Raw genomic sequence first — 125551 nt, 5'->3', positions numbered from 1 at the left:
TGCTACTCAGTTCATCAATTTTGTGAGTCAAAACTAATGTCTTGATCTTTAAGGTATCTAAATTAATTTGACTCACAGTGACACTAAAAGAAGTTCTAAAAGCACATGATCATATATATAAATCAGCAGTTTTGTATTTATTTTTATCTTATATTTTCATAATTAGGAATAATCTGTGAAAATGCACTAGCACATCTTACAGTACCTACAGAGAAACATACAGTACAATTATTTAGTATGGATGATTGCGTTAATTACCCAATATATTTTTTTAATTATCAGCACAAAATAGGGAAACGAAAACCACACCTGTTATGAACTTTCCAATTTACAGTTAAATTCGGTTACAAATGAGTATCAATCTCAGTTGTTTATTGCTTGCGATTTTAGATGACAGTCAACAGTGATTTTATTTTTATAAAACCATAAAACGACAGACCGTAACTGGTAATCCACATGAGAGGCCTGCAAAACCAATGTCTAGGACTAGGTTTATAGTTCATACATGAACCTGAACTGATCACAAATGTGGATACCATTTTGTTCAAACATCTGTTCCCTGATCTGACCAGAGTAAAGAACCACAACAGCTCTCCTACTCTCCCAATCTGTCATGTCTGTTCTCTCCCACATCGGGAGCATGATGAGGAGGTCAGTGAAGACTAACTGAGAGCAATGTGATTCGGAGAGGACGTCCTCACGGGCTTTGACTCTCCACTGTTCCGACATTAAGCTCATAAGAGTGCGACATATTGAAAAGGGGCTCAAGAAAACACGAACATTTTCATTGGACAGATTATACACAGAGTAGACAGATGTTTACAGGGCTTCATAATATTTAGAAAATATATAAATAAACAGACCGACACATGGTGTGTGGTAATGGGGGATTTTCCTGAAGGGCCCTGAGGCTGTCGCTGAAAGGGAGATTAGATCGCAGGAGAGGAGAGGCCTCATCAGCAAGTTTACGTGTATGATAATCGAGTGAAAATATATGAGACTTTCTGAATTATGCATAATCAGATAAGGTGCATCTTGGGGCAGCATTATTTCTGAAGCATATGGTGCAGGGCGCTTTAGGATATTCCCTGCGGAAGCTTGGTATTAAGCACAATGTGTGGTGCTTCATTTAACCAGTACTGTTTAAGCTCTCATCTCTTCCTTATGTAAAAATGTTTATTTAGGTTAACTTTCCCCTCTTCACAGAATGGGCTTTTAAATACAGGGGTGTGGAATATTCTGCTCTGGCAGATGTCAGCAAATCCAAACAAGGATTGAATATGTATATCTACTTTAAAGCCTGTTGCAATATGGTGTTATAATGCCCCTTCTTTTGGCGGCATAATATATGTATAGTTCAAGCGATATTACATTAAAGGAATATTCCTGGTTTGGTACAAGTGAGGCTCAATCAACAAGTAATGTTATATCCCATTTTACATCTTTGTCAGGGCCGTAACAACCGTAAATATTCAGAGGGACAAGCTTCCCCTCCTACCAGTAGTCACTTATGGGCAAATTTTCAAAAGTAACATTATTAGGATGGTCTTTATCACTCATCAGTGTCAAAGTTAAAGATGATCAATCAAATCAAAGAAGGTGGGCTTTACTGTTCTCAGAAGATGTGATGCTTAGGCTTCAACATTGAAAGAGTGAGGTAATATGTAGCTAAACATGTAATATTGGACATATGTTTCACGATAGAAATGTTAAATGACCAACGGTAATATTCAGTGTTGCAAATATGTTGTTTTGAATAAAAAAAAAAAAAAGTGACTTTTTAAAGTGATTCATGTACACCAGTCGGGTGTAACATTATGACCACTGACAGGTGAAGTGAATAACACTGATTATCTCTTCATCACAGCACCTGTTAGTGGTGGGATATATTAGGCAGCAAGTGAACATTTTGTCATCAAAGTTCATGTGTTAGAAGCAGGAAAAATGGGCGAACGCGTAAGGATTTGAGCGAGTTTGACGAGGTCCAAATTGTGATGGCTAGACGACTGGGTCAGAGCATCTCCAAAACTGCAGCTCTTGTGGGGTGTTCCCGGTCTGCAGTGATCAGTATCTATCAAAAGTGGTCAAAGGAAGGAACAGTGGTGAACCGGCGACAAGGCCAAGGCTCATTGATGCACGTGGGGAGCGAAGGCTGGCCTGTGTGGTCCGATCCAACAAATGAGCTACTGTATCTCAAATTGCTCAAGAAGTTAATGCTGGTTCTGATAGAAAGGTGTCAGAATACACAGTGCATCACAGTTTGATGCGTATGGGGCTGCATAGCAGCAGACCAGTCAGGATGCCTATGCTGACCCCTGCCCACCACCAAAAGCGCCAACAGTGGCCACGTGAGCATCAGAACTGGACCACGGAGCAATGGAAGAAGGTGGCCTGGTCTGATGAATCACGTTTTCTTTTATATCACATGGATGGGCGTGTGCGTGTGCGTCGCTTACCTGGGGAACACATGGCACCAGGATGCGAAGAAGGCAAGCCGGCAGAGGCAGTGTGATGCTTTGGGCAATGTTCTGCTGGAAAACCTTGGGTCCTGCCATCCATGTGGACGTTACTTTGACATATACCACCTACCTAAGCATTGTTGCAGACCATGTACACTCTTTCATGGAAATGGTATTCCCTGGTGGCTGTGGCCTCTTTCTGCAGGATAATGTGCCCTGCCACAAAGCAAAAATGGTTCAGGAATAGTTTGAGGAGCACAAAAACGAGTTTGAGGTGTTGACTTGGCCTCCAAATTCCCCAGATTTCAATCCAATGGAGCATCTGTGGGATGTGCTGAACAAACAAGTCCGATCCATGGCGGCCCCACCTCGCAACTTACAGGACTTAAAGGATCTGGTGCTAACATCTTGGTGCCAGATACCACAGCACAACTTCAGGGGTCTAGTGGAGTCCATGCCTCGACAGGTCAGGGCTGTTTTGGCAGCAAAAGGGGGACCAACACAATATTAGGAAGGTGGTCATAATGTTATGCCTGATCGGTGTAATTCATTACTGAACGTGATAAGAAAGGAAACATGAACAGAGCCATGATATGAGTGAATGTGCTTTTAATATTATAAATATTATTTGCAAATTACAAAATTACTTTCCAATAAATTTATATTATATATTATTTAATTCCTTTATTATTATTATTATTATTATTATTATTAATTTTATTATTATATTATTGTTTTAGTTAATATATTTACCCCCCCAAATAAATAAATAAATAAATAACATCATGCCACCAATGATGTTGACTGAGATTGACCAAATCTCAACAGCTGTGATAAACACTCATCTTCAAGAGTGAATATTGATGAATATTGATTAACAAACTGCTAGCTGACGGGGGTTTAACATTGCTAAAATAAGTTCAGTCTTTCTGAAATCCCAAAGCAGTAAACTATAAACAAAGGGCAAAGCAAACAGTAAGTTTATCAGCAGCGTTAATGATAGATGAAGCTCATTTCTGCTTTATGTGGGGGCCAGCAAGTCAGGCACATTTCATTTGTAACTATAATGACATAAACATCAATCTGTCTCAACTGCTGCTTAAACGACTGTGTAACCTTTACAGCCCTGTTAAAGAAAGATATATAACTTCTATAAAAGAAAGACCTTCTATGATAACATAAATCGCGTAACTTTTCTTTGGCTGGCTTGCCACCGCTTTTATGTTGGGTCAAAGGTATGAGCGCACATCCTCAGAAAAAAAAGAAGCTACCGGCATTCTGAAGAGAGGCATTAAAGTAATCGGTGAAATTTTTAACAGATTCCAAAATTGCCGTGAACAACAACAGATTGAGACTCATAAAAGCAGTATAAAGCCTTTACTACCTACTGACATTCTGGCATAATGGAAATATTTTACAATGCTTCCCCTTTATGGACCTCCATCCACTATAAATTATATTATGCAAAAAACATCATCATCAGAGATGGCATTAACAGTCTTCGCTTAACAGGTTCTGTGAAAAACGAGTTAGTTTGCTGCATGTACCCTGGAACAAAATTCAATTCGCCACCATATTTAATGCTACATTTTTTATTATCTTGCGAGCATATGCTGAAATAGCTACAGATGATGGAGATAGCTGCTGGGCACAGTGATCATCATGACTTTCCATCTATATTTGAATAATAGAATTGGACAAAGAGTTTGTGACCTTAGTCAAGGGCTTTGCTGGCAGTGAGGAAAAAACTAGCAGCAAACTGCAAACAGTGTTTCGCCCGCCAGCACTGAGCTGTGAATATGCAAAGCTCTCTTGTTCTTCATGCAGGCTTTCAAAACAAAAACAGGAAATTGTTTGAAAACCTTTTGCCTCTTAGGGGCATCACTGGGCAGTGTCGCAGACTGCTTAGCTTTGCAAAAATGTTTGATGCCTCTGTTTTAGTGGAGCATATGCCAAAATCTGCAAAATATGCAGAACAGTATTGTTTATAGTGTCCTTTTATAGTGATGTCATTGAGGACACAGAAAAACAAACAGCAGTGCAAAACAGAATCATCTGTGACTCATAGTCCACATGCCTTTGATATTGCCTGATACTAAAAGATATTACAACAATGCCAATTGAATGGATGCATTGAAAAAAAATCTATGATATTTTTATTTTTTTTTTCAATATTTTATTGCCAGCATTGTATCAATGACATAATTCTTGTAGCTAAAATGTACTGTAACTATTGCATGACATATTAATACTGACTTTGCCTCAAAACAAAATGTGAAACTTATAGATGCAAAAGGCTGCGGTCACACTAGACTTGGAGCACACAAAATTTCTTGCAACGGACGAGATACACTGCTAGCCAAAAAAAAAAAAAAAGTCACTGTTTGGATTTTAATAGGCAAATACTTAAGAATCTATGAATGGATCATTATTAAAGTTATTATTATGTTTCTAGCATGTTATATGTTTGGCAACGGTCCTTTTAACCCTTAAAGATGTAGTGTGTAGCTTTTCATTTCTTAAACAACCATGTAGGAAGACACATCATGGCCATATTCCAGGATGACAATGTCAAGATTCACCAGGGTTAAAATTGTGAAAGAATGGTTCAGAGAGCATGAAGAATCATTTTCACACATGAATTGGCATCTCTGAGTCCAGACCTTAATTTCATTTTCATGTCTTTGGGATGTGCTGGAGTAGACTTTAGTGTTCACCTCTTGCATTGTCAATATAAGATCTTGACCAAAAATTGATGCACCTCTTGATGGAAATAACATCACAACATTCATTTCCATCGAGAGGTGCATCATTTTTTGGTCAATATCTTGTATTGACAATGCAAGAGGTGAGCACTCTGTAAAGTCTACTCCAGCACATCCCAAAAACTTACACTGAGGTTAAGGTCAGTGCCAATTCATATGTGTGAAAATGATTCTTCATGCTCCCTCCCAACCATTCTTTCACAATTTTAACCCTGGTAAATCTTGACATTGTCATCCTGGAATATGGCCATGATACATCTTAATACATGGTTGTTTAAGAAATGAAAAGCTACACACTCCATCTTTTTGGGTTAAAAGAACCGTTGCCAAACATATAACATGCTAGAAACATAATAATCACTGTAATAATGATCCATCCATAGACTCAAAAGTATTTGCCTATTAAAATCCAAACAGCGACTTTTTTTTTTTTTTTTTTTTTTGGGCCGGGCAGTGTATGACGTCATGCTCTGCAACACCTTTAAAAAAAAAATAATAATAATAATAATAATTAAAGCTGCAAGCAGCATTTACTGGGGTTCAAGCATGTAAGACCTTTAAGCACATAAAAAGGTATTATATTGTATTTAGCAAGCATGTAAACACTTAGATCATAGATGGAAAAGACCATTTACAGCCAGTACAGGCAATTCAGTAAGGAAAAACATGGTTTTTAAAGGTTTTTTGACAGTTATAGCGCCATCTATTGCCTGATCTCCACCATTTTTGGGGGTGTCCACAGAGTGTGTCCATACATATGTGTGCCAATTTTGGTGAAAATATCTAATTTCGTTTTGAAGTTATAGACACTTATATATAAGAGAGCATAAAAAATGACCCATGAAAGACTTTGATTGGATTTTTTTTGCCACTTCCTATCAAAATTTTGACATTTGGGCTTTAACATTTAGTAAACCAACTTAGGTTTTGTGTTTCCTACGCTAGTTTCGTCTCGATCGGACTAACGGTTTCAAAGATATTCGCAAAAGTTTTTAAGCGCTAAATCACAACGTAGCACAAACCATAAGGCGAAACCTACCATGTTTGGTATCGTTGGACTCGGCAAGGATTCAGGAGTCTAAAGACATGACTCAAGTGAAAATAAGTTGACCACATCCAAAGTTATATATATTTTCATCTAAAACCATTAAAAACATATGTTTTTTAAAGTTTTTTCACAATTATAGCGCCACCTATGGTCCAATCTACACAAAAATTGGCGTGCTTCTTTAGAGTCATATGGTACATGAGCTCACCTATTTTCGTGAAGCTCTGAGTTTTCGTTTAGGCTTTATAGGCTTTTGGGTATATTTAGCCAAGCCCACTTTCTAAATGACCCAGTTATAGCGACCCAAAGGGTAAAGTTCAACTTTTTTTGATAATTATTGATCTAGAGAGTCCATAGAGTTGTCCTACACTGGTTTCGTTCCGATCGGGCGAAAAACCTAGGACTAGTTTGCAAAAGTAGGTTTTTCACATATTTGCGAATAATTAATGAACAATTTGATTGACAGCATTGGTTCTTGAGGCAAAGTTGTTAAGCATGAGGAGATCTATCAAATGATGTGCATATTGAGTGGATCTTTGAAACACCACGTGATAACTGAGGCGTAAAACTCGTTAGCGCCAAGTTGTGGCCGATTTCTTTCAAAATTCTTACAGACCTTTAGGGCCAAGATTCAAACATGCCCACCGAGTTTCGTTCCGATCGACCTCCGTTAACCTTGTCTAATAGGTGCTCAAACTTCATTGGCTGATGGCGACCATGTTTTTTGAGATACGCCAATGTCCTCATAGACTATCATGCCCCCTTGGACCAAGACACTGCATACTGCAGAGCTCCCATATTTGCATGTGCTTGAATGGAAGTCAAAGGTACGAAAAGTGTAGTGTGATCACCCCTTAAGAAGGAGAATGTGCCAACAAAAGACAGGTGGAAATGGAGACGGGACTTACGAGGGCTCATATGAACACTGTCGAATTTATTCCATGCACTGTCACGGCAGGATCATTGGACATAATTACAGAAGGATCAGCATGATCGTCTGTCACTGATTTAGCTGACATCTGTCTGTGGCCTGCAAACACATGATGACCAAGACTTGAATCACAAAACAGATTTATTTTATTTATAAAATAAATCTGCATTTATGTTTTCTACAAAGTCTCAGCTTCATTCCAAGCATACTGTAGAAATGACATTGTGAACAGTATCCATTCTTTATTATTTTCTGTAAAAGATGAAATAGTCCACCTGAACAATTAAGTTTGATTATGCAGTTGACCTGTCATGACGATAAATGTAATAGAGCTAATCTGATGCAGTTGTCAATAAGACCTTTTTCTAGCATGAACTGTTATAAGCTGTTTGTTTGTACATGTTATCCTTTACTAAAGCCATTATCAATGAGGTCTCACAAGATGGATTATTTATTTCAGGATATAACTACATAGCTCATAACAGCCAGTTTGGGATTAAGAAAATTCATTACAGCTTTGCAGCAGTCTACAGACTGTATACAATTGCTGATAAATCAGGATAGGAGGTATAAAAATAAATAAATAAATAAATAAAAAATAAATAAATACGAAATGCTGGAATACTTTGATTCAACCTTCATCTGAGAGGCTCAGATACAGTATTATCTCTTAGCTAAATCCTTTCTTCATTTCATCTTGGAGATCTGAACAAAATGCTTAAACATATGGCCATAAATTACTGGCAATAACCTGGTAACATAAGTCATTCAGATTAACACACCAGCTTGCATCATTTTTCTTTTTTCTTCCTTTTCTTTTCAAGCTGTCTTCATACATGATTAAATGTCAGATTTTTACAATCCTGTGTTTGAGGAAAGTACAGAGCCCCTTGGGAATTTCTTTTAATGAAGCTCAAACTTATGAAAATAATACAAATCTGCCCCTTTGAGACTACATAATGTATTCCTTTCACTTAGATTGAAGATTATAATGCAACCACATGATAAACTGCATTTATTGTTAAATGTGTCATATTGCACCGTAATAGTAGGACATGATATAAATATAAACATGATACATGATATAAATATGCACACAAAAATGGTATTTAATTCTGAACATACTGTACAGTGGTACATTTGATGTTCAATGTTTAAAGTTAACCCTTATGCGCTGTTGTGGTCGTGGGTGACCCTGACCCCGACCCCAAATGGCGTTTGCTTAAATAAATAAATAAATAAATAAATAAATAAATAAAAATCCCTTCATCTAAAATGGCATGAGACTTGAAGACTTTGTGGACACTTTGCATCTCTACAAACTACAAAACCTACAAAATAACTACAAAATAAATTGGAATGATATCTCGTTGTATGTCTCTGTAGACCCCGCATGAATGGGGGGAGGGGGGAACATATTTATGTTCTATGTTTTAAGAACATAAATTCACAATGTGGAATGCTCGTGCTTGCGCACAAACCCCTAAAATCACACACAGAAATGAATAGGTGAGACTACGCCTATTTATACAGACTACAGTTTCTCTCTGTTACATAATTTGTCAAAAAAAAAAAAAAAAAAGCCACAATGAAGAACACAGAAATGGAGTGGTTCCATAACACTTATAAGGATGGAGAACAAATGCAAAAACACACATATACACACAACAATATGTTCAGGTTTGTCTGTAATATTGTGAAGTAATTGCAAAAAATTATACTTCAATATATAAAAAAAGCTCAAATTTGACAAAGTGAAATATCAGTCATTTTATTTATTGTTGCAATAATGATTTTATAATGTCTGAGCATAAATCTAAATAAAAGACTTTTGAATGTATAGTATAATGTACTGTATAATGTATAATGTACAAGATGTATACTATAGCTATATGGAAATGGCAAATGAGCCATTGAGTAGTCCTCTGCAGCCAACTAGTGGCTATACAACTAGTGGTTGTTTTCACCATGAATGACATTGAGAAAAATTAGATCTTCTTTACAGTGGATTTTACATAAAATGATGCTATTTTATATAAATGTACAGTATATTTTAAAGTCCCCCTGTGGTTAAAATCAAGTTTTTAATGTTGTTTATCTGTCTATGTGGTGTTTTTAATATGCTTTAAGACAAACCACGTGCAAATTCAATCGGTCAACACCATTGCTGAGTATTTTCTCTTTAAAACTGCAGTGTACCAAAGACAAATGCAAAAACGCGGTTTAAAACCACCCAATTTCTACCGTCACAAACATGTAACCAATCCTGTCAACATGGCGGGCAGGCAGTAAACATACTGGCTGCATCCGAAAACCTAGACAGCTGACTTGTTGCTGTCCTATCAGGCAATGACTTGTAAGGCAGCGTTTGTGCATGAGCATGAGAACTAAACAAATAATTATTACAGTAGTAATTTCTCGCTAGAAATGACATCAAAAGTGGAAAATGTTGCTCAAAAACATACATTTACACAAAACTGATCAGCAAACTCAACTTTCGGACGCCATCTTTAATTTTCTAGCTCAACAGTCACAGAATGGACACAGGATTGTGGGATATCAAAGGCAGTGAAGGATACATCTATGCTGCCTTCAGAAAAGAAGATGAAGGTATCTCACAAAACAGGAAGTGAAGCTAACATTGGATTCGGACGTGCCTTAATGCCTTCCTACCTTGAAATGTGTCCTCCAAAGGCAGCATTTTCCAGTTTCCGGACGCAGCCATCGACTTCAACTAACCTGCTTCTTAAGACTCTCCACCATGACAGTAGTTGATCCGAAAGCGAAAACCATCATCCGTAAAAGACGTCATGTTGACTTTACTGACTTTACTTTTTTTACATTTTTTTTTTTGCAAACAAATATCACTAAAACAAAAGGCACCAGTAATACAAATACGCAATAAAATAAAGTATATATAAAATACCAATTTAAACAGCAGATACAATCATATTGCCTTAAATTTTATTCTTAACATTATTTATGTTTAAGAGATCATATAGTATGAGACTTAAAATATCCATTAAGAATACAAAAAAGTTCAAGCCTGCAGAGTAGCCTAAACATCTGAGTTGTGTAAAAGAATACATTCCAGATATAGGCCTACTACCGCATGTGAAAGCTAATTTGCTAAAGATGAGAAGTTAACAGCTGCATGCTTGTTTTGGAATAGTTTATGCTTTGTCCCCCTGCTTACATAGTATGAATGATCTCAACTTCAATGTACCATCAGAAGTGTTTATGACAGATCATATGTGAGCCTGCAACTGCATTTCAGTCAAGTTATTTTTGTTTTAATGTATCTGTGAGTCAATTAATTGTGTCGTAAAAGGCCACCGTAAACTGTGTGCTGAAGTTAATGAGTCTGACATTATCACATCATTACACCAGCTGGCATAATGGAGCATGTGTTGTTTGTCATAATATGCCATGCCATGCTTAGCAGTTATTGGCTGTTTACATTAGCAACTTTCGAAGAACTTCAGAACCGTGAATTTGAATTTCTCAGCAAACTCTGAATGAGTCAGATTTTGTGCCACATCTAGTGCTGTATGAGATTCGAGTTCTGTAACCCTTTTGCATGAATTTTGTACTTACCAGAAATGTTACGTTGTGTTTAAGGTATCATTGTTAGTTCATTCATTCCTTAGGAATCAAACTCATGATCCAATGCAATGCTCTGCTGTTTGAGCTTCAGCAATGTAATTCAGTCATTTGAGCTGTATTAAATGTAGATTCATAGTCCTTTTAAATAGCAATCCAAGCAGCTCACATGACTGAACTGTCCAGTTCAGACGTGTAGTAAATATTACAGCTTGTACACCCCTTTTTTCTCATAAGACAAAGTGTAGCCCTCTATACTCAGTCAATTCTGCTCACCATCATTCTTGAAGCAGAGCACAGCTACACCCAGCACGCAGCACCACCCCACACCATCTCAAGGTCACTTCCTCCTTCAGCTTTGAAGGATGATGGGTAAGCCCAGAGTCTGCCTCAGCCTGGCCTCTCTGCCTTGAAAGATGGCGGGAGAGGGCGAGGCGAACCCCTGCCGCTCAATAACTGGTACCAAATGTTGCCTTCTAACAAAGGTGTTGACCCTTGAGCAGGCAAAGTCCCAGGGCACCTCACTGCAGAGCTGGAGGACAGGCAGGCAGCTGTCTTCTGTCAGCCTGCTCCAGCTGAAGATCCCCCACCACCCTGCCAACAGTGAGGAAACTTTCAGAAAAAAAAAAAGGGGGGGGGTTTGACTTTGTTCAAGACCCAGACGAACTTTTATGAACATGTTGAAGGGTTCCACTCACCCTTTTTTAATCCATTAGTGAATGTGTTTCTTCAGTGGTTTTCTGGTTTAGATAAAATTAAGAAATTATTCTGTAATAGCTAGACATCAGAGCAAAGCAGGTACATAAATTACATTTCAAAGCTTAAAAATTTTGTTTGCCTGTATGAGAATATCATATTATTCTCTCAGTATAAAATCCACAATCTTTATCAGGCTGTCTCATGTCATTTTTGCCCCACTAGCCAAAAACTCACAGACTGAGCGCTATCATTCTTGGGGGAAGAAGCTGCATAATTAATTTGTATATTCCGCAGTGACAGATGTTTGATTTTGGCTGTAAAAGTAATTAATAAGGGGAGTCAAGAGAGGCAGATTGTTTGAAGATTATTTATGAAGACCTCCCTCTCCCCCTGGTGGCTGGGGGAGTGTCACCTCTCCTTCACGGCCTCCTGTCTTCACCTGCTCCCTGAGACACAGATGTTTGTCTGAGGCAGATGACCCCAAACACACGTTTAGTATCTGTCCCTTAAGGGAATGGCCATGCGGCAGCACGGAGAGAGAGAGAGAGAGGACTGTGCTAGGATTGCACTTCTGTCTAACCACAGGCATTACATAGGGCTTAAAGGGTTTAATTCATATTACAATGGCACTACCTCTGCTTTTATTTGATCTGGAGGACCACCTGATTACTGGGAACAGAGTGGCTTAAGGTTTCAGAGAAATATGGGACAGCTGTTGAACGGAGCCTTGTTGTATGTGTGTGTGTCTGTGTGTCTGTGATGAATGAATAGAGGTGTGAATCGAGTGCGGAAAGTACTGAAGACAGTCGAATGAATTGGTAGTCCCAGCCTCAGAACCACCAATAATATATACAGCACTTCCTCGATCTAGCAAGCTCTAATCTGACGGGGTGACTTTATGCAACTTCATGTGTTTAGCAGGGTTATTATCGTTAACTAAAACTATTAAAAACATTTAACATACAGCTTAAAAAAATAAAACTCATGTCTTTTTAGAGATTTGGATTCTGGAGACATGTTATGAACCCTTTGACCCATGTCTATTTAAATCATTATAATCTGTTATCACACTGACCACCTATGTGCTGTTATTTTATTTTAATTTGTTATTATATAAACTGGATCTTATGATGTATATGTGACCCTGGACCACAAAACCAGTCATAAGGGTCATTTTTTTTTAAAATTGAGATTTACACATAATCTGAACGCTGAATAAATAAGCTTTCCATTGATGTATGGTTTGTTAGGACAATATTTGGCCGAGATACATCTATTTGAAAATCTGGAATCTGAGGGTGCAAAAAAATCAAAATATTGAGTAAATTGTCTTTAAAGTTGTCCAAATGAAGTCCTTAGCAAATGCATATCCACTCACAAATATAAATTTTTTATATATTTATGGTAGGAAATTTACAAAATATCTTCATGAAACATGATCTTTACTTAATATCCTAATGATTCTTGGCATAAAAGAAAAATCAATAATTTTGACCTATACAATTTATTGTTGGCTATTGCTACAAATATACCCGTGCGACTTATGACTGGTTTTGTGGTCCATGGTCACATGTTTTCATAGGTGTATATTTTTTCTGATACATTTAAATGTATTTTATCTTTATAGTTTTGATTTTTGTGTTACATTGAAAATTGATAAACAATTAAAAATGCTATTTACTTGAACATTTATAAAATATTACATAAAAACTTTAAACAAAAATGAGATTTTTTTTGAAGTGGAAGCACTAAAATTATGAACTAGAAATGAATAACTAAAATTAACTAAACCTAAATAGCAATATTTAAAAAATTAAAATAAAATAAAAAAATAACAAGAAAAAAATGTTAAAATCACATTAAAAAATAGCAAAAAAAGTAAAAAATAAAATAAAATAAAAATTAAAAATTAAGAAAAATAAAAGCTAATAATTCAAAGTATGAATAAAAACTATAATGGTGCAAAAATAATACTAAAATACTATTGTTTTAACAAGACAACTGATAATCATCAAGTGGATCATGATTAAATATGAGAGACCGCACACATGCTCGGAGTAAAAGCAAGCCTAATCAAATTCAGATCACTGTTTTGCAACAGCATGGTGGCCATAATTTATGCCTCAATCTCGGCTGGAACTTCTGCTTTTCTTTGCCTTTATTTTTGTGTGGCTGGCTGTGTGTGTGTGCGTGTGTGGCAGGGATAATAATAAACTATAATGGATTCCAAACAGAGAGGACAGCGAGTGAATGTAATTTCCTCAATGTGGGGATAAATCAGGAGGCTGAGGGTTTTACTGGAAAGTTCTTGTGGCTATTCAAATCTGCTGCCGTGATTGAAGCAATCAGAGTGGATCGCTGGGCCGTAATTCGACAGAAGGTTAGCGCAGGTGACCCGCCACAATATGATCTTGTTTATAGGCGGAAATTGCGGCAAGATTACTCTCTGGGGTCTTATTAGATGGGGTGTGATTAAAGATGAAGCTTTGGTGTCTGACGTGGTGGGAAGCGGTGTCTGGAATTTCGATCATTGTTTTATATGTAATGTGCTGGCATAAATTTTCTCCGACAACAACCTAGGTGGGTTTTGTTAGCTGGTTAGGCCTTCAGTAGGAGTTAGGGGCTTACATTAATTCAGAGGAGGGCTTCCATGCAGGATTATGAGCATTAGACAGTATCTAAATGATAATAGTGATAACAGAGACCATGCATAGACAGATAGTCCAGGATTAAGAGTCTACTGATCCCTCTCAATAATGACTCTTTTGGACGAGAGGGAAACCCCCCAGCTCCACAGGCAGCGGTCCACGGCATATCAAGGTGTCATGGAGCCTAAGAGAGGCAGTGGCCTACATTCACTGGTGGCCATCTGACACAGATAGACTGCAATCTTTTTCTGAATCATCGATTTCAAGGTTAAAGAAGTTCCTGATTAATTTGTATGCCATTATATAAAAATACATTGTGAGAGGTGCACACATTAGTACATTAAAACCAATGTATTTGTGGTTATGTGGCACTTGATTAAAAAGTTGAGTCATATACAACTGTACAGAACTGTACAATTAACCAGAAATGCATATGAAATTAATTGACTGGCGATAAATTACATCACACTTGTACATGGATTCAATCTATCAGATAAATAGAGAGATTAAATATAATGAAGAAGGTGATCATAAAAGGATACATTTGCATACTAATTAACCCAGTGTAATACACTTGCCAATATTCTTTAAACATGTCTAAGAAAAGGCATTGTGTTAATTTATTAAAGAATGGTCTAATAATTTAGCCAGGACTGTGCAGTTTGATGTTAACATGCACACATTTTCACATGTTTTCAGCAAAGTACTTTTTGACTTTTAAAGTTGTGCTGAATTGTGCTTCATAACTCACTTTAATGTGGAGCTCAGGCACTTCATTCTGCACTAATTTTGTGGAACGATGCATTAACTTTTAATCAGAACTTCCGCAAGACGTTGTGCATTCTTCATTTTTTCTTGACTTAATGATAATGAAAAAAATATTGCGATGACATGCCACTAAATAAAATTTGAAACCTGCCCAATAATGATGTAAAATACAGTAAATTGTCACCACCAAGACTTTGAGTCCTGAATCTTGTGCAAGCCATTTCAGATGGTCAGTGTAGCCTATGTTATCTGGAGTATTTACCTGATAAGACTGTCGGGATGATGTGGAAACAACCAAGAAAAAAAAAAGCAAGACAAAAATGTCCTTTGATTGTAGCAGATGCACCGTCTTAAGCGAACCAGCAATCTTCTTGTTTAATATGAGGAATACATCTGTTCATGGTTCAAGCCTCCTGCTCCTTCCTGCGACAGAATATCTGCAACTGCATGTTTCTCAGTAGCATAACGTTAAACCTCTCTACAGCAATATGTAATTAAACTCAGGCAGCATATTTCTAATCCTAAAGGCTATTATAGATTTACTTAGGCTGGGACATTGTCTGACCCTACAATAGCATTTTTTTTATTCTCTCCATGCTCACGACAAACCTCTTTTTGCAGTTAAATGGGTGGATAAAGAGTTTTAAATAGATGAGAGCTTAGGTGTCGGCCTTCGGTTTTGTATTCAGTCCAGAGAGGATAGAGCTTATCGCTCCATACTGAAGAGTGTAATTATTCACAATACTTAGCATCTATAGCAAATGACATATCTGTGAACCTGTCTCTAGTCACATTATAGAAAGTCAAAATGTAGAATATGTGTATATGAGACTTTAATTACTGGATAGTCGCTTTGCACCCCTGGAGGATTAAAGTACTGAGGATATGTAATTATTAAGTGCTCTACATTTTGAGCAGGGCTGTATCTGTGATTAAAACTGACCTATCCCTCAGACAAATTGCTTTGAAATTCAGTGAATACTTAAGTTAATTGGTACTTGTGTTTTCTGGCCCTTGTCGCTCGGCTGTGCGCGCATGTCCGTACGTATGCGGAGAGTTGGAGAGGAATGATATAACATTTAGCCTGCTTTTGACAGAAGGACCCTTTTCAGCTGGATTCATGTTTGGTATTGCATGTCGCACTGAGCAGTTGGACTCTCCGTCCTTCTCTGTCACGCTGCAACCGGGAGAATCATCCGGTTTTGGTCTCAATGTTAATGTATTCCCCCTTATTTGACTTTTTAATAGGCTTTTACCTAATTATCATCACATGGTCCAGAGCAGGGGTAGAGAGTGGAGACACAAAAGGAGGTCATCTTTGGCAGTGTTGGCAAGCAGCCTACACCCAAGCACCGTTACAGCGGCCATCGCTCCGGCCCATGATAAATTTTCCCCTTGAACATGATGTCAATATGTTGATGTGCCTGCCTTTATTAAGACACCATCCAACTGATAACAAGTCCTGCTGCGTGTTACCAACATAAATAATTAGTGCAGAGACCAAGGAACGGCAGGTGGCTTTTGGCACAAAGAAATAATCATACTTGATGTGGAAAATAAAGTAAAAGGAGCCATCTGTTCCCAGCAGGGGTACAGGGAGAAAAAAACACGTTAACATATTGTCACTAACGTTATGAAATACACAGTTAATAATTCAGTCATGCTTCCGACTCTGGCCACTTGTTTAAAGAATATGAAATGAGTGAAGGTGCCCATCTTGATGCCTGAATTAACCTCAATGTTCAGTGTTATTGGCTCTTCCGGCTTTTTTATTGCTTAGTTAAACAGATGTAGGGAGGTCATGTCTGGTAAATATTATGACGCAAACAGCAGATCTGAGAGCAGCAGCATGTGAAAAGTACACTGAAATGGAGTAGGACTCGACTGCAGCTAGTAGTAGTTCAGGCAATGGAAGTGACTTAAGTCATGTCACATGATGCAACCTGGGGGCAATTTTTATCACCTGTGAAGTTGCATCTGGATTGCGAAACATGTCCTTATTTGTTTGCTTGCAACTGAAAACTTTCTTATTCCACATGACAATGCAACAGTCAATATGACTTTTTTGATTGATGCATCCCTGGTTATTGCATTAGCTGGACCATTTGTTGTTGTTGTTGTTGTTGGTGGGTTGTCATTTCTGAAACATAGCTATGTTTGTCAAACAGGTACTTGCACACATACAGAATTGTGTTGCACACAGAATGAAGTGCTGACTTTACATTTCCATTGATGAAATGCAACTAGATTGTCAGACATAAAAAAAAAAATCCTTGTGACAAGTAATTCATTCAGCCCACATAATTAGCCCTACTTTTGAAGTCAGCATCCATTTGAAATCCTCCATTCTCTCAAATGACAATCCATTTCTGTGTTTTACTGTAGTTCAAGACAGAATGGTTGAGTTTGATGCGGAAAACAGCAGGGACAACTTTCCTAACAATGCTGTGACATACCGCAGGTCCTCTGGGGCGTCTTGGAAACCAAAAGGAAACACTACTTTGCCCAGGAGCAAAGAAGCCATTACAGCATGTAGTGGAAGATTTAATAGGTGTCATAATTTATCACGTAAACCGAAAACTGTTTCTTAATTAAGTACGTGCGTTAATGAATTTTTTAATTTGCTCCCTGTAAGTACTTTGCTATGCTAATTGCAATATTATTCACATTAGTTATCGGCTATTGCCCTTGGCTATTTGCTGTAGTAGGAGAGGGACCTTTTTCGTCCTCCTATCTAAAGTTCATTAACTCATCAAACCTGAACAATTTTAATTCCGGGACAACGGTCTCTTCTGGAATTCTGCTCATGAAGATTACAATTCTTACTATAGGATAAAGAACAGTACAGCTAAATGAGGGACTCATCAGTTATTTTATTTTCTTTACTTTTTGGACCAGTCAATTTATAATTTATTATAACAAAGGTTGAATGTTTCAAATTGCAATATGGGCGTTAGTGTGAATAACCATCATAATCCTCCAAGTAACCCATATTTAAGTCTTTAGTGACCAACTGAATAATATCGCAACTGTGCTTCTGTGTCAAATCCTCATAAAGTAACGTATTAAATAAGGCTTTGTCCCCAACATAGTGTGTTTCATCCACTGACACAGTTTGCACTGGAAAATCCTATATGTTTTCTGTCATGGCTCCGCACACAAGTGCATCACTCAGCGAGAAAACCTGCCCCACTAATGCTGATACCAAGATGCTCAAACCACATGGCAGTATTAGGAATGGGAAAAAAAATCTGTGAACATTACCCGATAATGTTGTAGAACCATCTGCAGAGAAATGTATTTAATATTCAGTGGGGATCCTACTCACTGACATTAGGAGACCCATAATCCCTTGTAGATTAAATTAAATGTAAGCTCTGAGTATTTATCTCAAGCTATTGTTTTCAACAGCACTAAAGATATTGTTCTCCGCCTCATAATACCGAACGGGACTGTTGTCATCCACAGCCTCTCACTGAAACGCAATTTTATTCCAGCTTTAATCTCTCAACAACATGTTAGTATTATGATTTTTAACTACACTTCACTTAATGGTGGAAAAATATGCATTTTTGGTATTAAAATAAAGCTTCTGTTACATTAATCTAAAAGCAGAAGGAGCATTACACATAACACTCATAACACATAACCGCAATTTGTCAGCTCTCACTATGATAATGGAATAACTTTTATTTATTACTTTGACTAAGACTCTTCTGTTAAATTGCAGTTGCTTTTATTTAAAAGTAAAGCCACTGAGTGATGTTTGCAGATGTTAAAAAAATGCATTTTGTGAAATGAAAACAATGTTAAAAGAGGAAGACCATAGTTGTCATTAGAATTTCAAGATTATCAAGATTATGTCTCCAACTACTAAGATAAAAGTAAGCTTTTGGTTATGTTTTATTGAATAAATGTATTAATTCAGAACATGACCTTACTTGCTCCATAGTTTATATCATATAATATAATGTATTGCACTAACCTATAAAACCTGCAAAAAGTGATGTTCTGAAAGTACAGTTTCAAGAACTTCTAAATGAAAGAAAAAAAAAAAAAAAAAAAAAAAAAAAACATCTAAATGTGACCCTGGAAGTAGCTAGCACAAGGGTTGAACAGCATAAATACAAATTTCTGTATTAGTACAGGCTAATAGGTCCTTTAACTCAACCTGCTCGTAATCACATCATTAGGGGCTTTCGCGCCGGAGTAACCTTTTCATAGTTCCTAGAACTATTGGATGAAGTACCCGGATTTTGCCGTGTTCGCATCGCAGGAACTAGGAATGATTTTAGTTCTAGGAACTCCTTTTGGGGGAACTAAATTAGCTCCTACTTCAGAGTAGGGTCTAAACCAGCACTATAAGAACTATCAGTGACGTGGGTGTATGTTGATTGGTCAAACGACATATTTCAAACACCGGCACCTGGCATTTTTAAAAAGCTGTGTAAACATATTTACTTCACAAACATGGAAAACAGCGATAACGGTATATACCTGTTGTCTGCAGGGTTGTGTTCTTTTCTCAGCCTCGATGATATGCAATACTGAAAGTTGTCATAGGAGATTTCGTCTCTTAGACCCACTTTTTGCTCTTTCAGTCGCGTAAATTCCATCTCCATTATCACGGAACCCACGACACACAACAAACACAGCTCCGATCACGGTGTCTTCCATCCACCGGGTTTTAGCATTTGTAAATGCTGCGCTTAAAGACGCCACTGTCAGCTGCTTCACAGTTCCTATTCCAGGTGCGAATGCAACCAGGAACATGGCCCGGGGGAGAAATTAGTTCTCGGGAACTATCCTAGTGGCTAGTTCCTAATTTCTAGAACTATTTGGTGCGAAAGCCCCTGTTATCTATAGGGCACAGCTGATTGGTTCCTGCTTTATCAGTAGCCAATGAGCTTGCATGCTCAACCTTCAAAATACTTGGGTAGCATTTGCCTTAGCAGTGCAGCGCACTTTCAGAAACCCTCCACCTTCCCCAGCTCCACCTGTATAGCTCTGCTACGGGTAATTCATTTATGCTATATTGTACAGCAGCAGCATGTCTTACTTGCTCACAGCAGTGTGTTTTGTATGTATTAGCAGGAGCAAGTTCTGTACTTGCTCTGCAGCAGCAGCAGCAATAACCTATAGCAGCATAGCAGATCTATTCCAAGACCAAACATATCACCATTGTCATACCCATTACCATGCCAAACACTCTGAGATTTGTCATGACAGAACTTTACATTACAAAAATCATCCACAGTGCTTGAAGTATCATTTGGTGTGTGTTCCATCACTGCTGCTCTATTGCTTCTCAAATCGTCTCTCGGTGAAGCCCAGTGTGGCTGATCAAGCCGTTCTAACAACTGGAAGACATCACAAGTTAAACACTCATTATTTTAATTTGATGCTAATCATGTGTTAATGAGACTAATCCTTGCAATGATTCAGGTAATTTGCTTAATGGCTGCCCAGAGTACAGATTACGGTAATCAGTCACGTTTGATAAGACGTCTGTTGCAGAGAGGGGAAATTCTCAGGTATGAAAGTAATTCAACTGTGATAAGATCAATTTCTTACTCCCGTTACATCCAACTGAATTCAAACATATACTGTAAATGAAAGAAAACTTATGTTCCTTTTGATGAGAATCTGTCGGTTGAATCTTGTCACTTCTTCCATGCAACCACAATGAAAACCTTTAACTGTATTATGTTAAATAAACCTTTGATAAATATGCAAATTAGCACACATTTAAGATTTAGATAGTGCCTCTTTGCATAGTTAAACACAGTAAACATTGTATACTGTGATTAATCGACTGGGGAAGAATTAGTTAATATTCACCTGTGGTGTCTTGCATTAGGATGTGACATCATATAAGACATAATCTTCATTAAAACAAGTTTAAAGTGTCATATTTCCTTACCATTTGTTACCATTTATTATTTCAACTCTGATATTAAGGTGTTAAGGAGCAAACTTTTAATTTCCAGCCTTTTGGGGGCATTTTGTAGATTTTTTTTTTAGACTTGGCAATTCATAAGGAGGCCAAAGACAAGTGCTTAAGCAGAATAGATGGTTGTTCATAATGGAGACACAGATCTGTGCCCTGTTGTAGTGAGCATTGCCTCTCTGGAGATGCTGAGGAGTAAACACCCCGTGCTGACAAATGACAGCAGCATAATGACCCATAAGCGCTAACAAATATAAATAGGTGCTGCTTACATTTAACTGTCATCAAAACAAATGCTTGTTAGGCGTTTATGACTTCCCATTTGAATGATGAATATCTTAATTATCTCATCACTGTTGCACATCTGAATATTTTTCAGACTTCAGTTTTATCTATTTGCAGGATTTTGTTTTCTTCATTTTGATACAGAACAGGAGGAATTCATCTATTTTGTACAAAACTGCTTAAACACATTTTACAAAATATGTATTATACTATATCTTCTAAATAATAGCGGGTATATTTTAGAACGTAATGGATGATGCACATGACAATTTTAATTGGTCCCATTACAAGATATTTGTGAGAACAAGGGCATATGCAAATTTGTCCCCAAACAAACAAACAGAAACAAAAGTGTTTTGTCATAATATTTTAACCAGCTACATGCAAAGCATAATCGTAAGACTTATAAGAGGTGACAATGAAAAGCATTTGTCACATAAATTGAGGGATAACCTATATTTCCCCTTTTAATCCAGCCTGAAATGTGTAAATGCCCATATAGGGTCTTAAGGATCCTTTTCAACCCAATATCTCACTAATGCTAGTCTATTGTGCCGGGCTGAGGCTTACACTTCTTAGCATGCTGAGTGACAATGGACTTATGTAGCGTTCAGATCTGGCAAAGAAGCTTTGGTGTCACAGATTGCCACACAGCTCTGATATCGCACTGTGGCCGATACGCTTTGAAGCCTTGCATGCTTTCAGCGGCGCTCTAGCATGAACCGTGTCCAAGCTTCCCACTCTGATAATGGAAACAGCCCCAATATCCTCTCATTGACTAACAGAGCAAACGCTAACACTTGCTATTATGGAGATTACAAAAGTGAACCCTAAGCCTGTAGTTTTAATTCACATTATTGTTAGACAGCTAGATCTCTACTTAGAGGTGCATGTAGATTATAAAAGAGCTATATCCATTAAGTGGATCAGTACAATTTGTAATATTACACTCTAGAAATTTCTGGGTTAAAAACGACCATTGCAGGGTTATTTGGCAATCCAGTGCTGGATAAATATTGGACAGAACACATGCTGGGTTATTTTGACTGAGCTTGTTGGGTTTTATACTGTACATTAACCCATTTGCTGGGTTATTTTGACATAGTGCTGGGTCAAACAACCTGATACTGAAGGTTATTCATTTAAATAATAATAATCAAAACATTTACAAAATGTTTTAGGAAGAGGCAAAAGCAGCCTCTGTAAATCTGTTCGAAGAAAACGTATCAGTAGGCTATATGTCTGTTTCAGTTCATTAAATGACAATATATTCATGTTTGTTTTTTTTAATGAAATATTCAAGTTACATCAAAAACAGCTCATATAGCTGACATTTAAATTTCATAACGAATAGTGTGACCACAGCTACGTAGTTAGCAAATACACTTTCTCTGCTAAAGTAAAGTAAAAAATGTAAGTTAAGATCTTTCCACTAATATTTGTAGCATATGTAAACTTATTGAGGTTGTATGTATGAACATTTGAATGTGTGAAAATGTATGATTTACTGAATTCACAGTCTTGCCATTTGGTTCTTGTTGCCCCAGAGAAAATAAATTAATAACTGAAATTGAATAAGACTCGTGTTAGTGGGCAACAACTTTAACTACACAGAGTGCACAAAATGAGAATAATACTAAATATCAGAAAAATGACAATAATCAAATATAGATACCAAAAGCAGGAAAGCACAGTGTTATATCTAAGTCTTCCAGTATTCATAAGTTTATATTTATATGCAAATGTTGTGTTTTTCTTTGCTAAAACACATTTATATGTAAAATATGGATTTGGATGAAAGTTTAATGTATTTATATGAAAAATAAGGATTATATGCACGAAATGAAACATCTCATGAGTGCATGTTGTGAGGAGTAACTTGAGTACATTGTTTTGAATGAAACACCTAGAAAACGAAAAATAACTCCTCATAAAATGCATTAGCCATCCCCTGATGAACCTAAATGTGCATGTAAACATTTTAACAAGCAGAAAACCTGAGAACTGTGGGCTGAGAAAATGCTGAATAACACTATCAATGTGGCATGCTAGTTAGTTGTTGTTGTGTTTTTATTAAGATTTATTAGTTTTTAGTTTTTTATGAGGAATAAATGGCCACTATTTTCTTAACAATGCTAATCTGTGAGAGGGTTAAATTCAAATTTAACAGAACATATTTGGGTTCAGTAAACGTTAGATAAGCTACAGGACATTAGCATGAGGAGACATTTAATTGTGTTTTCTGTCACAAACAAATCATATCATTTTTGCCAGTGTTTAGGCTGTTTTAGCTATTTAGCTCTTTAGAGTAATTTATCTTGGGACCTTGTAATGTCAATCTTATCCTAAATTGACATTATGTCAGCATAGGAAATATTCAGCATGACAAAGAGTTTAGACTGACAACAAAGTCACTACATTCATCATATTTCACTGTGTGCCAACTGTGTGAATGCATCCATGCCGGCCCTTCCACTGAATGACTCCCAGTTGTTTGTGCCTCCCTCGGACTGCTGTAGTTTATGAAGCCATCTACTGATTGGAGTTGGTATTACACCAGTATTTTTTTTTTTTTTTTTTTTTCCTTTTCATTTGACTGTTGTTCTCTACCCTGTATAGTTCCCACTTGTATTAACAAGAGCTCTTGTAATAACATGCATCATAATCTGCAACATATTCCCTTCATAATCTAAAAAAAAAAACACCTAAAGAGGATGAATATGAACCTCTTCTTTAAGCTGCTTTCATACAGGCAGATGAATGAAAATGGAGCAATTACTATATTGAGGTCATGATGGTAAGAAGTGGATCATATTCCTTTGAGAGGCCCATCTTTATGTAGAGGGACACAGGAATATTGTGGACTTAATGTTTTGAATGATTATAAAAAAGACTCTGGAAACTGTTGCCAGTCTTAAATATTTGTGTTTAGAAAATGTGAGGCCAGTGGCATTATAATACATTTAGCACATGTAAATGTTTCAAGAACTACTACTACTGAATATATATAAAACTATATATAAACATAATTGAAAATATTTGAAAACGTTCTCTTGCATTACATAAGACAGTAAAGTTGTAGTTATGATTGTAGTATTCACACAGGAGTAACACAGGTAACTTTTACTTTCATATTAATAAATGCACTTTATTCTATCAATTATTTATTTATTGTGTCAGTTTAATCATCCTCTCACAGCGTTTGATTTTTAGGCCAATTCTGGTGAAATCTCCCTCCCCTGAAACAAAGTAACTGAAGTATTTTTTAATCAAAGTTAACAAACTGATTCTTTTCTGAACGTGTCAATTTCCTTTACAGCATTACTTTTAGAAAGAGAGTAAAGCTAATTCTAAATCTACATGTTTTATGTAAACCTGGTATGAAATTTCATTTTAAAGGTAGGATGGTGCATCATCATATGCAAATATGATGCATAATAAATTCTAAACAGATTGTTTACTTGTTTATAGTATTGGTTCAGTATACATTTTCATACAATTGTCATACATGCACATATCAGTTTATCACGTATTAATGCTAAAGAAATATTTCCATATTTTAAATAAAACATTTTTATGTAATATGAATTGAAAATCATAAAATATGGGGACTTTGACAACTGACAGGATGTAATAAATCATGACTTAATAGCATAAACAATGACTTTTCGAACAAATGCCACAGCAACTTGTGAATCTTATCCATCATCCTTGTACCCATGAAGATTCTAGCTCACTTAACTTAGAGTTGAATGGATGTCTTATACTTTCTCCTGTATTGTGCAATCAGAGTTGAAACTCTCTTTGCATGCTCTTAACAGGACCTCAGTACTCCTCTGAGTCTGCTCAAGAAATATTGCTGTGCATCAGAGTAGTGAAGGCTGGAAGAGAAAAGCCTTGAGGGGAAACGGGAGTCTGTTTGTCAGAGAAAGTACCAGAGCCTCAACCTGCGTCACTTTGGATTCCTCCACACGCTACATGATCCTCCCCATTCCCCGCTAGCCTGGAGACAAAAATCCGGGCGGAGAGGCCCGCAACAACACATAGACGTGACAAATGATTGATTCCTTCCTAATTCTCTCAAATAAGATGTGTGGGGATGAGAAGAACGATAAAGGGCAGGGAGAAGCGGAGAACGGGCTGAAGTGGAGAGTGATTAGTAATGCCACCCTGTGTCAGGTAAACTCCCTGCTTGTAGCTAACTGGACATGTCAGGCAAGCTAAATGTTATGCTGTCAGCCTATGACAATGGGGTTAAAGATGTGGCCTAGAAATGCTGGGCTTGGATGGGATGAGGGAGAACAAGTCATTGTTCTGTGAAACATCATGTTAATTGTCGGAAGGAAAGATCCTAGTCGTGAACACGAGGAAGGATAGGCTAGAACTTTGAAACAAAGTAAGAAAGAAGAGCACTGGTACATTTTCCTGAGCTCCATGTTTTCCCACAATCTGAACAACAATGGATTAGTGAAGTAGCTGAACTGGTTAGCAGCAAGTGCTAGTTTTTACTGTGACATTGGTATTGAATGGAATTATTTTTAGGCACCATTTGTAGTCAAAAGAGTCAAATAAGAAGATTTAGCTAATTATATTAGGCCACAATCCCCATAATTATTTATTAATAATAAGATGATTTTAACAGAGTTATTAGATAATACCTAGCATTATCATACCTTTAGGCCTTACAAAGAATTGCATCAGGATGTCAGCAAGCTGCCCAGTTGAGTATGAAACAGGCCGGGTTGCCTTATTCTGGCACGAAGTGCAAAATCGCTGATAACAGGCATCCCACACAACACTTGACCGGTCCAAACATGACTGCTAAGATGCTTATTTAAGTGATTTTTATAGAGTCTGACAAAGGAGTATACATTTCCCCAAGGGTTTTGAGCCATCAGGTCATTCAATTCAAATTTATATACGTTTTTAACAGTACAAATAATTCCAAATGAGTTTCATTTTGAGCTAGTGCTTCAAAATCCACAGCAAGCAAGCAAAAGCTGACAGTGGAAAGAAAAAGTGATGAAAGAATGAATGTTCTTAACCAGAAGACCAGGGCAAACTACAAGCATTTATTATTTAAAATCATATTTATGGTTATATTAAAATATTCTTAACTGAAGTGGAATGCTTTCAATATTATGAAGCCATTAAAGGGCCATGGTGGTGGGAAAAAAAAATCAGTTGAGAGGAAAAATAATAAGTGCCCCTGGACCAGTCAATGATTTTAAATAAATAAGCTTTCCATTGATGTATGGTTTGTTAGGATAGGTCAATATTTGGCCGAGATACAACTATTTGAAAATCTGGAATCTGAGGGTACAAAAAAATCAAAATATTGAGAAAATCGCCTTTAAAGTTGTCCAAATGAAGTCCTTAGCATTATTATTTTTCCTCCCATCTCATATTTTTTTTCTTCATTAGGGGCTCTGTACAATATATACTTTTGCACTTTGTGGAAGTCACATTTGTACAATACTGTACTTGATTTAGTCTGTTTAATCTGTACATTGCTGTACTACCTTTCTACTCTCCATCTTGAATAAGACGCCTTATAATGGACAATAAAAAAAAAAAAATAAAAAAAAACTTTTTCATCTTCTATTTGCAATGTCAGGTATTGCTTAATCATTATGTTTGTGTTCACATTTTAAAGTGACTGACACATGTATAAAACTGTAGCTATACATGCTCAAAACTGAAACAGCAGGTGTGCAATTCTGATAACATATCCAGAAAGAGAGTCAAAGAAGGATGAATATATGGTAACACTTTATTTTACAGTGCCGTGGTTACACGTTACTACATGTACTTATTATAGTAATAACAGTAAATTATGCATATTTACAAGTAACTAACCCTAAACCAAACCCTAACCCTAACTGCAACTATATAAGTACATGTAGTTAATTAATAGTACTCAGTACTTATTTGAGTAATTACAATGTAACTACAGCACTGTAAAATAAAGTGTAACCGAATATATTACTTCAAGAAGATATGCTCCAAAGACATGCATTTCATAATTTATCTGTAATTTTTAATGTTCGGTCCTGTTCGGTCCAGCTGTATTTCATAACAATGTACACTTACTTGCAGTGTTAGGGAAAGTTACTTATAAAAGTAATGTGTTACAATATTGTGTTACTCCCTAAAAATGTAACTAATTGCGTTACTTAGTTACTATTTATTGAAAGTAATGCGTTACATTACTTTTGCGTTACTTTTTCTCAGCAGCAAAGACATTGGTTAACAAAGTAAGATTAAATACATAAAGTATATTTGTTTAATTTAATATATATAATTATGACAGGTTTGTGCAATACTGATTGTGCAAAAATGCAAGATTGCATTTCACTGTTTTTATTCATTTTGAGGAATACTGACTGTTTTTGTGCAAGATGAGTAATTGCTCACATTTAACCGTCATGCTTACACACAACGCACACAGCGCCTCTGCACTTTTCTCTCAACATGGGGAAGGAGCGCTGTCAGTCAATACATGGGAAAACAACGATATTTTCTTGTAATTTTAAAAGTAATACGTTACTTAGTTACTTGAAAAAAGTAATCTGATTACGTAACTCAAGTTACTTGTAATGCGTTACCCCCAACACTGCTCATTTGACAATATATTGATTGTAATTGTATATGCTGTCTAAGCTCATGAATAGCTAATATAGTAAACTTGTATTCACTCGGCCCTCACAGAAGCCACTCGGGTTCCAGTGTCTTCTTGGCTAATATTCTTATATTAGTGGTGTTTGGGAGGTCAGGTGTTTGAAAAATACAACAAAACATTACACATTAATGGAATGTTGTTAAACCAAATAATCATAAATGCATAATTTTCTTTGAAAATGTAACTTCAATATATATCAAAATTGGGAAGGCAGCATGAGACCTAAAGCTTTTTAACCTTCACCTAACAAGTGTCTCCACTGGTAAACCACAGTCAGTGTTTACAAATTAACACAATTTAGGTGATGCCAAGTTCAATTCTTTGTTTGCGACACTATTTCTGAATCGTTTAAATATCCAGTCATTCGAGCGAGCTGGAGAGAAGGAGTGAACTAATAGTTCATTTCTGGAGTCTTTTAGTGCTGGCCATTGGCTGGGCAAACAGCAGATGTGATGGACTGGTTTCAAATTGCAGATGATAGATGCAAATTGCTGCCTTTGACCACTTTCCAGTGTCCAATCTGACTGCGAGAGAGGTCTTGATTTCCTCTCTTAGCATCAGAAGGGCTCATACACAGAATGCAACGACGTTGAAACTTTTCAAGAGATCTATTAAGTCACGTGAACGTGATTGACCCTTCTGGTGATGAAGTTGTTGTTTGTGGGACACTTATGCAACATTTAGTGAAAAGATTCAAATTGCAAGATGACTGTTCCTATCATAGACATCTAAATTGAGGTTGATTTATTTTAAATGCTGTATACATTATCATAGCTGATGCTCAATTATTTAAGGGTCCTTATAAACTAAATGTACTGATTTTTAACAACAAAACTCCTGGAACAAAAGGAGCTAAATGAAATAGCAGGTCAAAGGCTGATTGAGGTAATTGTCAATCATAATATGCCAAGACTTGTTAACATGTTCTGAAGGCTTTGATAAATCCAGCTCATAGCCACGAAAATAAAAGCTATTGTATGTGGTGTAACCGTCATTTGCTGGCGATCCCCTTCACTGAATCCCATTCTGATGAAACCCTCTATATCCATTTTAAGCCTGACTCCTCTGATTAAACTCCTTTACATGATGAGTGTGTGGGGGTGTGCAGGGGAGGTGATTTTATAAAATGGTGATAAGTGTAATTACTCCTGTTGCTAATTGTTCTTGTAAAATTGATGCACTCACCATCATTAGCAAGTCGCTGCGCTACCGCTAACGCTAGCCCCCACCCGATCAATTATTCAGGCCCATTTGCCTTTGAATCTGTCACTGACACTTTACATTGTGAGCGCTAGCTTGTAGCAGCACTTGGATACATGGTAGACAGGGGCGGCCCCCCTGAGAGAGCTACTTTCAAGAAGCCTATTTCCTGTACAGCGCTACTTTTGACATGTCACTTAAAATCAGGAGGAACCTCTTCTGCGAGTCAATGTTCCCTTGTCTTAAATAAATAAACACATATCTGTTGAAACCATATTACACCCACAGGTCTTTTAAAATACAATTTTGTCTGAATGCAGCAGGCATGTGAAATACAAAAGCAGTTTAGAGAGTTGTGTTTTGCATGGGGGGTGGAATGCTATGGGGTTATTGTTTATATATATATATATATATATATATATATATATATATATATATAAAGCAATTAAAGGTTAAAAAGTAGAGATGCACCGATGTATTGGCTAACAATCGGCATTAACGCATTTTAACGCATTAACAGTTTAAAAATAGTGACGTTAAAGCAGGCTCTTTTTGACCCTATGAATCACCCGTAGTTCAAGCCAGGGTTGCCAGGTCTGCGGTTTTTTCCTACATCAAATATTATTTGTAGCGCCTCCCATCCAATAATCTCAAAAAGATTTGTACTTTATTACTTCTGATAAAAATTAAAGTTTCAGTTTTCAAATTCTGTCCATTTTATCGTGAAATTCAAACAATACATGGCGTTTTGACGCTCTTAAATGTGTCAGATCGCTGTAATGCTTCAGTTCAGGCGGCAGCTCGGAGCGCGAGTCTTTTCTTCCTCTTTAATACAAGTTATATATCGAAAAACATGAATGAACATCAAAGGTATGTTGAAATATATTGTACAACTTTCCAGAATGTATCATGTCTCACGTAATCACTTTATTTGTGTTTCAACTGCCGAAAGACGTCAATAAAACAGCTTGTGAACAATATGTCACATCATGTCACTTTTACCTCAGGAATGTTTTTCAATGTTCACAGTTCCTTAGCTATCTACATATAAAAACACAAGAGAGGAGCTTATTTACTGTTAATTATATAGCTGAATATAGTACCTCTGCTGTTAATTGTAACCTCTAATATTGTACCAAATGAGAGGGTTCCCTGTATAGTTTGCAACATTATTTGGGAGAGATTTTTTTTCCTTAAGAAAAACCAAACCATCAGTATCAGAATCGGTATAGGCCGATATCATTCTGAAAAATCGGCTATCTGTATCAGCAGAGAAATTTAGTATTGGTGCATCTCTAGTTAAAAGGAAATAAAGAAAAATAAATAAGAACGGTAAAAGTTCCAGGTCAATTGTAGTTATGAAGGGGGAGACCAGGGGCCCGTTTCAATAAGGAGGTTCAACCAACTCTGAGTTAAAACTTGAACTCTGAGTTGACTTACTCTGAGATGGAAAACTCTTAAGTTTTAGGTTTCAGAACAGCTGAATTGAGTTAGTTCAACCAACCCTTGTGCTTTAAAAAGGGGGAGGAGACTGAATGAAACTCTGGGTTTACCGAAGAAAACCTGCTCTCGACCAGGTTAGGTTCACAGAGTAAGTTACCATGGTAACTGACTCTGAGTATAAGTTACCTCTCTTTCAGAAACGGGCTTGACTTACTCTGCTTTCTCGGGTTTGACTTGCCTCCCATTCTGAAACGGAAAACTCAGAGTTTCCCTCATTTCAGGGTTAACATACTCAGAGTTTTCACTAAACCTCCTTTCTGAAACAGGCCCCAGGGGTGGTTGTAATACTTTTTGTTTGAGCATCAGTAACTTGTGATTGTTTGCTAGATGTCTCAAATTTTGATACATGGTACTAGCCACATTTATCTGCTCATTTTTGTATGAGTGTACTGTCACATAAGGGTTTGGTCACTAGCTATGTTTCCAAGATCCACCTATTTTTATGTTAATTTTGAGATATTGCATAAAAAACACTGGATAGAAACATCAAGATGCACATGAATTCTAATGTGCACATAAAACTTGTACGTTTAATTGAAGCAGATCATTTTTTATCTGGTAAGACACATTTACTGAATAAATCCCTCGATACGCAACAAAAAACTCACGTGACTTTGCCTCAAAAGAGAGTGTGGTTGATAACTTGACTCACTGGAATCATCATAGGGGTTGGTTGTAACATTTTTAATAAACTGTTACAACTGTCCCCACCCCAATCAGCCATAACATAGCTAACTGTTTTAGCATGTGGGTTTGAAGTTAGCTTGAATGCAAAGCATCAAATTAAACTAGAGAAACAGCTACTCCAGGTCATGTAAGTTAAATAACAATATCTATAATTCAATGTTTACTAGACAAAAAATAATATTGATGAAAAAAAAATATTTTCTTACCTGAAAATCAGTTTTTTGGTCATAAAATCTACAAATTTGCTCTCAGTCATATGCAATTTCTCCTGTGAGCTCAAAAATAAGATGGGAGTGTATGATCTTGATGATGTTACCACAGCTTTTTTCTGACCTGTCAAACTTGCAGTGTTAGGCTACAGCACTCCCCTGTGTCCCCCTAATCAATGTAAATTATTTTCAAATAATATTTTATTTTAAAATATGCACACATTCACTCTTATTTGTATGTTTAATATGTAAAAAATGCAAAACGGTCTTGTCTCGTCACATTCAGTTATCAATTACACGAATCATGTAAATGACAGCGTATTTTCAGTTCAAAAGAGTGAAATTTCTTTTTTTTTTTTTTTTTTAATTTAGTAGTTTGCATCACATTACTGTCGGCCTCTGAACATTTCATAAACAGTTAAATATTAAATGTTTAGCTACTTACATCTTACCACACACTCTTTCACTGCTAAAACTGCGTCGTGTTGGAATTCACATTCGTCTTCTGTGAACGGTAAAGCCCGCCTTCTTTGATTTGATTGGCCTAATTAGTCATTAGGACATTGACGAGCGCTGTTAGACTGCTAATGCAGACCAGCCTGAAAATTTAACTTTTAACTGTTTTTGTCATCCTAACAACAAACAGAGTGGTGCGTAATGGAGTGCAGCAGAGTAGCAACAAGAATATCTTGACTTGGCCCACTCAATGTCTAGGGTGCTTACGGCCCTGGATCTACTTATGCTTATGATGCTTTTAGGAAATGCAGCCCAGGTTAATATAAAGTATTAAATGGTTAGATCACCCAAAAATGACAATTCTGTTACACATTTACTCAGCCTAATGTCATTCCAAAACTGTATGTCTTTCTTTCCTCTGTACGTGGAACATAGAAGAAGATATTTTGAGAAATGTCTCAGTGTGATTATTTTCAATAGAATGCATGATCAGCAAATCTTTACCAACATTCTTCAGGCTATCTTCTTTTGTGTTCTTCAGAAGAAAGAAAGACATACAGGTTTTGGAATGACATGAAGGTGAGTAAATGATGATAGAATTTTATTTTTGGGTGAACTATCTCATTGAGAAACACTGATAACCATACAAAATTTAGTATATACTCTATTCTATGATATATATGGATAAGTCATGTAATTTTTACCAGTAGTTGTAAGCACAGGTAGGAATACCTGCAAGTAGGGGTATAACGATTCACTTCGTTTTCTCGATGCATCGATTACAAATCCTGACGATGCATATGCATTGATCTTGAAACATGTTTTTTTAATCGTGAATCGCTAATTTCGGCCGATAATCGATGTAAAATGCTAAGAATCAGATTAATCGTGATTCTATAGCGATTCAGTGCTTTAAGATATATAAACATTTAATTACTACATACGCGAATTGATGGAGACGTCGTGCGCCGTAATTCGCCCTCACAGCTCTCTTTTACAGACACGCGCTGCACTCTTTACCGCCTTTCACTTGATTGCGCTCGCGCTCCGTCCGTAGCTCTCATTGGCACATTTTTGAGCAGTCCACGTTTGAGCTCTCCTCAGGACGGCCACTACTGCTATTCACATGAGCAGATGACAGCTCTCTATCGAGACAGCAATAGTCCTGAGTCAAACTGCTCAAGCCATTGATAAAGCTGCCAAGTCATTGCGTGGTCACTACTGTTGAAATAAAACGCTTTCATTGTGTGGAAACATCACCGTTGTTTTCTATAAGATAAAATACTTAAGTTTTACGGAAATGGGTCATACCATTGACATTACCTGAGCAGGTGAAGTAATGTTAAAACCCCGCTTATTCAAGGGTGCGCATTTATTGCATGGATGGAGCAAACACATATAATATAAGTGTCTAAATGCAGCATATGCACAGTTCCAATGAATGATAAATGAAATTTAACTTAATGTTGTTAAACTGAATGTGCAAAGGAAACTGCTGAAATAACTACAACATTAACAACACTGAAATAAGAGCACGCGGTTTATCTATCATTAAGATGCGCATTAAAGTTGCGATCGTTACAACAGCAACATTAGAAACCCAGTAACTCCATGTAAGCATTACAGTAGTATGTTTAATGTACCTGGAACACTTTAATAAGGTTGTGTAGCCATTAACACTGTCCTACACTATAGTTAACATGAACTAACAATACTTTTAAAGCCTTTTAAAATTTTGGCTTATGTAAATTTCTACAAATGCCAATTTTTAGGCTATTAAATTAAAATAAAGTTATGTAGCATCAAGAACTAACATGAACTTTTTGTATATTGACAATGGACAAAGGGTTTTTTTTGCCCTTACTCTCTGACCTCCTGAAGGCCGCTGTGTAATTCGCACCCTGACTATAAGACACATTGAGAGAAGCATTTCAATAACCCTATGAATGCATATAAAAATGCAGAATCGAATCGAATTAATAGAATCGCATCGAATTTTAATGTGAATCGTTTCGAAACGAATTTGCCAAAATCGTTCTTGAAACAAATCGAACACATATGAATTTCTGCCTGCCGCACCTCCGACAGTACCATTTAGCAACTAAATGAATAACTTTGCGTAAAAATCTCATGAACAGAAAAAGTAGTTTTTAGCATGCTATGTTTTTAGTTTTTGCTATGTGGTTGCTGTTCTTGATGTTCTTGGTGGTTGGAAGATGGTTATTTACTAGCCTAAGTCAAAACAACTCACAACTAGTCCTATGATGAGGAGGAGGGGAAAAATAAAGAAAGAATTTCTTCATTTCTACATTTTTCTACAGGTTTCTACATTTATTACAGTGGCTTCAATACAATCAAATAAAAATAAAAAAGCTAACAATACATTATCTTAAAACTTTTTTTCACAGTATAAATGGTTCTGTATAGATTATATACAGTAGCTACCTGTATAGATCAGGAAGGGGATCATCATATTTAGGGTCATTAGCATCAAAAAGAAAAGCCCTGATTTAATAACCAAATTAATTTAATCTAAGTTTCAAGCTTAGAAACAGATTTGATCGTTGGTCAAAGTGCTCCAGTAATGTTTCTTGCCATTAGAATGACTTACTCTTTTCTATACGTTCTGCAGGTTTATTTATTTTTGTGCCATACTGAGTTATTATCATTCACTAAAACTAAAACCATGAAAAATATTTTCATTGCTTGAAATAAAATAAACATTAACTGAAAAAAATAAAATATAAAACCCCCCAGAAAATATAAAAATAAAATCTCATCTCAAAGTATTAACAAAACTATAACAGTATATCAATGATACTAAAATATCATAGTATAACCTGTAACAAAGTGGAGATATTCCATAAACCATATCTCCACTGAATGCACTTTTATTGTGTCATCTCTCAGATTTAAAAGCCATGCCATCGTAGACCTTTCTGCAGAGTCAGAAGGCATTATTGGAACCTTCTCGACCTTTCAGTATTCTAGACTGTGACACTGGACCAAGTTCACTTAGAAAGCTGAATTGGAAAAGGTCAGTGGTGTGTGTGTGTGTGTGTGTCTGTTTGTGTATGTGTGTGTTTTCGCTCCGCACTAACAGACAGTGCAAGCTGGCAGGACGGCAGTGGATCCATGGCAGCTGTTTTGTTCAATGTTTCATGCTCTCAGCCACAGCTGCTCCAAATGAGAGTTAATATTGCAGGGGGGCCCTTCCACTCCGGACTGGCCTTGTCACATACACTGAGTGTCAGCCCCTCTCCCTATGACACTGGCTGAGAGGACACTTCTCTCCCTCTCTCTCTTTCCCTCCATCTCTGGGAGACAGTCAAGGAGTCCGTCTGTCCTCTCCGATCTGGTCTGGGAGACAGAGTGAGTGTGAATGTTGTCCTCCAGAAGAAGAAAAAGAATAGGCCCTGAAAATATGCAGACTGCTGACATAGGCTTCTTTGCATCTACTGGTCAGCTTCAGTGTTTGTGTGAAGTGAAATATGCCTTCTGGCTGATGCGCCACACAACAAACAGCTGTGCCACAATGGCGCTTGGTAAAAGTATGCAGTAGACACTATTAGAGGCAGTACTATGTGAATAGAAGATTATTTCAATATGTTTGCATACAGTGAACATTGCTGGTCTGTTGGACAACAATTAAACCAGTTCTGGTTGCACAATCTCATCGATATGAAAGAAAAACATACACAGTAAAACATCCAGCTTTAAATGAACACTGTTAGTGTTAAATTAACATTGCCAATGTTTATATAATCCACACCGGATTATATAAACACCAGGTGACACTGGAAGTGTTAATTTAACACTGGATGTTTTGCTGTGTACCATTTAAATATTTTACATTATGAAATCTAACATTCTAAACTTGCTCTATTTTGTTGTACTGCAATGCTCTGTGCACAGCAAAATCCTCAGTGTTAAATGAACACTGCTGGGGTTTATATGAGTCCACACTCAGAGTGTGAAAAGGTAACACTGAATCAGTGTTGAAGTTAATTAGATAATTAAGTGATTAATTAAGTGATGATTGAGCATTAGTGATGAACACCTGCTGTTAACAAGCAGAATCACTGAAAAAAAGAAAAACACAAGAAAAGTTTCTTCAAAAAGACACAGTTTGACTCTGAGATCTTGTCATATTTTATTTATTTCTAAACTTGAAAATATTATATATATTTTTTTTTAAACTATAGTGAATAAACTGTATTAATGAATGAAATGTTCAAGGTGTCTGAATAAATTTTGGTTTGACTGTATATATATATATATATTACTAACTCCACACACCATTGAACGGTAGTATATATTAAATGGTTCAATTTTATATTTCTATTTCTTATTTTTCTGTTTGATGTATTTAATAATGTTTTGTCCCACCACTTGAGTAGTCAAGCATGTGTATACACACAAACATACACACAGTGGGTGGGTGTGTGTATCTGGAAGTGTTCCATCCACGTTGGTGCAGCTGCATAAGAAAAACAGATGCTGAACTCTCCCAAACACCCTGTGTGTCTCATGCTATCTATCAGGGGGAAAGAGAGTAGCCATCTCAGCCTGTAGAGTCACCACAGCGACGCTTTGACAAAGACATCTGTAAGATGGCACGGACACACAACGCCACCGCATACACACACTGTGCTGTGGCCGTTGCCAGGCATCAGAAGCTGTTGTGTTTGTCATTCAGATGTTGTGATGAGAAATACAGGATGTTTGTTTGTCAGGATAAATATTGCTTTGTATTTCTACAGATGTGTTATGATTAAAAAAATACGAACTGACCAAATAAGGGACAACATTGTTTATAGGGAATCTTGACAGTACTGTTACAAACAATACTTACCTTTCGTCCTTTACAAGTCATATATATTCAAATATGACCACCCAAAACACTGCCAAACTCACAAATCAACGTATATCATCTCAGTCTCTAAGAGTCCAAACCAAAAGTAAGTCAGCAATGTTTTTTCTCCACTAACACAATGAATTTCTATTAAAGATGACTTCAAGCAGCTTGTACAATGGGCTCTGTGGTTTCACCGTGCATAAATTATTGCTTTTCTCTCATTTTTTGCAAAGCCAGACGGTCGTTGTGTTTCAGAGAACAATTTGTCTTGTGTGGGAATGTCTTCCCGCTGCATGCCCCATATGGCCATTCTCAAGGAGAAACATTTCTTTCACTGCTAGTTTCCTGTCCGGCAACGTCAAGCACTCATTTATTCTTCTCTCCGCACTATCAGCAGCATATCAAAAGTGTCAAAAGATTTATCATCTACGAATGAATGCATTTTTATAACCTAAAATAAATGTCAGCAGACATTATATATATAATAATGTAATGAGAAGCAATGTGAATGACAGCATAATTCATTATGATAATATATTAGAGATTTATTAATTAAGACATCATTACAATTACTTTTTTAAATACTTGTCATTTAACAGCATTTTTTAGTTTGAAAGCAGCAAAATATGAATGCTTTTTATTATGCAGGTTTATTCTAAATATTGTAATTTTTTTGTAATGTTTCCAATTCTGCCGATTCAGTTCAGCAATGTAAAATAATACCTCAGTAGCATTTTAGTAAGTACAGTTTAAGTACAATTAGTAAAGTAAGGATGATTCCTAAAAATCTAAAAACATAATCCTGTCCTACAATCTTTCTCTATTGCCTGTATCATGTTTTGCTTATATAACAAATGAAAAAGCCTGTGTGCAGATATAGGACAGTAGAAAAAAAACACATAAAGCAAAATATGAGAAATCAGAGAAAAATATTTCTTAGCATGGTAAATTGTTGTGTATATACAGTCAAACCAAACTTTATTCAGACACCTTGAACATTTCATTCATTATTACAGTTTATTACCGGTAGTTTTAAAAAATGGTAATAAAATATGACAAGAACTCAGAGTTAAACTGTGTCAGAAAAAAATTAATCTTAATCATGTCAAATAACACTTAAGCAAAACATAGTCAGATCAAAGTGTCTGAATAATTTTTGGTTCCAAATTTTTAACAATTTTGCTGGTAGTCCACGGTATGAAGAATTTTTGGGTATAATATATCACAGTTTATTTTGCTATCCTCCTTCTTCATGTTTTTGTGTGTTTCTACAGTAGATGCTCATTAGGCATCTAATTATATGTTGACTATTTAAGATTTAGTTAATGCAATCATAGGCCTATTTGTAATGATAAAAATAATAATTAGAAAAAATACAGAGAGAAATTCTTAGTTTAGATTGTTTGAGCTCTCTGTATATACAACTACTGTATATAAAACTAAAATATCTTCAGATTTGTACATAGTAGAAATGTATATGGTATGGAGATTTGTAATATCAGCCTCTTGATTCTACACATTTCACAAGTATGAATATATCTTTTGAAGTCTTTTGCAGTAAATGTAAGGCCTACATTTGTTTCATTGCTAATTCTGAGCATCTGTTTGCAGAGATCCTGACCCAATGCAGATCTGCTGGATGCGTTTTATGGCCTGAGAGACACAAGGATGAAATATACATGCTGAGGCAGAAAACAGCATATTCAAAATTATGACTAAATTATGCATCACATAGTGGCTGCCAATAAAACAATCATTGCCAGTATTGAGCAGTCTATGTTATAATAGAAAATTCAATATACACCTTGTTATTCTGGAACTTTCAAAAAGTGGATAATGTAAAATACAGCTGTTGATTTTTCTAAAACATGAACTTGTAACTTGTGCAGTTCTGTCTTCCTAAAGCAGGATAAATATTTGAAATTAATTGCACAATCTGGGGAGTTTCTGATATTTTTGGTCATCATGTGCAAATCATATGCAGCATATACAGACCTGGTAAAAACACAGATGTAAATTAGCAGTGTACAATTCTGACACATGACTTCACTGCTGGCAGTAGTGAACAGTGATAGTGCTTCAGTCACAATCAATAACAGTGATCTTGTTCTAAATGCAGTATGTAGACAGTTAATTATAAGCAGCCCTTGGTTTTAGAGTTAATTAATTTTCAAAGTGCATCAATTATAAGGTAATTAGGTTACATGCCTAGATCCTGAGGAGCAGCCATTGAAGAATAAAGATACCAGTGTCCTCTGCTTTAGTTTATTTGTGTTTATGATGTACAGACGCGGCATGTTGCCATCAGTTATAGTTACATCATTGAAAATGTAATGACAATTGATATGCATATCCAGAATACAGTACCGATATAACAGACAATGAACTGGCTAAATAATTATAATATATATACAATAATAATAATAATAATAATAATATATAACATTTATTTATTTATATAATATATATATAAATTACATTTATTTATTTTATTTAAAATTTAAAATATTTCCAGAAGTGTCTCCATTATGCGACAAATGTCAATTTTTAGATTCTAACCTGTCTCACTGCTGTCATGTGTCCAAAATTACAAAGCTTCTGGAAGAGAATTTTCCAGGTTTTTTTCAGATACATTGGATATGCTTACTGAACCAGACCCTATATTAATTATATTTGGAGTTTCCGAAGAATTTTTGAGACTTGCACGGGTACAACAACAGTTCGTTTCATATGGGTTAATATCTGCCAAAAAACGTATTCATTTGTTTTGGAAGAAAAAGGACGTTCCAACTTTTAAATTATGGCTGACAGAATTGTCAGGTACACTACATCTGGAGAGAATTAGATATATCCTAATAGACAAGACTTTGTTATTTGAAAAAATTTGGTCCCCTTTTATTTCCTTTTTGCAAACTTGTGATTAATATGTTTATCATGCCTACATTACCTACCTTTATCATTGAATAGCACTTATGGGTTGAGTTTTTGGGTAGGGGAATGTTTATTTATATTTTCTGTTCAACTATTACTTCTATGACTATTGTTTCTTTTTTTCTTCTTCTTTTTTATGCCTATTTGTTAGAATTTAAGTTTTGTTTGCATTTTAAAAAAGTATAATTACAATTATCTTGCTATTAAAATTTCTAATTAAAATTTACATATATATATATATATATATATATATATATATATATATATATATATATATTCTGTTTATTGTGTCATTCAGTTGAAAAAATGGGGAAAAGTTTACATTTCATTCCTTTCCATAAACACAATATTGTTTGCCTTTTCTTCTGTTTTAGACCCATTGTTTAAATATACATGAAAATGTTGATCAACACAATGATATTACCATCATGTAATTCTCTTTCGGCTTTCTGACTGCTGTTTACTCCTCTTGACCATCAAATGGGGTCCAGCAGATCGGTTGGGACAGACTTTAACATGTCACTGGGTTTTCGTCATATGAAAAAGGATGACCTTCAAATAATGAGATGTGCCTGCAGGGCCCTCTCGCCTGCCTGTAAAGAACTCCACAGCTGTGTGTCTCTCTTTCTCTCTTTTCACTCTCTGTTTCTCTCCACCTCTCACCTGGTGTGCCCTGGGGTAGGGGGTGAGAGCGACCGTCAGTGATCTCTACCCCCAACCTCCAGCCCCTGTCTATCTTCAACAGCAAACAACAGAGTGAATAAAAAACACAACATACTGGACTCTGCACTATAAGAACATACAGCAGCTTGAAACTACAGGTATCTAAGGATTCTCTCTGCTTCATATAAAGTCTGTAGGATATTATCACTGATATAATCTCATTTTACATATCTGAGGATTTAAAAAATACATGTTTTCTAATCTTGGCTTATGTTATGAGTGCAATCTCAGGATAATCAGAAAACTTAATATTATTTTACAGTTCTATCTCTGTCTGTCTGTCTGTCTGTCTGTCTGTCCGTCCGTCCGTCCGTCCGTCCGTCCGTCCGTCCGTCCATCTGTCTTCTGTCTTTCTATTTGTTTGATTGTTTATTTGATTGTTTAATAATCATATTCAGGGGAAGAATGATTGTGGTTTAATTATGATTTGTACTGTAGGTGTTTACAGCTTTTGATTAATACTGAATTATTGAAGATAATATGGATAGGCTTAGACTAGATTTAAAAATAACAGATTATTTGATTCTGAAAAAAAAAATAGAATCTAAATGCAAATCACAAAAGGATTTATTAAATGTATTATTACATGAGATGAAGGTGACACTGAAAACGACAGGTGTGCTTTATTTTTGAAAAGCTGACACATTATATACAGGTTTAGTAAAAATAAATGTAGTGGTTTAAAATGATATAGTGACAAATATAGATGTTAAAAGCTGTCTGTCCGGTTTTTAATTTAATTTTCCTGATGCAGCCATAGATCAGCGCATAGCTGGCTTTACTAATGAACTTTTAGAAGAGATGTGGTTCATAAAACTGAAATTCATGGCTTGATCACTTCTATTCAGGGCTTGGAGTCTGTGAACCTACAGTATGTAATATTGATTGATGAAGAAATCTATCACATTGATTGTGAACATTTTCCACAATGAAAATGATTGAATTACAGCAGTTCGGCCTTTAATGGATCTTTGGCTCGTAAAAGGTAAGACATAAAGTCTGCTTCAGACCTGCTCAATTAAAACTGGGAGGGTGGTGGTCAGCCTTCTGCCGCTCAGGACATGAGTTATAGATGCCAGTGCAGCTTTGTAGTGCAAAGGAGTTCAGGAAACCAGATCAATGAAGGCAACAAGTTCTTTAAGCTCAAACACAAACATTTTACATTGTATACTTAGTTATTACCTACCTAAATGTTACAGTGAAAGATGTTTAATCTAGTGGAGTTCCGCTTTAACAGATTCAAGTTAGAACACAGCGAAAAGGGAGATCTGTGATGCTGTGGCTATACTGAATATGTTATGTAGCAAGCTTATCTCGCCTAGTTTGGAGAAACACTGACCACCTGGGGTATGACTAATCCACACACACAAACAAACAGTTTGCTGGTGCGGCTGCTTCAAAGGCTGTTTTTGTGAACATCATAATCACATAACACATTGCAGCTGTTGGCTGTTAAGGATTATGGCGAAGGTGACGTTAGCTGGGGGATTAGCATTTGTGTCATAATAAATGAAACAATTTTGTAGGGTAAATAAATCATTGTTAGGTTTTTACAGTGGTTTAGGATTTCTTCAGTAATGCTTGTGACTAAATAACAGATTAACAGTTTGTTTAAGGCACCATTTTGAAAATATTTCTACAGTAATTGGTCATTTCTTCATATTGCTCTTTTAGCCTACAATAAAAGTGAATGGTGACAAGACGCTGTCAAGCCCCAGAAGAGACAAAAGCACCATAAAATTTGTCCATATGACTCAGACTTCTGAAGCAATTTGACAACTTTGTGTGAGAAAAAAACTATTGTATGGTGTCAGAAGATTTGGTATACAGAGCAAGTGTCATATAGATTACTGTTACAGTACTTTCATAGTGTCTTTTCTCTTTTTTGGAGATTCACATTTAAGAGTCTGTAAGATTTTTAAATGTTTGTGAAAAAAAAAAAGTTACTTATGCTCACCATTTGATTATAAGGTTTTACCATCTCTTAGGCTCACACATTTGATGAAAATCAGTAAAAACAACAATATCATTAATATTTAAAATTAATTTTATTGTGATGGCTTTTCAGCATAATTACTCCAGTCTTCAGTGTCACATGATTCTTCAGAAATCATTCTAATACAGTTTGCTGATTTGCTGCTCAAGAAACATTTTATTATCAAAGTTGAAAACATTTGTGCAGCTTAATATTTTTCTGGAAACCATCATATATTTTTGTCAGCATTTTTGGCATGTATTTAATTTTTTTGTCAGTTTTGACAATTTAATGCATCCTTGCTGAATAAGTAATTTCTTACAAGTATGTATAATTATATAATCTCATTTAAGCAGTATTATTACTTCTGTGGACACATACACTATAGGTGTGCTATACAGTGTGTGCATAATTATTATGCAAGTTGATTTTCTTATATTTTTTTCCAAGCACATTTTACCAATTCCAAACCACATCAATCTTAATAACTACTATTAATTTTGTATTTAATCATTAATAAGTGATATATAATTGTTCATGAAGGCTGGAAGTGAAAAACGCCTTATATTCAGGTGTGCATAATTATTGAGCAGGTTTTCTTTTACAGATAATGAGCCAAAAAAGAGATTTAACTCAGACTGAAAAGTCAAAAATTAGAGAATAATGCAATACTAGAAATTGCTAAGTTAAGGCATGACCATTGGACAGGAAAAATGCTCATTGGGTCAGCAGAGTCAGACAAAAACAGGTGGAGAAGAAAAGACACATGTTAACTGCAAAAGAATTAAGAATTAAGGACCCCTTTAGTCTCCAGCGCCACCATTTTCCAAAACTGCAACCTACCTGGAGTCTCCAGAAGTGCAAGGTGTCAGGATCTCAGGGACTTAGGTAAAGAATCCTAAAAAATGACCCCAACTTAATAAGAATCACAAGCTGAAGTGTTGTAAAATACACGAGGACTGATTTTTTTATAGGCTTTATAGATAGACAGATAGATTGAGAGTGACTCTTGAAGGACCAGCACCACATCCTCTTGTACCACTGTTTGAAGAATTTATCTTCCAGAATCTGGCTGTAAGGTTTGGGAGTTCATTTTTAGTCCATATCTGCAAGACAGACTTTTCAGGATAGGAGATGGACTAAAATGAACTCCCAAACCTAAAATTAAAATTATGCAAAAACAAAACTGTATATAGCGCACCTAGGCTACAGCATATGTCCACACAGAAATAACAATACTAAAATTAATTCATATAATTCAGATTATCCTTTTATTTTGTTTGTTCATCCCAAAGCTTTGACATTGACTGAAGGTGATAAACATGTTATCACTGAACTGTTTGTTTGCTTTCATTTTTTTCTAAACAATGCAAGTCTCCACAACAATGCTGTTTTGAGGATTAACCAAAGTAAAGGTAGCAGGTTGATACTGCTAGATCTTTGCAATTTTCCGCTGCTCACTGACCCAATTCATTAGATAAGATGGCTTGCGTTCACCCCACCTTGTGCCTCTACCATTCACTGAGGATCAGGCATTTATAATCCCTGGATTTTATATCCACCAAAACAGCTTGGTCCCATCAGCAAATTGCGATGGCATATGGTATAGGTTTATGATTCATCTGGCACTTGCATAGCAATGAGGCCCCATCATCCGTCAAAAAACACAGGGAAAATATCGTAATGTTAAATGATGCCAGCGACTGGGAGAGGTGCCGCTGGGCGCGTGGGCGGCCCGTGTTTGTGCTTAGAGAACTTGGAGCATCTGAGGTAGTAAAGCGCCTCCTCTCAGTGCATGTCTGCAGTGGGCAGGCTGGATTATGGGCGGTGTTGGCTGAGCTGGGCCCAACTGGAATAGTCTACTTTCTTCCAACGGCCCTCGTAAATGACAATTAGAGCATTGTCCGACATGTGTCGCTAACCGCTTTACAGCTGATTTCAAAGCGAATCACCTTTTGATCACTCACACTCTGCTAATGTTTAGTAATATTCTGCAAATGAGAAATAAAAGGAAATCTTTTCCTACTCTAGCATTTTTCTGTTGCAGCCTGAAATATCAGTGCAAATTGCTCAAACATCTGCTGTAAAATTCTAAAAGCTGTTCTGGGATTAGATGACACAAAGGTTCTGAAAACAGCAGAAAAATCACCTCCGGTCATTGTTTCTTTCCATGTCCATTAACTGAACTTTTCTGACCAGTGGCAAGGTGACTTCTGTTAGCTGCTGCAGGCTCCGCCCTCATTCATGACGGCTCATTGTTTCTCGTTTTGGATTGGCTGAGAGACATGTCAGTCATTTCTTGTAGCAAGCTGTGCAGAGAGCAATATTTTCGCTCTCATGCTGGAGTCAAAAGTGAAGTGACACTCGTATGTTGGTTTTTAGCATTAACAGACGGAGCGATTCGCCCACCCCTAACCCTCCCAGCAGTGAGGTGAGTGTGCAGGCGTCAGTGTCAGCAAATGCCTCATGGTTGGTTTGCTTTGCTTTTTTGAGCTACGCTGCATAACATCATTTATAGGGGGGAAAATCACTAAAACTCCATGTAATAGTTCTAAGTACTAAAAAAACTATGGGTAAAACACCATAACACCGTAATCCCCCACCTGCACTTTCCACATGTTGCACTGTGCAATTAAACTCTTTACTGCTTGAGCAGGATTAGGTTTTATTCGTTTTGAAATGCACTGCATAAAATCAAGTGTCAAGTCTAACAAGACTGTCTTTAAAGAAACCAGCTGATTCCAGCCGCCTCTCTTGGAAAGGTTAGTATTTCTGCAGTTTAATCACCGTAACCCACGATTCTTGGATAACTGTGAAAATTGGTATAACCTGTAAACCCAGACCAGCTTAAACAGAGAACAGCTGCATTAATCTGCCCTTTCCATGGAAGAGAGGAAGAAAGAAAAAATTGAGGAAGTGAGGATTCTGTTTTATGGCCAACATTAGGTGAGGAAATCCTGTCTGATTTTGTTCACAAAGCACATCCTGTTTTTTAGAACAATATAAACTTTATATTTCTATGTATTTGACATTTTTCCAGAGATAAATACATTAAAAAAAAAAAAAAAACGGTAAACTTCTGCTGGGGGAATAAATAAGAAAAAATGAATCATACTGTACAACCACTTTAATTCCGAAGAAGTCTTTGAAGGAAGTTTGAAGTTCCACTTCATCAAACTTGGAAGAAGAATTAAAAATGTTATAATTCAGCATTTACAGTCCATAAAACATCTTTCAGACAGTGTGAACCTGTGATAATGAGCCATGCCACTCAACTTAAAGCGTTTTCTTAGATTAAGTGGAAAATCTCCTTTTGAGACCTAATGTTGTGTTAAAGGCACAAGTTTTGACTCTAAAAGAAGTGGTTTTATGGTCATAACCAGGTGCATGAAACGTCTCTTACACCTCATTTCAAAGGGAAATTATGAGCAGCACTGAACACTAAGTAGCTTTTGGTCACGCATAGCCGGGGTGCGAGGCACAGCTTGAGAGCAGGGTTAGGTGGGACTGCTGTAGGTTTAATGATGGTTGAGTGTATGCTTAACAAGGGCCTTGTGCGGCTGGCTGGATGGAGAACAATGACTTATGTGTATGTGTAACCTACTAGAGACTGGAATTGGGAGATATACCTATATGAGAGCAGGTGTAATGAATAAAAAAATATTTACATTATAATTTGTTGTATTATATTATATATAATTTGTTATATTATGGTATGCATTTCCAAATAATCTACATGAATCTACATGGATATGTCCTAAAAAGAGAAATGCTTTTTACCTAAAACAAATGGTCAGCAAGCAAGCAATAAATAAATAAATAAATAAATAAATAAAGTAAATTATGCATTCAAAATACTGTTAGCTACAGAAGAGATATGTATTTAAAACACATCAAGTCAGTCCGCTAATAGTCAGATAAGCAGATGTTTTGGTTTAAAGCAGTTTATCATATGAAAATATGGCTTTTAATAATTCACTGTTGCTGAGTGTAAGCTGTGCAGAATCATTTACAGTGAGTAATCTGCTTAAATGAATCATTAAAGTTCAGTGATACTGACAAGTGCTTAGAATGGACACAGGTTCACTTAAAAAAAGTGCCATTTATTTGATACAAAATGAAAATACAAAAGATACAAAAATGTTCGAAACTTCAATAATGGCTGAATAAGGAAAATGTGAAGATGAGATTAAATGAGAATCTTCTGAAATGTGTCATGAGAGATCATGAGAAGTGCTAAATGCTTTTGTGTGTATGGTGTCATTACTTCAGCGTAAGACAAGAACTGCAGAAAAACAGATGACTAACATGGTGACCATAGTCTAATTGCTTATGGTGGATCTGAGTGTCCCCAGCTTTCTGCAACAGATAAAACTATTTTAAGAAATAAATCAGCAAGTCAATGTGAATTTTTTAAAAAGAATGTAAAATGCAGTGTGTAGAGAGTTCTGCTTACTATGAGGGCAAATTAATTGCCCACTCCTTTTCACTCTTTTTTTTTTTGTGTGTGCATTTTTTCAAATGATTTCTGTGCACTACTACTGTTTACTTTTTAACCAGTGCACTAGTGAAGTTTATATCTGCAGACCCATTATTTTCAAGGGAAAAAAAAATCATAAAATGATATTATATTGTCAAAAAAAAAAAAAGAAAAATTTTGTAGAATTTAAAAAAAAAAAAAAGGTTACTATTGAAATTACATTCATTGGCCGGACTGCAGCGAGACATGAGGCACTATAATCACAAGGGATGCAAGTGCTAATGTAAAAAAAAAGACTAAACCCTACCTGGTTTTAATTAAATTAACAAATTATCATGACTAATACATTGTTTCTTTGCCTTTTAATAGTGCACAGTTGTCATCACTGAGTTGCTTAAAAACTAAATCTTTTTTTTATATCCAAATTCTAAAAATCAAAACTTTGTGATTTTTTGCACCTAAGACAGGTGCAATTATCGTATTTTACATTATTCTTTTTTTTTTTTTTTTTTTTTTTTTTACAAAAATTACTAATATATATTTTTTTTTTATAGCTGGTGCGCTTAATTCAATATTACAAAGAATAATTTCAATTTGCTACACAAATACGGAACGTTTTCAATCAGTTTCTCTCCACACGCATTTATGGGCCCTAAGACATATAAAAACACACAGGAACCACAATCAATATGAAAATATAAATATAACAATGTAAAATGCATCTTTAAAGAAAACATAAAAATAAAAGGTAAATAAAACAAGCAAAAACAATAAAAAAGAGAAAGCAAAGCAGATGTGCTCTGGTGTGGTTGAAGTGGACAAATAGCATGTAAGCAGCTGGTAAAGAAATTAAGCCATGTTGCAACTAATATGTAAATACCTAATTAACACTTAATTGACATTCTGTGATCTGTGACATATAAAAGGAAATATATATGTAAAATAAGTCTGAAAATTACACTCACCTATCTATCCATGAAGTGCATAAGCTTAACTTGTAAGTGCCAGTCTGAGAATGAACGTTTCAACTTCTCTATGTATGTATTCTGTTGTTTCTTTTTTTTTTTTTGGGAGGGGGTGGAGGGGAACAATAATTAACGTCCTACAACTATGACGACAGAAACAAAGAAATAATTAAGCGAGGGCTTTTTTCCCCCAATGGTCCTGCCATCTTGCACACTTGCATGCCCACCGAATGTGAGCCACTGCGCCCCATTCTGTTCCCCCCTCAAACTTGATGGTTGTTGAACTTATTTTTAGTGTCATTTGATAAGCTTCCCTGCTTGCACTGAGACATCCCACTGACCCAGCCACTGGTCATTGTCTATACCACTTCCCGTCAAAGCCGGCACGCTTTGTCAGATTTCGACTCGAATATCCATTTTGCATCTGAAGTAGCGTATCGAAAGTGACTGGATCGTTCGAGCCTTTTTCTTCAGCTGCCGCCCCCTTCCTCCCCCACAGTGTTTCCACTGACACTGACATCATTCACGATCGTCGTCATGACAGCGCGTTAAAGAAATCTAAAATAAATTTATATTGCTCGCTTTTCTGTGCGCAAGTGGAGGGGGGAGTGCGACGTGGATAATTTCTGGAAATGAACAATACTCATCCGTCCGTCGCCCCTTTCGGTTTGATCTTCCGAGTTTATTGGATGAGGGCGTCACTTTAGCACAGCTGAGGAACTCTTTAATTTTATTAAAAAAAAAAAAAAAATTCTATAGTGGTCAGACCTTATACAAAAGATGAATCTCTAAAGTTGCCTTTAGATCAATTAAAGTTTGATATTCCTATCCCAAGTGAACTTGAGCACAACATTTTTGGAGATCAGTTGGGTGGACAGTTGTATTGATGCACTAAAACCTTTAACTGAGGGGCATGTTTCTGAATTGTGACGGTCTATGCATTAGTGAGCACAGAACAGACTGCCAAATAAGTGGGGAGGAAGCACCAACCACCAGAGATAAATCTGTCCCTCAAAACCTTGCCGGAGAGCTTTGGTCACAGGGTGTCTTGCGGTGCAATAACGCTCTATTAATTTCTCTGCGCTGTCCTCGCATTGATAGAAAGGTGTCTTCACAAACTAAAGGGCAAAGTCTAACTGCGTCCAATACCTTAGGGCATTCTGTCTACAATTTGTCATGCGTGTGCACTTCTCAGTGTTAAAATGACAAGATCTCCAGTCAAAGAAGCCCCGCTAGGCATCCGACGATAGTGGGCTTGGAGAGATTTTTGTGAAGAGACATTGCCAAGAGGCAAAGTACTTCTGCACTCCATGAGCCTACTGGGATTAGTTCTACTTCCCAGCCAACGGCAAAGAGCCTCATCTCATTCTGCTTTTTTTTTTTTTTTTGAAATTTTTTTTTTTTTTTTAAATAGCCTCCGTCTGTGTCCATAAGATTAGTTTTTTTCCTCAGAAGGCACAATATGGTCAGAACATGAAAAAGCCTTTGCTGTGCATTAAAGCTAACCAGATCGGCAGCAAAATCAGACACTTTTTTTTTTTTTTTTTTTGTTAATCTATTTAGTCATCCGCTTGCCATTCAGTAGCTTGAAAGATACCAGAATTATAAGTTTTGGAAAGGCAATACGCAATCGTTGAACCAAGATACTCTAAAGTGGCCAAAGACAAGCTATGTCATCTCGAGGAAATGATGCTTTTTTTCTGTTGTCCCATCTGATATACTTGGAAGTCAAAGTATTTCAGAGCCTGGAGACTGCCGTCTATTGGTGCTGCACCCGATTGAAGTTTATACAGCGTCCCTAGAAGAAAAAGAAAAAAAAGGTTAATTGACTGATTAATTCATTTATTTTTAGTAATTCATGTTGTAGTATTATTACATTTATTAAATGATTGGTAACAACAACACTAATAATAATAATAATAAATATTATTGGTTTGTGCCTATTTAAGACATGATGTCAGAGTGGTAAAATATAATAAAATAAAATAAAATATAAAATAAAATATATTATATAAAATATGGAAATAAAAATATAATATAATATATTATATATTATATATATATTCTTTCTAAAATAACTGAATTTGTGAGTGAGACCAAGGAATTAAAAAAGGTGGAACTTGGACAGTATTCCAGTTCTTTCTCAGGTCCATCTTATACCATGGAATGAAAAGCATCTTTATTACCCCCAAAAGATGTATAACTGTATGTACAGACATGAATCATCATGGCTTTTTGTCATAATGGCCCTTACATTACTTGTTCATATCTGATTCCATTAAAGAGTAAAATATTATAATACATATGGGCCCTATTTCACAGACAGGGCTTAGACTAAGCCAGGAATAGGCTTTAGATCAATTAGGACATTTAAGCAGCTTTTAAGCGTGCCTAAAAAAATAAATATATAAAATATTACTGGTGTGCATCTTGAGACAAAACAATGGCACTGACATATTTTAAGATATGTCAGAGCAAGTTACTTTCAGTTAAAACAGCTCAAACACGCACTTTAGTCTGGGACTAGGCTTAAGCCTTGTCTTTGAAATAATAATAAAATTTAAATGTATATCATATTAAATTACATAAATAACAAATGTCAAGTTTGGATACAAAAATATAAAAAGAGTTTTCTTAATAAAATTACTGATCAAATTTTTCCAGTGTATCATACCCTGTACCCTGACATAAACAAACATAAAAACAACAAACTTCAGAATAAAACTGTCCAAAAGTATATATCTTGATATAAGTATATATCTATGATTAAATTAATCCTAAAATGTGGTGGTTGCTCCTGCTTTCATTATGGCACAAAGTGTCAGTGTATCACCCACTGCTCTATAGTTTGTGTTTCATCAGCTGGAGAAACTGGGTGCAATGGCACCAAGAGGGAGCTCTCGCCTAGCGTATAACCACCATACACACTCACTCCCACACTCCCACACACACAAACACACACACACATAATTATGTGTGGTGCAGGATTCATTAATGCTCTAACCCAAGCACTCGTATCATTGAGAGTTAATATATATATTCCCAAACATGTATGATTGATAACTAGTGTGTAACAACCAACAATGAAAAACTAACGCCTGCCCTAGTTTCAAGTCGCAACTGGCATTAGATATTGGAAGAAACCCAGCGTCTTCATAGACTAACCACGAATAAAGGGCTTTACGTTGTCCCTGCATTGTAAGCCAAGTGAGGCGCACCCTCTGCGATAGATCTCACTCCGTCAACAAATAAGGCACATCAGATGCTGTTTTGGCCACCACCAATTGTGTGGCTAAGTTTACTGGATTTTGCAGGCTTTGAAGCAGAAACTCTGAAAAGCTGTCCGCCTCCACTACTATAGCCGTGATGGGGCTCTGCCGTAAGATTCGACCAGGTGCAGAGCAATACGGTCATATCCAAACCCACGGTCAACCCATTTTAACTCTATCGCTCCCGGGCAAGAGCACTCGGCGTTGGATACTATATCTAAGCAATGTTGCACTGAGACAGACAGAGCCCACCTGTGCCATGAGAATAGACAGACCATGGGCTAGATATCAAGGTGATATTATTGGATAGAATGTTGTGGGTAAAAGAGTATGCTGAAGAGACATTTTTAAGTGTTTTTCTCACTCGAGACATGCAAAATGTCATATCAAAATGTAACATTTCCCTTGTGTTTTAAATGTTTATATTGTATAAAAAATATTGTATTTTATACAAATGACTTTGATATTTGGTTTATCTTTACAAAATGATCCTGGATCCAAGTTTTAGAATCACAGTGTATAGTCTTTGTGCTAAATTGGTCAATATGCAGCTCAATTATCACGTATGATAACATGAAGAGACAAATATCAAACGACGTCAGTTGAAAGTTCTTGAATGCATAAAAGCATGAATAATTACACCACACAGTGTTTATTAAAAACTGGAAAGACACTAGATTGGACTGATCAGAGATTTCTCATGGTTTCATGCCATCTTTAAGAGATCACACAAGGCTCAGTTCATCAAGAGCTTCACCTCTGTGACCCCACACATATGCTACACCTATACAGATCAGTCAAACAGAGACAGCCTGTTGGGGGGGCCATCATTACCCCTCCATCTCTGCTCTTTGGAGCGCTTTTCGAGCCGCACCATTCTGACGGCCATCAGACTTTACAGAAAGATGTCTGCTGCTCTGATTAGCCGTGTGCTTGGGCACCTGTCCAAAAGAGTCTGCATGTGTTTTTGCATTTCATCTTCTGCTAGCCACTATCTGGAACAGCTTGATTCCCCCAACCCTGGAACTCCCAGAGGAGTCGTCTTGCACTTTCTGTTCTTTAAAGGAGTGAGATCCAGGAATTGAGAAAGGTGGAACTTGGAAAGTAGCCCATGTACTTTCAGGACCATCCTATTTCATCCCATATTCCTCTCAAAATTTGTATAATATTATGTACAGACATGAATCATTGTGGCTGTTGGTCAAAATGGCCTTCATGTTACTTGTTCATATAGCTGATTTCCTTAAAAATAAAAGAAAAATTATATTACAATAATAATAATAATAATAATAATAATATGTATAATTTAAATTATATATCATTTAAATTATTATATAATTTAAATGGTAAAATTTAAATAATATACATACATACATTCATACTTTTATTTAGCAAGAATGCATTTAATTGCTCAAAGGTAACACTAAAACCTGCAACAAAAATTTATATTTTAAATAAATGCTGTTCTTTTTAACTTTCTATTCATCAAAGAATTACTGAAAAAAACACTAAAATATTATGCAGCACAACAGTTTTTTTTTTTTTTTTTTTGACATTGATAATTAAATATGTTTCTTGAGCAGCAAATCAGCATATTAGAATGATTTCTGAGGTATCATGTGACACTGAAGACTGGATGCTGAAAATTCAGCTTTGATATTACAGGGATAAATTACAAATATATTTTTAAGTTGTAATAATATTTCACAATATTGCTGCATTTAGAGACTTTGCATAAGAGACTTCTTTCAAAAACATTTCTTAACCACAAATATTTTTTCTTTCAAACAACCTTTCTTTCGTCTATGCCTTATTTGTAAAAACTACTGTGGGATTACACAGAATAAGGTCTGTCTTCTAAACCCTTTCCACATATTGAACATTTTAGAAGATCAAAATGGGACAGGAAGTGCAGCTGCAAACAGGCCTAGGGAAAATGCCAGAATGTGAGCAATCCTGCACTCTAGAGCTGGCCCCCACTATCTCCACACCCATGGTCCACATACGGCCCACATAGCACCGCCATCTGGTCTGGTGGAGATTCAGAACCAAGCCAAGAGAGCCTAAAATCTAACGCCTGCTGACAACTTGGATAAATTTTACAGTCATTAAAAAGTGATATAGGCACTGAAACAGTGAATACATTAAAAGCCTCAAGAAAAGGACAGTTTGAGCCATCAGAAACAGTGAAGAAGCTCTCAGTTTTACGGTTCTGAAAGTGTAGCTGCCACGGGTGAATCAAAACGGATCCTCTGACAAGCATTAAATTTTGAAAAAAGCATGTCAGCATGAGTCTCACAGGCTCTGGAGGACCTAATAATGCTCTACCCGCAGCTTGCTTTGAAAGTGAGATTTGAAAGCATGGTGGTGATCCCTGTAATTTAAGTCCACAGCCACAATGAGCCACAATGTCTTTGGAGGCGCATAGACACCATAAATTACAAGGGTATAAAATATCCTCGCCTGCTGACACAATATTTACAGCAAGTCCTGCTGGCTCAAATCAAGTCTTCTGGGTAAATAAAGTGGCATATGATCAGCAATCAAGAGCTGATGACTACCGGATTGACCCACGAGACAGAAGGAGAATGATGGTTTTTAATCTCAAGACACCGGTAAAAAATCCAACACTGACATTAGGTGTCATGATGTTTACAAATTGGTCATTACTCGCTCACATTTTTAGCATAACATTAAAGGCAAAGTTGACAGTAAACAAAAAAAAGACCCTCTAAGCCATTAACCCCTACTTTCTGCCTCAGGTCAGTCTTTACATTTACAGTTCCAGAAAATGCAGTGCATTCCATATAAACTATACAGTGTATGAGTGGTTCTCAACTGGATTGGCCATTGGCCAATCCAATATATATATATATATATATATATATATATTATTAATTGACAACGTGACTACGAAGTTGAGAAGCATGCTCGTAATTTGTTTTGCTCTTTATATAGAGTGAAGTGATATACAGTGCGCACATCCGCACCACCAAGGCATGGACTCTTCAAGAAGTAGAACCTGATTTCACAAAGTGCAACATCTTTGTTGATCCTGGAACAACTTCAACCAATCAGATTTGAGGGACAAGTTTACAGTTTCTGTCAAGTTTAGGTTTACAACCAGGGTTAGGTGCTTCTACATCAGTGTTATTCACCTATCATTTCCCTCTGATTTTAGGGATTACTTTTGAGTAGGGTTAGGTTTAGGGGTAGGGATATGGATATGCTTAAATTTTCCAGTCCAGGCTCATTAGAAAAACGTAACGGTGTTAACATTTTTGCAAAATGCAAAATACGTTGCGTCGTGCACGTTTCTCGACAGTATCAAAGTGAAATGTCCAGTGAGTGGCGCTAAAACATGTTTAGTTTTTCCGGAACAGATGAAAGTGAATATGGCATTTCTGAATTGAAATGTCTGGTGAGTGGTGCTAAAATGCTCCATTGTGTTTAATAACGTACACCTACACTAAAACCTAAACCTACCCGATAGTGTTAACAAAAGCAAATGTGGCATGAAAACGCAATCGGGACCATGGCATTTTAGCTTGTTTTTGAGCTCTTTTACCGTTACTCATTTTTCACGGGATTCGTACCTGAACTCTTCGCATCACAAGTACAATTCTGTACCAGCTGAGCTACAGAGCAAGCTTGTCACGTCAGTGAAACTGAACATATGGAGCTGGGTAAATGATGCAAACTTCAAAATATATTCGTTTACAAATCATGCACTATGGTAAAAGTGTTTTGAGGTCATAACATAATTGTTCAAGTATAGCCACGTGAAAACAAGTCTTTATTAAATTCATAATCTGGCCCTGTAATCATAATTGTGTGTGAAAACGATTAAAAGTGCTTGCTGTTTTACTGCCTCTAGTGTTCATTTCTGTTAGAAACTGCAGTGATATTTACGTATTGGTACGTATTTTGCGATTTGCAAGGAGCGTTTTTCCAATGAGCCTGTGTTGAAATTTTCAGACAGGAACATTGTTTCAGGATCAAAATATATGTTGACCCAGGAACGCATCTAACTCAGCAAAATCAGTACGTGCCTTCAAGACCCCTAAAGATGTCCTGTGGTATCTGGCACCAAGACGTTAGCAGCAGATCCTTCAAGTCCTATAGGTTGTGAGATGGAGCTGCAGTGGATCAAGACTTGTTGATTCAGCTCATCCTACAGATGCTCAATCAGTTTGAGAACTTTGAGGCCATGGCAACACCTTGAACTCTTCATCATGTTCCTCAAACCATTCTTGAAAAATGTGTGCAGTGTGGCAGGGCACCTTATCCTGCTGAAAGAGGTCACTGGCATCAGGGAATAACATTGCCATAAAGGGGTGTACCTGGTCTTCAACAAGCACCCTGGTGCCATCATTTCCCCAGGTAAACGGCGCAAACGTGATGTAAAAGAAAATGGGACTCATCGGACCAGGCGACCTTCATCCACTGATCCAAGGTCTAGTTCTGATGCTCGTGTACCCATTTTAGGCACTTTTTACATTGGACAAGGGTCATCATAGGCACTCTGATTGTTCTGCGGCTATGCAGCCCCATATGCAGCAGAGTGAGATGCACTGTGTGTTGTGACACATTCCTCCCATAGCCATCATTAAAATGTTGTGTGACTTGTGCCACAGTAGACCTTCTGTTGGCTTGGACTAGACAGGATGGCCTTCATTGCCCTCATGCATCGATGAGCTTTGGATGCCCAACACCTTGTTGCCTTGGAGCAACTCACAAGCCTTGCCTTTTCAGAGATACTCTGACCCAGTCGCCTTGCTGTAACAATTTGGCCTTTGTCAAAGTTGCTCAGATCTTAATTCCTGCCCATTTCTTCTGAATCCAACATGTTGATTACAAGACATGATTGTTTGCTTACCATGTAATCTACTCAGACCTTAATATGTGGCCTTGTTAGGAGATGATCAACAACAGTCGCTTCACCTGTGACTGATCATAATTTTTTGGCTCATCAGTGTATACTATATATTACTGTATATTACATGTAGCTGAATCTAGTTGTTTACTTATGTTCACTGTAGGTCTATTTACAGAGCTGGTTCTATACAATAACTTTTTAAAGACGAATGTTAGTAGATTGTTTGCCTCCGTTGCCGGTCGCAAAACATCAAAAATTGTATTTATTTTTTTTTTTTTTTAAAGAAGAAAGAAATAGAAAAACAACCAGAATGGCTAGGACAGTGGTTTTTAAACTGTGGTACACACTGCACAATGTAAATTTTATTTTAAACTGTCATGTTTTTTTCTAGTAGCTGATCTATTCACAATTAAATCTATAAATTAACCTATAAACCCTTAAATTAACCTAATAAATGATTCTCCATTAAGCCCTATACAATAATATAGTTTTGTGCACCTAATCAGTTGACCCACAGACCACATTATGTTAGTAGTGTGATACCTAAATAGGTAAGGACTTATGACGTAGCTATCGCTTTTTATTTGTTAATGAATACTGATGATAGTTCACCATGAAATAAAATTGTGTGCCACTCCTTATGTTGTCGTATCACTTTCTTTCTTCTGCAAACAATAGAAGTGATTGCCAACATTCTTTAAAATATGTTTTGTGTTCCACAAAAGAAAGTCATACAGGTTTGAAACGACACAAGGGTGAGTAAATGGACACAATATTCATTTCGAACTCTCCCTTTAACACACATAGAATCTAAATATTTACAGTAATCGCCTCATTTAGAGATGCAGACAAAATTAGGACACCAAGTGGACTGTTTCTTTAATTTAGGGATGGGAAATCTAATGACTCAGATTTGACTTAATGATTACTGTTCAATAAATTGTCATCATTTACTCACCCTAATTTCGCTCCAAACCTGTAGTGTTGTCACGGTACCAAAATTCCAGTAGTCGGTACCAATACCATAAAAAATTTACAGTTCTCGGTACCAATTTCGGTATCACAGCAAAATCTGTTGGAACTATTTTACTATTTTATATAGCCTATTTTAAAAACATATTAAATATGGTAATCATACATATAAATATTTGGAGCGTGTGTGTATGTTTTTGTGTGTTTTATCTTCACACATTCAGGCTATATTTGATTTAGCGCTGCCAGGGAAAGCAAAAGTAAAAATTACGTGTGTGTGAAAAGCGCTATACAAATAAACTTGTTATTAGACAAAGTCTAATAACAAGACAAACTGTGTTCAATAGAAACTGACGTGCAAGCAAAAAGGTTTCTATCCTACGGTGTTTTTTCTACTTCACCACAGTAAAGAATGTGAATAGCCTATAATAGGCCTAAAAGCGAACGAAAGGAAGAAACGTTATAACGCACCTTATAGTGAGTGAAGATTTGGGAAAAGAAACAGAGATTCCATGTTCAGTGGAATAACTAATGGAATATTGTTAAATTCTCTGCTAATCGGGTGACCAGATCGTGATTCGCAAAACAGAATACAAAGCTTAAATTTATGGACTCTCGTACCTCTCTCATTCGGCATGAACCAAAATGTTTCCATGGCTGCGATGTCACATTTAATTGCTAACCTATTATTTCTTTTGTAAACAAAGCTTTGTGCTTCACTCGTGTCATATTCAAGTAAATGCTGGCACAGCCCTATCAGTGGGTACCGAATATACCCGGATTCTCGGTACTACCGGTACTACAGAAACGCTGGTATCGTCACATTTTCAAAATTTCAGTACCGACTTGGTACCGAAGTACCGGTACTTTTGACAACACTACAAACCTGTATGACTTTATTTCTTCTGTAGACCTCCAAAGAAGGTATTCAGATTTTAAACAGCATGAGGGTAAGTAAATGATGACATAACTTTTCTAATTAAGAACTAATTTCTGTTTTTCACTTTCACTAACTTGTTCTCGATTCCCAAAACTACCTGAATTCAATGTCAGTTTAGTACCAATGAAGACTTATTGCAAAGGTTGCTGATCATCTGATATTTGGAGATGACTTTCTCTGAGGAACCAATGTGTTGGAAGAGATCAAGTTTACAAAGCTCGGCTTAGCTGCATGGTCACCAGAAAAGTCTTTTCCTGTGAAAGTAGCTTAAGCAAAGCTGCACTACATGTGCAGATGTTTTCTGCTCCCCATCCTGTCTTTCTTTCCCCGGGTTTGTCAGAAAAAGTGCACATCATTGCCAGCTAACAGCTCTGGGCACCATCCCCTGGTTGTTTGAGAGAAAATGCCAGTCATTTTGGCGGAGCGCAGGCGCTCACAGACGGCACAGGCGGGCACAGATGGCACTAATGGACAAGCAGAATCCAACAGAGGGAGCAGGAACGAGCCACCTGAGGAGAGCTATTCCAAATAGCAGCAGTGAAAGCCAGGCCCTGCTCAGCTTTAGCAAGGTTACCACTGCAGCGTTTCATCATAAAGAATTTAAAGTGATAAAATAATCATAAGGGTGGAGAAATCTGTTTGGCCGGATGCCAGCAGATCAGATGGGAGGAGACTGTTCTTAGTTAAATACATGTTTCAGTGTAGCAAAACTTGAGACAGCAGGTATCTGCTTCAGCTTGCCAGTTGAGGAGCAGAAATTGTTTTTTTGTGAATGTAAATCACTAAATGTTTTATGCTCCCGAGGTTTCACGTTTAAAACGATGTTCATTTTAGTGATTAATATACTGTTCATGATCATTTTAGGCAACCTGAAAAATGAACTGATATGATATTGTTTGTATGATGCAAACATCCCCTTCATGTTTTTGCAATGTAGTAAATGAACATTTGTTTTTTAAAACTGTACTTTACACAAGAGACAGATGCAAATTATGAGAGCAGTAATGTGCTTGTAGTTCTTGTGTTTAATCACCGAAACCCCTCAAGCCACCGAAAACTCCACTTCCTCACTTCCATGCTTGTATGTGACTATTTCCCTTCTTCCCCTCCTCAGAGAAATCTCATGACACTGCAAATGAGCATCCAAACAAAGCTGTTGGGCTCATCTGTACTTTTTCATTTCTGGCCTTTCTCTGCAGCTTCAACTGGCCTGCAGTCAGGCCCCTAGACATGATAAACATTCAGCTGCACAAAAACCATAAGCTTGCATACAGGCTCACAGTCCAAGAGAAAACACACTAACTACAATTTAAAAGTAGGGCTGTCAAAATTAGCATGTTGGCACATTTAACGCTACTAATTTAAAAAAAAAAAATCTGTTAATTCATATCTTCAATCTGACACTATAACTGTTGTTTTTCGTTAACCACACTGTATATATGTAGGGTTAATTCTGGATACTTGAGACATTCCTAGTCATCTCAATAGCAATAATCCCAATTCACCCCTAGATATAAATTATATACGCTATTGCCATTGTGAAGTATTGCCATTGTCCCAAGTATTGTGAAGTATTGCCATTGTCCCAAGTATCCTAAATTAACCATTCATCTATACAGTATTTATATAGGCTTGCTCTGGTAGTCGGCATTACCGGTGTTACACACTGTTCGGCCGTACACCGAATACATTACTTGCTCACTGCGGCACTGCCCCCACTGTCATTTTGCTTTATAGATATAAAAACCATTTCATTTAGGTGGACAACGGACGCTACAACTATAAACTGAAAGTGTCCGCTCTGCTCCATACAGCACAAGCTGCAGAGTGCCAACACAGTGAAGGAGTCAGACTTTAATTTACGTGCCGCAAATTACGTGCCCCAAGCAGAGCAAATGCTTTCAGTTCATATATATCGCCACCTTGGAATTATAAGGTTCTTTCTGCATTCTGACCCATTTTGAGATATTGAGCTTCAAAGTTTTTTCATTCCATACTCCTTTGTAGATATAAAAAAAAAAAAGTCTTAGAATGTACACAACTTAAAAAAACATCATATAATGTAAATAAGTTGTCACAGAATAAGAATATGTAAATAACTCAATTTTGACAAAAATGTCAGATAGAACCTTATAATTCCAAGATGACGATATATATAAATTGTATACAACATATATATATATATATATATATATATATATATATGTAAAAAAAAAAATTGTATTATTAAAAAACCTATTTCTTTATAAACATTTAATAACATCTTAGTTGACGTTAAGCCTTTAAAACTAAATGTGTTAACAGCGTATTAACTTCAAAAGAAATTAATCGTGATTAAATATTTTAATGGATTAACAACCCTACCAAAGGAAAAAAAAAAAAAAAAACTCCACAGAGTTGCTGAGAAGAGGAATGTGCAAAAAGCAGAATAAGTATCCGAGTGTATGTTTGTGTGAACCTCCCTTTCCCCTTGGACTCCTCTGTCTCCCCCTTTGCTTCCACCAGCGTGGAGGCGGGCGGGGTCACATGCGATCTGGGCCAGAGAGAGATGGGAGGTATGCGACAGGAGTGCCGGTAATTGGAGGGAGCTGTCAGGATGGAGCAGTGCTGCGTCCATGTGAGATTCCTGCCATTTGGATAGGACCACACACACGTGCCAGGGCGCCTACCATCCCGTGGGGTGGCACGCATTAAAGCTAGTGATGAGGCTAATGTGTGTGGAATCGCTTCTGGCACCAAGCCCACAAAGGGGTCAATGGGTGACCTGTTAGAGAAACTGTAATGTAAAGGAACATCTTCAACTATTTAAAATACTAAATTTTAAGGTGTCTTGGACTGTTACAATCTGACTGACTCTGTTAATGCAGCTCATATTATTTTTTTGTCTTGCCAGTGATAAAAAAATTATGATCAATGACTATTTATATGTTTATAATAATCCCATATCTATATATACTATTCTTTTGAATAAGGAGAAAACATAACTAAAATGATATACAGGTAAGTGTTTTTTAAATACAGCAATTTTACTTGCCACATTTCTACATCCTGGGTGTTAAGATATTAGAATATAAAAATAATAATATCAAAATAAAAAAGTTTGTATACACTTAATCATTTACTAAAAAAAGTTTCAAAGAGTTGAGTCTGCACATATTCTCTTTTATTTTTAATTTAAAACCTCATGATGCTTTTACGAGCAAGTTCCCCTCATTATTTAATGCAAAAAATTCAGCTTTAAATTACAGTAGAGAAAAGGTTTATTTATGTGGTGCTATAAAGCACAGGAGTGTAAATACACACTGGATGCACACCCTGCTATATTCAGTAGTAACCCTGGTGATAAACCATCTTGTTATGTCTACTGGGGAAAATATGCTTATCAAGCCGCATGGTAATGTAAGCAGTAAATAACTTGATCATTGCACAGCAACAGTGGAAATCTAACAGCATGAAGCAGCTTCAGGCCACACTACATTACTAAGGAGAGCTGTGTGTTCGTGTGTTTTTTTTCTTCCTAGATCACAACTGTGAGAACTGGGTTAATGTGACCTGAGTTGGTCAGACAACAACTGGTCAGGAGGAGAACACACACACACACACACACACACACACACACGTTAAAGCATAACACTAGTACTTTAACAGAAGATCATTCTCACATACAACCATTTAAAATTTTGAAACACTGCAGTGGCCTGAAATGTACACCACGTTCCAAATTATTATACAAGTGACATATCAGTAAGATTTCAGTACAGTAAACATTCAGATTTTAGTTTTTCTAAGAAAATGTTTGTTTGTTTATTTATCCATGTCTTTTTAGATAACTGGTATCAATCTCAGACAAAATAATTTGCCAGGTCTATGGAAACCCTACTTAGAGGATGTTCCACATTATTAAGCAAGTCACAGTTCTCAAGCAATATTGGGAGGAAGAAAGATCTTTCTGAAGATGAAAAGCATGAAATGGTCCAATGTTGTGCAAAAGGCATGAAAACAACTAATATTGTGTGAAAACTGAATGGAGATTATCAAATTATCATAAGATTTGTGAGTGATTTAGAGCACAGCAGAACTCTGTCTATTATTAATAGAACTTATTAATGAAAGTTCCTGTCAAAAAAAATGTATTAAAAGGGCAGCTATAAAAAAAAGCCAGTGTTGAGCAGCAAACAGGTATTTGAAGCTGCTGGTGTCTCTGGAGTCTCAAGAAACTCTCCATGCAGGCTGGCAGTTGTGCGTAAAGATGCATTTTAGTCACCACTAACCAAACCTCACAAAGAGAAACATTTACAGTGGGTGTTTCCATAGACCTGGCAAATTATTTTGTCTGAGATTGATACCAGTTATCTAAAAAGACATGGATAAATAAACAAACAAACATTTTCATAGAAAAACTAAAATCTAAATGTTTACTCTACTGAAATCTTACTGATATGTCACTTGCATAATAATTTGGAATGCGGTGTATTTACATACCACAGGGCAAGCACTTACTCAAAGACAAGACAATTGCAGTACATGTGTAACAAAATGATTCAAGCCAATAATCACAACGAATAGCTAGAAATAATCCCATTGCGTCAGCCTCTTGATCACTATTGTTCAGTACTCCACAAGAGACAACCCATGACCTTTCCTCTAGCGTCTGCCCCAGCCTCCCATGGAGACCAGACACCAGTCACCGTGTCACACCTTACTTCTACTTCTCTGCAGACATTTTGTTCATCTCCTCATCAGGTTCCATTAACTCACAGCTGCATTTCTATTGCAGAAAATCTTGATATATTTACAGAGCTGTAAACATTTCTCTTTGTGAGCTTTGGTTAGAGGCGGCTGAAATGCAACTTTATGCGCAACTGCCGGCCTGCATGGAAAGGTTCTTAAGACTCCAGCAGCTTTAAATACCTGTTTTCTGCTCAACAGTGACTTTTTATAGCTGTCCTTTTAATACAATAAATTTTGACAGAAGCCTTTCTTTCATAAGCCTTTATCTGGCCTAGTTCTCTTGTGCTGTACTTACCCCACACTTTTGAAAGGTATTGTATAAACTTTAAGTGCAGAAGTTAAGATAAGCTTCAGAGTAAACACTAACTCAAGGAAGCGAATTGCCTTAATTATCTATTAAAATCAATATACAAACAGTATAAATTATGTATAATTTCAGAAACAACTACAAGATTGTTTACTGTAGCAAAATGGACCAGGCATCATAACAAATCATAACAATCTCTTATCAAATCATAACCAACAAGTGAGATGCAGGAAGAAAAGGTCTTGTGTCCTGAGAGAAAAGAGGCTGTAGCACAGCTCTATTCCCACTGTATCAGGAGGTGTGTCTTTTCAGCTATGCAGATGTCACGATAATGAGCTGCACGCTCAGACTGGACGTATTGTGACTGCACATCTCTATTTGTGTGTGAGAGCATGTTTTTCTCCCACTAAAACCAAACACTGTCTTTGGGCTTGTTTCCCAGTGATTCTCTTAAATGAGGTTTGCAAATTCTATTAAATCGGCTAAAAGCAAATGACAAGGGGTTTGGGGGAGTGTGTGCGCTCTTAGCTTTGATGGTCCAACCAGTGACAGCATTTAAGGCTGAGTATGTGTGTTAGCAAAGGACAGGCCCTGTGGATGAGTGTGAGTATATTTGGAGGGGGATGGGACTGGCTATTAAATGGAGGATGACAGGGAGTAATTATTCTAATGCGCTACTTTGCAGTGTGGCTGGGTTAAGGTGTCAGCTGCGAGTCATTAGGCCTGACATGCGCTGGATAGCGACGAGACAGCTGTCTCCCTCCCAGGTGGGCTGACCCACACCGCTGCCACCGCGCTAACCGGCCACCATCAGGGTGCCTCTAGAACCGGTTAGCCCAGTCCTGGTAGCAGCTATGTTGTATCCTGGCTAATGAACATAACTTCTTCAATTGTACTGCCCTAACACTCGTTAACTTTCTGTCTCTTCAGAGGGGAAACATTAGTAGAAAGAATTCCAATTCCTAGCAGGTCAAAAAGACAAAGAAAAAAATAATTCATTCAAAAAATTAATTATTCATTTTTGTTGTTTTGCCAAACGGACATTGAATAAGTCATCCCATATCCCAGGGATGAAGACAGCAGAACAAAACAGTTTTATGTTACATTGAAAATCCCCAAAATGTAAGTCAAAGAAAACTAATGAGGGAATTCATCAAGAATAATAGCAGCGTTCATTTGCACATGCTGTCTTTTGTGTCTGTTTCAGTGAATTTTCAGTTAAAAAAAAGAAGCAATTTGCACAGTGCAATTCCCCAGTTTGTACACCAAGTGCTAGGTTAAGGAGTAAGGACTCCACCGCATGTCTGGATATAAATCTGACTCTTCTCTGTCATTTGATCATATGATAAATCATTGCCATCATGATTGCTAGAAAATGTACACAAACATCTAATTTTCTTCAATTTGCCACCTACATTTTGCAGTCAGTAATCAGGAAACAAGTGCCTCAGGCAAATAGCGCTGTGTTTTATAAATAAGGTGCAGCCTATAATAAGCCTAATTAATGTAGATTATTATTTTGACTTAATATAAATACTTCAAATGCAATGCTATTTAAAGTGCTGTTTAAAGACCCCCTGTGGTGAAAATCAAGTTTTTAATGTTGTTTATCTGTCTATGTGGTGTTTTTAATATGCTTTAAGACAAACCATGTGCAAATTCATCAGCCAACACCATTGCTGCATATTTTCTCTTTAAAACTGCAGTGTACCAAAGACAAACTCAAAAACGTTTGAAATCGCCCCTGTTCTCTATGTCACAAACATGTTGTAACCAATCCTGTCAATGTACGGGTTGGGCTTCTGCGGTTAACCTGGTATATTTTTCTGCTGATATGAAGAATCAGGTACTGATTGTTAGAAGGCAGCTGTCTGAACGGGAAAATGGTTTGTGTAACATTAGCAACACATTATTAGCTGTTTGATAACACAGTCAAGAAAAAAAAAGGCAAATCATATCAATTACCATTACGTGTCCGACATAGAGCGTGATACATAAAATGAATTTAGGCTACTATTCTGATACATCCACTTGCAGATGAACCTGTATAATTCACTCTTTCTCTTCTTCTGAAACAGTTTCTGGTTCAAACATATATGGCTGAATTAATCCAATATTTCCACTTGCCATTGTGTCACCTTTACTACAGTTAACCGAGTGGATCCGGTGGTCCGAGCAGGTGTAATTGAGTGGAGGCAGGAACTCATTTGCATATTCATGGAAAAAAGGAAACAAAATGCTTTTTCTCAGCTACTACTGTAAATGAGGTAATAAAAGCTGCCAGCATAATCATTTAAAACATTTAATCAAAATGCTGTTTAAAATGGTTTTAGATGTAGCATAGCATCTCACACCACAGGAAGTCAATTTTCCAGTCTGTGACAACCCACAAAACAGCAAGAAAAATTATATATACATAATATTTATATATATTTTATTTGCATATGTTCTGATTCTGGAGAATCGGTGCCCCCGAGCCAAGCCTTGGACAGGAAAGGCAGAATTAGTGCTAATATATGCAACCATAACAAAGAGCAGAACTTTCCATATCCTTATGTTACAGAGGATCATATCAACCCATACCCGATGGCCTTACTTATGAAAAGTCATGAGTCTGTGCATATGTACCTCAGAGCAAAGTTCACATAAAAGACCTACGAAGGCAAAACAGTGTTAACCTAACCAAAATGAGACTGCAACATCCCACGGACAGAGATGAAAACAGAAGCTGAAATGTTCACAGAAAATGTTAATGCTTCTGCTCTTCTCCATATTCTTTTATTTTGAACTTATCAATGTTTTGAAAGAAGGATCTTCTGCGTAGTATTTATTTATTTATTTTTTAACTGTTTTATTTTTAAACCATTTTGTGATAGAAAAATCTACAAAAACCATTCAAGAAAATTCCCGTTCTGATTTCAGCTTTCAGAGTCAGATGCAGGGCTTCTCAGCTGATCGGTCGTGACCCAAAAAAATGGGTCATAGGCCTCTCTGACAGGATTGTGGACATCAGGGAAAAACAATGCTAAATGCAAATATTCAAATGCATACAACCCTAACCATATTATTGCACAAAGATAGAATATCAAAATATAGGCTCATCAGGGAGAAATACATCTTCATTTTTGTTGTTGTTGTTGTTGATGTCAAAGGCTGTGAGTCCAATCAAACTATAGATCCCAACAAGATCAGATTACATGAAATACAAATGATTTATTTTTAAGGATATTTTTGTTTACTTTTATACATTAAACAATTCTGCTTCATTGTTGAGTCATCACTTGTTTTGTCCAATGTAAAATCTGAATACTGAAGCAAAACCATTTGAGAACCACTTCACATAAATTCACTAAAAAAATTCCAAGATCAAACCTGATACAATAAAAGTCAGACTTCCTGTTTATGAGTCAGGGCTGTTGCACAATGTATTAATAAACATCACGGGAAAATCCCTCAGTCCTTAAATGTCCTAAGACAAAAGTGTTAATATGACACAATGAAGTTATTACTCACATGAAGACCAAAGTGAACATCCATTATACCAAACAAACTGTGCCACATGATTCCACTGGGCCCAAAACCAGAAACACACAAGGCCTTTTGCTTCTAATTAGGACAACCAGTGGAGGCCAAACACACACACAAACACACGCAAACACACACATGTTGGGTTTCAGATGAACGTGAATATGGCAACGTTTTATTACGTTGGAGTATGTACATATCACCGCAGTTCTGAATTGCAATGTCCGGTGAGTGACGCTAAAGCTTAATGCTCCATCACGTTTAATAACGTACACCTACACTAAACCCTAAACCTACCAAATAGTGTTAACAAAAGCAAATGTGACGTAAAAACGCAATCGTAACCATGGCATTTTAGCTTGTTTTTGAACTCCTGTCTTTGAGCACTTTTACCATGACTCGTCTCCTTTACTGTGACACGGGATTCGTATTCGAGCTCTTCGCATCGCAAGTACAATTCTGTACAAGCTGAGCTACCAAGCAAGCTGAACATATGGAGCTGGGTAAGTGATGCAAACTCCAAAATATACTCGTTTACAAATCATGCACTATGGTAAAAAGTGTTTTGAGGTCATAACATAATTGTGCAAGTAGCCGTGTGAAAACAAGTCTTTATTAATCCATAATCTGGCCCTGTAATCATAATTGTGTGTGAAAACAATTAAAAGTGCTTGCTGTTTTACTGCCTCTAGTGTTCATTTCTGGTAGAAACTGCAGTGATATTTACGTATTTTGCATTTTGCAAAAATGTTGACACAGGTACGTTTTTCCGATGAGCTTGTGAATTCTTTCTTTGCAGCGATTCTATAGTATATTTTTAAATGTAATCAGATAAAATTGTATGCACGGGAACAAAACGAGCAGTATACTGAGATTTCTACTGTGTAAAGCATTCGTGTTAGACAGATAGATGGGTAAAATATCCAAAACTTCTTGGGGTAGGAAATTTATGCGGCTGCCACTTCGGAAGGGTTTGGGCCATCTGATGGGTTAAAACTATTAAGACCACAAGAGCAGTTCTGCATCTGTGCACACAAAAATTGGGATTCAGAACTACTTAAATGCATTTGTTTTGAGACCCACAGATACATATCCAGATTACTGTGATCAAAACAAAGGAAAGTAAACAATTCCATTTCCCATAGATCTGATCTCTTTATGTCGAAAACTCTCTGCTGCAACAATCCCAGAGTCCTTCGTTTCTACTTGATTTGATGATATATGATATGATGTATGGGACAGAATGACCTATAACTCATTAAGGTTGACATCATCATTAAACTTACTATGTTAGATTATAAACTGTTATGATGATCTATTATGATGATGAATGTCATATGGATTGTGATTCACATCTCTTTAATTTTGATAAAGCGTGAGATCTGCGAACAGAAGTTTTGGAGTGACACTAGAGAACATAAGCATGACTTTTTGATTTAGTTTTTTGAGGGCACTAGCTTTCCTCCTCTGGGAGAATGTTTGACTGACAGGATGGAACAAATACATAAATGAATAAACCAATTTTTTCAACAGCTGCACGATAATTGTCACATCTGTGTCCTTTCTTCCAATCAATTATGTACCACAAGTTGTAATTTATTTATGGCCAATTCAGGCTCTAGTGATGAAATGTTAAAGACACTCCAAATGCAAAGTGATATAGGGATGCCAAACTTGCCATCTTAAAAAATACATCTGCTCAAAATTACATGCTGCATTGCATCAGACCTGTAAGAAAGTGACTTTCTGCCCAAATTGAGGGACCATGAGTCTTATCTATAATACGATGTGATACAAGATCTAGGGGGAGATCCCGGGCTGCCGTTTCACAGCATCTAGCCAAACACTGAGTTTCAGTGGTGACAAAAATCAAGCCATACCGTTAAAGTCTTGCGTTTTAACACTATTAAAGTCGTGCTTTTATGAGCACAATTAATTACTGTCTAATAAAGATTGCATTTAATATTGCTTGGGCCATCGGTTTACAATAAAGAGGCCTCCCAAATTTGCATATTACAACTAATTAGCATAATCAAGCCACTGAAATCCCATGCATGGTATTCAGAGAGCTGAAAATGTGCAGCACTAGCTTAAATGATCCATTATGTATTATACGCCTTAAATATAAAATATACAGGATTGGTACTGCTGGTATACCTACAAAATCAAAATATTTAATTTAATTTCAATATTTAATTCAATTAATTTAATTTAAATTTCTGTAAAAATGTTAAAAGTGTCTTTTTTCATTTTAATAAGTGGATTTATTGAATTATACATTTGAATGCGACCATTCTCAATTACTCTTCTATTATCATACTGTATTTTAATATGACCGTTGTTGCAAAATGTGCATAATTAAATATCTTAAAAACAAACCACTAAAACAAATTGCCTTTCAAACAGTCATGAACTGTATTCATCACTTTAAATATTCAAATTGATCAGACGAGGGAAGGAGTGAATTACAATACATTACCGATTCCCTGTATGATTTCCATAGGTCTGTCACACTTAAGGAGAAAAATCAATGCGACAAAGCAGCCTAGGGAATGTCTGACACTAACAGTAATGCTGCTTAATTAAAGCCAAGATTCCAGCTCTCATTGCAACGGGGCTTTGATTTTAATAGACGATGAAGAAATGGCCCGCACATTGACGCGAGCACATTTGTAGCCAGTCTGGCCAAGGGAAAAAGAAAACACACACACACACACACACATACACACACAAGCGCGGCAGGACATCAACTCGGATTGAATCAGGGGGTTAAGGGGAAGTACACAGAAGCTTGCGCCTGTGTTAAACAGTCTGCTAAAGGGGGCAGGTACCAGCCCACCCAGCTAATCAGCAGAATGTGCTCCGATACAGGAGGAAAGGGATTTCTGAGCACATGCCTCTGTCACATACATCACTAATATAAAAAACCTCTGTAGGCTAAAACGCTTGACCTCAATATGGAAATAAATTACAATGCAAACAAAAAGGAGGGAAAAAATGATTGTTAATGGATTGCATTTTGTTATACTCAGATCAAGCCTTCAATCCAGAAAGAAAGTTTTAAGTCAAATTAAGCCATGCTGAAAGCTTATAAAAAGGATTGAAAGCATAAAGAGAAATCATAACAATGACAAAAAAAAAAAAAATTTTTCAATTTAAATCATTTTAAACAAAAAAAAGAAGAGTTTAATGTTTAATATTAAATACATTTAAATTTTCTAGTTTAAACCATGTGTTTTTTTTTATTTAATTCAAATATTTTAAAGTAAATGGAAATTTATTTGCACTGTTGAGGATTAAAAGATGACACTAATGGCAATTTAATAGTGCTTAATGTACTGGAGACAATGGCTAGAGCCCCATCAAATAAGGAAAACGCTATCTATCTACATTTGTGGACATGTTAGTTCCTCTCCAAACCCATCTAGTGTGTATACTACTCCAACCCAATAGCTCTGTCATCCTTTTTGGCACTCCCCCCCACCCTCACCCCCCACTTTCTAGTTCCCAGTGCCACCCTCCAAACCAGCTCATTGGGGTCCCCAACCTAATCCTGTTACCAGGAGGTCTGGCTGTTTGAGGAGGCTCATAGATTAACACGGCAGACATTGTCGAATTTACAACCAGCCACATGGACATCTGCCCTACTTTCTGCATTACACATAACCCCTACATACCCCCCCACCCCCCACCCCCCCCCCCCCCCCCCCCCCCCCCCACCCCCCCACACACACACACACACACAAAAAAGAGAGAGAGAGAGAGAGAGAGAGAGAGACCTGGTTCAAAGAGCAAGGGGCCATTTCATGAAATCGGCAAGCAAGTCATTGTTAAAGCTGTCATTTCTCCTCTGGGGCCGGTGCGCTTTAACTGAACTGTCAGCCTTCTACTTAATGCTTGTTAAGGGTAACAGGCCAGTCTGCTGATAGCACTAATGAGGACCAGAAAAAAAGACACAAGCATGTTTAAAGGATGCACACCGATTGTCATAACAAACACAATGGTGCCGTAATGGCTACAAAAATCAGCCACTCAGTGAAATTTTAAAGATGTGAAGATTTACAGCAGATGGTGAAAGACTCATACTTCTATAAATATGTTAATGTTTTGTTACGCGGTCAGCTCTCCGCTTCCATAAACAAGTGCTTTCCTCTGCTTTATTATTTGTGACGCTCTGATTTAATTCCAATTATACCATTAATTAGAAATCTTGTGCCCTCTGATCTAGGGTATGTTTCAACTTAATAACATTTGCCAGGTTTTATTTGTCCACGGAAACCGGCGCTTGCTTGTATCTGTTCACAGAACAGAAAGTGTTTTTTTTTTTTTCCTAGAGCCAAAAAAAAAAAAATCTGTATTTGCGCTGTATTTGTCACATAACATCATGTGATAACACAATCAGAGAGAGATTAAATCGTTAAATACTATTAAGCACTCTTACCTCCTGTCATTTTTCTTGAGATGTTAGTGCACAATTTGTGTTTTTGTTCAATCAGTACATTGATTATACGAAATCTGCATATCAATGGGATACATCACAAAAGGATGGTTTTTTTTTGGTGAGAAATTAAGTCATTTAAATGCAACCAAAAAAAAATTTCGCCTTAAAGCTGAAATGTGCATCATTTCTGCACACAGCATCACTAACTGGAATTGCAGAAGCAACAATTGTTAAATCATATTAAACAGATTCTCCTGGCCCACTGGTTGAGTCAATGTTGTTGTGTTGAGCTGGTCGGGATGCTCAAAAAAACATAGTAATTGCTGAAAAAAAATTAAATAAAAATGAGTGCAATTACTACAAAAATAAAAAATAAAAATCAGTATTTTCAGTATCTTAGTCTTGTTTTTCTTAGACACTTTTTCTGAGATGTAAAATCTGTTTCTGAGATGTAAAAATGTTTCATTTTGAATTAAGTTTTTCTCCCCTCATTCTTACCTTTCTTGTTTTCAACATAAACCTTGCTAAATGTTGTTAAATTTATGCTTAAAACACAAAAACAACAATTTGTTGTTAATTCAAGATATATTCTCAGAAAGCAAGTCTTAATATCATACACAGACTAGCTTATTAAAAAATAATCTTTTAAAAGATAGCAAATTAAATCTGACTAACAAAATGCTTTTTTTGCAATGATATTGTGATAACCAAAGAGCAACAGTATTTACTCATTTTAGGGAAACCAGCCTACAAATGGCTTAGTCTCTACAATAAGAGAAAGTATTTCAACACTGCACGAAATCTCATAAAGGAGCTTGAAAGGCAACACAGATATTGCATATCTAAATGATGCTGCTTCTACCTAGTGCCAAGCAAACCACATTTTCTGACGGTTGTTGTATTGCTGATCTGTTCAGCGCAGCTCACTTCTGCTCATTAGGCAGTTGTCCCTCACTACAGCAGCCAGACCCACTTCATACTGGCCTTGCTAGTTCATTAGGACACTGTTCACTCTCTTGGCTCCCGGGGTAAAACACAAACAGTTCGCGGTCTGCCGCTCTGCGCCCTAATCCAGTCATGAGACTGGGCTCTTAAACACTATTGCGGCTAAGCCTGGCCATGTGTGCCTCCGACCTGAGGGACCCGGCCCGCCAGCCTAGAGCCTTAATTTTCCCCCGCTCTCTCTCTCTCCTTCGTCCTCTACCCCGTCGCTATTTCTCCATGCCAGCGTTGCCTCCCTCTCTTCCTCTCTCCTGCCTCTATAATGGCATTCTTCAAGAGCTGGCCCCGCCGTGCCGCCCGCTTGCAGTCTCTTAATTAAAATGCTCCCACCGCTCTGTTTATGTGACCGATGACTGTTAAATTAAGATGCTGTCACACTGGGCCGCAACAGTACACTTTTATTTATTTATTTTTGCTGAGGAAAGTTCTGCCACGAGCACCAGGCCTCGAGACTGTGAGCTGACATGTTTTCTTTGTCTGAGGTCGGAATTTACACCATTTAAAAATACACTCCACCTCATTACAGCACTGCCCTAAGGAGGCAAGCAGTCGGCATGGGCTAATAAGGTATGTGTTATACAGAGAATGATTTTAATAGGGTTTAATGTATGCAGAGGCTACGCTAAAGTGACATTATATGTCTTGAACAATGCTTTCTGGGGGTGTGGGGGCTGCAATCTGCAAATCTTGTGTGTGCACCATGCCTGTATTACACATTGAGCTTTCCTTGGCTCCAAAACATCTGACAGTATCGGCTCAGCCTGAGTAAGAGAGTGTGGGAGGATTAGAATCGATTTCCTCAAACAAACAAAAAAAAAAAGTCAAAATATCCTGCTGAACGACGTCTTAAAAATTAATATTGTAAAACCACCCTATCTCATCAGTTATCATCATTACTCCCATCATTACTGGGGGGGGGGGGGGGGTCAGAACAAAAACAATAGAATTAAAAAACAATATAATTAAAAATCACGCTAAGTATTATAAATACATGATATATACCTAAAATAATTGTGTAAGTAGTAAAGCAATACAAACGCAAATGGGCGTTTTAAGTTTAGAAACATTCTGAGTCACCCCTCCCTTGCCTCACAGTGGTTTGGTCCAACGTCCACTTGTGTGTGAACAAGTCCGGCGGCGCCGGCGGGACAGAACAGACAGTAGTTGAGAGGAATTCTAGTAAGTACGCTGTCAAGGCTATTTTATTCAAAAACATCGGATGAAGTGATTATTTTCTCTTTAATACAGACGATACTGAGTAATTAATCATAACAACAACAAAAAAATGATGATAACTGATATATTTTTTCCGTGAGTCTGCTATGTTAGCGATTATAATGTTACCTAGCTTGTTTGGTAGCTTGTTTACGATAGCTTGTTGAAGACTAAGTCACCCACACCAACAACAACTAACATTGTAATAAGAATATGTGAACTGTAATAAGGCTAATAGATTTACTGTTGTGTGTTGGGTTTTGCTCAATGTGTATTCATTGCATTTTGGTGACTTGGTTGTAAACAACTTTAAAAAAAGTAAATGGTTTTGAAGAACAATATTTTGGTCAATTTAGTTTTTTCATTGAACCAAAGAGAAACATTGAGCATAATGGCACAGTCTCCATGCTACACTAATAATAGTAGTAAGGTTTTCTTCTGTGTAACGTCACGTATATCCAAGTAAAATTTTATCAAAATTTTGGCTGTATTATTTGTGTCCCCTTAAAAAATTGCTCTTGAGAAATTTTATGTTTATTGTCCCCCCCAACTGTCAGATGAAATGTACGCCCCTGCATACCACCCCAGAAGCCTCTAGTGAGGAAACAAATGCTATAAAAAAGAAATTCTGTCATGGTTTACTCACCTTCATGGTGAGTATCTGTATGACTTTCTTTCTTTTGTGAAACACAAAAGATTATATTTTATTTTATTTTATTTTTTTGCAATATAATGAAAGTCAATGAAGTATAAATCAACCCTGTACCCCACTGATTTTCATTGTACAGAGACATTTTTTAAGCTACCTACTTTTGTGTTTGGAACGGCATAAGCAAATGATGACAGAACTGTCACTTTTGGGTGAACTATCGCCAAAATTGAAACAACCCCATACGAATGCTTCAAATGGTGCCCTACTAATAGTGTGCACATTGTCAGCATGGACATGTGAAGTCTATTTACTTAAAGGCGAATTTTGTAGGATGATACACTTGACTAAAGTTCACTTCATATTCACCCATTTAATATACACTACAGTTCAAAAGTTTGGGGTCAATAAGGGTTTTTTTTTATTATTATTATTTTAAAGAAAATTAAAATTAAATTTACCAAAGTGTATAATGATAAATATAACATTTTTTTTTTTTTTCAAATAAATGCTGTTCTTTTGAACTTTCTATTAATCAAAGAATCCTGAAAAAATGTATTAATGTTGTAAAATTCAATGTTATCAATGTAAAATTCTACATTGATAATAAGAAATGTTTCTTGAGCACCAAATCAGCATATTAGAATGATTTCTGAAGAATCATGTGAAACTAAAGACTAAATAAATGACAGCTGAAAATTAGTTTTGCCATCACATTAATACATTACATTTTAAAATATATTCAAATAGAATTTTTTTGTATTTTTGATCAAACAAATGCAGCCTTGGTGGGCACAAGAGACTGCTTTCAAATACATTAAAAATTTTACTAACCCCAAATGTTTGAATTGTAGAGTAAATGATTACAACATTGTAATTTTTGGATGAACTATCCCTTTAAGACCCACAGCAGCAGGAGAAACAAAAGCCTTTTCTGCGGGTCCCATCTTGATTTTGCCTTTGTGTGGCAGCTCTCTGGGGTTAATGTATGTTAATGTATCATTTATAAAGGTGCTTATTAGTGTGTTTTGCAGACTGCTGCTTTGTAAAACAATCCCGAGCCCTGGCGAGACCGTTAGTTAGAGGTGGGAGCGAGAAAGAGAGAGAAACACAGAGGCGGGCGGGCGGGCGGGCGGCGTGCGTTCAAAAGAGCCCCCGCCAGTAATAGGCCAGCCCTTGACGCGCTGCCACCTTCTCTACCTGCTGTCCCCTGCCGCTCTTTCCGGAAACTTGACGGCAGATGTTGCAGCGCTAAGCTGGCTCTGAAGTGCCTCTCTGGCTCCCCGGTCTCCCTAACAACACAGTCAAACCACATTAGATCTCTTTATTTGTGCCCCAGGCAAGTTCGGCAGTGCAGCTGTGTCCACCCTCCGCTCTACCTTTGGTGTTGGAGCCCCTCAGGCGGTAAATGGGAGAGCAGAAAGTGTTCAGGCTGTCTTGAAAAAACTACATCTGCTGACAATCCAGCAGTCTGTCTGTGGGCGGAGTGGGGGGAGGGACCAGGAGGGGTCTCCAAGCTGAACAGATGTCTGGGACAACCTGCTTCCTTACACCTGTATGAGTCCTCGTAACCCCACGGATCCAAAGCTGAAAAATTCATGACCCCGGAGGGTTCCTGTCGGGCATCAAAGCCCCCCTCTCTCTAGCCGAGCGTACGCGGCCCACCTTGGCTCTGGCGAGGGACTCCTCGGGCTTTGATAGCTCATGCCTGCACCCAGTGCACTTGATCAAGGGCTTGAAAGTCTGCACGATCGAGCTGTGGCCTGACTGAAGTGTGCCAGGGTCCCGCTTGGAGGCTCCAGACCCTCATCTCAGATGTATTGAGAGTTACAAAGGTTTTAACAGCTCTTTTGAAGAAAGTAAAACAGAACAAGTGGCTCAAGCGTGACTGGGATATTTCAGCTAATGAGAGCATTATCACCGTGGATGCGGTGAGGACTTCTTCAAGATGAAACAAACCCAAACAAATGCTTCAAACTGTGCCCTACTTTGGAAAAAAATGTTAAACTGTAGTGCGCACGTAGTCAGCACAGACTTGTGAACCCTGTTCACTTCCGTGCAAATTTTGTCTCAAAAGAGGATGATCCACAAGTTCACTTCATATTTAATATACAGCACCGTTCAAAATATTGGGGTTAATTCATACTTTTATTCAGCAAGGACGCATTAAATTGATTAAAACGCGACAATAAAGACATTTATAATGTTGTATAAGTTAATATGCTGTATAAGATGTCTATTTCAAATGAACGCAAGTCTTTTGAACTTTGTATTCATCAAAATATATTAAGCAGTATTACTGTTTTCAACAATAAAAATTCAGCTGAAAAAAGCTGAAAATTCAGCTTTGCCATCACAGGAATAATTTTATATATATAAATAAATGCAGCCTTGGTGAGCTGAAGAGACTTCTTTAAAAAAACATTAAAAAAAAACATCTTACACACCCCATAATTTTCAATGGTGGTGTAATCTATACAACAATGTTAACAAAACGGCACATTCTGTTCTTAAATTTATTGCCTCTGAATGTTGTTTTTGCACATTTATAGGACATTTTGTGCACATATATTATTGCTTTACAAAAGTTACAAAAGAGGAAGTCTCTGCAGTACAAGCTCATGACAGTCACATCCTGTTATCAGTCTTTGCAGCTGAGGTTTGTGAAACATGCATATATTTAATACGCACACAAACAAACACACACTCACTCACAAAATAAAGGAAACAGCCCCTGAACTATTACACCACACACTGACACCCTATGCTTTATGTACAAGGACTCGGTATTAAGGGTGATGAATCATATTTGCAATTGGTATTGGGGTAAACCGAACCATCTGTGGCTTACCTTTTCTGCGGAAGTTGGGCGCATAAGCGAAACTCGATCATATTGCCGCCGCAGAAGAGCCCACAGTGCCTCAAGGCGACCCTATGATGAAACAAGTAATATCAAGATTTGGTCTTAGCTTGGTTTCTTTTTCACTCATCTCAAGTAAAGGCACCTGACATTATAAAGTGGCACGTTCAGATGGACTTAGACTGAAACTCAATATAAGAAAAGGGAGGCGAAGGAGAAATGGTTATGGCCTCAATTGCAAAAGGAAGTGACTCACCCTGATTGGAGTGTACCACTTGGATTCAGCTTGATGGTAAGTAGGTGGGGGTGCAGTTGGCTTTTTGATCATGGGTTCTTCGGTCTCCTCTTGAATTGATATCACTGCATTCTTGGCTTTCTCTAGTCGTGCGCCCTCCTCTGTGGACCCTTTCTCTCCCCAACGGACCTACACAGATATTAAAACAAGAAAAGGTCATATTATATTATATAAATTAAAAGTATATATATATATATATATATATATATATACAGGTGCTGGTCATATAATTAGAATATCATCAAAAAGTTGATTTATTTCACTAATTCCATTCAAAAAGTGAAACTTGTATATTATATTCATTCATTACACACAGACTGATATATTTCAAATGTTTATTTCTTTTAATTTTGATGATTATAACTGACAACTAAGGAAAATCCCAAATTCAGTATCTCAGAAAATTTGAATATTGTGAAAAGGTTCAATATTGAAGACACCTGGTGCCACACTCTAATCAGCTAATTAACTCAAAACACCTGCAAAGGCCTTTAAATGGTCTCTCAGTCTAGTTCTGTAGGCTACACAATCATGAGGAAGACTGCTGACTTGACAGTTGTCCAAAAGACGACCATTGACACCTTGCACAAGGAGGGCAAGACACAAAAGTTCATTACAAAAGAGGCTGGCTGTTCACAGAGCTCTGTGTCCAAGCACATTAATAGAGAGGCGAAGGGAAGGAAAAGATGTGGTAGAAAAAAGTGTACAAGCAATAGGGATAACCGCACCCTGGAGAGGATTGTGAAACAAAACCCATTCAAAAATGTGGGGGAGATTCACAAAGAGTGGACTGCAGCTGGAGTCAGTGCTTCAAGAACCACTACGCACAGACGTATGCAAGACATGGGTTTCAGCTGTCGCATTCCTTGTGTCAAGCCACTCTTGAACAACAGACAGCGTCAGAAGCGTCTTGCCTGGGCTAAAGACAAAAAGGACTGGACTGCTGCTGAGTGGTCCAAAGTTATGTTCCCTGATGAAAGTAAATTTTGCATTTCCTTTGGAAATCAGGGTCCCAGAGTCTGGAGGAAGAGAGGAGAGGCACACAATCCACGTTGCTTGAGGTCCAGTGTAAAGTTTCCACAGTCAGTGATGGTTTGGGGTGCCATGTCATCTGCTGGTGTTGGTCCACTGTGTTTTCTGAGGTCCAAGGTCAACGCAGCCGTATACTAGGAAGTTTTAGAGCACTTCATGCTTCCTGCTGCTGACCAACTTTATGGAGATGCAGATTTCATTTTCCAACAGGACTTGGCACCTGCACACAGTGCCAAAGCTACCAGTACCTGGTTTAAGGACCATGATATCCCTGTTCTTAATTGGCCAGCAAACTCGTCTGACCTTAACCCCATTGAAAATCTATGGGGTATTGTGAAGAGGAAGATGCAATATGCCGGACCCAACAATGCAGAAGAGCTGAAGGCCACTATCAGAGCAACCTGGGCTCTTGTAACACCTGAGCAGTGCCACAGACTGATCGACTCCATGCCACGCCACATTGCTGCAGTAATTCAGGCAAAAGGAGCCCCAACTAAGTATTGAGTGCTGTACATGCTCATACTTTTCATGTTCATACTTTTCAGTTGGCCAAGATTTCTAAAAATCCTTTCTTTGTATTGGTCTTAAGTAATATACTAATTTTCTGAGATACTGAATTTGGGATTTTCCTTAGTTGTCAGTTATAATCATCAAAATTAAAAGAAATAAACATTTGAAATATATCAGTCTGTGTGTAATGAATGAATATAATATACAAGTTTCACTTTTTGAATGGAATTAGTGAAATAAATCAACTTTTTGATGATATTCTAATTATATGACCAGCACCTGTGTATATATATATATATATATATATATATATATATATGTCTGTCCCTCACTGAAAAAGGCTTAATTAAATCTGCACTCCCCATCTGTAGGTTGAGTCACATCAATATAGAACAGCTTTTCTACAGCGTCCCTGGACATTCCAATCTGCAACAACTCTCAATTAATAAAACATTCTTTGCATCCCATGTTTCCCTCTTCACATGAGAGCATGTGTTTAAAGTAAAGAGGAAGTAGGCATATTTAGGTAAACCTCCTCCCCAGGTCCAGAGATAGCTTCAGAAATGGAGATAGGCTGTCTAGATGAATGAAAGCTTTCGAAACATTAAAGATACTTGTGCCTCGGTAAGCCCTGAGCCCTATCATTCCCTTGCCTACTCATGGGAAAAGTTAGTAGAAAAGGTTTCCAAAGATTTCAGAAGGAAATTCAGTGATGTCTTCTTTACATGGGAGACTGGAGGAGGGGTGGCAGAGCATGAAACAAATATCCCTTTTTTAAAACCAGCTTTGAGATGGATACAGTGCTAAGTAGCACATTTCAGCTGAACAAAAGCCGAATGACAGAATGGAAGTCAGCAAGAGGAATTCATCTCATCACAACTCTTTCTCAATCCTTTAGCGTCAACATGACTTAAGACAGTGAGACATCATGGAGGCCGAACTGGCAGGGACCTGTCACGTCAAAACCATCAGTCAGGGGCTATGCTACATTTAAGGAGATTTCTATCAGAAACTTTGAGGTGTGCTGAGCTTGACATCACAGACACAATGGCTTTCATACAGAAAAGAAGAGCAAATGCTCCTATGTGGATCAAAAGAAAACAATATGCTTTCTTTTAAACATTTCAGAATAAATTTTGCCTGTTAGTTCAATATTTGTTTCTACACCTATGAATCCAAGTAATGCAAAGACTGAAACAGAGCACGTGACTAGGGATGCGCCGATTTTAATAGTAATGTTATATCCAATAACCCATGAATAACTGACAGAAATCTTTAATGTCTGCCGATAACTGATACGGTATCAATATATTGTGCACTTTAAAATCACTCTGCTCCATGTTGACTCCAGATTTTCCATTTTCTACTCTCTCCACAGTCACTGGTAAGAGAAAGCCAAAAGAAAACAAGAATGGTCCAAGTTTCCTAAAACCCACTTGCTCCAGTTCAAACTGGACCCCGACTAACTGTTGTATAAAATAGAATTATATAATGTAAGTACTAGTAAAAAAAAAAGTTAATGTATCAATATGTGACTTAATAAACAACGAAGTGTTAATACTGTCAGGCAGGTCATGAATACTCCTGAGATAGAGAGTGGTGGTGGTAGACAACTGGAAAATGCTCAAAGACAGCCGTGATGACATCAAAACCTTTTTTGCCATCAGGGGGCTGCACATCATTATAGGCGTCATTAAAATGGAAAGTTCACCTCCATGCGTTTGATTCCACCAGCTCCTCTTCCCCCATAGTAAGATGCATCCACGGTTGGCCACTTCTTCTTGGGTAGTGGGTCTGGCTCTGGTACCTGAAGAAATAAATATGGACAGAAAATAAATAAAATCGACTTCAAGCCTAAATGAAATATGTGCACTGCAAATACAAGAGCAGAATTGTGATTTTTATGTACACTACTGTTAAAAAGTTTGGGGTCTGTAAGATTTTTAATGTTATTAAAAGAAGTTATACTGAATCTTCAGCAGTCATTACTCCAGTCTTCAGTGTCACATGATTTTAAATCATTGCTGCTTTAGAAACATTTCTTATTATTATCAATGTTAAAAACGGTTGTGCTGTTTAATATCTTTGTGGAAACCATGATACATTTTTTTTCAGGATTCCTTGATGAATTAAAAAAAAAAGTACTGACCCAAAACTTTTGAACTTTCATGTATATTTTACAAATTTAAAACACAAATTTTATATATATATATATATATTCAAAAACACTGATTAAAAATTATATTTATATTTTACACAAAAAAAGAATCTTACAGGAGGTGGAGGTGGAGGAGATCTTTGAGGGGGTGGGTCTTTAATAACCTGAAATGAGAGACGAAAAAAATGTAAATTAAATTACTCAAAGTTAGTTATCTCTGTCTAAGAATGTGATTCACAATTGAACAACTGGAGCCTGGCACCAACACAACTGATTACAGGGGTCTGCATGTAAACTAACGCTGTAGGCCCCTGGTGCAAAATAAAGAAAGCCCAAAAATCAACTTGTTGACAGGGGAGTCTTTGGGGTGAGCATGGTGGTCCGTTTATCTCTTAATTAATTGGATGAGGTTCAACGCTCCCCTGCAATGCCCCAATCATAAAGTCCTGAGGAATTAATTAGCTGCAATGAAATGCAGAAGGGAGACTTGGGCTTCACTCCAGGTCGATCCCCAGTGCAAAGGAGAGGAGCGTTAACAGGATGAGATGTCTTCCTGTAGCACTTTCTGTGACAGCTTATCTGTCATGAGAAACACTACGCTGGATTCAGCAGGTGACTTCCCTCACAGACAAGATGTCTTCCTCACTGGAAATGTTAGTGGCATCCTCTGACTCTGGTGTTGTCAGATTAGTGATTGCTCAGCAAGCTACTTATCAACTGACCTGACACATCTAACCACTCTTGGATGTGATGGGTAAATGTGTTAATAGACAAAAGTGAGTTTGGGTCATGTCAAAAGGGCAAAATACTTCAATGTAATGGCTACATATGTAATTTGAAAAGCTTGAGCCTTGAACCTCTGTAAAACACAGAATAGGCTCCAACAATCTAGATAAAACGCCTTGGAAGTGACCATGTTTCACCTGTCAACCATGTAACTCTTCCATTGCAGATGCTTTCCAAAATGGAAGCAAGCCTTGTCTCATTAAACATGAAAGATGCATACAGTGCCATTGCAGGTTAAGCATTTACTAAATTAGTTTTCAGGAAAAAATACATTTTAATCATCACATATCATGAGCAGAACAGCTGTTTCATTCACATTAAAGCGCACTGATACCATTTCGCCATTGTTACCATTATAATGATGGACAATGATCAATTAGAGTTAATTAATTGCTCTTTGACTCATAACTGACTGTTGGAAAATCTAGTCCTATCTGTCCGTGGTGCCCCAGTGTGTGATGATTAACATAACTTTGGACAGAACCTTGTGCTAAAGGATTAGCTTTTTTTACAGAGTAATTAAAGAGCAGATTTATATTTGCCAGACATATTGTGGGATAAATAAGGCATTACACAAATGACATGCTGGGCTGTTAGGTTCTCAAACTACCTGACGGACAGATGTGAAGCCGGGACAACCCTTTAAATGTGGTTCAGGCAATGAAGAGCTGATAATTAAATCCAAAATGTCAGTGTACTTAGCCATCTGACACTCGCACGAGGGGCTAAGAACTAGTGGCACAGCTGTGGATTCGACCAATCACAGTCCAGCGGTGCAACGTCCCCATATGGCTTTCGGGATAATTGTCCAATTGGAGTTTATAATCTGTCCATTTCACCCCTCTGAACACACTGTTGTGTCAAGCTGTTTTCCAGGCTTAACATGATCATGGACAAGTAGCAGGTAGCATATTTGCAAATTAAAATGGTGCATTTCCATTAACATAAAATTAACCTGTTTGCAGTAACACAACAAATTAACGACGTAAGAATGTTATCAAAAAATAATTAAACAGATGCCTTTATTCAAAGGTAATGATATATATTTACGACACTCAAATTATATTTAAAATATATAACATTTAAGTGTCGTGTGATATATACTTTTTTAGATTGTCCACTGTAGTCAATTCAGTCTTGGACTGACTAGTTTGAAGGCGCAAAAACACATACTTTCATACTTGACCCTCCACTTTCTTATAACCAAAATGAATTCCAAATATCCGCATTTAATTTGACTCATATTTGGTATATTTGCAGAGGACATGTTGGTGTGGCTGTGGATACTAATGTGTGTGTTTCGGGGGGGATGAGGTGCTTCTGTATTTCTCTGATTGCTGAAAACTGGCAAGGCTGAGTTTAAATATTAACAAAGCACACATGGCCCTTCTCTTGTGCCGGGGTCCCTGATGGAGAGGAACAGCAGCTCCTCCACCAAGACAAACAGGGCCGAGTCCAGACATGCTGCGGGGGGTTTACATTTTAATGCCTTTGTTGGTTTTCCAAAATATGCTTCCATCTCATCCTGGAATGGCTCCCACCAGGTTCTCAAAGAGAGGTGGCGCATATCATTTGGTTGTGCAGTAACGCTGATTGCCATAGCGATAGTCGCCAGATTCACAAATTCTAGATATTTTGTAAGTGCACCATCTGTATATACAAGCGCTTTAGAGCCTGAGAAGTGTTGCTGCTTTTTTATTTAAATTATTATTATTATTAAGTTTAGGAGAGTGAACTTTTCACTTTGTTTGATTTTTAGTCTGCAGCCAAACTTGTCACCAAAAAAATAAATAAAAAAATAATTCACAGCACCAACAGGAAAAGAGATTTTTTTTTTTTTGCACATATGAAATACATCTCTGTTTGTGGCAGCTGTTCTGGTTGCATGTATCAGCTGAATAATCAGGATGTGGTAAAGTCTGTTTCCGTAAATTGTGCTTCCTTAGAAGGTGTTTTTAAAAATACAGCTTAGACAAGGATATTACAGAAATAGAGCTCCTTCTGTTGATTCCTTATTTTAATGTAACTGGATGATGTAAACCACAAGAGAATTTAGAGAGAAAATGTAATATAGGAAAATAAAAATATGGAAGACAAACATGTTAATCTCAGTCCCAGTTCAATCTCAGTCCAGATTCAGGGAAAAAATCTTGAGATTTGACACTGAGAGCAGGAAGACATGTGACACTTACGACAGTGCAGCAGAGAGGCCAGAACCACCACATCAGAGCCAAAGCCAACAGGAGAAAGAGCACCAAGAACACAATGGCCACCACTGTGCCGTCCGACTAATGAGAGGGAATATTTACAATTAGCTTAAAAATAGCATAATAACAAAATGTTATGAAAACAGAAAGAAAGAAAATACTGAATAATATAAATCCTATTCCAAATCCAGTTATTTTTATATCATTTTTTAGTACTACATTCTTTTATAGGATGAAGAGACATTTATGGCTGTTTTCTTTCTGATCTCACGTTTGACTTACACATGAGGAGGCAGTTATGGTGAAAGCACTGGTGATGTATGATGTGCCACTGTTCAGACTGATCAGGACCTCCATTTGTCTGTAGGAAGAGAACACAAACACAATGGGACGGTGTGTTTAGAGTCATTACACAGGGGCTTTGAATAAATGGTGAAAAAAACAACAACATTAAATTCAGCTTTATTTGAAGAGATCTTTCTGTGAATATGGCAAAGTGATGATAGTTACAGCAGCAATGGGGAAGCAAACATAGGGAAGAGTCTAGTTAGGGATGATTTACAGTATGATTTCTGATAAAAACAAGTGTCAAAATAGGCAGTATTGAATCATTTTTATGCAAAAAAGGGAAGAAAAATTACATCCATTCTAGAAACTACACAAAAAATTGTTCTTTTTTTTTTCCAAAAAGAGAAATGAAATTAAATGTACTTAAAGCAAAATTAGAACTAACTAGAAGAACTAATTAGAACTAATTAGAAGCTAAATTAGAAGCTAAACTGAATTGAAAATTAAAAAAACAAAAACAAACTCATCCCAGTGATGCTCACTGGTGTCATGAGAATTATTTGAAGTTTAATTCCTACAGAATTTGTTGGAAATTCTCTCTTATTTACTGTGGAGGGAGTTGAAGGTGGCTCGCAATTAAGGCACTAATGATGAACGGCATTGTAATTTCCATATGTCTATTATGCAGGAGACAATTACCATGGGGCTAATGAGAATCCTCAAGCAGGAAATCGACTGACTGAACGCCTGAGATCCCTCCCAAAATGAGAGAATATGTAAAAGACAGGCCACTGTCTGAGAAGCCAATAATAATGCAGTAGAGACATAGGAGAGAAAAAGTTGCCTACAGAAAACAACGATGATTCCACTAACGTTTGGGTCTTGCGTAAAGCATTCCTAATGAGACCGGCAAGGTTCCTTCTCAAACAACACCAACTGAAGAACTAACTTTCTAAAGGGTTTTTCTCATTGCAGCATAAACCACATCTCTTACAGTATTGCACTGTAGCTTTTTGGGGTCTCTTGAGGACTTTTAGATGATATTAGCCTAAACTGTCATTGCCTTTAGGAAAATCTAGTCCTGAGGCTGCAGGAAGCTTGTAAAGGGTTTTCTGCATGTTAACTAGGTCCGTGTGCTGAATGGATGAGAGGAGAGGCTAATTCAGCTGACATACTCAATACATGCAAATGGGAGGCAGGTTGTTAATCAAGCTGGATATATGTATGTTTGGTGAAGGGATGAGAAGTGATCCAACAAATGATTTTATTTCCTTGCACTTGACTGGATGGTCTAAAATTCCTTAGATCAGTTTTTAGTGGACACAAAGCATTTCTGGAGGAAAATGTGATGCTTCGTGAGACCTGATAACATTCAATTGGTATTCTTGGACATTGCAATCAGCAACAAACATCACAAACAATGAAGGCTGATTTATTTATCTTCAGAGGTACTCTGAAACCACAATGCGTGGCAGAACATCCCATATCAAAGGATGAACTTTGTGGTAAACTCTAAAAGGCATTCCCAAAAGCCTCCCGATTACATTTATACTGAAAACAGGTGAATCCCGTGCTAAACATACAAAGCTGTTCCTGAAACTGATTGCCTTATTGAATGGTTTTCTTTTGACTAGAAATGCAGAGTAGAAGAAATGTGACAGAAGTTCAGCAGAATAACTCAAGCACATGGACATAAGTGCTCTTGCCATCACAGAAGGCCCCTCATAGCACCACAAGAGACTGAGAGTGGTGTGTGAGTTTGATTCCTTGTCACAAAGCACATGCTGATGGAGACTGAAAGTGACGTAGCTAGCTGAATGGGATGACACGGGTGTCACTAAGGGCTTTCTAACTTCCCTTTCAAATAAAAGCGAACACCCGGCATTATTGAAGGCCTAACATATGCATCAGCCCCGACAGACTGTAGCACAACGGCATGTATGTCTGACTTAACTTTTAGAAGTTAAATTTGTAAATCTGATTCACATAGTTTTCTTAATTGCATCAGGCTGTGTGCAATGTGGCTGTACTACAATTTCTACTGTTATTTTTCATTCCATTTTCTAATTGTTTTTTCTGCCAGATTAAAACTGCTCTGATTACAAAATACACATTATAAAATCTGATATCAGTTACATTAATTAAAAACATATTGCCACCTTAAATAGCTTCAATTTTGTAAGCCATTTGTTAGTAGCTTATAGCAAGCAATATCAATCAAAAGTTTGGGGTCAGTAAGACTGTCTAAAAGAAATTAATATTTTTATTCAGCAAGGATGCAGTAAATTGATCAAAAAGTGACAGTAAAGACATTTATAATGTTACAAATAATTTCTATTTCAAACAAAAGTTGCTGTTTTGAACTTTATATTCATCAAAAAAATCCTGCAGTATCACAGTTTCCACAAAAAAATATTAAGCAGCACAAATGTTTTGAGCATTGATAATAAAAATAAATGTTATCTGAGCACTAAATCAACATTTCTGAATTTCTTAATGATCATTTACACTGAAGACTGGAGTAATGATGCTGAAAATTCAGCTTTGCCATCACCAGAATAAGTTAAATTTTAAATTATATACTAATAGAACATTTTAAACAGTGATTTTTCACAATATTACCGTTTTACAGTATTTTTGATCAAATAAATGCAGCCTTGGTGAGCATAAGAGACTTCTTTGAAAAACATTACAAAATCTTACTGACCCCAAACTTTGAATGGTAGTATAATTACTTTTCCACAAAAATAAACTGACTGTAGATTAGCTAATTCAAATTATGATTGGCTTGAAGCTTGGCAAGTAGCTTCCCAGCACTGTTAAAAACATCCAATGTGACATATCCAAATATGAAAAACATCACACTTTGATTCAAAAATAAATAAACTATTCAGTACATCATCGCCTTTCATTTTGGAAAGAGTAACCACCTTTTAATCATCTAGCAGAGTGAGAGGAGGAGTTCTTGTGGAGGCAGCGCTGCCATGTTAACTGGGTATATTTCCCACCCCCTACGCAGATGGAACTAAAATGGCGGCCTGACAGATCAGATTGATTATTGATGAGGCACGTTCCACCACTCGCACTGCAGGCAGGTGTCAGGTCTGTCCCTCAGTTATTTTTCTCACTCCGCTGTTGTTGTGAAAACGCAGGTGAGGACATGCTGCTGCCAGACAAAAGTTCCTCACCCCCTCCAGCCAAACGCTCAAAGGGACGGGGCCGGCCAGCGCTAATGGGCAGGCTGACAGATGCCCTAGATCCTGGTCTGACGAACCAACAGCTGTCGTTGCAGATGAGACCCTGATATCTGGCGATACGTCACTGAACCACAGAGACCCTTTGAATTACAAAAAGCCTCCAAAACTATTTGATATTTCCTAGTGGTCTGTTCCAGCAAGGATTGTTCAGGACAACTCATATACAGTATGTCTGCAAATATGAAATGACATGAACTACTGGTTTTCTAGGTGTAATACCTAGAAATGCTAGAAATTGGCAGTTTTCTGAATGCAAACTGGACAGATAGGTAGCAACGGACAGAGAGTGGAAGAAAAAGACAGTGAGAGAAATTTCTAGTGCTCAGACATGATGCAGGTGTTATGTGGTTGCCTATTGTCAATGCATAGTGAATTATTTAAATGGGAGCGTGGAAAAGGGAATCGGTGCATCTGTCGCACATCCTTTTAAAGCCCTCCACCAGATGTGTTTACTAGCCGTTCATAGCAGAAAACTACTTAATGGGTCACAGTTGCCAGCCAAGAGTTAATTAAGCAAGCCTTTTGAATGGCGACCACGTATAGGGGATCAAACGTCCTGGGTAAGTCGGACCATAATTTCACACAAGCTGCTCAAAGCTAATCCCAGATCTACACAGGGCGCTGCGTCTCTCAGTCAATTCAATAACATAATGCTGTAACATGACATTTTAGGCTGGCATATCACGTAATTTAATGGGTCACAATGTTGCAGCTCAAAGTATGCACGATAGGCTGTAACAGTCTGTTCAAGTGAGGTTGAAATTGAATTGATTTCAATGCATGATTTCTGTACATCTGGAGATCTTAATGATACTTGCTGCTTTATGAAACATAAATACTTACTGTCCCACTGAATACAGCACTGGAGCAGGACACAGGATATAGTTATCCTTCACCTTGCTAGGCTTTTCCTCTGAAAAATGAATAGAAAGTTGATTGTGTTATGATCCGCTGCCAAACTAGTGGGAGAACAAACTCCCCCGAAGATGTGTACCGCCAGGCCATTTGTTATGGCGTAGAGGCTTACTAGAACTGCTGACGTGTACAGTCAAGTTTAGGGAAGAGTGCCATTTTTTTCATCCCATTTGAAAATGATTTCTTTGCCGCATCACTGCTGAAGGCACCCAGAATTCAACACTGTATTTCCTGTCTGGTTACAAAAGCAGTGACATGTGGATCCCATATGTGGATCTGTCTTCTAATGATTTTGCACTCATAAAGGAAACACTATTCAGTGTCTGATAGGGACAGCACTAAAGAGCGGAGTATACTGACCCTATAGCATGTGACTGCTCATGAAAAATCATACATATATGATTGTTATACACAGTCAAAGGAATAGTTCACACAAAAAAATGAAGATAATTTACTTACACTCATGTTGCTCCAAACCTGTATGACTTTGAAACACAAATGAAGATGTATTGAAAAATGTCTTCATACAGTAAAAGTCAGTGGGGTCAAATATAGTTTTGGACCCCCTTGGCTTTCACTGTATGGACAAAAAAATAAAGCAAAGAAACATTTTTCCAAACATCTTCATTTGTGTTTCATAGAATAAGCTTTGGAACAAAATGAGAATGAGTCAATGACAGAATTTTTTAATTTTTGGGTAAACTATCCCTTTAAGAAAATTTAGCACGAAAATATTGTTGCTTTAGAAGAGAGGTTCTTAATGTTTTTGATATATAATATAAAACTATAACATATCAACAGAAACTGGGAGTGTCAATGATTTTGTCTTTCCATAAGTTAAGCAATGGATAAACAGAGTATTTTAGCTAAGTTAGATTGTTTTAATGTAGTAATAATACCAATTATATTAATATATTAATTTAAATAATTCCATGTCATTGTGTAGCTTTTTTGGAAGTATGCTGAGGTCCCCAGTGGATTAATAAAAATCACTGCTTTAGATATTTGTTGGTCTAGTTGAGTATCTTTTTCTGTCTTTAGTAACCTAAAGTGACAGTTTAGCCACAAAACGTCTTGCAACTTAGGTGCATTGCATCCTAGGTGTGACTTGTCACTTCCTGTATGATACAACTGACTTTCACAGACACAAAATCTGTCTTTCATCATTTGGCTTTATCTAGGCAACATCATATCAAGCTTAAGGGTAAGACTGAAGTCAATATATGTGGAATAATCATACTTACTGTAAGTAACTCCATCCACTATGAAACTGCAGATAACTCCTTCTGTTTGTTTCCCCAGTGTGAACCCGTTCCCTCTTAAAACAATGTCAAAGGACTCTGTGGTATGTAAACCAGATGAGGACATAATGAGAAGCACTCCTGGGCGTTCACCCAAATCAACGACCACGTACACGCACACACACACACACACGAAAAGGCAATTTCATCCACCCTGATAGCTGTAAAAGCCCTTGAAATGCTTACGGTTCACGCAGACGCTGGACGGCTCCACTGTTAGGATCTCCGTGCATGATTGCTTGAGGATCTGTATGATAAAAAATGTATTCAAATCAGTACTTGTCACTGCTGAATCACTATATCAGCTATCACAGTGTCCGGGTCTTTAGCATTCACGCTGGGGATGTTTGCTATGCCAAATCAAGCTCAATGAGACGAGCATCACATACAGTGCGGTGTGGGATAGACCCGTGTCAGCCGTTATGGGGAAATTATGCGGTGCCATTTTCCCTCTTCAGCTCTATTAGAGACCGCAGGCTGACATTATCATATAAACAGGCCTGTGAGAGGCCACCATCGCCTCTCCCATCATCCACATAAATCAACAGAGGACAAACTATGCAAATCTCTGTACACAATGGGCAAAAAGACAACATTAACAGAAAGATATGGTCCTCCGAATCACCTGCAGCGGAGATGAGGCTTCAGACTGAAGTGGAGGACACGTATAAAACAGGGCTGATTGAATATGACACCTGATAAACTCTGCTATCATTAAAGAGGAGAAGGAACACTGACTAAATGTCAGGGCTGAAAAATACTCAGGATGGTCTTTATGGCTCTTTAATGAGTTGGCACGATACAAGGGAGGTTCATCGCAAGACGTTTCAACGTATTTTCTCTGACAGTTATCTATACACAGGAATAGACATGAAGCTTTAGATTATCCATCCATCCATCCATCTATTATTATTAGACAGCTCTCTAGAAAACTTGATTCTGACTGACTAATCATGACATTCTTGAAGTGCCACAAATTCTCAAATGGACTGACCCTTTTTCACTTGGACTTGTGTTTGGATCACCATCCTGCTGAAAGAGTTTTGTAAAGCTTCAGTATTCTCCGTATTTTGCTCTGACATTCTTCTCTAACAGCTCCACAGCATGATACTGCCATGACTTCACTGTATGATGTATACGAGGTGTCAGTGGTGTGAGAATTAGCACTACAAATACTGCTTCCAAATTTGGCTGAAAATGTTCTTGACCTCATCTGACTGCAAAATGGTTCCCTTCCACGTCACAACTAGGTCAATATTATGCTTTTAAACAGAAAACCATGCTTAGTTCTTTCTGTCTGATTGAGCAATAGCAATTGCTTACAGTACAGGACAGGTCAATGTTATGTACACTATTGTTCATTATATACTCCACCATTCAAAAATGTGGGGTCGGTATGATTTTTTATCTCTTTTGCTCAACAAGGCTGCATTTATTTGATAAAAAATACAGTAAAAACATTAAAACTGCTTTTTATTTTATTATATTTTATTATAATATACAGTACCACATGATCATTCAGAAATCTAATATGCTGATTTGGTGCTCAAGAAACATTTCTTATTATTATCAATGTTGAAAACAGTTGTGCTACTTAAATTTTTTGTGGAAACCATGATCCTTTGATGAATATAAAGTTCAATTGAAGAACTTTTGTTTGAAATAGAAATCTTTTGTAACATTATAAAGATCTTTACTGTCACTTTTGATCATTTTCAGGTTAAAAAAAAAAAAATCTTACTGATCCCAAACATTTGAACAGTAGTGTAGATATGCACCAGTCAACCATATCATGCAATATTATGATATGGCCACAAAATATTAAAAAACTTTCTGTGCCATCAATCAAAACATTCTTGGAATATTAAAATAGGCCTGGCTAAATCTATTCTTTAGGCTTTTGCTTTTTGCAAAATCTCTGTTAAGTCTACTTTAGCCCCGGACTGCAAAGCTGCACAGATGATCTCAAATCCTGGAAATCTGAGCAGAGAGCAACATGAGGCCAACTAGCCCAGCCTCCAAGATTACTAATCACTAGAGAATGCCTGTGTTTTGCTGGGCCTGAAACTCCATTTGGCCAAACAAGCTAACTATGTAACAAGATGATGGTTTTTTTTTTATATCTCTTTTCTGGACAAAATATATTTTAAGGAGGTCCTGTCTTTTGTCTTGCATGACTAAACCTGAAAAATATCCCAGAAACTGATTCCTGTGGTCACAAAACAACACACCCATGTACAACAACACCGGACTCAGCTGTTGATGGTTTACTGATGGCAGAAGATGTCCAGTCTTTGTACCATGTTTACAATGTTAAACCGCATCATCGGTAAATTACATGCACATGAAAACGCAAACATGCAATGAAAAATACTTAACAAGGAGCATCATGAAGCAAATGGAAAGTATCACAAATGAATTGTCAACAGACTTGTGTAAGATAAAAAAAAAACGTTTTGGCAAGTTCATAAAAAAAACACGTTTCGCAGAGTCCTTTATTAACAACAATTTACAACCAAGTTACGTTAGAGATTTCAAAAGCTATATTTTATAAAGCTGCTTTACAAAACAGCATTTTTAAAAACTTTACTTTAATCAAATAACAGATCTGGACTGTTTTAGCATCAAGCATCTGTCTGAAGCCAATTTTAAATTGCAAAAATATGTCAACTTTCAAAGAACACAAGATACCCAGAAATTGGTATACTCTAGTTCAATGAGTTAATGTCCTTATATTGTGAGACGGCAGACGCTGAAAACACCAAGAGCATCTCGCATGCTTGAGTATGTGAAATTGCTCGCCTGTGGCACTCATTCATACAGAGATGCCCAGAACATGCAGACTTCATATTTAAATAGCAGTTTTTTTTTAGCTTTAATATTCATATATGCTAGTGAATATTGCAATTTGATTAAGTGTTCAGTCTTACTTCAGACTTATTAGTCCAAAATTTGTCAAATTCTGTGACATTCCACGTTATACTGTAAAATCCATTTTTATGACTGGATTCCGCAATTCCGTCTGAAATCACAGGGACCTAAATGTATTTAGCCCACTTTGAGAACCCCTGGACTAAACCACAGAGGCATGTATCACACCTTTTGGAATGGGTGCCCCTGGCATGGAGAACTTACCGAGTTAACGATGCCTTTGAGAGCTTGAAAGCCTCCTTTGACTGGGAACACTTGCTCTTTGGTATCAGCCACATCGGCGAGCTGTTGGCAGAAAGATAATAATAACAGGGCTGATAGCCAAGCAAGAAAAAAAGTGCTGCCATTTCCTCTCCTTTAACTCAGTTTGTCATTGCTTCAGAAACAGGAAAAGAGCAGCAGTCCTGCAATTACAGGCAACTCTGCAAAACCCCCACTTGGTGGAGATTTAGAGAGCATTTTAAGTGTTAATTGCACATGGATTCTGTGCATACATGTAGAATACACAATATTTTAAAATCTGCTGGAATGCCAATATTACCTGTTCTTCATCAAAGTCTTTTACGCCAACACAGTACACACGAGCCCCATAACTCCTTGCAATATCAGCCTATATACACAACATACAGTCATAACAATGTAATCATTTGTTACCATAAAAGTATAAAAATATGTAAAGTGTTACATGTAGCTGCCAGCTCACCTCATCCTTAGTGAGTTGATGGATATATTTTTCAAGCTTTCCATCAGTCAATGCCACAATGATACTAGAGGACTTTTTTAGCTGTTTTTTCATTTGTTCGGAAGCCTGGAAAGAAGGAAGTGTTATATAAAGTTGTGTCAGTAGAAATGTATCTATTTTCTCAAAAACTACAGGGATAAAAATGCACAGTATATATAAATATATGTAATTTATCTATCATTGTAATAAAGGCTTACACAGAACTCATCTTGAGCACAGATGTGGTGTGTTTATTTAGAAAGATGTAATTATGCCTTATCATGGTCATGAGGGGAACCAAAAAGTTTACCATTTTATTTTGTTTATTCTAGTACAAGACTAAAGTACAGGAAATACAGTCAGTCAAGCAGACTTTAGTGTTGAGTGTTTCATACACTCTTGTGTCCTCCTCACAACATAAAAAAAACTTTTTTGTTTTTTTTATAAATTAATTTTAAAAATGCACATTCTATTCCACTGCAAAAATAAAATAATAATAAATAAATAAATAAATAAATAATTATTACCTGTTTCATTCCTTCATGCATGTAGGTTTCTCCTGCTGGTTTGACCTCATTTAAAATTTTCAAGCCATCATTAATTTGTCCCCTGATAATGAAAAGCAAGGAATATTCTGATCAATGTATGCGAGAGAAATATTCTACTAAATGTTATGCATACAATATTATGTATGGTCATGTCAGAGTCATTGAACCCCATCTACATATGAAGGAAACCTTTACACCATAAATATTTACTCATCTTTAATGTATATACAACACAAACACATGGTGTATTACTAGCTTTCTTACACTAGGGACTGCAAATACTTCATGCAAGCATGATTTTATACCTGTCTCCAGTGAGCGGTAACACAATCTCTGCTCTTGATGAAAACACTATGAAGGACACTCGCGTATTTGGACTGGAATGAAAAAATATGGGAAAAATGGAAAAACGCTGTGGATGAGTGACAAATGGAAAATCGAAGTACAGCTGCAAATTCTAGTTATACACATTTCTTTTTTTTTTACCACAGCAAAAAAGCTCTTCAGAAGTGATTAATACTTATATATTTATACTTCAATAATAATACTAAATACAAGCATTGGTGCAAATGATGCTGTCACAGAAATCCTGTGATGTTGAAAGTCTTGCCATCCTCATGTTCCTCACGCAATCATCAGAGTTGGTTTTTGAGTAATATAGCCAATGTGACTAGCTAATAAAAGCTTGTGACTTGGAAAAAAACCCTTCTGCTTGGACCAAGGAAGTGATTAATTGATATACAGACAGGAAACAGGTTGCCATGAGTGATTCATGCAGACATCCTGTTGGTGATTATATTTATACCTGCCACTTCCTATATTTATTCCTCCTACCTTTCGCAATACGAATAGGACAAACATGCAGCAACACAACTTTTCTGGAAAACATTGATGCAATAAAGACGTGCATTTGGACCTATGTCAAGTTCAAATAGTACAACAATGACATTACTGGTACTGTATGTTTCTTTGTTCATGCTATCCAGTATTACTGCTATCCAGAATTTCAACTTATGCATTTCATTTTTCATTAACTTCAAGTTTTTCATGTGACATTTATTTTATTTCAGTTTTATTTCAATTATCTCAATGCTTTTAGTTTTAGTTAACAATAACAACACTAATTCTGTCATGCATTTACAAAACCAGGGATTTTATGTCTTAATGATATTGGAACAGCATTTTTTCTTCTCAGAGAGAACTGACACATAATTTGACAACAAATATATAGCTGATTATGACAAGTACATTTCAATGAAGCAGTTGGTCTTTTTCACAACCTTCTGTCACGAAAGCTGATACAGCAGAGGAACATGTTGGGTTCCTCTACACAGTTGGAGTCAGGTCTCAGGACTAAGCATAAGGAGAGGTGCTGCTTTTTCTCACTCAGAATGACATCCAATCCACAACCATCCCCCACATGAGATACTCAGGGAGAACATCCAAATGTGTTCAAGCAGCCAAATTTTGGTAACAAAAATCAAATGAAGAACAGGCAGGAGGACTGAATATTTCACAATCTAATAGAGTGATAAATACACCACTGAATTGCCAAATGATATTACGATACCCTGCGTGAATGAATAATTGTCCTAAAAAGGAAATGACCTTGAATTTTCCTGAAGATATAAATACATGTTGTGAACTACTTGTGTCATCTTTTGGTCTGGTCCCTTATTATACCGTAAAACAACACAGGAACCCTTCACACAGCTCTTCAAGATAATTCCTAAAAAATATATTCATACAGCAGGTCCATTCAATGCTTAAAAAAGGACCCTAAAAGAGCCAGTGCAGACCACATGGTACAACAGAAGACCATCAAAGTCTATGGCAGACTGCACTGGTCTTCCTGCACTCATGACTTAAAGTACATTGGCTGCGTCTTCTCCTTTCATGTGTGAGGGATAAGTGTGCTGTTGGATGGTTGCAGTGCAAATGGCCATTCTCACAGCCCAGAAGACTGAGCCTCCTTGCCACCCACTCCCACCTGCTCCCTTTGCTATTTTCTCAAGCAGACTGCTTTCTTCTGGCTAGGTCGCTACCGTCTGTACTGGCACATACATTGAGTCAACGTTACATAAGTTCACATTCATCTGGCGATTTTTTTTTTTTTATACGTTTTGTTTTTTCCCCCAAATGTAGGGCCATCTAGGAACCGGATGTGTAGCTGCTGAGTAGCCAAGTTAGCATTTAGCTTTGATTCAAGTTGTTATGGATGACTTCCTTTGATGTGGTGGACTGGGAGTTACATTCATTCAGAACAATTATTGTACAGCTGACTTGTTTGGTAGCATAAACCACACAAACTCAACATAAAACAATAATAGAAAAGAAAGAAAGAATGTTTACCTCACAAATCTCTCTGTAAGATTTTTGACGAAGTCATAGATCTGACCCCAGTCAGTCGAAACACTTCCAGATCTGTAATGAAGCACATGAAAAAAAAATGTCAGCACTAAAAAGAACCAAGAAAGAAACAGCTTGAGGCAATTATACATAAATCTTTAAGTCAAATGTCTGCATGTGTTTATTGTAAGAGTTGTGCTCTTGATTACACTGTGGCAAAGAGGCTGAGTCAGCTACACTTCAGTGTTAACACTATCTCGGAGAAATGATGGAGTCATATACATCACACAACACACTGAGTCAAGACACTTCATTACAACTGCTGACCACTTCAATTCCCAGCAACACTCAGTCCTGAAAACACTACATCATTCCAACACCGAACATCAAACTACTGGTCAATGGCTAATGTCCATGCTGATATAGGTGCTTAAGAAACATTTCTTATTATTAGCATTGTTGAAAACGGTTGTGCTGCTTAATATTTTGTGCAACCTTTGGATGAATAAAAAGTACAAAATAATATACTTAAAGTCAATGTAATTCATCCTTGCTAAATAGAAGTAAAAAAAAATATTATTGACCCCCCAAGCTTTTGAATGGTAGTGTAATTTCAAAATAGAAATTGTTAAGTTTCTTTTGACAAGAATGTTGGTAGATAATGGAACTGGCACATGTTAACTGGCCAAGCGAACTTGGTTATTAACCATTGCTGATAGCCTCAAAAATGGTCAAATAACAGCCTGGCTGATGAGTACAGTACAACAAACAATGTTTAAGTTTGAAGACATTTAAGAGGAGGTTACTATTATGTTAACTCCCAAGCAAAGGGATGCATGGGTAACAATGAACACAACTTTTGCCAAGCTATGACTCAAAAGCCAGAGAGGAGTCAGTTGTTATATCAAATAAAGTGAACACCACACAAACAGATAAACATAAAATCAAACAGAGCTATCAATAAATGCATAGCCAGAATGCAACTGTAGATATATTGCAACTGAGATGATTTCATAATGATATCGATTATTATTGAGAAATCTCACAACATAAAATCCATGAATCAGTTCAAGTGGAAGTGGACTTCTGCGACATTAACCTCAATGCAATGCAGTGCCTTTAATGAGAAAAGTGTGTAAAATGTGCCCTTGATGTAATAGCTACAAGGTAATTGAACTAATAATTATAGTGCACTGCATGTGCTGAGAACATAAAACACAAGCGATAGGTAATTAGAAAATCATTTTTTATGCATTGTCTTCTTCCTTGTCTCAAGCCAAGGTCAGAGACTCTAGATAAGCTTTAGTGGGACCATCAGAGAACATCAAACCACATCTAATATAAGGAACGATCTGGAGGTGTGATGCGAAGTTTCATTCCGACCACAGACACTCAAGGCCGGATCTGCTGGTCTTGACCGGATATTATGCCAGGCTAGTTCTGTGCTGCTCTCAGTTCTTTAAAAAGAGCAAAGAGCATATCTGTGCCATCATCCTGTGGACTGCACTGAGCCCAACAACTATTCTCAAAGGGGTGTAATTTAATATGAAACTTTACAGATACAGATGACATGCAGACAGACAGACAGACAGACAGAGAGATAGTCATCTTGAATTTGTGTACATCTATTAGAAATACAGAAATACATTAGATGGACAGAGAGATAGACAGATCTTCCTAGTCTTCTTAAACTAGTGTACATCTATTACATATACAGAAAGACATATGTAAATAGTGTAAGACACAAAAAAAGTCTTTATTCCAGCTAAGTGTCTTGCTGTGTGGCCCCTGGATGATGCTGGTCGCCAGTAGTGTCTGACGGACACACATGTAAAATCAGGTCAAACTGTGGAATAGCTGACACCGACAGTTATTGGACCTTATTCACACCTTTACCTACAAATGAGGCTATATTGTATTGTGTAAACAATACACAACCCTATAAACAATAACTCTATGCGTTATTTGTAGATGATATATTTTGTCTTGAGGACTTTGAGAACAACATTTAAATTTCCGAGTACTTACCGGTCTAAAACAAAGTAAAGGTCGTAGGCGCCGTGACAAGAAGGGCTTTCTGCTTTAAAAGATGAAAAACACAAACAGAAGAAAAGCGTCGCCGTGGTTGCGACGGTCCAGAGAGTTTCCTTTGTCATGATGAGTTATGCATCCGCGGGATAAAAATCATAAGAATGGTCCTAAAACCGACTTGAATGGCTTTTTCTTATGAAGTGACATAAAATCAATGTCAATATCGAAACAACCCGGTCTGGTGCAACATACTCCACTTTATAGCGTTGCAGAAAAGTTCAACTTCTTCCTGTGAAACATAGCAACGTCACTACATTTGATTTCTTCACTTATCCGTTTTACGCCACCCCAAAAACAAACTGGCCGGTGTCACTTTTTGCGAGTAATGACAGGAAAAAGGCAGAGCAATTGTTTGAAAAGTTGCTTGCGAGTTCGGGTAGTTCAGCTAGTTTTTGGTGCGCATGTGTACGTCCGCCCAGATGTTCAACAGCGTTTTGAGGTCAAAATGCCGTTTGGCTCGAGCGCACACACCCAGCAGTTATGATCCTCAAACAGGATGTATATTTTAACAGTACTATAAAAGCTACACTGCTTTCTTTTCTGTGGGATACTGATTGTATTTAGTAGGGACACTGTTTTACAGTGATTGCATTTTGATTGCAGACAGTAAACAGACAAGCCCTGTGTAACTCCTGAATGTGGCAAGACATGGCCTTGAGTCATGTTTTGTGTGATCTGCGTGAGGAAATTTTTATGTGTGTTAAATAAGCCCTGATGGCAATATATTCACTCCAAATTTGGTAAATTATCAAGAGAGATTGTGCTTGAAGATACCAAGCAGAGATGAGCTAATAATCTACATTTATATAAACCATAATGTCACTTCCTGTTTTATGACGTTTGTAAATCTACATGATTTTGCTTCACAACATGATCTGTGGCTTTATGTCTATATATAAAAAACATTTCCTTGTTTCCTTGTGTAAAAAAAAAAAAAAAAGTCATCGTTTCTCTGTAAATGTAATTCTATTATTAACTTGTTATTAACTATTATTAACATAACTTTGCTCAGGGGCGTGTTTAGGTTATTGGGGGCCCTAAGCAAATCTCCGGGGGTTATTGGGGGCCCCGCATTCGTGTTCCGGAGAGGGGGTCTAGTTTTTTCTTGTGAGTATTCTGTGATTTTTCCCTCCCAGCCTCATACTCACCTGTCCCAGAGCAACACCTCATAAGCACCACCACACTCACTAATGCATATAGTATGTATCTGATCTAGGCTGCATGTAATTGAGAGCATTCTGAAAGGCTGCTTATGTGTATGTTATCAACATGTCAATTTATTATAAGCAACACAACACTTTACAGCTGGGGAGACTGGACTGATTTTCTACTGTTTAGTGTCAATCATCATTTAACTCAGCCAGTTAAGATACTTTTAGCCTTAGATGTTATATGATATGGTCCCTGGATCATAGGTTTTATCAGCTGGCAATTTTCAATGCACATTTAAGAGTGCAGGTTGCAACTATTATTAACAAAGGAAAGATGGGACTTATCATTATGTCACAATATCACCCTGTTTGGACTTTGTTTTCTGTTTTGCACCATTTCCTGCCAGGCTGTCATCATAGTTATGCATTTCGATTCACAAGCTTGCAATTCGATTTGGTATCAGTCATTTTGGATATACTGTATATCTGGTACAGTATATGGCAAATTTTCTCATGATAAAAAAATCTCAAACAATTCTGTAAAATATACATGGGAATCAGTTGGTATTACATTAATATTGAAGGTTAAAATGAACCGATTTGTATACAAACTTAAATTACACTTAAGAAAATTTTTATAATAATAAAGTTATAATAGGCCTACTAACTTTAAAATTATTTCTTCTCCAATTTGGTTTTTTAAATATAAACATCTAAATGGTGGCTGTCAACTTGATGGATTTATTCAAACATGCATTATTAAAGAACATTAAAAATTATTATTAATATGTAATATTGTGCATATATTTAGCTAAATGCTCCTCTCTAGAGTTTTTTTTTAGCTGACTAACGAGTTTATGGTCACTGAATATGTTTGTTCTGAGGTAAACATGACGTTACGTGTGTTTGTTTATTACAAACTTTTTTATTAACGTCTTTCCACGGTTAAAACACTGATTGAGCGATTACACTAGACGTGATACAGATTTCGGTAATACTTTTAGATATTCATTCATGTTTATTTCGCGCTGTAACTGGTATTAAAGCGGTAAGGGTCAGTTCACGTGCGCTTCAGGCTGCCACTTATGTTGAAATGAGGTGCAACAGTGAGAAGAGAAGTCACGGGGGCCCCCCAGGCCCGCGGGGCCCCAAGCAATTGTGTGGTGGGTAAACACGCTACTGACTTTGATATGGTGTTTGATTCAGAAAGTCTCCAGGTCAGAAAAGCTTTTTCAGCAAGGAGAGGTGTTTCTTCTTCTTCTTGTTATAATAATAATAATTCTTTGGATTATCTATTTATGTATTCCTCATTTGCAAATTGCTTTGAATGAAAGTGTCAGCTAAGTTAATAAATGTTATAATAAAATTAATAGTATTAATAATAATAAGCCTCTGGGAACATTTATTTGGAGGTCTGTTAGCAGGGTAGAGAAAAGTCTGCTTTTCCACTGCACCACCATGACAAGACACAGCTATTTAAGTTTCATTCACTTTTTTAATCGCCATAATTACCAACATCGATGGATTTTTTTTTTTTTTTTTTTTTGCATTTACTTTGATTACAACTTTGAAAACAAATGTAATTTAATGATGGAGTTATGCAAAGTTATGCAAAAATATATAATATCATGCTTTGAGTTGCAGAAACCATCATAAACTACCATGAATTTTTAATAAGGCCGTGAATCAAACACAGTCAAATCTTCCTAATTAACTTGAATTATATCAATAATTGTTATATATCCAGATGATGGATCTGAAGTGGTATGGTAGTGTAAACACTCTTTGTGTTTTACATGCTTGATTATGGTGATGTACTGAAAATTTCATCTGAATGTTGGAAGTTCTATTCCGTTGGTTTGTCATGGACATTTTAGTGGTAAGAATAATTGGAAATGACAGGGAAAACAATTCAACTAATTGTGAAATGCACTGAGGTGTTGAAACTCATTATCAGAGGAGTCCATAACAAAAAAAAAAAAAACAAAGGTATCCATAATTTCAGGCAACATTTCTTTTCCTGTAAAACAGTAAACAACAGCCAAAAACAATAGGTGTATACTGTAGATTCACACATGCACGCAAAGAAACATCTTTTTGGTATCAAACCCCCTGTTTCTTTGCTATGTACATGATGGATTTGTGAACATGGTAATATTTGGTAATGTTAATGTAATTTTAAATGTTTACACAGTTAAGAGTATAGTGCAGTGTATTGCAATATGATCATAAGTTCAAATAATTCATAATTAGGAGTTTTCAATAACTAGGTACTGAGAGTAAATTTATTTTGTAATTTTATTTGATAAACTTGACCCGTACTGTATGGGACAAATCTTTAAATCTATAATTATTTCATATCAAATTTGTTTTGACAGCACATAAGTTGAACAGACCACCAGGAAGTCCCAGTGCACCTCATGGCCAGATCATCCCAGAAATGGGATATCCTGTTGGGTATGCTGCAGACAGACCTCCATCAGTTTCATTCGTACCGTCAGTACCTCAGATTATCTGTGAGGCTAACACTCAGCTAAGTCTGACCTGCACGTCTCCTCTCATCTCTTCTTTACACCCTGAAAAGAGGGATGAATTGTGTCTGAATGGAGTTAATTGTTGCCATGGTTGGGCCTGTCATCTTAATGAGAGGATTCTGCAGAGTGCCTGCTCGTCCTTCCTCTTCTACGTGGAGCAGGCGCCCGTGAACGTGCCCAAGTAGGACTGAACAGGAGAAAATCAAAGCAGACAGGGCTAGGTTCATGAGGATTGACCTGTAAAAAAAGACTCAATCAGAGCAGGTAAAAGATGTCGGAAGAGGACAGCGCTCGGACGTGCATGACAAGAGTGAGATACCACAACACATCCTGATCTGGCTATAGCATTTTATTGCTTTTCTCTGTTAAAAGGCTAGATAAATTGCAGTGTAAAAATAAATTATTTATACAATATGGTTTTCAGTTGTTTCTGAAAAAAAAAAAAAAAAAAAACTCCGGTTCAGTTTTGGACTGCTCCTGTGCCAGCATCACACGCATTTGTTGTGCTGCTCACCTTTCTGTGCCTTGAAAGGTGCAATGATGTTACTGCCTGTTCAGATACATCTCGGATTTCATCAAATGTCTTAATTTGTGTTCCGAAGATGAACGAAGATCTTACCTAACGACATGAGGGTGAGTAATTAAAGTAATTCACCCAAAAATGAAAATTCTGTCATTAATTACTCACCCTCATGTCATTCCAAACCCGCAAGACCTTCGTTCATCTTCGGAACACAAATTAAGATATTTTTGATAAAATCCAATGGCTCAGTGAGGCCTGCATTGACAGCAAGTTAATTTGCGCTTTCAATGCCCAGAAAGGTACTAAAGACATATTTAGAACAGTTCATGTGACAGTTCAACAGTTCAAGCGACAAGAATACTTTTGTGCGGCAAAAAAACAAACAAAATAACGACTTTATTCAACAATTTCTAGCGATGGGTGATTTTGAAACACTGCTTCATGAAGCTTCGAAGCTTTACAAATCTTTTGTTTCGAATCAGTGGTTCAGAGCGTGTATCAAACTGCCAAAGCCGTGATTTCAGTAAAAAAGGCTTCATTACCTCATAAGTGTTTCGAAACATTTCAAAATTTCAATGGTTCACCACTGGGGGGCGATGATCTTTGTGAACTAGTGATGGGTAGAGCAAGGCTTCGTGAAACACTGAAACAGTTGAAGCAAATGAGCCGAATTGTGTCGAGGCTTCGAAACAATCCGACACCCGTCTCCACGGTGACACTTACGATCTCTCTTATTGGCCCGTTTAGCTGAGCCATCCATGGAACAAAAAAAACAATCCCTGAAAATTGATAAAAGAAGACATTTCATATATATACTCAATATTCAATGTTATTATATGATTTATAGATTTTCTTCAGATCAACACTTGCAAGTGACCAATAAGTGTCACCTTGGAGACGGGTGTTGGATTGTTTCGAAGCCTTGACGTAATTCGGCTCATTTGCTTCAACTGTTTCAGTGTTTCACGAAGCCTCGCTCTACCCATCATTAGTTCACAGAGATCATCGCCCCCCAGTGGTGAACCACTGAAATTTCAAAATGTTTCGAAACACTAATGACGTAATGAAGGCTTGTTTACTGAAATCACGTGACTTTGGCAGTTTGATACACCCTCTGAACCACTGATTCAAAACAAAAGATTCGTAAAGCTTCAAAGCTTCATGAAGCAGTGTTTCGAAGTCGCCCATCACTAGAAATTGTTGAATAAAGTTGTTATTTTGTCTTTTTGGAGCACAAAAAATATTCTCGTTGCTTCATAACATTGGCCATCGGATTTTATCAAAAATGTCTTAATTTGTGTTCTGAAGATAAACAAAGGTCTTACGGGTGTGGAACAACATGAGGGTGAGTAATTAATGACGCAATTTTCATTTTTGGGTGAACTAACCTTTTAATGACAGAAACTTATTTTTTGGGTGAACTACCCTTTAAGGTTTGTGCCTATACAGAAATTAATTTTCACAAACAAACCCTGCAAATATTCCCAACATCTAGCCCCATCTCCTCTTTATAAACATTTATAAAATAATTTGGTGAACCATACCAGCACCAGATCTGTCACCTCTCTGCCCAATGAACAGCAGTTGAAAGGAGTCAGAGAACAAGCAAATTAAAATCTGTCTCTCAGCACAATTTGAATATGTCATTTCCTCTCTCTTTGTTTACTCTCTTGACAAGCAGCCTGTGCTGGCAGCTTTGTCCATCAAATGACACCTGCTTCTCCTGATTGTTTGTTCAACTTCCTGTCCAGAGCTCTGTAGATAAATGTCAGTGTTCTACTCCAGCTATCTTTACTTTTTCCATCTCCATCACATCACAAAAAGTCTTCTAGGCACTAGTGGATAAACAACAGCAATAAAAACAACACGGAAACTGCACTCATACACAAACAAGGTGCAGGCTATTTATTTATTTACTTCCTTATTTTCCTTCACAAGGCACTTGTAAAAATATAGCCTGCATAATTAAATATGTAACACTATATTGTTAAGCAGATGTGGATGCTCAATCAATAAACAATAAATAAAATTAATAATACAGCATGAGTCACACTAATAAGTCATTTGAGGGGGGTTACAAAATGTGTAAAATGGAATTCTCACAGTCATAAATGTTGTAAATGTTATGTTAAATAAATGTTGCAATACATTAAAAAATCCCTTTGGGGAAATATACTTGGGAAGAAATAAGTTCATGACTCACTAGCTGACGTAATACAAAACAAACAGCCATTTAACTATATTCTTACACAGTACATGCTCCAGTTACATTTGCCCTGGGCACTTTTCCACATTCTGAAATGTATAGCGCTGTCATGTGAGTGCATATACAGAAATGTACTGGTCCTTGCTTTCAGTTCAACTTATTAAACAAGCATTTTGGTACACTGTGAGACAGTTTTATCACTAATTCAACTCAATTCATTTGTGAGTTCTATAGGGGATCTGAACTTCTATATAAAAATAAACATACACAAATACATAACACAGTATATAAATGCAATTTTTTTTAAAAACTCTGCAACCAAAGATTCCCTTAACAGTGGTACAAACTGGAAAAGAAGTTCCTCCTTTAAATGCAATTACTTAGGTGGTCACACATGAGTTCACATGTTGAGGAAATATCTCCTTAATAAATATGACAAGCTTGCCACCACACATCTCCTCTGAACTCCTTGAGGTTTCTACTGCAATGTGACAAAGTCTTCAGACAGCAAGGGCCTGCGCGAGTTCCTCTCCCTGTCAGCTTGCCTTGACAGCTGCCATTTTCAGTGGCCCAGCGTTGCTCCTACCGCCTGCACAATCACGCTCTGCATTTGTTATTTTTTTCCATCTCACCCTTCTCAGGAGTGCAGAACAGAGATTACAACAGCCAGAAAAACAGCAGTGTCACTTTCGATTAGTGGAAAGTCGTAAGAGAGTTTCTGAAAGCCGCATCTAACTTTATGACATGGTTGAGAAGGTACATTTTGTGTTGTGCATGTTGGGACCTCCCAGTCGGATCACAGGGAAGGCCTTCTTTATCTTCATTTAAGCTCTTCTCTCTGAAGATTTGTACATGAAGACACTAAAAGCATTTTTTTTTTCTTTTGCCTTACGCTTATGGATATTAGGAAATAAAGACAGACAAACAAAATGTTCTGCTTTCATTTAGCACACCAAGACAACCTGAGTGATTCTGAACCAGCATGAGCAACTCATCACCTGCCATTATGGCTCTATGTGAGACTCTCTCATTCTCTCATTCATTGGAGAGAGCTGTCTGCCATGTCAGTGCACATCGCAGATGATTATATCAGTCATTTCAGCCAAGCAGAACACAAATGGCCAAAACAAGTGAGAGGCAGTCGCAGCTGCAATGGTCACTGCTCTAGCACATCCTTCTATGTGGAGTCTGGACTGATACCCAGTGCTGCACATTTTCAGACAGATGGACTTGCACACCTTTTTGTTTTCCCTTTTTTTGAGATGCCAATGAGATATTGGATATATTTGTATGCACAAAGAACCTAGTGTGCTCTATCAGTACACCAGGAATGCATCAAAACACAAACAATTGTTGCCTTGCCAGATGTGCATTTAAAAACATGAGACTGAGGGAGGAATGCACTGCGGGAGGAATGCACTGCACTGTTTTCTTTAAGCATTAAACTATGTATGCAATGTATTATATAATGCACGAGAATTTAACACACGAGAATGAACCTCATTGGTTATGCAGCACGTTTGAGCTTCCAGAAAAGGTTTGTTCTCGTGGGTCATTCAGGTTAGGTTAAGCTTCTGCTTATGTTCGCTGATCAATGTTTACATGTGAGTAAAAGCCTAATTTAAATCTGTTCATCATAAAAAGCGATCGAGTCTCTTCAGAAAATTTGGATTAAGCCACTCGGTTCATATGGATTAGGTTTACAATCTCTTTATGAACTTTTTGAAGCGAGTGGTCATTGCAAAGGCAGTCAATGGACGGACAGACATCTCTCAGATTTCATCAAAAAGATCTTCATTTGTGTTCCGAAGATGAACGAAAGTCTTACGAGTTTGGAACCACATGAGGGTGAGTAATTAATGACAGAATCTGAATATCTGAATTTATGTGTAGGCAAGTCCACTGGTAGTGTACATAGGAATTTATTTCAAAACTACTTTACTCTTACCCCACCATTGACTAAATTTTCCAGCTATACATGTTTTCACTGTTATACAGTAGGGGGCGCTATTACGTATTTTCAAGTACAAAATCTCTGGATCAAAACACAGGTGAAGAAGCAGCAGAAACAATTGATAGAAGATTGCTTATGCAAATATAAATCAATGCGATCATCAAACATTAAACAGCATATAAATCAAAACTGCCTAACGTTACTGAATGAAATGTCGAACCCATGAAGAGGAAATAACCGTGAAGCTTTGGGGGTGTTGATGGACTCGATCTACTCCATCTGTGTTTTATCATCGTACTGAATCTGATCCAGATGTAGTCTTTGACAAAAATGCAATTTTCTCAGCTTTTTGTTTTTAAAATTTTGCTTTTTTTAATGAAACTTACCCAAATTCAAGTGTTGATAAAAAAGGATGCACAAAGCTAGAATAAAATGTTTTTTTTTTTAATGGAATGAGTTAAAGTACAGTTAAAGGTATATTTCAAGTATTAAAAAAAAGTACCTAAAGTGCAAAAATAATATATAATAAATAGTAAACTATAAGTATGATGTTATGTTCACTTAAAGAAATCTTACAAGTATACTTGCAGTGTAAAACTACTAAACTAGTAGTTTACTGAGTACACTTCAAAGTGTAATTTCAGAAACTAAAAAAAGGTACTACAAGTATTAAAATAGTAAACTAGTATACTTATAAGTTCACTTGTAGTACAGATGCAGTACAAATGAGAAATGTGTTGTGAGTTATGCACTTAAAGTTTACTACTGTTACACTTAAACGTATACTTTTATATACTAAAAAGTGGGCCAACTTAGTCCCAAGCAGTATTGAAATAGTACACTTACAAGTTTAATACTTGGCTGCGTTCCACTCCAATTTTAGATATGCATCCGTGAACTTCCCTAAGCACTTCCCCTCTGGGAAATTTTGAAGTGCGTTCTACTTCGTGAAGTGCCAAGGGAAGTTTATATTTACAGACACTCGTCCCTTCGATTTTGACCGAGGGAGCGAGTCTACTCTGATGTACACTTTAAGCAGCTCTATATCCCACAATTCAACTTGATTGTGACGTCACAGCAGATCGCGCTTAACTGAAGTGTATGATATATTAGGCTTGTTCGAGATGCATCGGCGCTGCGCAGACTGGTCGGTGTATGACATCAAAGTACCGCGAGAGCGATTGGAGAGCATACAACTCCTTATGCTTTTGAATCGCTCTCGCGGTACTTTGATGTAATACGCCGATCGGTCTGCGCAGCGCCGATGCATAGCGAACAAGCCTATTGATTATTTGGGGAATTAATCGCATAATAGCATATAATATATTAATTATGTTGAGATTTAATCGCATAATACTTGTAGCTACCTTATATTCACAGTCAAAGTTTATACTATTGATATTTTGTTTCATTTGTGTAATTTTGTTTTTCTCCAACAGTTCATATACATATAGGATTTTATGTATTTTCTCCGACAACTTATAAGCATATGGAATATTGCATAAAACAAATTCATAAGTACAAAAGGGGTTTAAATAATAAATCAGCTCCATAGTGAATTCCAAGTGATCAAGGGCTTAGTGCGTTTCATTTAAACCTTATGCACGAGTTCCGCCAGCAGTGGAAAAAAGAACTTGAAGTATATTTCTTTTTCGTAAGGGACAACTATTGAATTCTGGCTTCCTTCATGTCTTTAAGTCATCTCAGTCATCCTACATTTAAATATATGGCAGAACAACAAAAAGAGAGGTTGTAATTGCTTTAAAATAATTTCATAAAGAGCCAAAAAACAAAACCAGAACAGTTAAACATCTAAGTTCCAAAGCAAGCAGAGATGGACTACATAGATATCATCTATCTGATTGTCTAGCAATGTCTATCTGATTTTCTCCCAGCTTTTTAACAGCCCACTTAGAGCACGTGTCTCCCTTCTATGAGGTCACTTATCATTCATTAAATGACTCTGACACTAATACACCACGGATGTGTGTTCCATAGTACCTAAACAAGATTAAATATGAACACTTATGATACCAGTAAAGCTCAGGCCAATCTCTGCAATATTTAGCTGGACATTGAGCTGCACAGCCTCAACCCAAATTAACCTAATATAAAGCGCCACACTCTCTTCCGCTCTCTCATAGACGGTAGAATGGATGTCATGCTTCAGTAGAACCTTGATAAGGCTCAGGACCAATCATCGACAAACACTGCAGTCGGTTACAGCTCGAGGAGTGCGGCAGGACTGTGTCCCATTCTTAATGTTAAATCAAGCTTCTTCCTTCAGGCTAAATTCATAGAAGAAATATTAAAGGTTGAGAGGATGGGTCTGCAATTGATTCTAGCCGGTACATGTTGTATACTCTGGCCCTTAAAGCTAGAATAAAAATAACTTTTTAGAATCTTTTTTACTTTGCAATTACAAACACATTTTAGTTTTTACCAGTGTGCAAAATATTCTGTGACTTTTGATCGAGGTGAGTATCCACAGACCCCTCACATATCCTCTGCTCATTGTTATTTTGCCAGTTTGATGAACTTTTTTCCTGAGTGCCACTATCTACTCCCAGAGCTGGGAATCAGAAATACAGAACACTGCCTCTGTGCAATAAAACTCCCTCAAAAACACTGATGATCTGGGGGCCAGCCCGCAGAGTCCCACCGTTCCGTGGGTTTGCCGACTGTCTTTGATTCACTCTGCCACGGTCGGCTCAGGCCACCAGGGTTTCAGAGCTAACCGGCTGTGCTGACAGCTTCTCCTCAAGGCATTTGCCATCAACTTACCATCTCACCCCTCTTCTGCAACATCAAACGCACCTTCCTAAAACACACACACACAACTGAAACAACAACATCAAATGTCAATACTCCTGAGTGTGCTGCTGTTATCATGGCAGAGTTTAATTTATGGAGAACAACAGCTGCATTCCAGCCTTTAGTAAGCTCATAGGAAAATAGGAAAACAGTCTAAAATCACTTAGCAATTAAGTAATATCACACGAGCGAGATGGTTGTTGTTTTAAATATGCATCCTCAAAAATTTCTTCGATAGGAATATGCACACCAATAGTGTGTATGGATGGATGGATGTATACACACACACACTATCAAAAGTTCGGAATAATTGACTTCTAAAGGATCATATGACACTGAATACTGGAGTAACTGCTGCTGAAAATCCAGTTTGCCATCACAGGAATAAATTACATTTATTAAAATAGAAAATGTAATAATATTTCACAATAATACTGATTTTACTGTATTTTTCATCAAGTAAATGCTGTCTTGGTGAGCAAAAGACACTTATTTATAAAACATTAAAATGTTTGACTGTGTATATGGCCATTTTTCTTTTTTCATCCTACAAGTATTAAAATAGTAAACTAGTATACTTATAAGTTCACTTGTAGTACAGATGCAGTACAAATGATAAATGTAGTTGTGAGTTGTGCACTTAAAGTTTGCTACTGTTACACTTATAGTACACTTAAACATATACTTTTATATACTAAAAAGTGGGCCAATTTAGTCCCAAGCAGTACTGAAGTAGTTCACTTACAAGTTTAATACTAGTACATTGATATTAGTATACTTATTTCAAAGTATACTTAACTTGAACATTACTTAGAAGGTTAGTTTACCCAAAAATGAAAATTCTGTCATTAATTACTCACCCTCATGTCGTTCCACACCTGTAAGACCTTCATTCATCTTCGGAACACAAATTAAGATATTTTTGATAAAATCCGATGGCTCAGTGAGGCATTGCCAGCAAGACAATTAACACTTTCAATGCCCAGAAAGCTACTAAAGATGTATTTAAAACAGTTCATGTGACTACAGTGGTTCAACCTTAATGTTATTAAGCGACGAGAATACTTTTTGTGCACCAAAAAACAAAATAACTTTATTCAGCAATATCTAGTGATGGGCAATTTCAAAACACTGCTTCATGAAGCTTCGAAGCTTAACGAATCTTTTGTTTAGAATCAGTGGTTCGGAGCGTGTATCAAACTGCCAAAGTCACGCCCCCCAGTGGTGATCTATTGAAATTTCAAAACACTTATGACTTAACAAAGCCTCATTTACTGAAATCACATAACTTTGGCAGTTTGATACGCACTCTGTTTTTTTGCCGCACAAAAAGTATTCTCGTCGCTTAATAACATTAAGGTTGAACCACTGTAGTCACATGAACTGTTTTAAATACGTCTTTAGTAGCTTTCTGAAAGTGTTAATTGTCTTGCTGGCAATGCAGGCCTCACTGAGCCAACGGATTTCATCAAAAAAATATTAATTTGTGTTCTGAAGATGAACGAAGGTCTTACGGGTGTGGAACGACATGAGGGTGAGTAATTAATGACAGAATTTTCATTTTTGGGTGAACTAACCCTATAAGTATACTTCATATGAAGTGTAAGGGACAACTATTGAATTCTGGCTTCCTTCATGTCTTTAAGTCATCTCAGTCATCCTATTTTTAAATATACAGCAGAACAACAGTAAGAGAGTTTGTAATTGCATTAAAATGATTTCATAAAGAGCCAAAAAACAAAACCAGAACAGTTAAACATCTAAGTCCTAGAGCAAGCAAAGATGGACTATAGATCTACATAGATCTGATTGTCTGATTTTCTCCCATACACACACTATCAAAAGTTTGGAATAATTAATTTCATTTTCATTTCTAAAAATGCATTTTAATTCTTTATTTTATTCTTTCAGCATAAAGGCTCCTCTCATTACTGACGAATCAGAATGGATACAATGGAATGGAATGGATCCAAATGACACAACGTTGTTTGCTTTTGTCCAGAATGAGGCTGAAAAAGGCACATGGGAAGTGAAATGAAATTTAAAATGAGACTGAACAACAGAGCCTATAATTTTCCCATAAAGAAGGAGTGGAGAGTGGAGTTATCTTCACATAGGTGAGTAGATGTTAAATGGGGCTCTCCATTCACTTGTTTATAATGGGCACAGCCTGTATAGGGTGCTGCGTGATTTCTTCTGTTGATTTACTATAGTAATGACACATCTGATCTGAGAGATTATAAAACATCAACAAATTTCAAGACTATTTTAAGTTATAAGGGCAGTAAATATTTGTACATGAGCATAATTATCCGTATGCTATATAAAAATAAACCTGCTGCAATATTTTATTGATTCTATTAATATTAATTTACATATCAGACTCACTCACAAATAAACAAGTTAATATTGAGTTATTTACATTTTCACTCATTACTATATCTATGTTTTTCTCCGCAAACAGTTCCACACAAGGCCACAACAGTGCAGTTCTTGAATTAATCAAGTGTATCTGAACGAATTGTGTGAATGAACAATTCAGTAACTAACTCATGAAGTCACTTTTCCCCACATACTGGCATATCAGTGTATCCTGCGGATAGAGTCTTTGAAAAGTCCCAACTGCTGACACACAGACTGTCTGTCTGGAATGAGTAAAACAGTGAAAAGTTGTAGCACTGTTGGACTGTATGTCAGCACTCTTGGTACACAAACCTTACAATATGCTAGTAAAATTTTAAGGGAATATTATATATGTGAAATAACAGTCAAGACTTCAATACATGATGTACTGTATAGCATATCACTCTGTTATCCTGTCCATGATGGTGTGGCATGTGAAAGGCCTGCATAAGTGAGAATCTGAAGGACTGCTGGGGCCAGGCCCAGTCTTCACTGCCAGACGTGAGCTTTCCTTTTAGCGAAGGGAGGGTGAGCATATGCCCTGGGGCCGCCCAAAACCTGGAACATTAAAACTTGCCATGGTGGCTCAGCTCAGCCGTGAACCCTGAGCTAGTCTGGCAGCTTGGCTGTGAGGGAGGATCTGAAGCCTGGACGACTGGGCCTGCAGTCAGAGCCAGGGCTGGACTCACTGTCTTGCACTATGAACAGGTATCATCGATTTCAAAGAGAATGTCTAAATCTCCAGAATTCTGGAGTGGCGAGATAGAGGCTTGAACAGGGGCCACAGTGCAGATCATTTCAGTGTGGGGACACACACATTAGAGAGACACTATAGAAAACTAACTTCTTGATATTCAACATTGTTTTTTTTAATTAGGAATATTAAAATAATAAGAATATTAAAAATATGGATATTAAAAATATTCAAATTATCAATCAAGCAATATTCAGTATAACAGTCGAAAGTTAATGTTCAATTGTGCATGTTCATTTCCACTATTTTTATATATAGACTTCCTAGATCATCCTCATCATCATCTCACTCATCATCATCTCATCAACAGTCACTCAAAGTTAAAAACAATAACTTTAAAAACAATAATAATAATCATAACAGTTAAATGTAATCTTTAGCAGATCCATTTTTCAAACTGTACAATATAACATTGTGATGCATAAATGCACTTGTAGCATTTAAAATAATTGATTTTAGTTTTTAGTGTTTTATTTTCAATATATCTTAACAAAAACTACATTTTTTGGTCCCACTTTATATTAGGTGGCCTTAACTACTACGTACTTACATTTAAATTAATCATTTGATACAATGCACTTATTGTGTACATACATGTTTTTACATTGTACTTATATTTTAAAAAATACCTGCATGTAATGACGTCTGTAATTAATTTCTGTAACTACATTTAGTTACTACACTGTTGAACCATCCCTTAAACTTTAACCCACCCTTAAACCTACCCAATACCACCGAACCTGTCTCTAACTTTACCCGTATCCCACCTCAATAGCAGCAAAGGTGTTTTGTAACACAATATGTACATTGTACTTATTTTTTGATGCAAGTACATAGTAGTTAAGGCCACCTAATATTTGCCGTGCCATTTATCGGTTATAAACATAAAAATAAATATTGGTTTATCGATATCTGAAAGTTGCCTATTTAATTATCAGTAAATCCCTATTTTTAATTGAAACAATTCCAGAACTTTCTGTACACGGAAAAGCTAATTTATAGCCTATGTACGTTTCTTCTTCAGTTATCAGAGCAAAACAGTCTCACGAAAATACTTCATATGAGATGGAGAAAAGTTGTACCTTCTCGTTCAAGCCAAGTCGTACGATTTTGCCATCTCATACAAATTATTACAAGTTGTGATGACAGTGTGGGACTACATACTGTAACAAACGTCATGCTCTGGATGCCAAAGCAATGTTTCCCCCTCAAATTCTCCTCCACTTCACAGCAAAGTTGAATGAACACAAAGGCTGAAAGGTCTAAACACTGAATAAGTGCAGGGAAAGGGAGTGTGAGTAAAAGATGATTCCCCAGCACCAGTTTCTCCTCTTGCCCAAATCTTATCTCCTCCAACACTCGCTAACTCTCTCTTGATTGTGCAGTGGGAGATGCAGAAGGACATCAGTGCACTTGTCTGAGGCAATGAAACCCCCCCCCCCCCCCCCCCCCCCCCCATCCCCCACCCCTCTTCCTCTCGCTCTCTCTGCACAGCCCTCGCTGTGTTTTTGGCAGTCACAACTGACCATCATGAGCCGTGGTGCCAATTTCAGTGAAAACTGGCACATATGGCAGCTGAAGTGCCATATGCCATAACAGAATATTTTTGGCGGTTTCCTCCATTTGTATAATCACTGGATCCGATATAAAAGTGGCTCATTATTAATTATTCCTTTTACCATTTTGTACCCCTTTAAAAGAACCATTTTATGCAAGTGCAGCTCTGAGAGTTCATATAAATAGGAGTATTTGGTCATTTACAAAGAGATTAAAGAGGATGGATTTGGGATTCTACCTGTGCGTCTTCTGTAAGCCCTGCAAAAGCACCTGTGTGTGCATGATTATGAGAAAGAGAAAATGCTCAAAACCTGTTTCCCTCTACTCTAAACACTCATATACCAAGACCGCTGTTTTGCCTTCCTCTTTACAGGGTTTAGACTCCTTCCTTTTCCTCTTCTGCCCTCCATTGGAAAGACCATGTTAAGTCTTCAGTATGCTCAGCGCACTGGCCCAATCTTTCTTTATACCTACTTACCTAACCCATCCATCTACCTATCTACCTCTATCTACCCATCTATCTACCCATCCATCTACCCATCTTTTATTCTCTTGGTTTTACATTTAAGTACCACCTTATATCTTCATACATTTTTGCATCATTTTTGATAACGTAACTGCATTAATCGTACATTCACTGACACTGCTGTAGAAATGAACAGTCAGGAGCTTTGTAGTTTATATTGTAAAATAGTTTAAATCTGTGTTCTCTTGCCAATATAACAATGCCACAGCAGATTACATTAATCAAAACACTGATAAATATGAGGCTTGTTCCTCCATCAGCTGATCCCTATTGTTATCATGACATGCAGTATATGCTGTCATCCTTAATCTCCTGCAAGAAAAGCAGCAGCTGAATTGCTAAATAAAAAACAGACCCCTGTTAATTTTAATTATGCTCTGACTTACATCTGTTTGTAGTATGTTAATGTTTCTCCTTCTATCTGCTGGTAATAAAATCATATCATTCTAGGTTAGCGCATGGCTTGTCTGAATGTCTAGAATAGAGTTGGTCTTAATCCCTCAGCAGCTTATAGTTCGAGACCACAATCTTTCCTGTCTCCTTCTTAAACACTGGATTATTTTCTTACAATCAGATAGACTTTTAATACAAAAGAATATCGTAAACTCTTTCAAGTCCCTGTTAATATTCAATAAAACGTCTTTGTGACAAAAACCTTCTTTAACATCAGGGTCATGTTGCGCTGACAAACGACATCAAAGTACTACAATTAGCCTCCGTACGAGCATGCCACAGAGAAATCTGCTCCGTGTTGTATGTATACTGAGAAGGCAGTTTGCCCCAGTAAAGCAATGCTGTTAACAGGGGCTATATGTTTTAGAACAATAAAAGAGAAGGGGAGATTAATTCTGTCCACTGAACAGCCTCTGCCAGCCACTATGAACCTTTAGTTCATGAGCTAAACAGATGGCTACTGATTGAGCAAGCTTTCGGAACACTGTATGGGAAAAAAAAAGTCCTTATCATGCTTGGCTGAACAAGTGTTTGGAGCAACAAAAGATTTAAGGTTAAGACTGTGTAAATCTTTATGTCAAAGGCCTCACTATTAAAAAAAAATGTCCATTCCCATTGCTTGATTGAAAAAAAAAGTCCCATCATTTGAAATGTATAATGTAAATGGCACTAAATGTTTTATCTGTGGTAAAGAGCCTGTATCATATATGTGGAAAAAATTTTTAAAAAAAAGTGATTATTATGGAAAAAGACATTTTACAAGAAACTATATTTTATGCAAAGCAAAAATAATTTACCATATCAGTCTGAATTAGTTACACTTAATGCACTGTTGATATTTGAGTTATTCTTTTGTAATTTGCCATGAAGATCTCTAAATTGGGAGAGAATGGTGTTTACAAGAACATTTTATTTCAGTTTAGTCCTCTCTTTATCAGTGTAAAGGACAAAATTATGTAAAAAAAATCACTCAGTTGTGAATTACATATTTATTTGAAAAAAAAAAAAAACTTACTTGTTCTTTCAAGTAAACAGAAAACAATACTTGTTGATGGCCCAAAAAAACAGACATCTTCAGTTAAAGAAACTGTTAAATGCTAATATATAGAAATGCATTGAGATTATTTAAAGTTGTGTTTCTCAAGTTGAATCAAGTGTTTTAATTAGCAAGGCTCAAGTCTCGCTAATTAAAACACTTGATGTGATTTTATTTTAAGTACATTTTACATATTTTTGTCTCTAACACCTTTGGCTGCATCAAAAAAAAAAAAAAAAAAAAAAAAAAAAAAAGATGATTGTCAATGATGTCCTCAAATGCAGGATTGCTGAGGCAGAGACTTTTTTCACACTATAGCTACATTTATTTCAGTTTCTCTCTTTTTTGAAAAACTTACATAGTATCCACTTGTACTCAAGGAAAAGCACAGAGCACTCACTTTTGTTCTACAGTAGGCTATGCATACGCACTTGACCAGTTTACATGGCCAAACTATCAGTCTTTATATGGCAGGAACACAGCATTCATCTTCTGATAAAAGAGATTCTAGAGGTACAAACCACTAGAAAGATGAATAATTCAGCAGGAGGTAGGCTAGTTTAAATCTGTCTTATGACAATTTATTAATTCTCTCAATCAAGGTTTTGAGCTGGACGCCATCCAATGACATAAGTAGCCTACGCCCGTGTTTCTGTGAACCCCAATAGACCCCATAGAGAATCTATAGATTTGTTTAGCTTATCAAATCTTCAGACTGATTAATGTTAAAAACCATTTCGACATATCGGTTAAAAAACATCGGATCCGTAGCATACAAGTTCAATATGTTGACAGAAACTCTAGTGTGTGCACTTGGCTGGCTGAATACTCACTGCTGTCTCCCACAGATGTTAATACAGACATCAGAATCCAGTCGTGCTGAGGTCAGGTTGAGCACGCGGGGCTCTCGCGCTGCTCTCCTTGAGATGGAGCGCCACAGCAGGTGTGCACGCGACAAGCCTCTGCGCTCATGAGCCGTATCCCAGGCAGCCGCAAAGCGTAAGAGCGCCCCAGATGCCGATAAGTATCAGTCGAGTAATTTGTTAACTGGCGAACCATCACTGAGAAAAGTAATAATTATTTTAACGCAACGACATAATTTAGAGCTGGATCACGTTGCAAGTGGCGACATGCTGCCTGTACATATAAACGTCCAAGCGAAGACAGCAGTCGTCCTTGATATTAAGGAAGCTGTGACAAAGAGACTCAATGAACAGTAACTCAGAGTTATACGGAGAAACTTTTTGTTGGCCATTTTGTTATTGGCAGATTCGTGAAATCATAACAGACGAAATTATTTGCCTAAGCTTCCTAAAAAGTATTTTAACAGAAAAGTGCTACATAAAATGTGTTAATTGGTTAACTAAGTACCTTATAATGTTTTAAAAGACAATACATGTTTTATTTTTTTTTAAAGACAATATATATAATAAAATACAACATTACATGTAGCTACAATAACATGTAATGTTACTGTAAAATACAATTGTATTTTGCTTTATAAAATATGGAGGAAAATTATATTTATTAAAGCAATAGGCTACATATATTTTTACAGTAAAATTTTAAAATTGGGTGTGTGTGTGGGGGGGAGGGGGGTTAAGTAAAAAGTCTTATAATTTATGGAAAGGGGCATTCCCAAAAATTACCGCTCGAACCATCACATTTTTAAAAAATTACTGAGTTGAAGCGTTTTATGTTGCATTGTTGTTTAGTTATGTTTGCTTTATTTTACACTGATGGTGTTTGTGGGTAGCCTAATACTGGGCTCTGGCTTTGTTATTATTGGCCACAGTAGAAGTCATCATGTGACCTTCCTTTGTGTTATTATCAGTACATGTAACAGTAACAGAAAGATAGCCCACATGGGTTGATATATTAACATAATGTCATTTAACGACATATACAGTTATGAACTGTAAATTACAATCATCAAAATGCTAACCCGCGTAATGCATACATCGCCACTGTACTTTTACAGGAAAGGTCTGCAACAACTTCCATTTTTGACCATACATTTAACAACATTTTACAATGTAGCTATATTTAAAAACAGCATAATAAGCATCAGCTATTGAATATTATGCTAACATTAAAATGCACTTAAAAATATAGATGAATGTTCTTTGTTTGAAAATATAACAGAATTATGAAATATTCTGCAAATCTGCATCTGTTTTAGTGACAGCAGTGCACTTGACAACGTTTCAGCATAAGCACTCTGCTTCTACTAACTCTCGGCGACCGAAGAGTTAAAGGGAGGAGACGAAGCGTGTCACGCCTCATTGGGCAGATTATGTGCAGCAAACAAAAAGTGTGTATGTGGGTGCCACTCAGTCAGTCTATCGGCCCCATCTGCACGCCTCTCTGCGCTCGCGCATCATAAGACGGTCGGCAACACTGTCACTTTCAACAGACGGGGAAATGTACTGACTGCACGGACTTCACTGGACACGCTGAATACTTAAAGATATATTGACGGCAATTCCGAAACCTTGTGGATTATTTTACCCTAGAACCATGGTGAGTACTAATGACAATTTTGCAATAAAAACAACCGGAGGCTAGCAATACATTGGGGCTATGCAGCGCCCAAACAGCATCCTCGCAACCGAAAGCTCGCAGATGGTAGACGAAAGTCATTGAATCAGGGAAACGGGTTACACATCATAAAGTCATAAAGTTGGAATAACAACAAGACCGTAGATAAAAAGCGCAATAAATTTCAGCCTGAAACAGGAGGTTAATGGGTTCGTCTCCTCTATTTCAGAAATGCGCATAAATTCGTGGGTCTATTATAGTATTTAGTTGAAATGCATATTCATTGGATCCTTTGTGTGATTCTCAGGAGTGAGAGTGCGACCTCACAGCTACAAAAGGAGAGAATCGTGAAAGGAAGGGCAGAATTCACACTAAGGCTTTTTATGGATGAAGGGAACTTTGCTCTCATTTGTGCAATTCAACAGAGAGCCGGACGTGTCCGTTTGAAATAGCATCTTTATTATAAATAAAAATGCTCATTTAAACGCTTTGCAAAATATTTCAATCACATTTTCAGACTATTTTTGTATTACGCGCGTCAGTGTCGCTTAATTTGCGCTAGGCTATAAATACGAAGTAAAATAAAAAAAAAAGAAAGCGGTCTGTTTTATAACAGCACCCTACCTCTCAGCTGAAAAACTGTAAACGAATTTGTAAATTTTAGATGTTTTTAATAAACGTGTCTACAAATAGTTGCAGCATTTAACACGTTTTATGCTCACAGTAGATCAGTTTTCAATTCAGCTTTACAATTGCAGTAACAACATTTCCCTTCACACTTGTCGTTATTTAGAAATAATTTTTCATGGATATTTATCTTTTTAACCTTATCAAAAAAGCTGAGGAATCATTGGAAATCACAGCAATATGCCGTACTGTTAAAATTATAATAAACTGTTTTTAAAAACACATGAACAATATGGAAATGGAATATTTCCACACTTTTTTTTAAATGCTGCTAAAAATACTGTTGTGTTTAACAAGTTACAAGAGTAAACTGTAATTCACGCGTACGAGAGATTCACCTCATTTGTAAATGTGCATTAAGGGTTCGAAGAAGAAAAAATAATTAACTCCGCGTGCTGCCTTAATTAAAGTCTCAGAAGGAAAGTGGTGGATTATGGTAATAAGGAGACATACGTTCCTTCTTGTAGAAAGGAGCTAAAGGTTAGCTGACGTGAAACCAGTGACTTTGACAGTGCTACTGAATCCATTCGATATGGTCCCCGATTGTAAATAGACCGATTGGTCTCACAAGGCCAGATTTTCCTTGTCAAAGCCATATAAAATATTTTCGACAAGTGGAAGAAAAATCTGAAAACACGCATTGAGAGTTATTAATGTAAGCTAATACGGTCACAGTCATGCTTTTAAATCGAATTAATGCATTGTAAGAAATAGGTATTCATCTTCCCCTTTTTGTTTGATTACTTGTTTTTTCTCTTCTCTTTTACAGAATTAATTAAAAACTCCTTTAATTCAACATGTTTACATTTTATAAAATAGATTAGCCTATAGCTTAAATAACATACAATGTATTACATAACGTCAACAAAATAGCTTTATTTCAGACACATAGGTCCATATCAGTATATTTATATTTAGGCTATTTATCAATCGAATAAAATTAGCTTTAAAGAAAGAAAAAAAGACACAAGCCTAAATGTAAAGTAAGACTGCATGTTGAGAGGTTTTTGGTATTAAAGGTTTACAAAAGATTCACTTGGAACTCCAAATCAGATAACCTATGGAAAAAAAAAAATATTTAAACAATTTACATAGCCTACATTATATATAATACAAAAATAGTGACTGTTCTATTTATTCACATTAATTGACTGCTTTTTTGTTCTTACAGCAAATGATGGAGGAATCCAGTTCGCAGAGACTGGCCTGGGATGGCGACGCGAAAGCGATGCAGCAGTGTTTAACGGATATATTTACCAGCGTCTACACAACCTGTGACATTCCGGAAAATGCCATTTTTGGTCCATGTGTTCTGAGTCACACTTCACTGTATGACAGCATCGCCTTTATCGCTCTCAAGTCCACAGACAAACGAACGGCGCCTTACATCTTCAGGGTATAGTCACTGTTTATTTAAATTCCAACAAGTCGAGTGTTTGAACTGTCAATTTATCTAAGGCATATAGGCCTAATAGTTTGCTAACTATCGCTACATCAATCGATACTACAATATTTATTTCGCTTTTAAAGGAACTTTATTCTTTGCAGTTAATTACTGATATTTGAACATTGGCCCGATGTTCTAACCGCTTTATGTTGCCGGATACAGGTGGACACGTCAGCTGCCAACAGCTCTTCAGAAGGCCTGATGTGGTTGAGGCTGGTCCAGTCAGCGAGAGACAGAGATGAACAGAACCTAGAGGCCTATGTGAAGAACGGCCAACTATTCTACAGGTCACTGAGGAGAATAGAGAAAGATGAAGAGCTGCTGGTGTGGTATGGCAAGGATCTCATTGAGCTGCTGCTCCTGAGCTCAGGCAGAAATCAAGTGAAAAGTAAAGGTACACTTTGAAGATCAATATGTGCTATATTTTGGTCAAAAATAGCAGTTTAAATAGTAAATAAATATAGTTTGCTGTGTTTGGATAATTAATTATTATAGATTTATGAAAGTTTTTAAAAATGTGTACACATGAGACAAAGTCGTACATGTCAATAATTTATAAAAAATACGTAAACATTTAATTTGATTTGATTTTAATTATGTGTTAATAAAATTATGCATTACAAAATTCATATCATCATTATGTACCTGTTTGAGGACACTTTTTCTAAAATGTCTCTTTCTTTTTCTCTTCCCCTCCCACCAATTATGTGTTGTAGGAACGTCACCCTTTTTGTGCCCAGACTGTAGCCAGCGTTTCCAGTTCGAATTTCCCTTTTTGGCTCATCTGAGATTCCGCTGCACTAAGAGACTACAAAGCATGGCCAGTCCAGAGGAGGAGGCCAAGGATGCCAGTGACCAGGCTAGTCTACCTCCTGCCAGGTCCAGTCCCAAACTGGGCCGATCTGATGGCTTCTCCAATCCACAGGACGGAAAGCCATCCACAGACTTCCATAATCTAGCCAGGGATTTGGAGAATAACAGAACCAGTCCGCCGAGCGACAAAGAGGCCGAGATCCTGAGTGAGAACTCTGGAAAGCGCAAGTTCTCTGACATGGAGGACAGCAGGAACAGTGGATTATCTCAGCCTCCCAAGTCCAAAGAGGAGTTGGCCAACTCGGCGCAGCAGTACCGTGGAGCGTACGGTCTGGACGAGAGCAGGCGGGCCTTTTCCCCCTCTGTTTCAGAGTCGACGGAAATCAAGAGGAGCGCCTTTACAGAGGTCAAGAAGTCGCCTCAGGGCTTGAAGCACAGCAGCAAAAACTCCAGCTCCAACTCGGAAAACAAGGAGGCTGGCCGGCCCAGCAGCAACCCGGCTGAAAAGCACCTGAACATCAGACAGGTTCTCAGCGAGACTCAGCCCCCACAGTCCCGAATGGAGACCTCGTCAATTGGCAGCGCTTTCACTTCAGTGCCCCAGCAGGGTGGTGGAGGCTCGGAGAGAAAGAGTGCCTTTAGCCAGCCGTCTCGCACCTTCTCGCAGATATCACCTCTTGTCATGGCACCCAAGCTTCTGCCGGCGGTAGACTGCCATCCCGCGGTGGGCGACACCGTCTCTTCCAGTAGACTCTACCAGGCGGATCACCTCGCCGCAAAGCTCCAAGGCTCAGAGCTAGGCAGCAACTGCCCAGTGCCGGGTGGCATTGCAAAACAGAACCCTTTCTTGTACGCCACAGCCTTCTGGCCCAAGACGTCAGGCCCCATCCAGCTGCAAATGCCCTCTGCTCTCACACTCCTGCCCCCTTCGTTCACTTCCCTTTGTCTGCCTGCCCAGAACTGGTGTGCCAAATGCAATGCCTCCTTCCGCATGACCTCTGACCTGGTCTACCACATGCGCTCGCACCACAAAAAGGAGTATGCCATGGAACCTCTTGTTAAAAGGAGGAGAGAAGAAAAGTTAAAGTGTCCAATCTGTAACGAGTCTTTCAGGGAGCGGCACCACCTTTCCCGGCACATGACCTCTCACAACTGAATTTTTGAGGATTTATTTATTTTTTCTTTCTTTCTTTCCTCCTTTCTTACTTTTTCCTTGCAATTTTTTAATCAAAATGGAATATGGTTAATCTGGAGGAGTAATGCCAACACGTTTGCTCTCATTTTCAAAAGACATATACTGTTTAAATGGTTTGATTTCTCCAAATGTCATGTTTTTGTGTATGACGATGCATTTTGACTTAAAAACCTAAAATCTATTTATTATATGAAGCACTTATTATTTGAAAAAAGGGACAATAATAATGTAAGTGTACTTTGAATTTTGTATATATTTAATGTATAATGTATATAAATGAATTAAGATGCAGATCATTTCATTGAGAGTTATTCAATGACATGTTATGTCTATATGCATAAGGATATTGAACATTGGGAACATGATGTTGAAGTGTATTTAAGAGTGCATGTAAATTATAGTTATTGGTATAAGATGCAGTCTATTCGAAACAATGTAAATACTTGTTTTGTTTGAATACAAAGTGTAATATTTTGTGTCTGTGAGGAATAGATTCAGTGTTTCTTCCTTTTGCTGAAATTTACTATTTGATAGTTTATCTAATCATGTTGAATGCTTTGACAATAAAATAGCTTTATTTTCACCTGACTGTGTGATTAATTCTGCCTGGCTATAAAATGACAAAAAAATTATACCTTAAGCATTGCAAATACATAAAAGAGTAGACTGACCCTCTAAAAGGAGGAGTGTAGAGGGATGCTGTTTACAGTTGTGGGTAGTTTCCTTTCAAACAAGAGCCTTAATTCATACAAACACTAACGCGTATGTCCTGTTTAGGCTACTGTTTCAACACTCATTGTGAGTTTGTTTGTTTGTTTTTTTCCACTAAGAACTTGTCTTGGATAAATTAGCACCTTTGTAGAATAAGCGGAATTCTAATTTGTAGGCCTACAATTCATCGACCATCATCTGTAATACGTGCTCTAAAGGAATTAGTGTAGTCGGATTCGACACTCAAAATATTTGTGGGGAAATGCACAAAAATAATACATTTGTCTAAACATTTTTTCAGAAAATAGAGACACTGTGAGTACTATAAATTAAACCAAACTTTGATATAGTTTATTATAATAACAATAACAGTAACAACAGTGATAATGGTAATAATAATAGTAATAATAATAATAACAATAATAATAATTTAAAACAAGTAACATTTCCACTGCGATACATTTTCCTCAAGGGAAAACCAAGTATTGAATTAAAATCTAAAATAGCGTGACGCCTCCAAGAAACCCGGTCTTCGGGTTATTTTAATTCTTAGCCAATAAATAGCAAACAAAACAAACAAACAAAACGAAAAACGGCTGCTATATTAAACATAAGCGCTTTGTTTTTCAAACGACTTGCGGTTTGTGACCGCGACAATAACATCAATTAAAAGTGTTAATTGTTTCGCTTGATTCACTGTTTGTGCTCATCATTCTGTATAGTGCGCGCAACAGGAAATTAAGAGAAGAGTAAATGATACTAGGCTACTTGATTCCATTATTAGCTGATATAAAAAGCTCTATAAAAACTACTGAAATGGACTCAGTTCAACAAATACTATGAAGCAAGAGCCTTGAATGTAGCGTAGTAATACCCAGATATAAAGTCTAACTGTAAATTTAGGCCTTTTGTATAAAAAGAAAAAAAAAAATACAAACGCTCTCTAATGAAAATTATATAATCTCGATTTAGACATTTATTACATATCTATCAAATGTGCCACAAGTATGACCATGCATAAGAATTACAAAGTAATGCCAATTTATACCTGTCAGTCAACTTCATTTGCAATTATTATTTTTCCGTAATAGACAATAAAACACCATATAATTGTTTTCTTAGCTTTATATGCATATTTAGGCTATGTCTTTGTCAAATATATATATTATATCTGAACTTGTATTGTGGCGCTTGAAACCAAGGAGCTAAGAGGGAGATACAAGATGTTAAAATAGCTCAACAGTGACACCAAGCTCTTATAATGAAAAATTCAACCAAATCAGGATTTTTTAAAAAAATGATTTGAGCATTGCAGAGCCTTAGTCTGCCACCTAATGGTCGACAGAGGCCTTAACGCAGCCAAAGTTCAACCATCTCCAAATCAATAAGTTATTTTATAATATAATATAATATAATATAATATAATATAATATAATATATAATTATTTAGAAGACAGTGTAGTGGCCAAAAGTGATGTCCAGACAAGATATTTGTTTTTAATTACCTTTTCAATTAAACCATCAAAATACAAGGAATATATATATATATATATATATATATATATATATATATATATATATACTGTATATAAAATATAAATATTAAATATTTTTAAAAAAGCGGGAAGAACAAAACAATAAACAGGTATTAAAGGTATTTATCAGAAAAAAAAAATAGGCTAACAGCTACAGGTTATATTTTACTATGCAAAAAACAAAACAAAACAAAAAACAACAACAAATGCATAGACAAACAAAAAGCTTACAGGAAAAAGCTTACATTGGTCACAAATGGTTGGTTCGCTCTTCTCTTTGCATGGCCAAAAATAATGTCTGCACAATTTTGCATGTTTCATTGCATTATCACAGATAAAACATTTGATTCCAAGCACAACTATGCAATATGCTTATGAAATCTGTAACAAATTTTTAATAATATTTTAATAAAGGGTGAAGATTTCAATTTTCCTAGGTTGGACATAATTTTAGGCCACTACTGTATATATAAAGTGGCCTTCTGAAAAAAAGAAGAAAAAACAAAACAAAAACACTTATTAGGCACTGAACTTTGATTCAAAGTGATAGCAATTTAATAGGTGGACCTAAAAAAATCATAAAACATGATCAAAGAATTAAGTCCAGAATATGAGGTAATGGCCTGGTAGATGATGATAGTCACTTACACTTGGTGAGGATATTTATTGCCTGACCCATGTTTTGTGACCGGAGTCATCCGTACCTT

The 125551-nt window shown here is 36.9% G+C and overlaps 2 protein-coding genes and 2 long non-coding RNA genes across 6 annotated transcripts; 2 read left to right on the top strand and 2 right to left on the bottom strand.

Annotated features, from left to right (window-relative positions):
- The first annotated feature begins 29574 nt into the window (after positions 1-29574).
- On the top strand, positions 29575-38584 carry LOC127513308 (uncharacterized). Its single transcript, XR_007930378.1, has 3 exons — positions 29575-29908; positions 34804-34930; positions 38363-38584. It is a non-coding gene; the product is annotated as an uncharacterized LOC127513308 (long non-coding RNA).
- A 7878-nt stretch (positions 38585-46462) lies between these two features.
- On the bottom strand, positions 46463-98485 carry antxr2a (ANTXR cell adhesion molecule 2a). Of its 3 annotated transcripts, none has more exons than XM_051894987.1 (17): positions 97942-98475; positions 95917-95988; positions 93870-93941; positions 93544-93625; positions 92999-93103; positions 92837-92905; positions 92500-92580; positions 89551-89611; positions 89308-89403; positions 87992-88061; positions 83886-83964; positions 83589-83684; positions 80727-80774; positions 80164-80259; positions 76872-77039; positions 76607-76687; positions 46463-49623 (listed from the first exon to the last, which is right to left on the bottom strand). In XM_051894987.1, the coding sequence occupies exons 1-17, from the start codon at positions 98067-98069 to the stop codon at positions 49585-49587; spliced, it is 1443 nt and encodes a 480-aa protein (XP_051750947.1). In that variant the 5' UTR covers positions 98070-98475; the 3' UTR covers positions 46463-49584. The 3 variants fall into 3 exon arrangements, with proteins under 3 accessions (XP_051750947.1, XP_051750949.1, XP_051750948.1); XM_051894988.1 differs by lacking the exon at positions 46463-49623 and adding an exon at positions 54572-60649 and having other exon boundaries at positions 97942-98485; XM_051894989.1 differs by lacking the exon at positions 93870-93941 and having other exon boundaries at positions 97942-98483.
- A 2950-nt stretch (positions 98486-101435) lies between these two features.
- On the bottom strand, positions 101436-117097 carry LOC127513307 (uncharacterized). The gene is made up of 2 exons (XR_007930377.1): positions 116749-117097; positions 101436-101926 (listed from the first exon to the last, which is right to left on the bottom strand). It is a non-coding gene; the product is annotated as an uncharacterized LOC127513307 (long non-coding RNA).
- Positions 117098-118224: 1127 nt separating this feature from the next.
- prdm8b (PR domain containing 8b) lies at positions 118225-123181 on the top strand. Its single transcript, XM_051894986.1, has 4 exons — positions 118225-118438; positions 120315-120539; positions 120753-120984; positions 121307-123181. Exons 1-4 carry the CDS (start codon positions 118436-118438, stop codon positions 122557-122559), a joined length of 1713 nt encoding a protein of 570 aa, XP_051750946.1. The 5' UTR covers positions 118225-118435; the 3' UTR covers positions 122560-123181.
- Positions 123182-125551: the final 2370 nt, after the last annotated feature.

Source organism: Ctenopharyngodon idella, chromosome 5 (assembly GCF_019924925.1).
Source record: "Ctenopharyngodon idella isolate HZGC_01 chromosome 5, HZGC01, whole genome shotgun sequence".
NCBI classification, from domain to species: Eukaryota; Metazoa; Chordata; class Actinopteri; order Cypriniformes; family Xenocyprididae; genus Ctenopharyngodon; species Ctenopharyngodon idella.
The sequence above is the reverse complement of the archived record's forward strand: the minus strand, read 5'-3'. Positions and strand labels throughout refer to the sequence as shown.

Coding starts and splice junctions, on each gene's coding strand:
- antxr2a (XM_051894987.1), bottom strand. CDS start 98,069: ATGACAAAGGAAACTCTCTGGACCGTCGCAACCACGGCGACGCTTTTC. Junction 95,989..97,941: donor CTTTACTTTGTTTTAGACCG/GTAAGTACTCGG, acceptor GCTTCATTACAG/ATCTGGAAGTGTTTCGACTG. Junction 89,404..89,550: donor GTCCAGCGTCTGCGTGAACC/GTAAGCATTTCA, acceptor TACATACCACAG/AGTCCTTTGACATTGTTTTA.
- prdm8b (XM_051894986.1), top strand. Junction 120,540..120,752: donor CGGCGCCTTACATCTTCAGG/GTATAGTCACTG, acceptor TGCCGGATACAG/GTGGACACGTCAGCTGCCAA. Junction 120,985..121,306: donor AAATCAAGTGAAAAGTAAAG/GTACACTTTGAA, acceptor TATGTGTTGTAG/GAACGTCACCCTTTTTGTGC.